This window comes from Macrotis lagotis, chromosome 5 (assembly GCF_037893015.1).
Source record: "Macrotis lagotis isolate mMagLag1 chromosome 5, bilby.v1.9.chrom.fasta, whole genome shotgun sequence".
Lineage (NCBI taxonomy): Eukaryota > Metazoa > Chordata > Mammalia > Peramelemorphia > Peramelidae > Macrotis > Macrotis lagotis.
In genome coordinates, this window is record NC_133662.1 from 83,724,960 (window position 1) to 83,869,138 (window position 144,179).

The 144,179-nt window shown below is 34.5% G+C and overlaps 1 protein-coding gene across 7 annotated transcripts; it reads right to left on the reverse strand.

The window, feature by feature from the left end:
* Positions 1-31,176: 31,176 nt before the first annotated feature.
* On the reverse strand, positions 31,177-106,849 carry MAP3K7 (mitogen-activated protein kinase kinase kinase 7). 7 transcript variants are annotated; one of them, XM_074187174.1, is made up of 17 exons: positions 106,602-106,849; positions 83,379-83,489; positions 82,517-82,582; positions 80,994-81,039; positions 80,014-80,152; positions 75,688-75,812; positions 74,830-74,958; positions 70,891-71,021; positions 68,105-68,186; positions 65,047-65,177; positions 64,217-64,346; positions 62,436-62,516; positions 50,489-50,553; positions 43,313-43,418; positions 35,883-35,944; positions 35,086-35,201; positions 31,177-32,597 (listed from the first exon to the last, which is right to left on the reverse strand). In XM_074187174.1, the coding sequence occupies exons 1-17, from the start codon at positions 106,719-106,721 to the stop codon at positions 32,417-32,419; spliced, it is 1,821 nt and encodes a 606-aa protein (XP_074043275.1). In that variant the 5' UTR covers positions 106,722-106,849; the 3' UTR covers positions 31,177-32,416. The 7 variants fall into 7 exon arrangements, with proteins under 7 accessions (XP_074043275.1, XP_074043274.1, XP_074043277.1 ...); XM_074187173.1 differs by having other exon boundaries at positions 50,489-50,556; XM_074187176.1 differs by lacking the exon at positions 62,436-62,516.
* Positions 106,850-144,179: the final 37,330 nt, after the last annotated feature.

Below are 144,179 nucleotides of genomic sequence, written 5' to 3' on the forward strand. Positions count from 1 at the left end.
TCATATTCAGCTGCACCCACTTGTTTCTATTTCATGTTCTGGGAACAAGAATCAAAATAATATTACCTTGCTTCTAGAAAGGCTAGTCAATTAACTACCCTTGTTATTCTATTCACACTCCTGTGACTTCCCAGAACAAAACACCCATCTATGACCTCCATTCTCCTAAATATGGTTTCTCCCCAATTAGAATGGAAACTTCCTGAGTGAAGAGACCATCTCTTTTTTTGTATTTGTACCACGACACCTTGTACAGTACCTGTCACTTGGTAAGCACTCAACAAATTTTTTTTTCATTCATTCATTCTTATATAATGTTCTAATAAGATATTTTCAAGAAAGATTCCAGATACATGAGTGAACACCATGGATAATTATCCACTTTGCAGATTATAATTCTGAATACCTATGTTTTGCTTCTCTTCTTTCAATGAGTGGCTATTTTTGGCAATTTTAATTGTTCAGGTGACATTCATGAGAGCTACATCACATATAAGTTCTTCCTCATCAGTTTGTTTGGAAGATGCAAAGTTTCAATGGAAAAAGATTTTTAAATTCTTTATATTTGCTATTGGAGCTTTTCTAGATTCCTGCAATACTGACAAATATATATATTTTTCTTGTCTGCAAGATTTACAGTTGGCTATATGGAGTTATAACAGTCAAGTAAATAGGCAAATGCTATGTATGTGTCAAAGTATTTACACACACACCAACACACTCACCCCCTATACACATACATACATACAAATACACAGAGACTTAATCATGGCTCACATTAGGATACTTCTTTAAGGTTTCTAGAATACTTTTTTAAAATTGGATTTGACATCATGGATCTGGGTTGGAATGTTATGTCTCTTATTTAGAATACTCCTTCCAACACATTCTAGCTATGTGACTACTAGTAAGTCACTTAACCTTTCTGCCAAGATCAGACATAGGGTTAGGAAATCATATACCACTAGTAACATCTCTCAGAGTTTTATCTCAAAAGAGATAAAATAAAGAAATCTCTATGAAAACCTTAGAATTCTATGTAAACATCAATTTTATATCTTTTACATTTTTTAGTATCTATGGAATTCAAAAAGGAATGGTTTTGAACAGCAGTGCATTAATAAATGTTTAACATCTGGCTCTCCAGGAAAAAAAAAGGATGCACGACACACTTTAAGTTTAATCTACATTATTAACATTTCACTATTGCTTCTTTTTTCAACCATAATAAAATTCTGACTCTGATTTTTAGCATTTGCTGAATTCTGAGATATATATTCACCCCCCAAATTGAATAATTGACTTTCATGAGCTGATTTTAGCTAACTCCAGCATATCCTGAAGTCCTAGGGACAAGTTACTATTCTACTACTATTCTTTTATGTTATATATTTGGTATACTGTTCCAGAGATGGATAAAATGATGACTTAAAAAATAAAATGAGAGGATTGGGATATAGAGTTACTTTCTGTAGACTCAATGGAATTATCTTTGGATCAGCTTCAAAAACAGAGGATGACATAAAGGGTAAGAACTTTTCCCCTTTCTTACATGGATATTATGTCTTCTGCTAAGTTTCAATATTTTGAGAGCTTTATTATTATTATCACTCTCTTCTTGTCTTTTTGGATGGAATTCAGAGTCAGTCAGAGGACAAGCTGCCATCCTGCTGTTAATTATTTTATATCAAATAGTACTTGTCTCACTTTTTGCTATGGGTGAAGAATTCACATTAAGTGACCAGACTACTAGGCCTCTCTATCCCTAGACTGACCCTCAGAAAACAGATTTAGACTGTACCAGGATCAGACATAAACACACATATTATTACATGATAAGTCCTAGAAAGAGTTAAAGAGCAAAGTGTATTAATGTTTTGAATTCCAAATTCTATCCTTTCTTTCCTCTCCTTAAGATAGTAAACAATTTGATGTAGTTTATACATGAAATCATGTGAAACTTCATATAAGTCATTTTGTACAAGAAGATTTGCATTTAAAAAAGAATGTGAAAAGAGCATTCTTCAGTCTTGTTTTAACGTATAATTGAGGGAAAATAAAATATTATATTAAAAAATTTTTAACGAGGTTATTGGGACCTTACTTCTTCAGCATGTACCTCTGATAAAAGAATACAATACTTGAATTACCACAAATTGTAGAGGTAGACATTTTGGCAGGGATCAAATTCATAAAATTTAAATTTTGAAAATTTTGAAAATATAAAATTATATTGTCACTTATTTTCATTCAGAAAAATAGATATATAGAAAAAGCTATTTGAAACCAAATTCTGACTCAGAGCTATTAAAAATAAAATGAACTAAAAAAAGAGAACAAAATACTTTGGGTAGACTCAAGCAAGGGAGAAGATTCATATATAATCAGGTAGGGCTTTGGGGAAAATGTGGCATTTAGTTTCAAAGGATTGTAGAGTTGGCAAAAGCCTTGAAGTTCATCTAGTCTAACTCCTCTTCTCCCCTGCTTTATTCTATGGTTGAGGAAACCGATGCCCATAGGAGGAGAATGACTTGCCCAAGGTTATGTAGGAGTCAAAAATATGGGGTGTGACTTTGGATTCCGTGACTCCAAATCTTCCTATTGCCTTATGCTGGCTCTTTATTTAGATGGCAGCTTAACAAGTACATTTGGTATAGGAAACAGTTTTAAGCAAAAGCACTGAAATAGGAAAGCCCAGGGAGTGAGAATTGGGGAAATAGAGAAATTTTCAGGATTGGAGAAGAGTAGATTCCATGGTAGAGCATGATGTGAGATAAATAAGAAAAATAAGGTGATGTCAGATTGCAGAGAGCTTTTGAATGTCAAACATTCTGGGAAGCAACTGAACATTGTCTGAACAGGTGAATAACATGATTTAATTGCCATTTCTGTACTGTTGATTCTTAAATCAACTTTCCTGACTCAATCTCTCTCCTGACTTCCAGAATCCATCTCCAACTGCTTTCAGGCATCTAGAATTGGATATCCAGGAGATAGATTAAACTCAGTATGTCCAATCTGTCTTCAGCTACAACTCTGTAGAAGACAAAGAAATGTCAAGTGAGATACCCTCTTACTGGAAGCAGAGGAGGTAAAATTGGATTGTAATATTATGAAGGTATTTCCAAGGAGAGTTAAGAATATACAGTGTAATTGAGAGAGTCTAGAGTTGGAAAAAATTGAGTTTAATTATCGCTTCCAAGACTTAATAACTTGGGCAAGTCACTTAAACTTATTTGCCTCAGTTTCCTCAACTGTAAAATGAGAATAATAATAGCACCTACCTCTGAGGGTTTCTGTATTGGTCAAATGAGATAATAATTGTAAAGCACTTAGAACAGAACCTGGGACATAGTAACTACTGTATGAATGTTAGCTGTTATTATTGTTATGATTGTTGTTGTTATTATTAAAAGTAACTGGCCTTCTGTTGGTGGTCTGCTACACACATGAGTGGAATATTCCCAGGGTTAATATTCCTAGTGACATAACACACATTTATGATTTCATAACTCCACAGATCAAAAATATCCAAATGATCCCACTCCCTCCCTGAGCCAGCACTGACTTCTAAATAAAGGTTAAATTTCTTTTTTTTTTTAAATTTATGGCAACAGGGTTAAGTGACAGCTAGACAATTAGGTGTCTGAAGTTGGATTTCAACTCAGGTCCTCCTGACTCCAGGACCAGTGCTCTATCCACTGCACCACCTAGCTGTCCCTAAATTTCTTAGACTATTTTTCAGAGTTCTTCATACCTTGACTTTATACCTGACTCCAACCTACCTTCATCCATTTTTCCAAGTGGGATACCCTAGGACTATGGGTATATGGCTCATCTTTGGTCTTTCCAAAAGGTCTTCAGATTTCTTAAATGAACTTAGGCTATCAACATATGAATATGAGAGATTTTAATTTACCTGGAAAACAGAAACATAGCCACAGACATAGGCACAAGCACACATGCACACACACACACACAAACACACACATGATACCTATGTCTATAGATAATTAAGAGAACTCTTTCATACTGACTGCACATTCTTTTCTAACATATAGTATTATCTATGAAGCACAGGTTTACTAGAGTCATTTGTTCTTTGGGTCTACACACAGTGCATGTGACTCACAATCCCAGAGAAATACAAGGTTTAAGATTGTTCCTCCATTGCTCCTCCGATCAAATGACTCCCTGTCTTTCTAGTCTCTCTCTCCCTTTTTCCTTGCTACCTCCTGTGGTGTTCCTTGTTGTAGACTCCTCCAGCAGTCTAAGGAATACTATAAACTTCTCTGAATAATGTTTTTAAATGCATAAAATAAAAGGCAAAGAATTACCAAGGAAACCAAATGTATTAAATACAGTTATCAACATATTTTTTAAAAATTTGGGGCCCTAGATTAAGAACCCCTCCTTGTGAATAGACTAGCTCTCTTCTCTCTTTTTCTTGTGGAGTCTCTAGTTCTTTGGAGGCCTTGCAGATGAAGATGATTTGTAGATTTCTGTATCTATGCCACTCTTTAAGCACAGTTAATATACTCACTTTGTATTCCTATATCTTTTTTTAAGTAAAGTATTTCTGTTCAATGATGGCTCCTAGGAATGTGTTTCCCTGTAGGATCTATGGGATGCATAGATCTCTCTGAAAGTTTCCAGATATCACAGAGTCTGATATTTATAGATAGTATGTTTATTCTTATATCCCTTCTCAAGTATGTGTTTTTGTACAGAATATTTTCAGACTATTCCCTCTACCTGAATGTTTCCATCTTATTGCATTTTGACAATCTACCTATCTTTTAAAGTTCATCTCAAATATTACTTTCTTCATGAAACATTCCCTGATGTCCTAGGCTAGAATTGATTTTCCCTCATCTATTTCATGACACCCATACACACTAATCATAGTTTAACAAATATATTTATCTATATATGTATTATACCTGCTCTTACTAGATTATAAGATCCTTGAGGGAAAAAAACATGTTATTTTTATTTGTATCTTTCTCACTACTTTTCATAGAACCTTTCACCTACTAGACACAATGAATATATAGTATGCATGCATGAATGAATAATAAGCTAACTTAATAAAAAAAAAGCAGAGTCTATATGTATCTTATCTTAGTGCCCTTCCCCTTCTTTTGCCTCTCAGTTTGAGCAACCACATTAATACTTCTTGATTGGGGTAGGATATAGCTCTTTTCTCCTGAGAAGTAATCTGCAGCTTCTTTTTGGCACCCTGAGGAGAAATATGCGGTTTTCTGTATGACTTTTCCCAATGTAATTGCAGGAAAGTGAGAATTGAGTTTGTCTCTCTGGGTAAAGAATATAGTTCTGTACTGTGCTGAGTACATGTGTCTCATTCTTTAATTCCCACTATCTGTGGGCTAAATGTAAAAAGCAACATCACAGATTATTTGTTTGTAACAAGTGATCAGGGCTGTGTCTGACCTGTGAAAGTTAAGCAAATGTCTGACATGAGCAATCCCTCTTCTGCCTTTCAGTTAAAGACCACAGAACCTCTAACCACCAGAGGAAGTACACCAAGCAAACCTTAAGAATGCTTCTTCTCTTTCTCTTTCTATCTTTTCTCCCCTTCCCCATCCTGGTGGGCAAAGCAGCTGAGATATGAACATAGAACATGACCCTAGTGTCTCTTGACCCCAGGTTTTCATTTTTTTTTCAGGCTTGGTGGGACTAATGACAATAATTGAATGGAAGCTTTTTTGGTTACCAGGAAGGGTAGAACGCTAACGATTGTAATCAGTCAATCAACCAATCAACCAATCAGTGAGCATTTACTACTATGGGTCAGGCTCTGTGCTAGGTCCTGGGTATACAAATGCAAAAATAAACAGTCCCTGCCTTCAAGAGACTTATATACCATCAATGGAAACTTATTCACATACATACATATATTATATATAGTGGTATAAAATACATATATGTAACATATACAAAATTTATCTTGTATTATGTATAACATATATTTAATATAGTTTACTTACAATACATATAATTTACTTTGTATTATATTTATCATGTGAGATTAATTGTAAAGGAGGGTATTATCAGTTAGGGATACTAGAAAAGGCTTCATTTATTTTTTAAATTCAATTTTATTTTCAGTTTTGAATTCTATGCTGATCATTCTCCTTGTTCTAGCTATTGAGAAGAAAATAAAGTCAAACCAGTTGTCAAGGAAAAAAAAAATCTTGCAACAGTCCTATCTAAGAAAGAGAAGGAGAAAGAAAAAAGTAAGAAGAGAGGGAGGGAAAGGGATAACAAGAAAAAAGGAAGAAGGGAAGGAAGGAAGGAAGGAAGGAAGGAAGGAAGGAAGGAAGGAAGGAAGGAAGGAAGGAAGGAAGGGAAGGAAGGAAGGAGGGAAGGAGGGAAGGAAGGAAGGAAGGAAGGAAGGAAGGAAGGAAGGAAGGAAGGAAGGAAGGAAGGAAGGAAAGGAGGGAAGGAAGGGAGGGAGGAGGGAAGGAAGGAGGGAAGGAGGGGAGAAAGGATAGAAAATAAAGAAAACTTGCATCCTTTATTCTATTTGAATCTTTCAGCTCTCTATCTGAAGTTAGATGGAATGTTTCATTTTGAGTGAAGGTTTCATTTAAAAGGCATTATTTGAGCAATGTGTTATAGAAAATGGAATTCTAAGGGGAGGAGATAAGGAGGAAGTATACTCCAGCAATATAGATGGCCAGACAAAGGGTCAGAAATAGGAGAGGGTGTTATTTCTTAAGGGTATTCTAGCAAGAAGTTCTATTTGACTTGAGTGTAGAGTTTGGGGAAATGAGTTAATATAACAATGGAAAGGTAGGATATGTTTAGGCTATGAACTTTAATGAGCAGGGATGTGAAATGGTCACTCCTGATTTGTCATGTCACAGAGATTTCATTTTAATACTGTGTTCTTAAATCAGAAGTTAGAGTCTTTTCAGCTCAAAATCTACTATTATCTAGATCAGGGCTGTCCAACCTTAGGCTTTCTAAGGGTCACATTAAAATAAAATAATCATTCAAGGGCCTCACTCAGAATAAAAAGTACAATACGCTAATATAATACTTAATTTGTAGTCTTACCTTAGGTTTCTCAAGTGCTACAAAAAGTCATAGTACTTGTTACTTCTAAGGAAGTGGGGGAACACATGTCATCATTTCAACAGGCAAAGGCAAGAAAGCAAACACAAAACAACAAAGCAACAACATAATAGTATAAAGGTAGGTTCATAATGGCTGCATTGTACAGATGGAATGCATCCCATAGATGGATTGACAATTCCATTAGATATGTTCCATCTGTAATTCTGCTTAAAAACACCGAAGAAAATTAACATCAGTGAGATTATTAGTGTTGGAATTTAAAAATCTAATACACATTCCATGTGAATTATTATTTTATATTTTTGCTCATGAAAATTAAAACCCTTAAATTTTAAAATAAAACCCTTAAAATAGCACTGTAGGCCATATACATCCTGCAGATTGCATTTTGGACAGCTCTGATCTAGACAATCAAATAACCTAGGATAGTGAAGCAACCAACCTTCTGAAGAAAAGTCAAGAAGAGAAATATGCCAGGAAGGTTAAATTGCCATCACCATTTTAGTTACCATATACTCTATAACTGAAGGAAATAGCACAGGACCTTGCACCAAAGATCCCTAAAGACCAGTGACTTTGACTCTAATCTGACATCAAGGAGGGGAAAAATCATTGTGGAAAAAGGAACCACCTTCCTTGATACCCACCAACACTAATTTCTGAGGAACTGTAATCTGGCCACAACATCTGTAAAGGAAATAGTCACAGCTACTGAAGATCCAGGAAAGAAAGTTCTTACCAACAAAGTGCTTGATCCTGTCAATGATTCAACATAAGGAACTTACATGGTGTGGAAATGACATAAAAAAATGATACATTACTATTTGCTGTGCCATTGTACCCTAAAGACCATGAAGTCTTTCCATGTGACTTGCAGCTAAAAACTTATGTGTATTTTTCTCCCACTAGAATGTAATCTCCCAGAGAGAAAGATTTGAGACTTCATTTTAAAAGCTAAAAGGACACTAGCAGAGAGGACTGATTATGGTTGGTTTTAAATACTAAATGTTATCCAGATTTTCTGGCTGCATAGTACCTTGAATATTGCATTATGAGGTTGTGGTTAGTCACCAAGAGATATCTTGTGCAGAATGAGACATAGGTGTTCTTTTGACTTTTTTCAATTGTTAAAAATTTATTTTCTCTTCCCTCCTTTACCACTAGCTATACTGAAAACAAAACAAAATAAAACACCAAACCTTTGTAATATAGTCAAGAAATACAAATACAGTAATATAGTCAAGGAAAACCAATTCCTGAACTGGCTAGAATCAAAAAATTTGTCTTAGATCATGATACCTATTAAGTCACCTTGTCTAAAAAAGTGATTAATTTAGAACCTATAGACAAAGGAAGGAACTTGCCAGGCACAGGCTGAGTATTAGAGCTCTAGGATGTATTCATGATCTACAGTTGTTTGAACTATCACCTCTCCCATGTCAATTTTTGATTAAGAAATTCCTTTCCTAGCCATCCCCCAATTGAAAAATGGTCAAAGGAAAAGAATTAAGCAGTTTTCAGATGAAGAAATCAAAGCTATCAATAGGCACATGAAAAACTGTGCCAAATCACTTTTTTTTTTCACTTTTTGCAAGGCAATGGAGTTAAGTGGCTTGCCCAAGGCCATACAGCTAGGTAATTATCAAGTGTCTGAGGTCAGATTTGAAGTCAGGTCCTCCTGACTCCAGGGCTGGTGCTCTATCCACTGTGTCACCTAGCCACCCCACCAAATCACTTTTAATTACAGAAATGCAAATTAAAACAACTCTGAGATGCCACTTCACAACTGATCTAACTATTGGAAACTATGATCAAATGGCAACTAAAATAAATAGCCTTGATACAGCATTTCCACTACTAGGTCTGTATCCAAAGAAATTATAAAAATGGTGAAAAGACATGTGCAAAAATATTTGTGGCAACCCTTTTATATGTTTGCAAAATATTGGAAATTGGGGGAATGCCCATCAATTGAGGAATGACTAAACAAGCTGTAGTATATGAATGCAATGGAATACTATTGTGCAATCAGAAAAAACCTAGAAAGACTTGTATGAACTGATACTGAGTGAAATGGGCAGAATTAGAAGAACATTATACTTAATATCAGTAACATTATGTGATGATCAATTCTGAATGATCCATTTCATCTCAGGGATGCAATGATCCAGGACAAGAACAAAGGATTCACAAAGGGAAAAGCCATTCATATTCAAACAAAGAACTCTGAATGCAAATCGAAGCATATTTTTAAAAATTCTTTATTTCTTGTGTGATTATTTTTTCTTTTTGAACTGTTTCTTTTTCTATAATTGAGACATATGGAAATATGTTTTACATGACAGCACATGTATAAACTATATAAAATTGCCTACCATTTTCAGAAAAGGGGAGGAGAGGGAGGGAGAAAAAATGTGGAGTTCAAAAATCTCATAAAAATAGATTACTAACATTGTAATGATATGTAATGGGGGGGGGGAAATAAAATACTATTTTAAAATTCAGTAAAAAAAAAATTCTCTTCCTTAGGATGTATATGCCTAAAGGGATTGATGTTGATGCCCCCTTAGGGTTGCTATCTTAGGTTTCTTTTATTATAAGGATATTCCATTAGTTTAATCTTTTTTACTACCTTCAAAACCAGGGATACACTAGGGTCAGCTCACACTTTCTGGCCAAATTCTCAGTGTGTGAGCAAGTACACCTTATGATATTGGTAAAAGGAATAAATTAAGGCTTGCTTTAGCACTTCAGAAATTTAATTTAAGAAAGTAATGTATAAAATGTTTTAATACTGATTAAACTCAAAAATGTGTCCTGTGTGCATATTTTTGGGAAGTCGGTTGTTTAACATCTACCATAATATATGCCAGATAGGGGCAGTTATGTGGCACTGTGGATAGAGGGCAGGATCAGAAGTCAGCAAGATTAATCTTCCTGACTTCAAATCTGACCTCAGGTCCTTACCAGCTGTGTGACCCTGGGCAAGTCACCTAAAACCAGTTTTCTCTGTTTCCTCATTTATAAAATGAGCTGGAGAAGGAAATGGCTAACTACTCTAGTATCTTTGCCAAAAAAATCTGAAATGGGTCATGAAGATCTTGTTGGACATGACTGAAAACAACTGAAGAACAACGAAGCATGCCAGACTCTGCTTCACATTGCATTTACAAATACAGAAGTTTATAGTCTACTGGGGAGACAAGAACAATATACACATAATAAATGTAAGGAGACTAAATTCAAATAAAAATAAGGCAGTTAACTACAAATTAAGGAGAGAGGACACCGGTGGTTGGGAGAAATCAGGAAAAACTTCTAGTAGCTCGAGTTGCATATTGAAAGAAGAGATTCTTCATGGAAGAGGTGAGAAGAAATTGCATACTAAATAACCATTCAATAAATCTATGATTTATCGAGTGTTTATTAAGTGCCTGCTATGTTCTGTGGTAAGGCTCTGTGATAAGCTTCGGGAATACACAGAAAGGCAAAAATGGGGCCTTCTACCAAGGAGCTGACATTCTACTGGGAGAAATGACATGTAAATAAATAGACAAATACAAGACATTTGTATACATAGATGCGTATATATGCTTATGTATATATGCTTATAGGCATATATATATGCATATACAGGTTAGAAAAAAAACAACTTTATAGTGGAAAACTAAAGGTCTACTGTAGAAAGTGGCATTTGAGCTGAGTCTTGAAACCGGAAATTCTAAACCAGAAGGGAGGAGAGACAGCACATTCTACCTATGGACACTGTCACTACAAAGATTCAGAAATAAAGGCAGTTTGGTTGGATCAAATATTATAGGGAGGGATATGAAGTGCAGTAAGACTGAAAATGTGGTGAAGAGTCCAGGAATGTTTGTGCATAGTGCTGGAGTCTAATTCTTTAGGATCTCAAACCTCTCATCTAAGAGTAGTAACATCTCTAATCAGAACATAGCTCACTGCTAAACTTAGGCTTACTTTCTGGGCACGGAAAATCTACATTAGTTTTTCTCTCTCTCTCTCTCTCTCTCTGTCTCTCTGTCTCTCTGTCTCTCTGTCTCTCTCTCCCCATTGATAGCTTCTTTAGGGATATAAGTTTAATAATGATGTCTCTGGTTCAAAAAGTATGGACATTTTAGTCACTTTATGTAATTCCAAATTGCTTTTCAAAATGATTGTACCAATTCATATATATTCAACAATGTATTATGTCTTTTCTTCTACAATATCTCCAACATTGAGCGTTACCATTTTTTGGGTCATCTTTGTCAATTTGTTGAGTTTGAGGTGAGGTATTTGAGTTGTTTGATTTTCATTTATTATTATTAGTGATATGGAACATTCTTTCACATGGTTGTGAAACCTAAAAAAAAAAAGCCTGTTTTGGGGGTGAACAGAATAATGAATTAAATAGGAGTGAAAAAGTTACCTTGTTTCAATTGAGATTAGATAGCATATATTTGTTGCTGTTATTGCTAAGGTGTTTCAGTTGTATCTGATGCTCTGTTCTTTTTAACTTTTTTCTGCTTTTTTTCCTTTTCATAGAGATGCGGTTATTTAATTTCAGTACTTGGGCTTTACTTTGTAATCATATTCATTACATTTTTTTTTTAGTTTTTTGCAAGGCAATGGGGTTAAGTGGCTTGCCCAAGGCCACACAGCTAGGTAATTATTAAGTGTCTGAGGCTGGATTTGAACTCAGGTACTCCTGACTCCAGGGCCAGTGCTCTTATCCACTGAGCCACCTAGCCGTCCCCAATTCATTACATTTTTAAAAGTATTTTTGTTGTTTAGGGGCTTTGCAAATCAAATAATCTGTTCTTATGTTTTCAAGAGTGCTTTAATTACATTTCTTTTCTTGACTATCTACCATTTTCATACACACACACACACACACACACATATATAATATATATATATATATATATATATATATGACCAATTCATGAATGCATATAGTATACCATTTTGGATTGAATCTTGAGCTCTTTTGGTTTTCAGAAAATATTTTTCTATTCCTTACTGTGTCTTCTGGTAGGTATTAAAAAGTCTTGAAGTGTTCTAATTTCCTTTATTTTGTATGTGAAGATATTTTCATGGTGTGACTTACAGAATTTGATCTTTGTCACTGTAAATGTTAAATTTATCCACCATGTGTGGCTTGGTATTTGAAGTGTAGGGTTTGTTTTGAGAGAATTTTTTCCATTGGTTTTTACTTTCTCTATTCTGGGATTTTGAACAGTTTTCTTGCATTATTGTGTTCAGTTTTTTTTTTCTTTTCATATTCTTCTTGAAGGTCTGTGATTCTTAAATTATTTTTATGGATTATGTTTTCAAGATCAATTTGTTTGTTTTGTTTGCAGAGAGACAATAAGCTCTAAAATTTTTTTCAATTTGTTTTCAGTTCCAATTTCTCTCCCTCTTTTTACCCTTCTTATATACATATGTATGTATACATATACATATATTCTCTTCTAATAGAGCCCTTAACTTCAATGTATTTCTATTCCTATGCTTTCATTAGCTTTTTTGATAGATTCTCCCACAGATTAAAGTTTTTCTATTCTGTTATTCATTTCTTTTATTCAGACCACAAATTCTGTTATCCTATTAGCTCTAATTTTTCTCAAAATACTGGTTTCTCTTTTGAACTTTTATGAGGCATACTGGTACCTTGGAAATTCACAGGGATTTCTTATTAATCAGATATTGTTTCAATTTCTTTTTGTTTATAAAATTTATTTAGAGGCCTTTGTAATCTAGATGCCTTCTGCTTTTATCTCTACCTTGTTAATTTTTCTTCCTTCACTAATCTTTCTACTCCTACTGGATTCATATCAAACAGCTTTTTGGGAGTACAAAAATTGACCCTAGTTATATTGCAGTCCTCTTTGCTTTAGTCTCAGTATGATCCCATATTCTTGCCCACTCTCCCAATTCCTTCCATTCTTTAGTTCACTGGCTGGGCTGAAATGACAACTTGCTATTTCAGCAGTTTGGAAGAAGGATAGAGTGGTTATTCCACGCAAAATTTCAGGTACCCACTGCTTTTGGAATTGCTACCCTAGAAATGCAACCTCTCCATTGCCCAATTCCTCTTTCCGGGTAGAGTTGATGTCTTTTCTAATTGCAACAGAAAGAAAGGGCAGAGAGTGAAGAGGGATGGAAGAGACTGAAGCAGAAGAAAAATTCCTAAATGTGTCCCAAAGCACAAGTCAGTGAGTCAGTTTGGGCATCCAGGTGAAGGAAGGGGTGTTGAGTGAGCATTGTGAGGAAGTTAGCTTTCTCTAGTTGATTCATAATATTGTTAATTTGTTGGATTTGTTACTTTAATATCTTGCAGAAACAGCTATGATTACTCTAGTGCATAAGTCCTCTGGTGATGTTGGTGTTTTGAGAGTTTGTAGGGGTTGGAGAAAATGCCTAGTCCATTATCTAGCTTGTTAGACACATGAACAAGAAATGACTGAATAGTTGAAGAAATTTGGATTTTTAATCTGGAGAAGATCTTGGGGATGGTGCATAAAAATAGTGCTCAATTATTTAAAGGATTGTCATATAGAAGGGAGAATAGTCTTGTTTGTCCTCAGAGAGCAGAACCAGGAACAAAGTGCAGCAGTTTTTTTTTTGTTTGTTTGTTTTTTGCAAGGCAAATGGGATTAAGTGGCTTGCCCAAGGTCATACAGCTAGGTAATGATTAAGTGTCTGAGACCAAATTTGAACCCAGGTACTTCTGACTCCAAGGCCGGTGGGTGCTTTATCCACTACGCCACCTAGCCGCCCCCAAAGTGCAGCAGTTTCAAAAAAACATATTTAACTTGATGTCAGCAGAAACTGTCCATCAATTAAATCTGGCTAAAAGTGGAAAATGGGCTGCTTTGGGAAGTTGTGTCTCTTCTCAATGGAGGTCTTCAAGCAGATAGTGGGTTACTACTTGTTATTGTTGGAATCGTTTTCCTATCTGGATTGTACCAGATGGTTATTGACATTCCATCAGACTCTAAAATTTTGTGGGTTTTTTTGGTAATTGAGAATTTTAGGAAAGAAGAGTTGGGGAAATTCATATTTAATGACCCAATATAGTCAGGAAATTAGGAGTTAAGGTTGTTTTCTGAGAAATAAGGCATGAAATTTTGAAATGGGGGTGAAGAGAAAGTTTGAAAGTGTCATTGTAGACATGGGATAGTGAGTTGATAAGAGATGAACAAAATGATAGCCATATACTAGGAAGGGGAGATTTAAGATTAGATGGCATCAATTTTCACTAACTGGTAAGGCTTTATGATTTTTTATAGTAGTGATTGAATGTCTAGAAGTAAGAGTGGAGGAAAGAGACAAATTCAAGGCTGAGGGACTGTACAGAGTAGGAATGATGGAAAACAAGGTCTGGTGGGATTTACCTTTTCATTTCAACTACAAAGGGAAACTAAGGTAGGCAGTAGGGAATTCTGAGTTATTTTAAACTATGCAAATGAGATATCTGAATGAAGTGTAGAATCGATATGGTGAGCTACTTAAGGAGTAAAGGTTGTCTAGGAAGGGCAAACTGGACTAGGTTGGAATGAAACTCCTGTACTAATCAGTGTTAGTCCCTACACTTCCAGCCTAGGGGCTCAGTTTAAAGAAAAATCAAGGGAAGGAGATTCAATGTGGAGGGGCAAACCATTTAAAAAAAAAAACTGAGTGAGAGCGAAATTGAGGCACCTGTAGTACTGAAAACTAAATGGGTCAGATTGTTGCTGGACTTAACGAGGCTTAGTCCCTCAGATGAAAGGTTGTTTCTCTTCCCCAATAACCTGTAGTTTGGCCACCATGGGCCCAGCTGTAGAATTACAACCCTTAATGAGCTGACCTAGCAGGTGAAATCTGAGGATCTGTGTCAGCATTTCAGGGCTCCTGTGTCCGGTTAAACAGAGCCAAGTACTGAGGAGTTTTAATTAAGCCCCAATTGGGAGTGAAGAGGGAGGAGGGCTTGGGGAAAGAGATGAAAAAACTCATTTCTTATTGCAGCATGTGTTACTGCTTACATAGCACCGATCAGCCTTACTCAGCTGCCACCGGGGAAATTACCATATGTAAATACCAGCCACTGGATCACAAAAGGTCCTCCAATGCTCCAAGTGATTAGTGTTCAACTTAATCTTTAGGGATTAGTATTTATGCCAAGTTAATAACTGAAAGGATATTCAGTAAATGACTCATTTAGCCATAGTGTACATTTATGGTTTTACACAAATAATCACTACAATTTATGATGATTACAATATTATGTTCCATTTCCACTTGTGTTTGGAGGCAGCTGTTTCTCCCTTCTTTCCCTCAGGTTGAATATAATAAGACCCATATTGGGTCATGTGCTGGGTATGGGAATAGGGATTGCTTTTTGAGAAAGACCTTGTCTATTGTGCTGATTGTACAAATAAAGCCCCTATGGAGAGATGCTGTTCCACTGGCCCAATTCCAAGATTATAACTATTCTCCTAGAGGTCATTCATTGGAACTGAAATGAAGGATAACTTTCTGTATGCTTGATCACTGGGAATTTACCCTTTCCTAAATCAATGCGAAATTTTCAAAAGGACTATAAAATAACATTCTCTCTCTGTTTCTCCTTGTGATTTCATCCATGGAGGAAACTAACCAAAGAAGATAAAAGAAAAACCTTCTCTGCAACTTAAGGACTTACATACTCAGTTCCTGGGACCCTGAGAAGTTTAGATGATTTATTCAGGGTCATGAAGCCAGAATTTGTCAGAGATACATTTTTTACCTTGATCTTTTTAAACTCTGGGACAATTGTTCTATCCACTGTGCAACACTGCCCTGTCTTCTATTTAGATATTATATTTTGAAAAATTTGGCGCTCTCTGATAAAACGTGAAACTAAGGACTCTAACTAAACTTTCGAGAGACAGAACCCACAAAGGGACCCAATGAGGCAGTTCTCCTACTCAAGGTAACCTGGAAAAGAGCAGAAAGGCTCTGCTCCCCGGGCCGGAGGGGCGGCCTGCCAGAGGGGTGGCCCGCCAGAGCCAAAGAACTTCAGCCTCCTGGAGGCAGCCCCAGGGCGCTGTGAGACGAGCTGCACCCCGGGAAGCACCGGCACAAAGTGGGGGAACAGCAGGGGACCTCTGCCAGAGCAAGCACATGGAGCCCAGCCCTCCGGACACACAGCCAGCAGCCTGGTCTTTCGGCATCCTAGACCCGGAAACAGAAGCAGGTGGAGCCCCCAGGGCACGAGCCCATTGAGCTGAGGGGGGGAGTGAAGAGAGAGAGCTAGGAGAGGAAACAGCAAATATACTCAATGGGGTATAGACAACAGGAGTAAGAAGGAGGGGGGAGCAGGGGGAAGGGGTGGAGATGTGCATAAAGGAGGAGAGGATGGACCATGGGGGGACAGTGGTCAGATATAACACATTTTCTTTTTTTACTTCTTGCAAGGGGCTGGGATTGGATGGCCTGCCCAGGACCATAGGGCCAGGTGGATTCTGGGCCTAAGGGGTGGTATGGGGGCTCAGGGCTTCTTGGCCCCAGGACCAGGGATCTGTCTGCTGTGCCACTCAGCAACCCTACAGCAGAGTCAGAGTGAAAGGAGAGAGAAAATAGAGTACATGGTAGTGGAGAAATAAGAAAGGAGGGAGTTGCGATCCAACGTTGGAAAAATATGGAAGTAACTTTTGTGATGGACTTATCATAAAGAATGAGATCCACCCGTGACAGAGTTGTTGGTGTTGGAACAAAGACTGAAGTACATTTTTTGTTATTATTTTTTGGGGGAGGGTGCAGGGCAAGTGGGGCTGGGTGGCCTGCCTGGGGCCACATAGCAGGGTGATCTTTGGGTGTCTGGGGCCGGATTCGGACCTGGGTGCTCCTGGCTCAAGGGCCAATGCTCTGTCTGCCACCCAGCCACCCCTACTATTATTACTATTTTATTTCATTTTGGGTCTTTTTTTCCCCTTCTTTTTGGTTTTTGCAGGGCAGTGGGGATCGGGTGGCTTGCATGTCACATGGCTGGGTGATTATTGGGTTTACGAGGCTGGATATGGACTCAGGTGCTCGTGGCTCCAGGGCTGGTGCTTGGTCCATTGCACCACCTGGCCATACCTACAATTATTACTATTATTTTTTAATTTTAATTTTTTTCTCCCCCCTTTACTTTTTTGCCCAAGCAAGTCTATCTATATTCATGGGGGAGGGGTATTTTGTTTATTTGTAAACAAGTATATTGTATTAATGTAAAGAAAAACATTTGTACAAAATGAGAATAAAAAATAAATTAAAAAAAACTTAGAATACTTTTTGGGATCTAGAGTTTATAAAACACTGATACAGACAATCAATCATCTGGGCTAGGCATTGTACTGTGGGCTCAGAATCTAGAGACAAAGGCCAAATAGTTGCTACCTTCAAAGAGCTTACATTCTGATGAGAGAGATTAACCACAGTACAAAATAGAGCAGATTGAAAGTAATACCTGAATGGAAATCAATTGTAACTAGGGAACCAGGGAAAGGCCTCATGTAGATATTATCATTTAAGTTGGATCTTGAAAGAAACCTTGAAAACCAAGAGGTCAAGGTGAAGACAGAAAATGGAAGATAGGGGAGACAACCTATGCAAAGTCATGGAGATAAGAGATGGAATGATGCATATGAGAGACTTCAAAAAGGCAGTTCAAATGACTAATGTGAAGAGAAATATTGTATAAGGCTGAGTATGGGTCAAGTTGTGAAGGACTTTTAATGTGAAAGGGCTTTGAAATAATGGGTATTTTTGAATAGTTCTTGAATGACATGGTCAGCTTTATATATTATGAAAATCACCTTTGGACTTCTGGCCAAGATGACAGAGAGAAGACAGGCATAGTTCTAAAGTCTCCTGATCTTTCCCCATCTATCATATGAAACAAACCTCTTAACAGAAATCTGACCCACAAAACCCAGAAAGAAAAGCCAGGAAAAAGAACATCTACCTCAGGATTTGTCTCCCACAGCAGCATTGGGCGAATTTGGCAGGTGAGTCTGGGCGCAGAGGGCGGATCAGCCGCGGATCAGCCAGATTAGTGGCTGAATTGGAGCTGGGGAGTCTGCCAGACCTACTAGATCAGTGGTGGGGCTAGATGGCGGGGGCTTGAGTCAACTAGGGAGCAGAGGAGCGCTGACCCTCTGGAGCTTGCCGACAGGGCTGGGGGGAGAGTTCCTGGTACCGCAGAGCTGGGGACACCATTCCTGGGCTCCTCTGGTCTGAGGAACTCTTGAGTCCACGCCTCCATTACAGCTGAGGCCTCTTCCTGGAATAAACAATAGCAGACTACTTCTACCTCAGGCACAGGTGTGTGAGCAAAAGAACCAGCCCAGCTGACAATAGAGAGAGGGATGACCTCACCCCAGGGTAAAGCCCACCATTGATTGAAGGCAAAAGGATTCAATAGCTTCAACCCTTCCCTTCAAGCTAAGGGAGAAGGCCTCAATCAAGGTCACAGACACTCCAGAGAAAACAACCAGCACTTCCTATTGGCCAGCCAGAGAAACTGAACTCAGTGAGTAAAGTCTCTAGCTATACCCAAGCTCCTGTGAAACAGCCCCTCCCCAACTCAAGGTCTTAGCAAAATGAAGAAGGGTCAGTGGAAAGGTGGATCAATAGAAAAATTCATGGAAGGGAAAGACCTTAACTCAGAGAGACCTAGAACCTCTGAGGAAAATACGATTTGGTCTTCAGCACAGGAAGACTTCCTTGAAGAAATAAGGAAGGAGTTTAAAAATCAACTGGAAAATTTGGGAGAGACAATTAATATCTTGCAACAAGAAAACAAATCCTTAGAAAATACAATTGGACAAATACAAAATGAGAATAAATCTCTCAGATCATCAATTGGACAAATACAAAATGAGAATAAATCTCTCACATCATCAATTGACAAATACAAAATGAGAATAAATCTCTCACATCATCAATTGACAAATACAAAATGAGAATAATTCTCTCAGATCCTTAATTGGGCAAATGCAAAAAGAAAATAATTCTCTCAAAACCTCAACTGGTTAAATGAAAGCTCTTTCAAAAGTAGAATTGACCAATTGAAAAAGGAGTTGCAAAAGGTTCATGAAGAAAACTCCTCTCTAAAAATAAGAACGGAGTCTGAAGAAACTAATGACCCCATGAGACAGCAAGAGCCAGTTAAACAAAATCAAAAAATAGAAAAATAGAAGAAAATGTAAAATACCTCATCAGCAAAAATATTGACCTCGAGAATAGATCAAGGAGGGGCAACCTGAGAATTATTGGACTTCCTGAAAACATTGAAGAGAAAATATCCATGACTTACTATTACAGGATCTAGTGATGGAAAACTGCCCTGTATCATGGAACCAGAGGGCAAAGTAGTTATTGAAAGAATACATCGATCCCCTCTAGAAAAAGATCCTAAAAATGAAAACACCAAGGAATGTTGTGGCCAAATTCCAGAACTATCAGATTAAAGAGAAAATCCTGCAAGCAGCCAGAAAGAAACAATTTAAATATCAAGGAGCCACAGTAAGGATCACGCAGGACCTGGCTGCATCAAAATTAAGGGATTGAAGGGCCTGGAATGAGATATTTTGAAGAGCAAGGGAGCTTGGAATGCAGCCAAGAATCCACTATCCTGCAAAGCTGAGCCTTCTCTTCCAGGGAAAAAGATGGACATTTAATGAAATGGATGAATTTCAAAAAATTCTGATGAAAACACCAGAGCTAAATAGAAAATTTGGACATCAAACAGGAGGTTCAAGAGACACATGAAAAAGTTAAAGAAAGAGGGGGGTGCAGAAAAAGGAAAAAAAACTGCTGTCCAATAAGTTGAAACTGGCTATATTCCAGCATGGGGAAAAAGATTCTTATAAATTTTGAGAATTGTAACTCTAACAGAGAGACTATACCTAGCCAGGAGTGATGGACATTCATGACCTATCCATGAGATTGCTATCCAATGGGATGTAACTGGCTTTAACCCCACTTGGGAGAAAGACTCTAATAACTCTCAAGAATTTTAACTCTATTAGATAGAATGTGCTTAGCTAGAAGTGAAAGATACTCAGAATTTTCTATGACTCAGATAGAATGATCTAAAAAAACACTACCTCCTTAAAAAGGGGGACAGGAAGGAGGCAGGAGGAGGGAGGGGATTGAATGGGGTAAATCTCATTTCACTAAGAGGTACAGAATACCTATGTTAATAGAGGGGAAGAAGGGAGGAGATGAGAAACACCTGAATCTTCTCATTAGACTTGGCTTAAAGTCACCTTACACATACTTAGTTAACTTAAAAAACATCTAACTTTTCAAGTATTAGACGGGGAAAAGGGGAGGGGTATGGAGAAAGGGAGGGGGAGTGGGAAAAAAGGGGAACTAAAAAAGGGGAAAAGGGAAAAAGGGGAGGGCATGATATAGGAGGGCAAACACACTGAAGGGGGTGGTATTCAGAAACAAAACACTGGGGAATATGGATGGGGGAAGGGGGAAATACAAACAGAGGGAAGAAAGCATGGAGGGCAATAAAGAATCAGTAATCATAATTTTGAATGTGAATGGGATGAACTTTCCCTTAAAATGTCAGCAAATAGCAGAGTGGATTAAAAACCAGAATCCTACAATATGCTGCTTACAAGAAACTCATTTGAAGCAGAGAGATACATATAGAGTAAAGGTAAAAGGTTGGAGCAAACTATATATAGAGTAAAGGTAAAAGGTTGGAGCAAACTATATTTTGCTTCAGTAAAAAAAGTAGGGGTAGCAATCCTTATCTCAGACAAAGCAGCAGCAAAAATAGTGTTAAATGAGATAAGGAAGGAAACTTTATCCTCCTAAAAGGTACCATAGACAATACAATGATTTCAATACTGAATATATATGCACCCAATGGGACAACATCCAAATTCTTAGAGGAAAAGCTGAAAGAACTACAGGAAGACATAGACAGCAAAACTCTACTAGTGGGAGACCTCAACCTCCCACTCTCACATCTAGATAAATTGAATCATAAAATAAACAAGAAAGAAGTTAAGGAGGATTGTTAGAAAAACTAGATATGTTAGACTTATAAAGGAAATTGAATGTGGATAGAAAGGAATATACCTTTTTTGCTGCAGGACATGGAACTTATACAAAAATTGACCATGTACTAGGACATAAAAACCTAATGATCAACTGCAGAAAGGCAGAAATAGTGAATACACCTTTCTCAGATCACAATGCAATAAAAGTCATATGCAATGTTGGGCCAAGGAGATATAGACCCAGAACAAATTGAAAACTGAATAACCTCATTTTAAAGAATGAGTGGACCAAAAAAAACCAATCATAGAAAGAATTAACCATTTTATCCTAGATAATGACAGTAATGAAACAACATACCAAAACCTATGGGATTCACTCAAAGTGGCTTTCAGGGGATATATTATAGCTCTAAATGCTTACATGAATAAATTGGAGAAACAGGAAATCAATGAACTAAACATGCAACTAAAAAAATTAGAGAAAGAACAAATTAAAAATCCCCAATTAAATACCAAATTAGAAATTCTAAAAATTTGTTCTTTCTCTAATTTTTTTAGTTGCATGTTTAGTTCATTGAAAAAGAAAAAACTATTGAATTATAAATAAATCCAAAAGTTGGTATTATGAAAAAAAACCAATAAAATTGATAAAGCTCTGGTCAATTTGATTTAAAAAAGAAAGAAGAAAATCAAATTGCTAGTATCATAAATGAAAAAGGTGAACTCACCACCAATGAGGAGGAAATTAAAGTAATAATTTGAAATTATTTTGTCCAATTCTATGCCAATAAATTTGATAATCTAAGTGAAATGGATGGATATTTACAAAAATATAAGTTGCCCAGTTTAAATGAAGAAGAGATTAAATACCTAAACAACCATATCTCAGAAAAAGAAATTCACCAAGCCATCATTGAACTCCCTAAGAAAAAATCTCCAGGACCTGATGGATTCACAAGTGAATTTTACCAAATATTTAAGGAAAAATTGGTTCCAATTCTATATAAACTCTGGAAAAATAGGTAAAGATGGAACTCTGCCTAACTCTTTCTATGAAACCAATATGGTGCTGTTACCTAAACCAGGAAGAGTTAAAACAGAGAAAGAAAATAATAGACCTATCTCCCTGATGAATATAGAAGCAAAAATCTTAAATAAAATCTTAGCAAAACAATTAAAACAAGTTATCACTAGGATAATACACCATGATCAAGTAGTATTTATCCCAGGAATGCAGGGTTGGTTCAATATTAGGAAAACTGTCAGTATATTCAATTGTATCAACAACAAACCTATCAGAAATTATATGATCAATAGATGCTGAAAACGCTTTTGACAAAATACAGCATCCATTCCTACTAAAAACACTAGAGAGTGTAGGAATAAATGGACTGTTCCTTAGAATAATTAGCAGTATCTATCTGAAACCATCAACAAGCATTATATTCAATGGGAAGAGTCTAGAGGCATTCCCAATAAGATCAGGGGTGAAACAAGGGTGCCCATTATCACCACTACTATTCAATATCATATTAGAAATATTAGCTTCAGCAATTAGAGAAGAAAAAGAAAATGAAGGAATTAGAATTGGGAAGGGAGAGACAAAACTCTCACTCTTTGCAGATGACATGATGGTCTACCTAGAGAATCCCAAGAAATCATCCAAAAAACTACTGGAAACAATTAGCAATTTTAGCAAAGTTGCAGGTTATATAATAAACCCTCATAAATCCTCAACTTTTCTATATATGTCTAGCAAGATATGGCAGGAAGAGCTAGAAAGAGAAATCCTATTCAAAGTAACCTCAGACAATATAAAATACCTGGGAGTCTATTTGCCAAGACAGACTCAGAAACTTTTTTTTTTAGTTTTTTTTGTACGGCAAATGGGGTTAAGTAATTATTAAGTGTCTGAGACCAGATTTGAACCCAGGTACTCCTGACTCCACTGCTTTATCCACTATGCCACCTAGCCGCACCCTCAGAAACTTTTTGAAAACAATTATAAAACACTTCTCACACAAATTAAATCAGATTTAAATAACTGGGCAAATAGCAACTGCTCATGGATAGGTAGAGCTAATATAATAAAAATGACAGTTCTACCAAAACTAAACTACCTGTTTAGTGCCCTACCAATCAAAATTCCAAAGAATTACTTTAATGAGTTAGAAAAAATTGTAAGTAAATTCATTTGGAGAAATAAAAAGTCAAGAATTTCCAGGAGCTTAATGAAAAAAAGTACAAAAGAAGGGGGCTTAGCCCTACCTGATCTAAAATTATATTATAAATATATATTATATATATTATAAATATAAATTATTATATATATATAAATATAAATATAATTATATTATCAGTCATCAAAACTGTTTGGTATTGGCTAAGAAATAGAGTGGTGGATCAGTGGAATAGACTAGGGGCAAAAGCAGGAGATGATTATAGTAATCCGCTGTTTGATAAACCCAGAGCGTCCAGCTATTGGGATAAAAACTCCCTCTTTGACAAAAACTGCTGGGAAAATTGGAATTTAGTATGGAAGAAACTTAGATTAGACCAACATCTAACACCCTTTACCAAGATAAGATCCAAATGGTTATAGGATTTAGACATAAAAAACAATACTATAAGCAAATTAGAAGATCAAGGACTAGTTTATCTGTCAGATCTATGGAAAGGGGAGCAGTTTATGACTAAGGAAGAGTTGGAGAACATCACCAAAAACCAACTAGATGATTTTGATTAAATTAAAAAGCTTTTGCACAGATAAAACCAATGTAACCAAGATCAAAAGAAATGTATTAGATTGGGAAACAATCTGTACAACTAATGATTCTGACAAAGGACTCATTTCTAAAAATATACAGAGAACTGAGTCATATTTTTTTAAAAAAAAGCCATTCCCCAATTGACAAATGGTCAAAGGATATGCAAAGGCAATTTACAGATGAGGAGATCAAAGCAATCCATAGCCATATGAAAAATTGCTCTAAAACATTAGAGAAATGCAAATTAAGGCTTCTCTGAGGTACCACCTCACACCTCTCAGACTGGCCAATATGACTAGAAAGGATAATGATCATTGTTGGAAGGGTTATGGGAAATCTGGGACACTTACAGTTGGTGGAGCTGTGAACTCATCCAACTTTTCTGGAGAGAAATTTGGAACTACGCCCAAAGGGCAACAAAAATGAGCATACCCTTTGATCCAGCAATACCACTACTAGGTCTATAACCTGAAGAGATGATGGAAAAGGGTAAAAACATTACTTGTACAAAAATATTTAGAGCAGTCCTCTTTGTGGTGGCAAAGAATTGGCAATCAAGTAAATGTCCTTCAACTGGGGAGTGGCTTAGCAAACTGTGTTATATGTATGCCATGGAACACTATTGTTCTATTAGAAACCAGGAGGGACAGCATTTCAGGGAAGCCTGGAGGGATTTGCATGAACTGATCCTGAGTGAGATAGCAGAACCAGAAAAACATTGTATACTCTAACAGCAACATGGGATTGATGTTAACTTGAAGGACTTGTTCATTCCATCAGTGCAACAATCAGGAACAATTTTGGGCTGTCTGTCAAGGAGAATGCCATATGTATTCAGATAAAGAGCCATGGAGTTTGAACAAAGTTTAAGGACTATTCCCTATTTAATTTAGGAAAAAAAAGATATCTCATTTTCTGATCTTGTCATCTCTTAGACTTTTTGTCTCTTAAGGATGTGATTTCTCTCTCATCACACTCAATTTGGATCAATGTACAACATGGAAACAAAGCAAAGACTGACAGATTGCTTTCTGTGGGAGGGTGGGGGGGAGGAAAGTAAGATTGGGGGGAAAATTGTAAAACTCAAATAATACCTTTAATAAAAAAAAATAAAAGAAAATCACCTTTGCAGCTATATGGATTGGAATGGGGAGAGATTTGAGGAAGGGAGAATTAGGGGATTATTCAAATAGCCCAGTTGAAAGGAATTGTGAGCCTGAAGCAGATTTTTGATTGCATCACTAGAGAGAGGAGGGGATATGACAGTCTCTGTAACAGAAATGACAGTATTTGGCAAATGATCAGATACATCAGGTGAATGAGGTTTTAAAACTGTGTGCCTGAGATGATATGGTAGCCTAGATAAGAATAGGGAGATTCATATTGGGAAGAAATAATGAGCTGTTTTGGATACAACTGAGTTTATGATGCTGATGGGATATCCAGTTTAAAAATGACCTGCAGGTACTTGGTGACATGGAACTGGAGCTTGGAGGGAGCCTATAGCTGAATAGAGAGATTTTAGGAGTGTTGATTCCATTGAGCAGATTGGTAAAGAACTTGCCCTTCAGATTCTTATAGTTACAAGACAATATAACCTAAGAACATTGGAGAAGTACAAAATAAAGTGTGGTTTTGGTGAGGATCAGTTGAAGGAATTTGGGGTGTTTAGTCTGGAAAGGTGAAGGGGAGGGTGGACAGAGAGCCATTTTCAGGCATTTAAGAGTTTGTCATGTGGAGGAGGGTCTACATTTATTCTGCTTGGCCCCAGAAGATAGAACCAAGAGCTACAGGAGGAAGTTGCAGAGGCATATTTAGACTTGGTATTAGGAAGAAACCTGACAATCTGAGCTGACTATAGAGGGACAGTTGAAGAAGTAGTCAATACTTGGAGTTCTTAAAGTAGAGGCTGGCTGACCACTTGCTGCATATACCGTAATGGGGATTCCTTTTGTTTGGTTTGCACTAGATGGTTATTGAGGTCATTTCAAATTCTAGGATTCTTTAATATTATGAACTAGATTACAAGCTACTAGATGGCAGGTCCATGTCTTACTGAAACAGATTTTCCCTGGTGCTCTAGACATAGTAACTATTAACTGAATCAACAAGCACTTATTGAGCACCTACCCTGTCAAGCACTGAGAAATCAGGAAATTAAAAAAAAAAGAAAAATGAAAGCTCCTTTCCTCAAGGAACTTACATTCTACTGGGGAGAAACAACAGAAAATGAAATGCAAATAGACAAAATACACAGTTTGTGTGTTTCTGTGTGTGACTTACAATTGAAGAAATAAGGAAAGGCCTCTTGTAGCTAAGCCATGAAGAGAACTAAGGGTTCCAATGAGGGCAGATGTATGGAGATAGAACATTCTAGTCATGGGGGCTGTCAGTATAAAGTTATGAAAATAGGAAATGGAATGTCCTGTTCAAGGAATAAGTAGGTCAGTTGGCTGGAAAAATGGGACAATTGAGCAGGCACTTTATTAATTTATTGATCAACAAATATTAAATCGTTTGGTATGTTTCAGTCACTGTCCTATCTAGTACTAGGATAACAAAGAAAAAAACAAAAGAAACATTCCTTGCCCTTAAGAAGCTTGTGTTCTTTCCAGATAAATATGTAGACAAATAAGAAATTATAAAACATATACAATGTAGATAGTTTTTTTTGGGGGGGGGAGAGCATGACTGGAAGAAGGCAATAATAGTTGAGGGATCAGGAAGTTTTAGAAGAGATGGTGCTTGAAGAGGGTTTTGGAGAAAGGGATTTAAAGAGGTTGAGGGGATGAATGCATTTGAGGCATAATGGCCTGTGCAGAAGGCCTGGAGATAGGAAATAGGATGTAATGCATCTGGAACAGCAAATGGGTCACTTTGGCATGAGAAATAATGAGAAATGAAATTGAGAGGATAGGAGAGCACAAGATTGTGAAGGGCATTAAATATCAAATGGGAAAATCCAAATTTAGTGATAATGGATAACATTCTTATAAAGCATTTACTTTGGGCCAGTTTGTGATACTCACAACCTTTAAAGGTAGGTGTGGAGGAAATAGATGAGGAAATAGAAATGATCCTCCTGATTCCAGACCCAACACTTTATCTACTCTACCACCTGGCTGAGAAAAGTAGTGACATGGGCAGAACTATACTTTAAGAATGTAGTGTGGAAGTTCACCTGCATGTTTATTTATTTGAGGTGGGCAAATCAATTAAGAATCTTTTAGAGTAGTTTAGATGTGGGTCCGTAATAGGATGGTAGCTCCATGAGTGGTTAAATGCTAGAGATATGGAGATGGAATTGACAAGACTTGGTGACTGGTTGGATATGGGGAATAAGGGAGAATAAGAAGGCAAGGGATGACTGAGGACACAAGCTGAATGGGAAAGTTAGGAAGGAAAGGAGTTATTTGACACGTTTAATAGGGAGCACCTATGGGTACAGCTAGTTGAAAAATTCAAAACAGTTGCTGATGTGAAAGATCTATTGTTTGTTTTTCCTGATATAAATCTATCTACTAACCAGAAGAACATTTGTGCACTCTAACTGCAACATGGGGGTGATGATCAACCTTGGGACCTGCTCATTCCATCAATGGAATAATCAAGGACAATTTTAGAGTAGCTGCGACAGAGAATACCATATATATCCAGAGAAAAGAACCATGGAGTTTAAACTGTGGAGTCTATTACCTTCAATTATTTTTTTAAAAAGTATCTTATGTACTACATAATTTTTGCTATCTCTATCTATTTTCTCTTCAAGGATAAGATTTCTCTCTCAACATATTTATTTTGATCAGTGTATAGCACGGAAACAATGTAAAGATTATCAGAATGCCTTCTGTGGGGGGGGGTAGGGGAAGGGAGGGTGTGGAAAAAATTGTAAAATTCAAATCCTTAAACTACTATTGTATATAATTGGAAAACAAAAATATTGATAAAAAATAAATCTATCAACTTAAAGATAGGATCCATTGAGATGATACAACCAATGATCTAGATAAGTCAACCTTTCTGAGTCTGTTTCTTCGAATACAGAATGACGGGGTGGATAATCTCAAATATCCCTTTTGAGTTCTAAGTTTCTATAATGATTATTTAATACTCCTTACTCATTTTGATACTTTTTACAATTCCATTAAATGTTATACATCCTTACATAAATATGAATATGTTATGTATTATACAGGCTCTAGAAAGTCAAGGATTATTTTACTGGAACTTTGTAAACTCCTCACCCCACCCTCCTTGTCTAGCATAGGGCTCTGGAAAAGGTAGACAGGCATTAGATGCTGGCCAAATTAATTTATTATCCTCTTATTAGGAAACAAGCTTTGTACCACCGATTTTATATTGCCATGCATGGTCAAAATACAGATGTGTGGACTTACTATAGATGAGGGGATTTAACTAGCCTTTGTGTAGCACAACAAAGCAAATAATTCTGTGAAGTTACTAATAATTTAAACTTCACTGAGAATCAGAACTAGGTTAGTTTCATGCTTGCCATTAAAATGACCTATACAAAATCATATAATCTCTGCTCAGTTTCCTCACCTGTAAAATGAAGGAATCAAAAAAAATGATTTCCAATAAGAGAAAAAAAATCCTGTGATTCTATGCAGTACAGAATCAAGGACTAGTAAGATATTTATCTAAAATGCCTAGTTTCCATACGAATTACCAGATCTTGTAAAGATGTTTGAAAATGTTCTTTTAGAGTCACTCTTTTTAATTGCTTTGAAATGATAGAGACTAATAAAAGGTTTAATTTTTAAATACCTGTCTTTTCTTTAAACTCAGGAGACTATCAGGGCAAAAACTTAAAAGGTAATGTCTCAGGGTCTTCTGATTATAGCATTTCATCATCATTTAGTGCACAAGCTCACCATTCTTATTAGTAAATCAATTTAGGGTGTGTGTGTGTGTGTGTGTGTTTGTGTGTCTAAAAGATAACAGAAAGAGGTTTTACCTAAAAGAGCAAAAGTGATTCTGAAGGGTGCAGTGGTCAACACACTAAAATACTTGAAGAAGATCAACTTGGCATTATACCATAAACACCTAAGAGATCCATTCTGAATGGTTCTGCTAAAGATGGGAGGTCTTGTAAGAATACATGGAGCAGAGAGAGAAGACACAGATATGTATGTAAGAAGTGTGTACATGTGTTTAAAAGAAGCCTGAACTAGAAAAGGTAATAGAAATAATAGCTTCCAATCCCCACCCTCAACATAGAACTTCTCTAAACAATAAGTGTAGGGGTATTACAAGAATAGTGAAAATTTTCAGTTTTTATTAGATTTTGTGAAGGTAAATATACTGTTGCAGCAGAAAGCCACACAGCTCATTCCTATATTCATTTGCCATTTTATATACAAGTTTTGAATTACAATCTTTAATTTTTCATCAAAAACAAAAATAAATCTTAAAAAAGCACTTTTGGGGTTAGAATCACATAGAATACAGAAGCATATCTTACATAAAAATTCTGAATGATATAAGTAGAATTCATTACCTATTTAAGGCAGAGAAACAAAGAGATGAGTCAAATTTTTTTTAAAAGGGAGTGAAGGACGAAGAAAATAAAAATAGATACTTCACCTCAATGAATATATGGAGGGATAACTTTAATTAGAAACATAAGAGTAACATGAAAAATAGTCAACAGGCCAAAATATTTAAACAAAAAAAGACAAGTACAACATTTGTAAACAACTGTAAAACAAAAACCTTCTGAACATGCTAATGTTTCTATAAGGAAAATACTGGTAGTTGATTTTTGACTCAAAAAAAGTCATTGCTACTGCATAGATTTTAGCGGAACAAAGTATTTTTCTTCACAGGCCTTTTTAAGGTAAGTAACTTTTACATAGGTAGAACCAACTTTTAGTAATCAAGAGATGATCATTTATTGGTAGATCACCTGGAATTTTTGGCTTCTCTTCCTTCTCAAACCCATCCATCTATGATAGTCAAGGCAAGAAGGTAAAAAGTAGAATGAATTATTTAAAATTGGCTTCTTGATAAAACACCAGAAGTCTGAAGTGAGAGTGTGTTGAAGAGATTGGTTAACATGAGGGGGGATTAAAATGATTCATGCCATCTATCCCAGTCCCCCTTATCAAGGATAATTAGTCATTCTCTTTACTCCCTTGATAAGAAATAAAAACAAAAATAAACACATGTAACTTTACATTGGCAATATAAACTACTTAAGAACTAAACAAGTTGAATTTCACTCAACATATAACTACAGTACTTAAAAATACGAGTTGACTGTAAACAAAGAAGTAACTGCTCTAAATGGCCATTTGAACTTTGTACCACGTCCTCAAACTAGCAACCTTCACATATACTAAAGAAATTCTATTTTCCCTTTTATATATGGGTAGTGATGTGATACAGCAAGAACCAGTTGTTGTTATCCTGGGATATGATCTGACATCTGCAATTATCAACCATGCAGGTGAAATCATGCCTTCACATCCATGCTGGTATGCATCATGCTTTGAAACATGTTATGAAACTCACTGATCATGGACTAAGTCCATTTTACTAGATTGACAGATGTATGAAAGCAGTAATGCTTTGGATAACTGTGCTATTCATAATTCTACAGTTATTTTCTCTCCCAATTACATTTTGCTATAAATATGTGTGCCCGTAAGTTGATCCCAATATCAGTTTCCACTAGCTAATCAAATTATTTGGGAATGATATCCTCCCTTTATTTTAAAAAAATGAAAATTCTAGCTTCCAGAGACTTCCCAATAATAGATTTATGATAAAAATGACAATCTTTAGTAACAAATCATCCTTCATCTTTACAATGCCTATTCTTTCTCTCTAACACATACAAATAAATGCCTGTGCACATAAATACACATATGGACACACAAAAAACACATAACCATGAAGCTTAAAGGGTAGAGAAAATGGAAGGGAAAAAAATGTCCTTTTAATGACTCATTTTAATTAACAATTCTGATATTAAGACTAAACGATTATCTGAAGTACAGTCAAAGAACTAAACACTCCCAAATATAAATTTCAATCAAATTTTTGACATTTTGATGACACAGCAACTTATTTAAAATATTTTTCCCTCAGAAAATATAAATGCTTTCAAAAATTGAGAATATCAAGTGGGACTGACTTTAATGACAGCTGAAAACATATTACTAGGTTGTAGAAATCCTAAGTGCTCCATGATCTTTTATTATTACTTCAAAGTTAATTCTATCTCACATGATTGTAGGCAATGAAGGATAGTGTCACACACACACACACACACACACACACACACACACACACACACGAGCTTGCGGTCTCGCTTTCTTTCTCTTCCATTTCTAGCTGATGAAGTGTGGCTCCTTTTCTCTTCAGGCATAAATGTAGTAGCAGACATTTACTCTAGGATAGGCTTGTCTGGAGCAGATATCTGGACTCTAAAATATATTTGATCATTTGATGCTGTTTGCTTTTACTTTCTGACTTGACCCTTTCAATTTTTTAACTTTTATTCTTCATTTGATGGATTCCTTTTCGCTAACAAGTCCAAGTCTTTCAAGCCAGAACAAATCTTTGGATCTGTGAAGAATCCTGCTTCTTTTTTCATAGCTTTTTGAATATGTAGTATGAAATCAGGCAAATATTACTTTGGAAGGAATGATCACTTAAGATAGATCATTTTCATTAGTTTAGTTTCATTTAAGAGATATAAGAGGCACAAAAGTTCTGAGGTTTCAACCCATGCATACACACAATCATACTTAATTAAAAACATTTAAAAAAGAGAGATATTTTGCTTATTTGTAGTGCCATCAAATTGCAGTTCAACAAGACAAGGTCAAACTGCACCTTTTCTACAAAGAAGCAATAGCTGCTTACTTACCTCCAAAAATCTTATGGAAGGAAATCACTAAGGCAGGGTTGTTGGCATCAGATTGCCTTCCATTTTACATCATGCCTATAGGTCAAATGTCTCTGCAATGTATCACCAATTATTTCAGGATAACATTTTGTTTTTAAACTTTAGGACAAAGCTTCTTTTCACTTAAAAGTGATATTTTAAATTTGCTTGAGATGAGATACAAGAACAAAACTCCTCCAAGTTTTTGTTTTTGTTCTTACTGAGGTAAAATCCTAATATGAAAATCAAGAAGACCTTGCATATAGCAGCCATTTTAACCCACCTCCAGACTAGCCTTGACACAATAAGCATGTATGTACAGTCATGGTTCACTGTATCTGCCTAAATGCTGAGTTCTGCTGCTTATTCAAGTCACGGATATCCTATGTTATTCAAAAGGACTGATGAACTGCATGTCCACCAGAAGAATATGAAAAACAAATGATGTACAAATGCAGCAAATATAGGGAGTATGCATTCAGAACACATCAAGAAGCTAACACTCATGAATTATAAGTATTAATGTTTTCCCTCCCCCCGAAAAAAAAAGTCTTTCTGTGCATGATTTTCAAATCCAAGGTCCCAGGGAATCATGAAGTGCCTTGCCGTTTTTGTTGTTGACTTCTGATGACCTCTAATTGTTTTTTGCATTGCTGGTAGTATGTAGAAAGACTTTTGTTTTCATCTAAAAGCTTTTTATGTTCTTGTACCAGACGAGATGTATTTTGCTGGTCTTTTTCATCCTGGTCCAGTTCTGCTACTAGTTCTTGCCTAAAAATGATACATACAATATTAATTATGATGGAAGAATTTACACAGTATTTGTTGTTAACTGGTAGTTCAAGTAATTGAAACTTTAAATTTGGTCCATTATTATGTAAGCCAAGTGCACTGTTCAAATAATATCACAATATACTGGGATAGAAAGTGTTTTCTAAAATTATTTTATCATATTAAAATCCTAATATAATTATATAATGCACAACTACTAAAAGAGTAACAAAAATTATAGTAAAATCAATCAGGGAAAAATTGGAGTAACATGTCTTTCAGCCAGGGAAAGTTTATTTCTTGTGACTAGGGGTTGAGAATAGGGTGCTTGGTTTTATCATACAAATTCTACTTCAACTTTCATGCTATGAAGTCAGAATCATATTTAACTATTTTCAGCTCAGCCAAAGATGTAGATAAGATATTCCCAAACCCTTAATTGAAATAGATGCTATCTAACATAAATCCCTTTCCTGTTTTAGAATATACTATTTTGCTGGAAACACTGAGCATACTTTGGATTACTACATGTAAGCCCCCATAATAGTACATTTGGATTATATTACTTGATTCTGTATTTATTTTCAGAAAAGACTTTGGCAGGATTCTAGCTTAGAGAGCTTGTTTTTATTGAAATCTTTTAAAATTAAGAGACTTTAATGTTAACTTAGAAAATGAGTATTTCAGAACTGGACTTTGGGGAGAGAATAATTACTATAAAATTCTCAAATAGGATAAGTTTTTAAAAAAGAATATAAAATGAAAAAATTAAGTCTAAAGCCTGGTAAAATACTTTGCCTTTCTTATTTAGAATTTTTCTCAATTTCTTTCCCCTTGAATGAAAAATTTATTTAATTTGCTAATTTAAAAAGTGCCAACAAAATTAACACCAAGTGTCAACAGTTTTATTATCTTGAATTAAAATTTCTTGAATGATAGTTTTATATCTTACTCCACCTCCAATTGGTAATATTTCATTCAAATATTTTTCCTGTAACAACTATACCAGTGAGTAATCAATAATAATAATTTACTAAAATTCAGAGACCCAACCCTCAGAATAGCAAGTTATAACAAATAACTTATAACAAATTACTTCCCTTCATTAAGGTAGTATCCTTCAGTTTTCAATTTATCCTATACCAAAATTGAGACAATTAACACAAGTTTTCAGCATATTTCTTCAGATGATATTTTTTTCCATGGCAATTTTATTTAGACCAGCACCAGCACCAATTTGATCATGATAAGACATGCATTTCCTGAGGATCAAGGATCAAGTTTAAGACTAAGAGGAATATAATTGTAGAAAGGTCTAAAATGGAAAAGAAGTACAAAAGAAAGAAATGCGAAGTGACCTTGATTTAGGATGAAAGGTATTCTTATGAGTATGTTGTAATTTCAGAATAAAGTGACTTTCCTAAATGTTTGGAGGATTCGTGTTTTAAAATTTTTTTTCCTGTGAATATTATATTTCTAAAATAAGAGATTGAAGGAGAGGCACTGTAGTATAGAGTAATGAGATGATGGCTTTGGAGACAGGAACACTTGTGTTAAAAATTTTCCTCTGACCCTTACTAGCTGTGTGACCTAAGGAAATTATTTAATCTCTGAACACCATAGATAAGAGGCCCAAATCAGATTAAAATATAATTGAGAAATATTTAATAAAATAAAGAAAAATATAAGAAAAACATAGGTAACGTTAATAGATAAGTTTTCTAAGTCAATGGGATCTTTACGTATGGCTTTATGTTTGACAGCACTGCTCTATATAACTTTCTAAGACTAGAAAATCACTGTGCAGATGCTGATCTGCATTGAAAGCAATTTCTTCCCCTCAAGTTCCCTAATGCACAGTGGGTCCTAAAAAATCATCATCACATCTTAGTAATAATAATAATAATAATAATAATAATAATAATACTACTACTAAGTATGAGTCAACTGAAATAGTTTGAAGAAGTCTTTTTGTTTGATTAAGTCTTTCAGCATCATTTTAACTTTAAAGGTTTTAAGTGCAGGAAACTGAGTTGTAAATAGTACTGATGCATCTCCCTTAGTACTAAAAATGGTGTCTATACATAACAGATACAGACACAGACACACAGACACACACTTGAGTGCAATCTAAAGGCTTTTCTGATCCCTAATAGCAGTATATTTAGACTTTGGAATAGATAGTGAATGAGGGTTTGACATTAGGAACATAGTTATAAATTCTGGAGACATGTTAATCTTCATTTTTGCAAAAATGTTACCCCAAACTTTTAACATATTCAAAAACATGTTACACTATAGATGAAAATTTATAGGGTTGATGAAGAGTGAACTTACAGGGGCAGCACATAGAGTACTGGCCCTGGAGTCAGGGGTACCTAAGTTCAAATTTAGCCTCAGACACTTAATAGTTGTGTGACTTTGGGCAAATCACTTATTCCCATTGCCTTGCAACGCCCCCCCCCCCCCAAAAAAAGAGTGAACTTACTTTCTCTGTAACAGTAATGCTATTTCTGTTTGAACTTTCATATATTCTTGGGCCATTTTACAATGCTGTTCAAACACGGCCATGGATTCTTTGGAGTTTGGGCATGGTGCTAGTGGCTGAAAATAAATCAGACATGTTAAAACATAATCAAATGAAATCTCATTATCTAATCTAGCTAGTTGGACTGTGACTGTAATATATTTATCCATTACCAGGTTGCACAAACCAGTAAGCTTTTAAAAATAAGTGCTAAACCATGTCCTGGAAAATCTCAGTGTACTCCTGCCAGGGTTAACTCAGAACTTAAATTTGCACTTGCTGTTTTAACACTTTCTTTGTTACACAGAACCATGACTAAAGCTCTCTTTGCTAAGGATATTAAATTTCAGGTTGCCAAAATACTTGTATTATACCAAAAGATGTTTATAGCTCATATAATTCATGCACAGGCACTGAACCTTGCTATTATTTATATATTCAGCTACCATTAATATCAAAATGGATTACAGACTACATCAAATAATAAATAACTCACATAACTACTATGTTTTAATGTTCTGATGTTAAAGAATAAAAATGTTATGCTAAATAGTTGTGGTCCCTTAAAATGAATAAATAACTATAAGAACATATTAATCTGAACATTTCTCATTTAATTACCCAAATTAAAAAAGCAATTTATTGTAACTTTATTCAAAAACTAGCCAAAAATATAACTGTCAGGTTTAAAGAGAAATTCTTTTTTGGTAAAGGTACTGAGTTAAAATTAAGGAGAATTCAGGAAGGAAACATGTTACCTGTAGTTGATGATCCAGTGTAAGGTAGGCCATTGGGATGGAGTTATCTGATCCATTAGTATCTATAATTCAAGCATTCACATTTTTTAAAACTTTATGACAGAGGTAATTGCATAAAGAAATTGAGGAATATGCCTGGAATTTTATAATTTTCCAAATGAAATAATGTAATATCAATATTTATCCAAAATGATTATAAATAAAAAAACAGGTTATTATAGAACAAAAAATAAAATGTTTATATAAATGCTAAGTAAAACGAGATGTGGATTTACCAGATGCTTTTCTTGACACCATGCTCTCTACCATCTAGTACTCTAGCATTAAGTTGGCTAACAACTATAGCACTTATTAAAACAGCCTGGGACCATAAGACCAAAATGAAATAGAACTTGACACAATTCATTTTAATCAGTCTTCCTTCTGGCAGACTTGACAACTGGATGGTTTAAACTCTGGTCTAAACAAATCTTATCTAGCCAAATTCTGTTTTCCCTCATTTCCCCTTTATATTAAGTTTATTTAATAAGATTGTGGCTCACACAGTGACCTAACTGGTCAATTTAGTTGCATTAATCCTCTAGCTAGTTCTGCTAAAACAATCTGAATGTACTGGGGAAAAGTGGTAGAATGACTTAAAAATTTTAACATCACTTTCTATTATTCTTCCTTAGTTTTTAACCAGAGGACAAAATGGTGAGCTGCTAGCATTATACTAATTAGTACTCCTCAAGGAATGCTAGAAATGAAAACAAGGACAGAAGGATAGGACAGATTTATTGCTCAGTGATTTGCTACTTCCTGCTGTATTCCATCCTGCCTCCCTAGTATCTTAAAAGTTCTTTAGTTGTGTTGAATCAGTCTACAGGTTTCAGGTGAAATCTTAATTTTCTGTTCTTCTTTGTATACTTTGAAATTTTTATATTTGTTGATGTTTAAGCTTAAAATAAACAAAAAACTTTTTTTTAAAAAAGAAATTTTTTTTAAAAAAGTTTTTAACAAATAAGGTAAAAACTATAAAGTTTCAGACTAAGTTGGGGGAGGAGGGGGTGTAGAAGAAGGGAAACTGAAGGTAAAGAAAACCCGTTTGAATTAGCTAAATTTATAGAGCCCTGGGGGGGGGGGGGGAGGCATTTTATTATTTTTATGTATGCTCCAGTCCACAGAAATGGGCTGACAAAGTATTATTGCCTGGTAGAGGTTCCCAAGAAAGTTGCTTATGAATAATTACTATGTGTTTCTAAAATGCTTGAGTACTTGAACCAAACAGTTGTTTTGAATATCTACTTAACATATTTAGCCCAGGCATGGGGAATTTGAGACTGAGAGCTCAGTTTCAAATGGCTGACTTGCCTTCCTGTTGGGCAAGAAGCATTTCAATTACGCCTACAGTTGTACAAGCAAAACATGTTTAGTTTTCAGTAATACAATAGTCAGAAAAATGTAGTAGCATCTTTGGCTAGAGACTGACCTTGATGGCAGGAAGCTCTGGGTTCCAATCCTTTCTCTGACCCAGTCTGGTTGTGTGACACTGGACAAGTCACATGATATCTAGTGCTTTGGGCCAGTGTAAACTCAAAAGAGAAAAAGGATCTCTGCTGGCCACATATAGATTTAATAAACCATAATTTAACATTGATATATTTTTAAATATGCCCTAATTACGTTTTAATCTGATTCTGGGAGCCATGGAAATTCTTAGGTCAACAAGTTTGATACCTCTGCTTTAGGCAACTGAGACTCTTGAGTTGTTCACTGGCATTGGTAGAGGGATGATTTCTCACTTGGGATTCCCAATACTACTGAAATCATAGGTTCATTTCTTATCTTGATTCCTATTAAATGGTCTCAATAATATTTTAAGTTATTCCATGAACGTTTAGTCTCTCTACCACTTACTATAGCAAGTCTAAATTCCTGTCTGCCTTTCAGGGCAGTTCATGATCTGGTTCTGCTCTATATATCCAATTTAATTTACATTGCTCTTTAGCTGGTGGTACTCTCTTTCACAGTCTCTCTCCACACCTCTGATTTTGTTACCTGCCTACCTTCCAATTCACCCTCCCAATTTTCTTATTGATTTTAGTAGCTGTCTGATGGTCTTCCTCTTCAATCCATTCATTGCTACTCTCAGGGACTTCAGTATTCATACTCGTGATTCTCCTAATCCCATCATTTTTTCAGTCTTTGCAATATTAACAGTCTTTTCCAAATGCATTTTGGTGACACCGGCTTGGTGAAACATTAGATCTCACCTAAAAATTTACATGGTCTGAACTTTTAAATTCCACTCTCATCCTATCCTGGCACTTTCCCCATTCCCTTAGTAACAGCAAATTTACTCCTTACCATGCCTTTTGAGATCCCTTTGTTGCCTCTTTCAGTTCTTCATTCTTACCTAGCTTTAATTCCTAGCCTTAATCAGATGATCAGACACTCTAATGTTTAAGTGGTTGCAACCTTAAAATTATCTGCATGTTGATTTGAAAACACCTCCTCTCACACAATTTTTTTCTGCTTTTGCTCAGGGGACTCTAAACTTTACTAGAGAAATTAAGTCTAGAAATTAGATTGATTTAAAAATTTACTGGTATATAAATTTCAATGTAAACCTTTGTTGTGACTTCACAATCCTTCTATCTTTAACTGACTCTCTATATTGACCTTTTAAAACTTTTTCTTTTCTCCTTCCCTTCTCTGTGCCCTCTGGCATTACCCTTTTCCCAGACCCCCAACCCCCCTTCAAATGAGTCTTCACCTTCCATATTTACAGAAGAAATCAAAGCTGTTCACTGAGAATGTTGGGGCAACCGAATAGATACTTCCACAGTTCTCTTCCATTCCCTATGCCTCAGGCTCTTCACATCTATTCTTTCCTGGGATAAGAGGAGAGACATCCTTCCTCCTTACTAATACTAATCTTTCAACCAACAACTTGAATCCCAGAGCCTCCTCACTTTCCTGAATCCTAGTCTCATTTCACTCAGACCTCAGGGAGCACTGCTTTACTACTAATGCATTCATTATATCCTGTTGTTTACTACAGCTCTCTAAACCTAACACCCCCTTCATTACATGTTGCCATAGGGTTCTGCATACGGGGGACACTTAAGTGAAACCTATCATTGTCATCACTGTGCTTTTCCTTAAGTTCTACCCCTTCAGCTTTCATTGATACTGCCTTTCTGACAGAATCTCTTCAGCTTTTTTTTTTTAGATTTTTTTTTCATGGCAATGGGGTTAAGTGGCTTGCCCAAGGCCACAGGGCTAGGTAATTATTAAGTGTCTGAGGTCAGATTTGAACTCAGGTACTCCTGACTCCAAGGCCAGTGCTCTATCCACTGCACCCCCTAGCCACCCCCTATCTCTTTAGCTCTTACACCTGACTATATTTCGTCATATACTGTTTGCTCTTGGTCTTCCTAAATACATTTGAACATAGAGACTGTGTTTCAGACTTCTATATTAACTGAAATTCCTGAAGGAGTGATGTACAGCTTTTTTTACCCTTTATGTCTATTCATCTCCATCTCAGAAGTATCTTTCATTCTTCTCTATTTCTTTGTGTTTCTTCCACTCCTTTCACTTTAATTAGGTTCTAATATAGGGTTCTTTAATTGCTGCACTTAATCAAAAAGAGTTGCATGTTTCCCTTTCCTAAATGAAAATGTTTTCCTTTTACAAAAATAACCTAGTATATTTTCTTCTTACATTTGTGATCTATTATTTCCCCTGAAGTCAATGTCCCTCAACTTAGAAAGGTTTTCCCATCCTTATGACTTGTCACACTGTTTATACTATTAATTTACCATGTAAGCCCTGTCTTTACAGGGGAAAGCTTTAATATTAATAATATTAACAATTAATAATGACAAATTCCAAATTAGTATTATGAACTAATGAGAATTTACAATATTTACTTATTGCCTGATAATAATATTGGCCAAAAAATTGTAAGAAAACATTTATGAAATATCAACAAGACAATGGCAATCTAGTTAACATTAGTGAAATTTCATTTTCCCTGGCCTAAGGCAGATTTTTGACTACCATCAATTATCTCTGATACCAAACACAAGAGAAGAGGGGCAAAAAAACCCAGAGTGGTGTTTGTTCAGAAGAATCTTAACACTTTAAAATATAAATTTACAATCTGTCAAATGCTTGTCAAACTGAGTGTTGGTTCAGGCTAGGAAGGGAGACAAGGTTAAGCTGGATGCCAGAATTAGGATCAAAGGTCAGTGTTGCAGGACAAAGAATTTATGAGCTCTGGAAAAGGTCTGAAAATTTCATCCCCTACATGCTACCTTCTACTGGAAGGGTTTCTGAAACTCAACTCTATTAAATATAACTTACATCAAAAAACTTCCTGTGTGTGTTACTGAATATTTCCTGGCATGTAAAATAAACATTTATAAAAATGTCTGTTAAAATTCATCAGATATTATGTGCTGAATTCTACACAAAACTTTAATGTATTTACTCCTAGGTCTTTTTTATTTTTATTTTTTCGTTTTTGCAAGGCAATAGAGTTAAATGGCTTGCCCAAGACCACACAGCTAGGTAATTATTAAGTGTCTGAGGCCGGATTTGAACTTAGATATTCCTGGCTTCCAGGGCTGGTGCTCTATCCACTGCGCCACCTAGCCATCCCTGCTCTTAGGTCTTAAAGCAACACTCACACTCACATATATAAATATAAATAAAAAAAAATACACACAGACACACAGACACACACACACACAGAGTAAGGGGGAAATTCCTTTATCTGAGGAACCAAGTAGGAAGAGCCTGACTTTTTGAAATATACACATTTAAGTTACCACCCATTAAAAATTATGTTTCCTAGTTTCTCTACCATTGCTGGAGGTTGAGGAAGCATGACTTTGCCACAGGTTGATGATAAATTTGGCATATATAGTTAGTGGTAAATATATTGGGCCACTTCAGGCTGTGCTCTGCTAGGAGTGAAGAAGCTACCACTAAATTTAAACTAACTAAAAACCAGGGAGCACACCCGGTGCTAAATATAGTGCTATCCTACATGACACACATGGGAAGAGAAGTGACCCAGTTCAGTTTTAATTAAATTATAAACATGACTAAAGCATGCCAAATATCTATGGCCATATATGGATAATAGTTTACTTCTGTAAAGATGAATGGGAATGTTCGTGGGACTTGCAAACTCCCACTTATTACTTACCAAATATGCTTAGTTTCACATAAATTTTCAAAAGTTCTAAATTCTTTTAAGAACACTGAAGCTCACAGAGATTTAAGGCTGGAAATTACTTTAGAAGTCATGTGGTTTAATCCTTTTATTTTAAAGGTGAGGAAACTAAGGCTCAAAGAGGGGTGAGGGGGGCCTGCTTGAGGTTACTTGGACAGAAGAAAGTGGCAGCTGGAATTCCACCCTGGGTGTTGACTTCCACAGCACCATTTCTAGAGCTATGTGCTGACTCAAGTTGCTTGTGTTTTCTTACTAGACGTGACAGTTACAAATATGCACCGAAGTATTCTTAAAACTACAGCACTCTGTAGTTTATGAAGGACAGTAATATTCTTTTTATAGTACTTCACTTAAGATGATATTGATAATGACATAACAGGACACTCTAAAATATGTCTTTTTGCCTTAGGCCATATTCGATTCATTGTGACTGAGATGAGTTTACAGATGTTTTTTAATGAAACTACTTCATCATTTTGAAGTCCAATGTGAAATGCTGATTTTTAAATCTGTATTTGTGAATGTGTTTACGCTGGAACAGGATTTCTTGTAGCCTATAAAGAGTATACCTTGTAAAATAAATCTCACAATGTATTAAATTAGCTATTGGATTGGAAAGACTTAAAGATTCATGACCATGAAAGGAAATAATTTTTTTTTCCCTTTTGGTTACATGATAGGATTGCAATTATCATCATCTGAACTGGGAGATACCTTAAAGGACAATACACTCTATACAGATGATGAAAACAGGCTCAGAGAGGTAAAGAGACTTGCCCACAGTCACATAGTACAATAAATATCAGAGGAAGAATCTGAATGTAGGCCTTCCTGAACTCCAAATTCAGAACTCTATCCAGGACACCACTTAATTTATATCCTTGAGCAGGTGAAGACCAAGATGACTTCCCCCCCCATAACATATTAGTTTAGTATATAACGGAGCTAGTTAAATGATTCTGTCATCAAGTAGAAATGTGATGAGAAAGGAAAAACCACACACACACACACACACACACACACACATTTCTTTTGCTAGAAACACCATAAAACAAAAAGCAATTACCAAAAAACACCCAACCACCATCTAATACTTCTTCCTCAAATTATATGTCTCCTATCAGGGAAACTATCCAAACCTAGGGAAACAAAAATACAGAAGGCAAGTCTGTGTTCATAAATCTAGTTTTCTATTTTACTAATGCTAAGGTATATGATCCCACTGGCTTCTTGAACAATTTAAATATTATCTTGTCCTTGTAAAGATTCTACCAATTGACATTCCTCTCCCTCCCTAAACTCTCCCTATTTCATACCTTCCCTATTATTGTAGAGGATAATACCATTCTCCTTTAGGTTCAAAATCTAGGAATCATCCTAGACTCCTCAGTATCTCCTACCCCCCCCCCCCATATCCAATCTGTTGCCAAAGTTTATTGACTTCATCTTGGCAACAGCTCTCAAATATATTCTCCTTCTCTCCTCCGACACTGTCACACAGGTGCAGGCCCTCATTATCTCAAGCCGTGATTACTGCACTAGCCTGATGGTGAGTCTGCCTGTCTTGTCTCTCCTCCCTCTAAATCCTCTGTGCAGTCATCATAGTGACTTTCCTAAAGCAAAGGTCCCTTCATGTCATTTCCCCTACTCAATACACTCCACTGGCTCCCTATCACTTCCAGGATCAAATACAAATAAATGCTCTAATTGGTATTCAAAGTCCTTTATAATTTAGACCTCCTTCCTTTCAGTCTACTCACACCCTACCATGTATGTAACTTTTAGATGCAGTGATACTGATCTTGTTGCCATTTAACAAACAAGGTATACTATCTCTTGGTCTGGGCATTTTTTTTTTGGCTATATCCTCAAGTCCTGGAATGCGCTCCCTATTCATTTGTGCCTATTGGCTATCTCTTAATCCCAATTAAAATCCCAGCTTCTACAAGAAGCCTTTTCTAACTCCTCTTAATTCTAATACTATCTCTGATTTACTTTTGTAAATATCTACTTATTAGACTGTGAGTTCTGTGAGGACAGGGACTTCATTTTTTTTTTTTTGGTATCCCTATTTCTTAGCTAAATATCTGGCAAAGAGTAGGTATAACACAGACAAGTGATGTTATTAATTGAACATAAATATAAAAGAATCCCTTTCATACAGTTTATTAAAAATGAGAAATAAGCAACAAGTCACCTGTGGAATCATCAGGGGTCCAAGGATGGCTCCTTGTTGGCTTTTCAGAAGTTGGTCCTGAGGTAGTGATCATTCTGACACTAGGACTGGATGACCTACTACTCACCTGTATATGAAGAAATGAAAGGTGGTGAAAAAAAAACCCAAACAAAAAAACCAAAACCCAACTCAAAAAAACAACATCATGAAAGGATTCTTTAACAATTCCAGGTAAATTTTATATAGAAAGAAGTATGATTGAATATTGAGTTTTACAAAAGTGTAAAACAGGAAGAAATGAAAAAGAATGTACATAATATGAAAATGTAATAAAATATAATAATTTATAAGGTTTTTGTCTACTAGAAATGCCAAGAGATTAGCAAATCTAGAACTGAAAGGAATATTTTACTTCTTCAGAATTTTTGTTGTATTAGCATCTTGATGTTTTATCTCAGGTTCAGCAACCTCACCTTAGAAAGGGACCTTAAAGATCAACTAGTCCAAAACTCTTCTTTCACAAATGAAAATACTGAGGTCTGACAAGTTAAGTCAAAGTCACAAAAATAATGATAGGAGAGCAAAGACCAAAAAATTCAGGAGCCCTACTCCAAATCTAGTGTCCTTTCCAATGTTCCATGATACCTTAAATTATAGAATAGAAACCAATAGTATCTGTTATTTCTAGGAGCAACTCTTACTTTGGTACCCCACTCTGAAATAATGTCCCAAATAAATCAAATCTAAATATTCTGAAATAGATTCCAAGTTCTGCTTAGCTTTTTAAAATAATTAAAGGTCTTAGGGTTAACAGGGAATGTTGGATGGATTTGACTATAGTTTATCTTTTCCAGCAGATGCTTACACCCATGTTTTCAGAAGGTAAATCAGGCAGCAACTAAAAGTTTAAGAATCAATTTAATTCACAATATAAGTTTTTTAAAGAGAAGAAAAATTTTTGACTCATGACAATGAGTGAAATGTATAATGGTAAAACCACAAAGAGGTTCAGAAGTGAGTGGATGAAGATGTAGAAAATGCAAAAAATATGATCAAAGCTAGTAAGGCTAATCCTACAATTCAAAACTTAATATAAACCATCAAACTTCTGAAGTTTAAGTCCATTTGAAAATATATTTTCCTACTTAAGAATTTTTTTCAACCTCTCATCTGCCACAGGACCTGTCTCTCTTCACAGTACCCAGCACAGTTGCTCTCCTATAGAGTTCCTGTCTCTTTGAAACTAGGGAATGAAGCTGATATTTTTGTCACCAGTTTCCAATTTTGTCTTTCCTAATTTAAGACCACAGCAAAGGTTATAAAAAGTTAAATTCCAATCCATAAATTGCCAAAAGACTCTCAATACTTGAAAAAATAATCAACTCAATGAATAACATAATGCTGCTTCACTGTGTTGGATATAAAAGTTAATAGTAAACTTCAATTAAAAACAAATCAAAACTTGGAACAATAACTTCCACATTTAAAAATATGTATAAGGTAAGTGTTATAAAAGATATGTCATCTGTTTAATCTTTAATTTGAAAATCCAATTAGTTTGTGCTTAAATTTTTGTCATTTTTAATGAAGCAAATAAATTTTTGAAGCAAATAATTTTAAAAAAATCAGTGGCTTTCATAACATCAAAGACATCAGATAAACATTAAAAACGTTCAAAAAAGTTAGAGCATCTAAAATACTTGAAAAATGAGTACCTGATTCTTAAGATAAATAATCTGATTTGCCATTGGAAATGAATGTGACAAATCAAATTTAAATTGCATAAGTAATTAGCACAGCTATTTTACCAGTTACTCTGCCCAACATCAAATTTCTAGGTGTATAAAAAGAATCAAGAGTTATTTTAAGTATATGAATGGTGACTTTTGATTTCTATATCTCACTTTTAAGATTGGGACCATATTTTTCAAAAGTTACTAAATTTTGCCTAGTGCTACCATTTAGGCTGACTTTCCAAGGAGCTTGGTCATTTATCCACTGTGCAGGGAGGGGAAATTCATTTCACAACTCTAAGCCTCCATTTCCTCAACTATAAAATAAAGTGCTTCTACTAGATAAAAATAGCCAGTATTTATATAGTGCCTATTTTGTAAAGCTAAGTGCTTTACAAATATCACTTCATTTGATCCTTAAAATTCAGAGAGGTAGGTATGAGCTGTCACCATTTGTATTATTGTGGAAGAATGGAGTAAAAGAAAATGAGGCAAACAGTGACTTGCTCAAGTTTTGTAAATTTATGTAAGGCTGGATTTGAATTCAGTTCCTTCTGTCTCCAGGACCAGTTAGATTAGGTTGATCTTTAAAGTTTTCTTTCAGTTGTAATTCTCTGAATCTATGAAAATCTCTGGGTATTTGCAGGAGTATATATATATATATATATATATATATGCAAAAAATATAATAGTACATAGTGAATTACTGGGCTGCTTAATAAATGACTGCTCACTGAACATTCCAACTATATGTAACATGGTGAAGACAATACCAATTTTATTACACATCAACAAATAGTTAGGAATTTGGATGCTATGGGAAAAAAAAGCACAGGTATTTTATTCATATAATTTACACATTACAACTAAAGCATTTTGTGTCTTCCACAAGGAACTTTCCCCACCAATGCAGGTCTGCCCCTTCTCTACAATTTAGAGTGTTGTGGGAGAGTTGTCTGTGAACCCTGGTCTTAAAGGATTTGCCCAGGATCAAAGAGCCAATGTATGTCAGAGGTGAGTTTACTAACCCCAAAGCTTAATCTCAAAAGTAATTCTGATTTTATTTTACAGTTTCTTTAAACTGCAAATATCTGGAAAATACGAAAACTTACTATTCTTATGTAGTTTACTTATTTTACAGTAGAACAGCAACCTGAACTAATTATTGTATTTTTGTTTAAGAATGCTGGAAAGCTGTACAACTTAAAAAGATAGGTGGACTGAGACTCATGTGAGATGTAATGATGATACCTGGATTTCTTATCAGGATTCATTATGGTAAAGGAAATTGATTACCACTGCATATATCCATCCACCAAGGATTGGTCAGGGAGTTGTTATCTAGACTTATGGGGCTGTTTATATCCTGATTAAATTCTAAGCTGTAGTGGAAATAATTTATACAGCTAGGGTCCTGGACTTGCTGGCTGACTAAGCCCTGAAAACAAGAAAGTTATACAACATAGAGATTTTATTAGACAATCTGTTGATTGAAGGAGGAGTTTGTGGTAAATTAAATGTATCATGTTGCTGCCTAAAGTTTGTATGTGCTCTAGCACAAACCTGGAAAAAGGCCAAGTCCATGTCTTTGATGATGAGGAAGTAAAAATCTTGACAGAAGAAAAAGTTGGTAGTCATGACAAGAACAATGATTTAAGAAAGAAATCACTAATAAGGTGTAGAACCTTATTATAAAAGAAAAAGAATAGGGGCAATTGTGAGGAATATGTGGGTGTTTGAGTTCCCCAAGAATGTGAAGGGAGGATTCTTAGTTTACACTACAAAGACTAGGGTATTCCTATATTGTTGCCTATGAGCAAGTACTGAGTTAAGATAAAAGATTTAGCCTCTAGCTGATCAAAAACTGATGAATTGTCCCACCTGTTTTTAAATTAACCTGGAGTCCTGACCTTCTTTGTACATGCTCAAGGAGATCTAGCTGTTTTTGCTCATTAGTATAATTAGTATAATGAGCATGGTGGGGAAAATGTATGGGGACCAATGTATCAATTAGATTGTGACCCCAGCCTATGATTAACATGAAGGGGCAGGAAGAAGGCCTTTCAAAGTACATAAAAGATCTTGCATTTTGGGATTTCCTCGCCCCTCTCTCCCACCTTGAGAGGTGTGCCATCTTGGTAAGACTTCTTAATAAAAAACATTTTAATCACTCTGGAAAAAAAAGAATGCTGCTCTTACCACTTTCTGCATATAGTTTTAGCTATAAAGCAATAAACTATAGCAGAGAATTATTTAGAGGCAGCTTGGAGGTGCAGTGGTTTGAGAGCTTGTGACCTCAGTCAAGTAACTTGAAACTGAGGCAAAACCCTGTTTGCCTCAGTTTCCTATCTATAAAATGAGATGGAGAAGGGAATGGCAGGCCACTCCTGTATCTTTACCACAAATGCCCCAAATGAGATTATAAAGAGTTGGACAGGACCGAAAATAACTTAATATAGAATTATTCCCCAACAATAAAAGTTGATCCATGTCCCCTATTTATATAGGCTTGTGTCTCTTAATGTAAAAAGGAAAACATATAAGGTAGTTGTCCTTGGTGCCAGGCATCAATAAAGTCTGTACTTTAAATGTTATCTGTGACTTTGACCTAAAGGAATAAACTGAACAGCAAGTATTTATTGAATACCTACACCCACACCCATCCCCCCACATTTTTTGGGGGTGGGAAAATAAGATTCATGTATTTCTCTTTGTCCCTAAACATTACCATTACCTATAGTGCCAAGTTTATAACAATGTTTGACAAATACTTTTTAGTAACACAAAAATATTTTAATGTGTATTTTGAAGACTCAACTCTTTATGTATATATATATTTATTAAGGATATTTTTGAATAAGGGTTATCTACATCTCTTATTCCATATGGAAAAATTACTGAGATTACTTATTTTAGTTTTGAGGAAGGGAAAAATAGGTTATTAAAATGGTTTTATTAAAGGTCTACCTCATGTCATTGGTTAAGCTAGAAATAGAACCTGGTTTCTTTCTCTAGACAATATTCCCATATTCCATTTCCAGTATCATAAAAAAGGCAATATTAGTTTTCCGAGCACTTAAAGTGTTTTGTATATAGGTGCTTAATAAATGTTTGCTGAATTTAATTGAATAATGATATCAGATTAATTGGTATATCACAATGAACCATCTTTTTCTCTGTTCTGTGGAAAAGTGAATAAGGAAATTCTAATACTAAGTAAGCTCCATGTACTAGGAGCCTATTAGATTCTAAACTACATTGTGAAGATATAATGTTTTTCTTAAGTCAAGGATCTGTGATTCTGTAGGTGTGGGAATGTCTTTCAGCATTTTTGAGGTTTCGAACCACATATAATCTGGTAGATGTAAGTTTCAGAGAATTATCTGAGATTTAATATGACTTAAATAACTTGTGCATCCAGCTGCAATGTACTTATCAGAGATGGGTTTTGAATCTGGGCTTTCCTAATTTTATGGCCAGTATATATGTCCACTATTCCAGAATACCTTTATAATATTTACATAAGAATTACAAAATTACAGAGAAAAGGATACTTAGTGTTTGTATTACACAAAATGGACATTTATGGAAAAGGAAGAGCACTTACAAAGGGCAGCCCAGGAAACTAGAAGCTTTGGGTTTTCTAAAACCTAGTTTAAGTAGTTCAACTTAGCTGAATAAAAACCAGAAATGTTTAAGAGTAGTTTATGACAACTGAACAGAATAGTTTTTCTACTCTATATATTTTGGCATGTATATATTATGCTTTTACAATAGAAGGCACTAGAAATAAAGGAATGAGAAAGCAATCAATGTTCACTAAGAGTGTACTAGTGGGAAAATTAATAAGGCCGAAAGAAGAGCACTAATTCAAAGCAATGCCATTATTCTTTAGTGTAAAGAAAGGAATTATAGTCCCTTGTGAAATGAATGAAAGGAAGCATCACATTCTTGGTATAAGGAGTAACTCTTGGCTAGAAGGAGGATCATAATTGGGATATCAATGACAGTAGTAAAGAAAGTTTCAAAGCATGAGATCATCAAGCCTCTAGGAAATAGAGCAGATGCCAGATGTCCAACTATTTGCTACTAATTGTGAGTAATTAAGAAATATGGTATTTGAGGTGGGAAAATAGGAGAAAATGGAATGCTCATATTAATCATAAAATAAAATATTAACAATGAACAAAATAGCTAATTAGGTAGAAACAAAATTTAAAATTCAAGAAATAGATGAAAAACCCCCCACACTTTATAAATATTATAAGAACAATGAGAAGAGCAAAAAACCTGAAATTTTAACATTTTAGATTCTCTTTTAAAAGTCTTTCTATTTAGAAAATGGAGATTGAGTATACCCATTACTTAAGCACCCTAAGGGAGTTGTGAGGTTTTGAATCTATATTGACTGCAATTGATTCAACATTTAAAGTGCATTATAAAAATTAAAAATGATTATGGATTACCATTTTAGAATGAAAAGCAATCAAATATTTCACAATAAGTAAATACTTACAATGTATAAAGTAGCCAATATTTAAGAACACTTTATATGAGAATTCTGGAATAGAATTATAAAGTTGAATTTTGAATATTTCTGATGTATTTTATATGAATACAATCAGTCCAATCAAAACAAAATATTAAATAAAAATGACCAAAAATTATCATTTCTATAGAATATGGCATGAAATTATCTTCAGAGTAAGTTGATAAAAATTAGGGAGAAAGTCAGAAACTTTGAACTATTCATATAGGTCAAATAAGTAAAGTCTTTATTTTAGGTGAGATTATAACACTGACATTTGAAAAATTATACTACTTTCTGGGTCAGGTAGAAAAGTGTGATAAAGTAATAATAGAAAATTAGAAAAGAATTATTGAAATTACATTATTAAAATTAATGAACATACATCATAATCTGGATAAAAGTATTTACAGTATTTCTCACTTTTTAGAGTAATGCTTTGTTAGGATTAAACTATATAATCATATACATATAACTTTGATAAATGATGCCATATTAAATATGGTAGAAGCTTCCAGGTATGCCAATGATTTCCTGGGAATATGACAGTCTATTTGAGCTACAAGAGAGGAATAGTGGCACTGGTCCATCTTACAGAGTGACAGTGAATTTATTAAATTATTTTTCTCAAGATTATGAGTGGAACTGCAACTAGTTGATATAAAACACTAAAAAAACCCTTCAAATATAAAACTTAATTTATCTGTGTTTACTTGAACTTTAATCTATCAGTGTTCATAAGATATTCTTCAAGTCAAATTATGCTGCAATTATAGCTTTTATCTATGCATTAAAGTTTAAGAGCAAAAAACTTTGGTCAGTTTCATGTCAAAGAAGTTATTTGAATTTACAACACAAATTGTAAAAAATATATTAGACAATAACTTGCAGTCATCTCTCATTTACTATTTTCAGAGAACTTAAGAATTATCTTACCTGACTGGGTTCTGTTCCAGTAACACTTAAGTCTTGAATGGATCTACGCCTTGGCTGTCCGTTGCCTGCTAGAGAGAAAAAAAAAAAAACATAACACTTACATCTATTTAGAAATCAGACAGGAGTACAACAGGAAGTTGCACTTTAGATAAATCCAAAGAGAGAAACAAAGTGTGGGGGAAAAAAAAGTATGACAGTTTTGGGGCAGAGGAAGAAAAAAAAGGGAGAGAAGGAAAGAAGAGGAAAGAAGAGACAGCTGCAATGTTTTAACTAAAAAAATGCTGGCCTGCAACAGAAAGTATACCCTAATACAATAACCACTCCTACCACATGAATAGCTGCTACTCTCTCTTCCACCATCTTCTGTCATGTGTTTAAATAGGATTAATGCCTGGGGGCTGGGGCTGATGACGGCATCTATTTCAAGGGCCTTACGTTATGCAAGACAGCTAAGCATGCTGTAAGACACTACTAGCTTTAACCTGTAGTCTTTTTGTTATTTTTTTTCAAGCTCTTTAGGCTCATCTTACCTGCTTACATTAAGAAATTTTTAGTTCATTATTAGCCTTCATAAGAATTCAGGATCTAGCACACAGTAGGGGCTTAATAAATTTGCGGAACTGAACATACATTTAACTATCTAGTTGTAAACAAAAACTTCCCTTCGTTTTCCTATATGGTCAAACAACTATTCTCCTTTTCTCTAACAAACTTTGTTGTTTTTGTGAATAGACTGAAAACAGACATCAAAAAAAATCCTATCAGTTGATGAAAGAAAAACAAATCTTTAAAACTGAATGAATTAAGCAATAATTTCACTGAGTACTTTTGTTTTAGGAATAGGATTGTTTATATAGTATCTCCTAAGATGAGAGATCAGCTGTCCAAAAGGAAACACCAAAATGCTCTGAGTAACAGCTGACACAATGCTCTACATTCTTTTGACTTTGAAAGCTGCATTACGTAACTTTCCTACTAGCGGGCAGCACTCAGAAACATTCATTCTAGCACTTGTAACCCTATGAGCACATACCATTCATACTTGTGTTTCGTAACCTACACATCACATTGAACTCCCCAACTTTGGCTCTAATTGGTGGCATAATTAAGTACACTTAGTGCTTTTGGCATCACAAAGTACTTATCTGGCACAAATTTAAGTGAACAAATAATAATGCTTTTCTGCATGAATATATTTAACTAAATAATAACTCAAAATTCTAGTGATATGAAACTGAATTCTTACCTATACTTTTTATTTATTTCTTTAATGCAATGGGGCTAAGAGTGACTCGCCCAAGGTCACACAGCTAGGCAATTATTGTCTGAGGCTGGATTTGAACTCAAGTACTTCTGATTCCAGGGTGGGTGCTCTATCCACTGTGCCTCCCTTACCTATACTTTTAAGAGAATTATCTTTACATTTATCTGCATTTTCAGTCAAAAATTCCAAAGCATTCAACCTTTTTAACATGAAAAAATCTAGTTCTAAAAAATTATTTAATAATGAAAACTTAGTACATAAAGGTAAAAATGATAATAATAATAATAATAATAATAATACAGTCAATTCAATGTTTCTTGAGGATATAAATATAATAGTCCATGACTGAAAACAATTTCGGACACATTTCATTCAACAACCCAATTCTAAAATTAGCTTGGATAAAAGAGACTCATAAAAGTGTCTGGGATTCTTATTTCACATTAGCAACATTTGTGAATCTAAGGAACCTGGTGTATGTGTCCTGAAATCATTAGATTATCATTTCAATAAAAACAAAAACAAACTAAAATATTCAGTGGGTTGGGGAAGGAATAAGGAATCAAAACTTTTAAGTCCATAGGGGAAAGCAGAACTAAGAGTCAAAGAGTTAAAGAATGCCTTTAAATGAGGAATTTTCAAGCTAGTAGGAAGAGCCAAAGCAAGCAGTATTGGGTGATGCATTTCAATTAGCATAACCATGGCAGAAACCATCTGGCAAATAGTTCACACAAAGCAAAAAAGGATTGCAATCAACAAATACTTGTTGCTCCAATATTAAGCTTTAAGTCATAATTTGGAAATATGAATGTAAAATAATCCATCTCCTGTTAAATCAAATGAAAATTACTAGATCTGTTCCTAAGGAAATTTTGATTTGATTCTAATTTTTTTACCCTATAGAATAGTAATTTGGCATCTCACTAATTTTACTGAAATTCATACCCTACATTACACATGGTACTGTAAAAGAATTAAGCTGAAACCTAGTGAAATGAGATAAATGAGTTCTTGATCAAAACTCTTAAGTGATGATAGGAATACCATTGCTAGTGTCAAAGACACAACTGAATAGGGCTTTCTTAGTATAGTATTTTACTTGAGGGTCACTAGACAGGCCAAATAGTTTGAAATGCTAGGTGGGGAAAGCTATTTATGACTGATCTATCTTATATCACTAAATCCAACTCTCAGGCAGTAGAAAGAGAAATCAGCTGGGCCTGTTGAAAATTAAAAAAAAAAGGCTTTTACATGGACTTGTTTCCTTGGTCTAGGAATTGGAATCAGATGTTCCTGAAAAATATCTGGTTTAGATTTCTTACATTTTTGGCTCAGGTAAGGCCCCTTTCCTTCACACCTTTTTTTTTTTTTTAAAGGTTTTTGGCAAGGCAATGGGGTTAAGTGGCTTGCTCAAGGCCTTACAGCTAGGTAATTATTAAGTGTCTGAGGCCAGATTTGAACTAAGGTACTTCTGACTCCAGGGTCAGGGCTCTATCCACTGCACCACCTAGTTGCCTCCCTTCACACCCTTCTTGTAATAAAATTTCCCAAAAAAATTCTCTCCTCTCTTCCTCTCCTGTCACTTATACACTCCATACCTTCTTCCAAATGACCTCCCCCTCCCTGAGATAACCTTCCTATATCTACTTTGATATATATATATGTATATATATATATATACACACACACACACACACACACACACACACACACACACATATATTTATATATATGTAAGACGTCTTCTACTTTTGATTTTGCATTTTTTGAGCTTTAACTATTCAAATTTCTGCTGATGAGACATGATATCTTTCTTCACATGCTAATAGCATACTATTATTATTGTTACATCATTTATTATTCAAAATTAGACATTTTAATTTGTGTGCACCTTTAGATCCCCATTAAGCCCATAGGCAGTATTTGTTTAGAGATAAAAGTAGAGTAAGGTATCACTTTGGACCAATGTCTCCAGATCAATGATAACTATAAAGTGCTTAGCACACACAGCAGGAGTTCAATAAATTTTTGTCCCTTTCCTCAAAACTTCCCCTGTGAGAAGTTATCTTTTCAGGGATCCCATTAAGGTCAATACTATCAGGCTGTCCTTCATGTTGGGCTCAAATTGTACTAAAGGAAGCACATAGAAATGAAGATAAAATAAGACTTCGATACTGTAGCAACTATTTTAGGTGACTTTTCTAGTTACTTGCCAGTGTAAGAGATTTTCCTAAAATGCACTGGGATGCAGTGATGCACTTAATAAAATTTCCTAGCTTACAAACTCTACTTCATCATAAAGGTCTTACCATTCCCCTGTCCCTTTATATATCTTCAGCATTTACAGAATTTTTCTTGTTTTTCCCATTAGCAACATTGTCTACAAAATATTCCCTAAATGACAAGGCATTTGACTCCATCTCCAACTACCATTGCAAAAACAGAGATTAGTGACTGTATGATTCTACTTTACTCAAAACAAAAAGAGAACCTTGACTGTCATTTAAAAAAAATCAGAACCAGTCTTTTTTTATGTACCAGGTTTGACAGTTTAAAGAGAATGGAGGCATGTATCTTGAGTTACTAGGGACTTTAATTTTAAAAAGGTTAAAAACATACATTGCCTGATATCTACTTATTAAGTTCTAAAGGAATTCTTATGTATAAAGATAGATATAATTTTAAAAAGCTCTTCAAAATCCTGGAAAGCTATACTTAAAAAAGATGACAGGAAGGTGGTTAGGCAAAAGACCTTACAAAAAGGTTTATTTAAAAATTTCTCTCAGAATAAGATGTTGAGCATATTATTCATTAAAACCTTAAATCACTTCAGCATTTTTACTCAATTATTTTAGGTTCAGAAGTTACAAAAGAGATAGCAAAGTGCTGCTCTACTTTTAAAAAAAATTTAAACTGAAGTACTTAAATTCCCTTAATCCATATGCTTGATGAAGAAATTTCAAGAGCTTATAAAAAGTGGTTGGGAGTGAAAGAGGAGGGGAAAAATTGTCTTAGATTAAGTTAATAGGTCAACTCTGAGTCATGAATGCTAGAATCTTATAACAGTATTAATAGAATTGTGTGAATGTAAAATTCCCTGAAAAGAGGAGCTATTTTACAAAGACAGAAATCAATCTGAGGCTATACTATGGGAAATTAATGTTATTACTAGAGTATTATGAAGACTTCTGTATCTTAAACAAACGTTTTAGAGATAAAATTGGTTCTGTTAAAAGTGCCTTTCTCCTATCAACTGAAAAATGCACTTGGTTAGTTTTATTAAGAAATAAGCCAGTATTATATAATTCAAGAGAGAGCTAAATAGTTTGGTCAAGTCTATGCTTAACTAGTATATAAGAAAACATGAACAATATTCTGGGTTTCCCAAGGGTTAGACTGAATTCCTGATTAGTACTATCTACCTGGACAGTTTCTGTCCTTAACAGACATTTTTTTTAACTGGCTAGTTTCTGCTGCTTGTTTGTGGACTGAAGGCCAAGTCATCCCAAATCCTTAAATTCTGAATTTCTTAAAACCAAAACCACTCAATTCCTTTTTACTGAGTGACTCCCATTCTCTCAACAAAACCCTTGTTCATTATACAATATAGGTATGATATAATGGATCAGTTCTTACTGTAATTATTAAGTTGTTTCAAGACCATAATCTCCACTTTATTATTAACGTTTTCAAACAACACTTGAAAAAAGTACTGTCACTCAGAAAAAAATATTTGGTGTGGATAAGAAAAGTTATAAAAAATACATAGAAAATGGCAAATCAGAAGATAATTGAGTAAACAAAGATTTCCACATTTTTGCAATTTTAACTCAAGAAGACTTAAAAGACCTAAAATTTTCAATAAAAAAGGGATAAAATAATACTTTGACTTAAGACATGGAAATTACAAGCATTAGGGTCCCTAAGCTTTGATGGTTGCAAAATCCCAAATTTACTAGCTCACAAAAAAGGTTCAATAAATCAATATAAAGCAAGGTCAACTAGTCTGAATACTTAACTGAGACCCTTTTGGATATGATATAAAGGTCCTCTGCTCCCTGTCCCCTACCAAGGTAATCAGGTCCGAGGTGAAAGGGCTTGCCTGTGGCTTCCCGAAGCTGGAGAACATGCAGCAGCCGCACCCCAGTAAGCCATCTTAGCAGATGGGTTAAATGAGGTTGAAGGTAATTGACTATTCTCAAACCTGTTGATAATTTGGGGGATGCTACCAAGTACATGAAGGCTTTCCTTGGAGGAGTGGGAGGATGAAAACAATTTGCTCCAATGGTCATGAAGGCAGCTGAAGCAGGCACAGGAGAGCACTAAAGTGCTTGATTAGGCATCAAAGATGCCAAGGTCATTCAGTGCATCCCAGGCAATTGCCAGTCATCCTGACTTCTGCCCTAGTTCCAAGATTATAATGGCTCAGATTAAAATGACTAGGCTGATAACTTTGTGCAACTCTCCCTCACTTAAATACAATTCATGCTCAAGTCAAGACATCACACTGTGATGTCTTTGGTCCTCTTTGAAAATGAAGGACAAAAATCTTTCCAAAAATGAATACTGAAAACTATGTTTACATGTTCTTTGAAAAAAAAATTAAAATAATAATAAAAAAAGAAAATGAACAAACAACAACAACCTCTAATTTACTGAGGCAGTAGTCAGGCACTTGGAGAGACCTTTTATACAAAATTAAAACAAAGCAGGATTGCATGCTCTAGTGATGCTTTTACCTAAATTAAGGATGACACATTTGATATTTCCTTTGGTGTGGATTGCTCACTTCACTGTATCATCCCTATTTGAGGGCAAAGGTGTATGATAATTCACAAATAGTTCTCATTTACTGAATTAAAGGCTAACGATGCTTTAGATCTAAGTTGCTTTTGTTTTCTGAATGGAATAGAGTAATAGTGAACAGAAATGGAATAATTTTGTCTTAATTCTGTTATTATATAAGCTATTAAAATTTTTGGGGACTGAGAACTTTAATACTTGTTAGAAAAAGTGGGTAAATAATTTTAAAGGAATGGGCTAATTGTGGGCCATAAAGACTCCTCTATAATACAAATGGGGGAGAATAATATTTTGAACATGGTTTTGGATAAAGAAGACAAATGCAATTAAAATTAGAATGCAAACAGACAACTGGGAACAAAATCTCTGCAGCAAGTTTTGCTCATAAGGTTCTCATTTCCAAGATGATGGTATCCCATTCCCCCAAATGGTAACTGGCTAAATGATATTAACAGGCAATTTCCTAAGGAAGAAATACAAACTATCAAAAGCCATATAAAAAAAATGTAACAAATCACTAGTTGTGCCATCTTGAGGACACACCTCCTACTCATCAGATTGATAAAATTTACAGAAAAAGGAAACAACAAATGTAAGAGGGAAAATACGTGCATTAATATTTGTTTGTGACACTATAAATCGGCAATAACCATTCTGGAAAGTAATTTGGAATTAAGTCTATAGATTTTCTAAATTATGCTTAACCTTTATTCCAGTGATACTACACTACTAGTAGACCTATATTCTAAAGAGCTCAAAGAAAAAGAACAAAACATTTATATCTGTTCTTTTTGTAGCAGCAAGAACTATAAACCAAGAGGGTGAACATCAACTTTTATTTAATACTATTAGATCAAATGAAATGAGGAAGAGAATGATTTTAGAGGTATTTGGAAAGACTTGTATGAACTGATGTAGAATGAAGAAAGTAAAACAATTTAAGTAATAACAAAATAATAAAAATAACAAAAACGAACAACTTTGAAAGCATAAGAACTATAACTATAATTATATATAATTATATATACTATCTATCTATATACATATATTATTATGTTATTATAATAACTATAATTCAGGGGCAGCTGGGTGGCACAGTGGATAGAGCACCGGCCCTGGAGTCAGGAGTACCTGAGTTCAAATCTGGCCTCAGACACTCAATAATTACCTAGCTGTGTGGCCTTGAGCAAACCACTTAATCCCATTTCCCTTGCAAAAAATCCCCACCAAAAACAAAACTTAAAAAAAAAAAAGAACTATAATTCAAAGAACCACCATAATTCCAGAGGAATGATGAAGCATTTTTTTTGTACTTCCTGACAAAAAGGTAACAGACTCAGGATGTAGAATCAGAAATATTTTGCTTGAATATGCACATATTATAAAGGTTTTGTTTTTTAAAGGTGAGGATAGATAGGAAAGAGAAAATTTATTGAAAAAAACTATAATTAAAAAAATCATTGTGCTCTTCTCAACTACCTATAAAAGTAATTAAGATAAGTAATTTAACAAGACCTGGAACAAATATAAAATCTTTTGTTTGGTTTTTGAAACTTCGTAGCCTAGATTCTTTCTACCTCCCTTTCTAGTCCTCTTACATCTTACTCTCCCCTCCACTGTACTCTACAGTCAAGTGGCACTGACCTCTTTGTTGTTCTTCACAAAAGACAGCCCATCTCCCAAACTTCATGCATTTTCACTAGCATCCCCCCCCCCCCCCCCCGCTTGGAATGCCTTTCCACCTTTCTCCCTCCTGCAATAGATACATCATGGACAGACATATCCTATAAATTTCATCACCAAATTTTTCTAATGGGGAATTTTCTATTAAGTTTTTGGGTGATTTCTACTATTTTTTAGATATAATGCCTATAAATTGAAATATAAAGTATGTAAATACCAGGGTCTGCTTGACTCTGTTAAGGTTGGTTTCTGCCTGTGTATTAGTTGCTGGTATGCAGCTAAACAGGAAACTTTACCCCAAAAGAATCCTCAATAAAATTCTTCATGGTATTACTCTGTTCTATTTAAAATTTCTTATCTACCAAATCTTAATAATATGCATCATCAAAAAAAGGTCAGCTATGTTGACAGTAAAAATTAGTTCAAGTAGGGTAAAATGGTCAAGTCAAGAGGAACTCAGAAATTCATTTTTAGAAATGAAAGACTGATTATACAATAGTGATAGACAATAGATCATTTAATGTCATGGTCTCTCAATCAAATATATCTTTTTACAGAACTGAGGGGGAAAGAATATTCCTAATCAACTGTAGAAGCAGAAGCATAACACTTCTATCACCATTATTCAAGTTTCCAAGTTATATTATGCTAATTAGTGGATACAGTGAGGATGTACAATTCAGAACCCATCTAAAGGGGCTGTTGAGTACATTATTAGTATGCAGTATTGACATATGTCCTTTGATTAATTTTCTAATCTGATACCTCACTGTGGGATAGAAATGATTGGGTTCTTGAAGGCTGTCAATGAAGCATAAGCATTAGAAGGTTCAACCATGGTAGAAAGTCTCTTTGGTTTTGAATCTACTGATAGATATCTGTCAGCCAAAGACCAACGTAAGTAAATTCAGAAAAGTCATCTTAGAGAGCTATCTAGAGCAATTCATGAAAATGACTCCTGAGGAATAAAGGTGCTATAATTTGCACTGGTGTTGGGAATATCCATATTTACTAAAAATAAATGCTAAAAAATACTCTTTGGTCTAACTAGGCTAGAACAAAGCTATGCAAAATGTTATTGTTGTATAGATCAGATATTTTGTTGTTTGGATCTGAGGTTGATTCTCTCATGTTAATTTAAATCTAAGTGGTTAGCTTGTCCTTGCCCCTATAGAAAGATTATTTTTGGGGCGGCTAGGTGGTGTAGTGGATAAAGCACCAGCCTTGGAGTCAGGAGTACCTGGGTTCAAATCCGGTCTCAGACACTTAATAATTACCTAGCTGTGTGGCATTGGGCAAGCCACTTAACCCCATTTGCCTTGAAAAAACCTTAAAAAAAAAAGATTACTTTTGCTGGGTGACTGAATAGGAAAAAAAAGGCGGGACGTGTATAATTTTCAGCAAGAGTAATTTATTTGCTAATAGTCAGGTATTTTATAGGCAGAAGACACTAAAGGAAGAGACAAAAATGTAAGAATATTATGTGTTTTTTTTTTACATTTGCTTCACCATGCTGCTACTATTCCAGGATTTAGTCACTGCAAAAAGTGATTGAGATCTTCAGAGTCAAAGTCTTTGACTTTTGGGGACTCTATGTGGAAATTTTAAGAATTAAAGAAATATAAAACTTTAAAAAGGATCACAGATTACATAAACAAAGCAGCCTGTATTTAATATAATTAAGTTAATTCTAATAACACATGAGTTTCAGGGACTATTTTTCATTGTACATACTGCTTTATGCCAAAGGAAAAAAATCTCAATTTTAGAAACATCATTACAGACAATACTGAGACTACTTCAATCTTAATGGAAAAAATATGCATGTGTATGAATTCTCATTCAGGTTTCTATGGTACTAAATTCCATTTTAAATACATCAAAAAGTTTTTCTTTTGCAATCTACTAAATAACTTTCTAAGAAATATATAAATTCAAACAAAAACCCAAATTACAAACTTAGGAAATACTATGGAATTAAGAATCACTAGATATCAAATACTCTCTACCTTCATTAAGGAAATCTGGCCCATTCTCTAAAAAGGTGATATTTTGATATTAATTTGTATAAAACTATTAGAGAACTTCATATAGAAGATATGTCTTTTTCTCCCCAAAACTACTTTGAGTCCAGGTATTTGTACTCTTTTGTCAAAAAAAGTGTTCAATTATTTGCACTAAAGATTTAATTAGAAAATATGGCAAAATGTCACAAAAATAAAAATAAACTGTTGAATGAAACAGCCATTCTATGAATTTATAGATCCTACAACTGATGATAAAATAAGATAATTCCAATTCAAAAATAACAATGTAAATTAAAATTATAAAAGCTGATAGTCTTCTATGATTTAAAAGCACAGTTGCATCTTTATTTATAATGGAGGCAAGGAATTTCCAAACACAACATTGATCATATAAAGCATAGCCATGCAGAAAGCCACATGCTCAATATCATTAACACTACTGGAGTAGATTATATGTAATTTTCTCCTCTCATGTACAGAATCACACAGAATTTGAGCCAGAAGAATCCTCAATCAAGTTCAAATTATACTTGAATATACTCCATACAACAAATCAAATAAGTGGTCAACTACTTGTTAATTCTGATAGCTCTGAATATTATTGGGTTACTGTTTCTTTTTTTTTATCAAATCTAAATTTTTCTTTTAGCAACTTGCATTCAACTAACTGCTCCTAGGCAAAGCAGAACATGTCTAATTCCTTTTCATGACAGCCCTTTAAATAGTCACTCCTAAGTCTTCTCTTTTCCATGTTATTTCCTTAGATTCTCTCAATCTAAATTTGCTTTTTTTGTGTGTGTAGAATTTAGTGTTCAACTATAAGACTGGATATCTTGCTACTTTCCTGATCCCTTTAAACATTTCAGTCTGGATTTAGCTCCATGAAAGAATGGTAATATTTGTGATAAAGGGAGCATAGGTATCTTACAAATTATTTACTTAAACTCAACAGCTATTTTTGATTGTATAAAACTCTATGACATATTAACTTTATTAATTTAAAACTTCAAAAATCAAGAAGTTAAAAGTTTTTTTTTTTTTTTTAGGTTTTTGTAAGGCAAACGGGGTTAAGTGGCTTGCCCAAGGCCACACAGCTAGGTAATTATTAAGTGTCTGAGACCGGATTTGAAACCAGGTACTCCTGACTCCAAGGCTGGTGCTTTATCCACTACACCACCTAGCTGCCCCGAAGTTAAAAATTTTAATGTTTCATCTCAGTATCATTAATTGCTGGTCTAAATCCAGAGAGAAGTTCCTTTTGATTCTGATAAATAAAACAGTTCCCAAGAAAACAAATAATGCAAAGGGGAAAAAATTCCTACAAACAATCTCTTTAAGATCAGGAATTGAGAGAGGGACAGTCAACTAAATATAGTGTAAATGAAATAGTATTCTGCTTTCAAAGAATAATGTTTTACATTCATTTAATAAAGGGTAAAATACAAAAACAAACAAACCCCAAACCAGTCTAAGACTGTACAATACCATGTGTGAATTAGGTGCAAAAACCACAAACTATCTTCCAATTTAAATAATTATTCTGATAATAGTAAAGAATCAGAACTATATTCTTGGTAGGTAAGACTTCTTTTTTTTAGTAACATATCCAGCAAAACATTGAATTTTGGAGTTCCACATTGCTTTTGTTTTCCAAATGAAGCAAAAAACAATTATGAAATCCCCTTTCCTCCTCTGAACTCCATATTTCAGTTGCTACCTACAGAAAGAGGCAAAATGTTAAGCTGGTAGTGAGGGCAAAAAGAAATACACTGAAGAAGAGGACCTAGGAATTGGGAGTAAGAGAATTAAAAGTCATTGCCTCTTTCTGTCAGGCACTAAGAAGACAGACATCCTTCTAATTTAGCAAACACATTATCCAAATTCAAGATGAGAGGAATTCTATCAATTCCAGCAGTCATGCTCTCCCCTCATAGAAAATGTTGGCTTTTTAAATTATATTCTGAATCTGAGTCATTTTTCAAGCTCAACACTCTGATAATGTTTCTGCTGGCCAACTAGATCACTTCATGGAAGGCATCTTTGCCTTAAGTAGTTATTTGCATGGTCTCTAAAAATTGGAGCAAAAAGTATTTATTTTTGTTTATTTTAATACGGTAGGTCATTATTTCAGCTTCTTAGTTATTAGACCAGCTCATGTGGTCTGTGATACCTGATATGACGATCTCAGGGACATCCAGAATGTTGCCAAATGAAGCAGTTTTACGATGGCCCCGTTTAGGCTTGGAACAGGCTGCAAAAACACACATATACAATACACATGCAAACCACTACAAATAGTAACATACAGAATGATTAACTACAAAAACAGAATATTTTTGCTATAGTTATGTTAACACCATGCAAAACTACATGCAGCACTATCTAACTTTTCATCCATGCTTACAAAAGAAAAGCAGAGATTAAAAGCAAACCACACTACCAATACAACACTTCAGACACATTAGTTTGAATTGAGGCAGAATAAAAACAAAACAAAGACAGACAAAGATGGACAAAGCTGCATGGCAACGAGGAGGGTAATTCCTAAAAGTGTCTGTGGGCGGGAAGGAACCTGCCTATTTAGCATTATATGAGATACTAGAGTGATAGTAGTATTCTAATTACACAAAATATGAAAATATATGAATATATTAAAAGCAGATGCTTCTTTTCTTGACCATGCCCATCAGTTGTCCTGTAGAATGAAACTAAATATAACTGAAAAAAAGACAAATTATTTCTAACCTTTCATAAAAACCCTTATAATCACACAAACTTGTTCTTAGGTAAAAGTGGACCTTGTATTAAAACACATATAAGTAGATTTGTAATAGTTTCAAAAGCACACACTAAAGTGCAATTCACTTCAAAGACAAAGCATACTGTCTTCAATGTGTCAGCCTGTCTGCCCTTGATTGATAGGGCCAGCTTTGACTATTGACTGGTTTACTCACCCTCATAGCAAGTTGTTTCAGAAAAAAGAAACCCCAAACCAAACCAAAAAAAAAAAACAACCCCAAAGTCCAGGATATTTTTTTCTGATTGGTATTATGGGGAAACCATTTACCTTTCTTCAGAAGGCTAATATCTAAATATCTAGGTATTTATGTACATACATATATGTATGAATGTATGTATGTATATGTAAAAGTAACTTATAACTTGGCTAGGAAAAAGGTATAGATTTCATTGTAACTCCATTATATTAAATAAGCATGTATCCTTTAATTTCCAATCTGCTATATTTCATGATGAAACATTTTAAGAATGTGAAAGACAAAACCAAATCAGTACAAATAAAACTATTTTCTTTAAGAATCCAATTAAAAAAACTACTGAATACTTCTCTGAATGAAAAATAACACAGTTAATTTAATTATTCATGCTCACATGGGAAACAGCAGTCAGGGAGGACTATCTAATCTTGGGCTTCAGAACATAGTTTACTGCCAAACTTAAAACAAAATATTTTGTCATTGAGTAGGAAATAACCTTCATAAATCACATCATTTACAATCTATTGGTAGAGATATGTTAATCTTTGGCAAGAATTTTGATTTTTTCTAATAGTTTTTTCAGTTCAAATATGAATTGAATAATACTTGATAAAGACATATATAAACAATAATTTAAAGTAAATGAAAGTATTTCCATTTTTCCCACTGAACTTGAAGGAACATATTTATCTTCAAATTAATCTTTGTAACAAATATATCCTCAAATAACTGATAAAAACTTAGAAAGTATATTGTCAACCCAACTTCTTTTTTGTCTTAAGATAAAAAAGAAAAAAACACACATCAACAACCACCACCAAACACCAAATACTGAGAAAACACAAACCATTATCACTAAAAAAAATAACCTGTTTAAATATATTTGAAAACTTATTCACTTGATAATGTACTTGCTATAGTTCTCTGCCTCAGATACTTGCATTTCCTTTTTTACCTGTGGTAGCAGCTATTCTTGCTTCTATTTCAGACATGTCAGCACTCATCCTTTTGCCCTCTGATGATGGTGGCAAGCTTTCCACACTGCTCCCTCGAGATGCTCCCAAGCTTAAACGCCCAGAATCGCTCTGTTAAAATTTTAGAACTGTTTGAGTAACTGATGCTTTGAAAATTTCTGATGAAGTCTCTTTCAGGGGACAATCTGGAAGGAGGAGGTTGCTAATGGGATTCTTTTTCAGGACTATCTCTCTCTCTCTCTCTCTTTAGGTTTTTTTTTGGGTAAGGCAAATGGGGTTAAGTGGCTTGCCCAAGGCCACATAGCTAGGTAATTATTAAGTGTCTGAGGCTGGATTTGAACTCAGGTACTCCTGACTCTAGGGCCGGTGCTCTATCCACTGAGCCACCTAGCTGCCCCCTCAGGACTATCTCTTCTAGAAAACCAAGGAAGACTGGATAATTTTACGATACTGGAAATATTCAGGAAGGCAGTCCTTTTACTTCTAGGATATAATTGTCCTTCATTTCTTAACTGACCTTTGCTAAAATGCCTTAAGGCACATGGATAAAATTGATTGTTGAAATAATTTCAAATAGATAACCATTATAAAAAAAAGAAATGAAAAAATAATTTTACAATTAGGCCATCCAGGTTGATCTAGCTGTAATAAGAGGACAGAGAATTATATAATGGAAAATAATGAATACTGCACAAAACAACAGGGGAAGAAAATGTAAACAAAAGATACAACATCCTGAAAAATTATTCTCTTTATGTAGAAGTGTTTCTAGTAATGATACTATGGAAATATAATTTTTCACTGAACAAACCTGTTGTTTGGCTTGGTTTTTCAACAATTTTGATTCTAAACGCTTAATGGTATCATTTGTTGCTGGAATCTGTTCCATATTAGTGTCACTCTTGTTACTGGTATTTGTAGAAGTAATGTCCATGAATGAACCTATAAAAGCAAAATTGTTTAAAAAAATTTAATTTAAAATAATAAATATAATATGAGGAAAAGTGTGTAAACCTTAAAGCAATATATTGATGTAGTAGTAGTGTAATTTTTTTTAATAGTAATAAAATACTATTAAGAACATCTGCACACTGCTATTACTTTCAGAATCATATATAAAATCTTGTGGCACTCAAAGGCCTTCACAACTACTCTCTTTCCCCCAACTTTTCCAAACTTCTTATACTGAAACCTGCTTCTTCTTCTTCTTCTTCTTTTTTTTTTTAAGGATTTTGCAAGGCAAATGGAATTAAGTGGCTTGCCCAAGGCCACACAGCTAGGTAATTCTTAAGTGTCTGAGACCGGATTTGAAACCAGGTACTCCTGACTCCAAGGCCAGTGCTTTATCCACTATGCCACCTAGCTGCCCCGAAACCTGCTTCTAATGTTTCCTTATGTAATTTGCAATCCAATTCCACTAGCTTCCTAATTATTTCTACAAGACATTCCATTTCCCAACTCCAGGCAACTTCACTAACTATGCTGCCCAGCCCCACCATGCTTGGAATGATCTTCCTCCCCATATCTGGCCATCCCTTCAAGTCCCTGATAAAATCCCATTTTCTACTGAAAGTCTTTTTTTAAGTCCCCTTAATTCCTTTGCATTCCCTCTGCTGAGGTTTCCCCCTTTGTCTTCCTCCATCAGATTTACTGTATTTAATTAAGAAGGTACACTCATGTGAATAACCATAAGAACAAGTTGAAGTGGGAATGGGAGGGCTTTGGTTACTTCAGATCATCTAAAAAGAAATGTCTTTTGTTAATCATCCTCTTCCTTGACTCTGCCACATCTGACACTGCTGAGTACTCCCTCCTCTGCTGGCTCCTATCTCTCTACAGCCTGGCTGCTCCTTTTCAGTTTCTGCTGCTTCAATTGTCATCCAAGTCCTATTTTCTCTGTGCATATACAGGGACCTGGGCTCTTCTAGATTTCTACCTTCCTCACCACTCTCCTGAGAAGCTTTAGTCCCTGCAGCACTGACTCTCTGCTGGACAGTTCTATTTGGATGTGCTAGAGGAATTTTGAATTTAGCAAGTCCACAAGAGAGCTCAATTTCTTTATCCCTTAAGCCTTGTCTTCCTTTATGCCTATTTCTGGGGGGGGGGGGGGGAGGACATCTTTCTAGGAACCCAGGTTCACCATCTTGGTTGACAGTCCTTGACTCCACATTCTCCCTTGCCCAATGTATGAGAAGCCTTGGTATAATTCTTCCTCCACAATAATGTTTCTTTCTCTTACCCTGAAAGAATCTCATCAGCTCCTATCTGAAATACTGTAATGGCTGCCTAACTGAATTCTCTGTTTTTAGTCTCCAACCCTCCTCATTTATCTTTTATAAAGATGCCAACATAACATTCTTAAAACTCAGGTCTGACCTACTCCAGATGCTTCAGGAGCTCCCTATTGCCTCTAGATAGAATATAAATCCCTCAGCTCAGTATTTACAACTCTTCACAATCTGATTCCAGTCTATGCTTTCTACAAATTTCAGATTTCTCCCCTTCACATGGTCTGTATTCCTTCCAAACTGATCTGCCTGATACTTTCCACACATGAAATTTCATCTCCTCCTCCCATATAAATGGTGTCCTGTAGTCTTAGAATGCTTTCCTCTCTCAGGCTTTTTGCAGGTAACTTCAAATCTCAATTCATGATCAAGCTTCTAAAGCATTGAGCCGAGAAAGAAGAGAAGAGAAGGATTTCAAGAAGTAGATGTGATGAGGCAGCATGTTTCAGGTTTGGCAGACAATATATACAAAGGTGGGGGGGGGGGAGGGAATGGAAGGGATGGGGGGAATAAGAGGGGCAGGGTAAGAGGCATTCAATTTGTGGAAGATGTACCAGTTTACGGAGACTGTTTTATCCTATGGGCAACAGTGAATGAAGATATTTAAGATGGGGAAGTTTTTATACATTCAAAGGTGGTTTGAGTTGGGAAAATTGTATATTAAAATTATATTGGCAGTTTGACTAGATTAAAATGATACTAGAAGCTGGGAAAATTCTTCAAGACTTTATTTTATAGTCCAGCCAAGTGGATGTAAATTAGAGTAAAAGAAGAGGAAAAGGAATCTAAATTCATGTGACTTTAAGAAATTATAACTTTCTGCCTTGGCTTGAGGATCCTGAACATCTTGTAGCTCTGAGTTAGGAGAAATAAATTCCCAGGGACCCCTGAGCAATTTTTTTCCTTGTTATTACTTCAGAAAAATCTTTTAATATACAAGATATCTGTACTTTCTAACTTTCCTCATATGCTGTAGTTGCTCTGTAAAGCCTAGTACCTATAATCGAAAAAAATGAAGTAAAAAGCCAACATTCTCAGCAAAGAAATATTTCCTAAGTTGTAATTTTAACTTAACTTTGCAATTTGAAATTTTTACAAATTGCAAAACTAAATTTTGTGAAGCAGTTTTTGTTAGGTTTATGATACTTTTTTTGGTGACCATAAAATATAGCTACCATCATCATTTATTTTAATACAAGATTTGGGAACCTTAAAGAGGAACACTTGACTAAACTTCAGCTTTCCAACTAAGCATGCATAGAAGTGAGTCAGTTTAGCTTTTCCCCCCTTATAAAATGCAAAAAAAAGAAAAAGAAAAAGCCAACACCAAAATGATATTCAACTCATTTACAAATAATCATGTGAGAATTCAAACTTATTAGCAGTTCTTTATGGTCTACAGCACCTTTTTAGTCTGGATACTGTGACACTGACTGATGCACCTGGAAACTAAAATTGCATTCTATCATATGAAACGAAGAAAAATAAATGCAAATCTAAATGTCAATCTGTTGCTTGTTGATGATAATTTCATTGATTTAGAGAAAAGGATGCTATTACTGTTTTAATTTCTCCACATACCTGTGCTTGTGGCAGAGTTACTTTGTCCTTCATCTGAATACTGACAAGGATATTGTAATGGCTCATCTGCTCCTGGAAAGTACTGTATAAAAACGTAAATTATAATTTGACTTGACCGGAAATACAAATCAAAGGCTGCTGGAATTTATTAATTTAAGAACTAATTATTAAGTACTTGTCCAATATGTAGAAAGCTTCTTGATTATTTCCCAACAGCAATCTCAATGCTATATTCCCCCATAAAATTGAGACAGAGCTGGGGCCTTAGATGTTTATCATTTCTTATATATATAGTTTACATCTCAACATGGATGATATACCTTAGTAAATACAGTTACTAAGTTATCAATATTCTGAAGGAATTAAAACACTAACACAGGAAGATAAATATTTCTTTTGATTCAAAGATAGATCATAACAACTTTTATAACCAAAACATAAAGAATATATTCATTTTAAAATTATTTCTTAAATTGCATTAAAATATTCTTTTTCTTTGCACTAAAAGTTGTCCATTTTGGCACTAATAAATGTTTATTGGTATCCTAGAAATATTAAGAAAATGACAGTAAGGCTATCTCCATGTTAGATCCACTATAGAGTAGTTACTGAAGGACATCTACAAAAACCATACTATAGAGAAGGTGAAGAAGGGACTGGTTTACATCAGTGGAGTCAGAAAAATCACAGAGTCAGCTACAGAGCTACCAACATTTTTAAAAGGAAATTTAAATAAAAAAATTATAAAAATATAATGTATTTGCATCAATGATAGCCAAATGTTGAAATAACTGCTAAGGTCAAGCAATTAAGACTACTGAGAATTGGTAATCTCAATAATTCTCAGAAATAATCTTTTTAAACATCCACAAGATCCAGTATGATCATTTTGATTAGGCTCACCTCCAGTTATGTATATATGTATGTGAATACACACACACACAAACACACACACACTCTAAACTAAAAGTCTTAGAGCATACAGACTGAAAAAGAAAAATGAGTAATCAGGAAATTTTTTTTTTTTGCCAAACTAACCAAGAAAGTTACTTGACACAAATCCAAGAAAACCCACAACCATTAAGTTTCTTGAGGATAAGGATCACATCTTTTGATTCTATATCTACAGAATTGGTTTCAGATTTGTTGATTAACTAACTACAGATGCATCAGTTGCATCAATTAGTTTAATTATCTTCATAAGAATGTCTACTTAACTGAAATGATCCAAATGATGTTTGCTTCAACATTACTTAGACACAACTAGTTATCTTAAATCATTGCAGCTAAACCTATCTAAATCCATTTTCAAATGGTTCATCTGACTTTTCACAATACAAAAACCACTCCTGAGAACTCAGATACTTTAACATAAACATTATCTTTTAAAAATAAAGGCAATAGGGGGCAGCTAGGTGGCTCAGTGGATAGCACACTGGCCCTGAAGTCAGGAGTACCTGAGTTCAAATCTGGCCTCAGACACTTAATAATTGCCTAGCTGTGTGACCTTGGGCAAGTCACTTAATCCCAATGCCTTAAATAAAAAAAAAGGCCATGGCTTGGGGTCTCTTGACCCCAGGGACTGTGCTCTGTCTGCTGTGCCACTTGGCTGCCCCACAGCATTTTTGAAATGGGGCAGAGTGAAAGGAGAGAGAAAATATAATAGATAGTAGTGGGGAGGGATGGATGGAAGGAATTACAATCAGCAACAGCAACTGTGGAAAAATATGGAAATAACTACTATGATGGACTTATGATTAAGAAAATGATCCACCTAAGACAGAGATGAGGGTATCAGAACACATTTTTTTCTCTCTTTCTTTTACTTTATTTCTCATGAGGTTTTATATTTTTGTGGAGGAGGGGTATTATGTTTCCTCTTAAACAAGAATATTTTAGTAATGTGTAAATAAATTAAAGAAAAATAAAAATATGGAGAAGGAAAATAACTATGTAATGTACCAAAATGATTAAAAAAATTGATGATTATAAAAAAGACCAATAAAAAGATACATTTAGATGGTGGTTTCATCAACCTATGTGACATGGACAGCATGCTTTACTCTCTTCATTTGTAAAGAGAAAATAAAAGGAGTTAGGTGACTCTGTCACAGTTATAGAATTATTAAATGTATACAAGGCACAATTCAAAGGTTTCCTGATTCTAAGACTATCATTCCAGCCGCTGAATTATGATGTGAATGTCTTTTAAAACTATCAATTTTTATGACGGGGAATGAGCCTGATGAAAGGAATTAATTAAATTCTGACTGAAAAATTTTTAACCTCATCATCATTTAGAAAACGCCCCACACCTTCAAATAAAACAGTACTCAAAAATCCCACTCAAAACCAGAGAGGAAATGTCTAAATGTATTTCTAAAATGAAAGAAATAAAATATAAAGAAATCTTCACTGAAAATATAAATATCCATTTCTTGGATGAAGAGGAATAATTGTTCAAAATAAATTAAAATACTAAAAATAATTTAAACTGACTTATCAAAGACATATTTGAATTATAGAAAATTAGAATTAGAAGGGGTAAGAGCCTTTTTCACATCAAGGTGAGGACACTGAAGATCAGAAATTGAAGTCCCAAAAATGACTTGTTCAACATCACATAGTTCATTAATAACAAAGACAGAAACAAACCTTGGACCTCCTGAGTCTTAATCAAGTGATCAATAAGCTATAACTCCCTTAAATTTAAAGAATTAATTGTAATCTCATATAAGTGAAATTTTTCCAAACCTCAAAACCCAAATCCCTCAAAAGAGCTATACCCGCATCAAGTGAGTCATTATTTTCACAATTTCCTCCATGGAAGGTCGTTGTGAAGGATCCTTTGACCAGCATCTAGTCATTAAGCTTTCAATAGGCTTGGGCAAATTTTTGATCAATGGGGGTCGAGTACCTATAAAATTAGAGAAAAAAATAAACACTTACATTAGTTCCAATTCTGAATGTTTAAAGAAGTAACAATTTAAACAGTTAAGTTAAAAAAAGACATCTGTACTTAATGCATAATTTTATGTTTCAAGTACCTTAGACTCTAGTTTCAAGTACCTTAGACTCTAATTCATTAGGTGTGACTTTTTTATGAGAAAATACATATAAAATTCCAATTTAGGATATTTGGTAGTAATATCTCCTTGATTGTTTATGGTTTGTGTCAGAGTGGCTAATAGGAAAGCGTAGGTTATAAGGAGCTAGGGGATGAGAGTGGAGGCAGGGTGATCCAAAAGGGTAGAGATAAGACATAATTAAGGACAAGAGGGGTCTGTCAAACAGTTTCAATTGGCTCTCTCTCATTATCCTTTTTTCTTCTAAGAGCAGACCAGATCAAGCTATTTTCCATTTCCTGTCATTATCTATTTTTTCCAATTCTCTACTGGAGAATGAAATGCAACTACATAAGCATACAACATGTGAGCCATTATCTAAAGATTTTACTATTAAAAACAAAAGGAACAATAGATAGGAAAGATACTTCCCTCCTATGCAAGATTTACTTTCTCTTTTCTTCCCAACTTGAAATATCTTAGAAAAAAACTACAAGGAGGTGTTAATGATGAGTCATTGTCTCTAAAGAGACTGAAGATTCACCTACATTTATTTCTGAGGCAAACCTGGATCAGCTTCTCCTGGAATTTCATGTGAGATTGTAGCATAAATCTTATTGATGGAGGCTGAAAGAAGTGATTCTGAAGTCAGTCAAAGCACCTTCCTCTGATGCTTACTACTAGTGCTCCTCATGTAACTTCAGGCAAGTCACCTACTTTCTCTGGATCTCAGTTTTCTTAGTTGTGAAATGAAATGGGGTTGGAGGGAAAGCAAAATGGATGTAGGGGAGGGAAGAACATTGGCAGTGACGGGGAAGGAATCAGAGAAGGATAATAGGATTTGACCCTGTTCCTCTACCAATTCAACTGCCCTGGGAAAAGATGAGAAAAAGGGACAGAGTTGTGTGTTGGGAGGTCAAAAAACAATTCACATTCTTTTGCTGGAGAGAAGAAATCTCAATAAACTGACTGTAAAGAAATAAAAAGAATAATAGGGACTAGGTCAGTATATATATGGTACATGTAATTTAAGAGAAGTAGGTAGAAGTCCTTCATTTATAGCTAAAATGATGACTTCTTTAAACTGGATTTTTAATTCTTTTTTTTTTTTTTAAGGTTTTTGCAAGGAAATGGAGTTAAGTGGCTTGCCCAAGGCCACACAGGTAATTGTGAAGTATCTGAGGCCAGAGTTGAACTCAGGAACTCATGATTCTAGGGCCGGTGCTCTATCCATTATGCCACCTAGCCACCCCCTGGACCTTTTATTCTTACCAAACGCGTTGAAAATCTATACAGAAAAGTACATTCTTTAACTTCTTGTTGCTTTAAATGATTTCATATTAGACTCACAAAGGATTTATTCTTTTAAAATAATTAACTAAACTTTTTCATGTATTCCCCCTCCCAACCCACTCTGAGAACCATTGCACATAACAAAAAATATTTTTAAAAGAAAGAAAAAACCACCCCCAATACCAAGATAAGGGCAAAATGGATACAGTATCAGGAGAACAAACAATAGTTTATCTGTCATGTCTATGGGAAAGGGGGCAGTTAATGACCAAAGAAGAGATAGAGAACATTATAAAAGACAAAATAGATAATTTTGATTACATTAAATTGAAAAGTTTTTTTGCACAAACAAAACCAATGCAGCCAAGAATAAAAGGAATACATTAAATTGGGAAACAGTTTTTTAACAACTATTGTTTCTGATAAATAACAAATTTATAAAATATATAGAGAACAGTAAAATTTATATGAAAACAAGTTATTCCCCATTTGATAAATGGTCAAAGGATATGGAAAGGCAATTCTCAGATGAAGAAATTAAAGCTATTTGTAGTCATATGAAAAATTGTCCTAAATCATAACTGATTAGGGAACTGTAAATTAAAATAACTCTGGGGAACCACCTCACACCAATAGGATTGGCCAGTAAGACCAAAATAGAAAATGATCAATGCTGGAGGGAAAGTGGGAAAACTGAGATACTAATGCATTGTTGATAGAGTTGTGAACTTATCGAACCTTTCTGAAGAGCAATCTGGAATTATGCCCAAAGGGCTATAAAACTATGCATGCATATCCTTTGATCCAGCAATACCATTATTAGGTCTGTATCCCAAAGAGATCAAGAAAAAGGGTAAAAAATCCACAGAGCAGCTCTTTTCATGGTGTCAAAGAATTGGAAATTGAGGGGATGTCCATTAATTGGGGAATGGCTGAACAAATTATAGCATATGAATGTGATGGAATACTATTGTTCTATGAGAAATCATGAGGGATGGGATTTCAGAAAAGCCTGGAAGAACTTACATAAACTCATGCTGAGTGAAATGAGCAGAACCTGAAGAACATAATATATATACAAACAACAACACTGGGTACAATCAACTCATTTCAGTAGTACAATATTCAAAACCAATTCAAAAAGATTTGTGAAGGAAAATATCATCTATATCCAGAGAAGAACTTGTAGAGTTTAAATGTGAATCAAGGCTTAAAATCTTCATTTTTTAAAAGTTGTCTTATGTATTATGTCTTCTTGTTCTAATGTTTTTCCTTTCCATTTGGATTTGATTCATCTTTCACAAGATGAATTTGTTTAGCATAACTACACATGGAAGGTCTATATTAGATTGCTTTCTTATGGGGGAGGGAAAAATGTAAAACTCAAAACCTTGCAAAAAATGGTGAAAACTATTGTTGCATATTGTTGGAAAAACAAATAAAGAAAAAAAGCAGCAACTCTGATCAAGAAATCGAAAATAATTCAGGCAATCATTGTATGCTATGAACCTCCCACCTCTAAAAAGGAGCAGAGGGGAAGCTATCTCTTCTTAGAGATATGTTTGTTCTTTGTAATTTTAAAAATCTTCTATTTTTTTTATTCTTTTCCCCATTTACATTGTGTTCTCTTTATGTAAATTGCTTTCTTAGCTCTGCTTATTTCATGTTGTATCAGTTCATTTAAGTCTTTCCATGCTCCTCTGAATTCATCACATTTGCTGTTTCTTAAACTATGGTAGTCTTCTATTAAATTCATCTTATTTGTTCATCCATTCCTCAATTGATGGGTGTCTACTTATGTTTCCAGTTTTTGGATATCACAAGAAGTGCTGTTATATAAATATTTTCCTGTAAGTGGAGACTTAAAATTAATGAACTTGGAGTATATATATTTCATTGTGTTATTTTTGGGTCTTGTTTTTAGTCACTCTATTTGCATAATTCCAAAATTGGCTTTCTAAAATGATTACAATAATTCACAGTTCCACCATTAGTGTGTTATCTTTTTCCACTGACATTTTCTACCTTTTGTCAGCTTTGTCATATTTCTGGATGTGTGAGGTAAAACTCCAGAATTCTTCTGATTCACATATCTCTTATCATTAGTTACCTGGAGGAATCTCTCATATGATTGTTAATAGTTTGCAATTCTTTTGGGAAATATTTGTTCTGATCTCCCAAGGAATCTGTTAAAATGAGATAATTAATTTGCCACAAATATTGAAAATTCTTATGGGGGAAAAAAAGGATAACTTTATTACACAGAAGTGCAAAACACACATATACATACACACACCCACACACAAAAACAAGCACACAACACACACACATGCATGTATGTATATACTTTTTTCTCCTTCTACTCACCATTATGAACAGCCCACATTATACGGAAAGCAGGACCACCAATCTCATCAAAAGGTTTCCGTCGGGTTATCACTTCCCAAAGGATAATACCCCAACTGAAGACATCGCATTTTTCACTGTAATTGCTACCTGGAAAAAAAAAGTAGTTATAATCTGATGGCTTTTCTCCACAACACTGAATAAAATAATTACCTTTTAAAAAGTTGTAAAGAACAACTTGATATATAGATTGCGAAACCATTCTTTGTTGGGTTCCTTAATTTTTTCAGGTTGTTAAAGTGATTCTTTAGAAATGTACCAAATTCATTAAAGCATTTTGTAAACAAAATAAAACAGGGAAATGCTGTTTAAGTCAATCATTAAACTGAAATTAATCTAGTTACAGTTCTAATTTCCTAAAGGAATAATGTTTATAGTTGAAAAAAAGGCTTCATTGAAATGATTTAAAATAGCCCTCTGTCTGAACAGAAGCACAGTGTAAAATTAAAATCACCAAGAATCTGTAGCAAATAGAAATGTAATAGAAAGTTAAAGGCAATATAAGCATTTCCTTTAAGTCCAATACTGCTATTTGTAGTCTTCTCAAATATACTTTTGTTCAATTACTCTGAATTCTTTCTGCATCATACTCTCTTAAATTTTTAGTACTAAAATCAATTTCTTAAGTATATACTTGAGTGTATGGAAGAAGATACAAATGATGCAAATCTTGCTTTGGGGATGTAGAACCTAAGATTATATTTACATTTGAGATTTATACTTTACTGTTAAGAACATATAAATGATTTCTGAACTTAAAAAAATCATTTTTTGATCAAACAGAAGAATTAGATCATCATAAACTAGCATCATTTTTACCTTCAAAAACTTCAGGCGCCATCCAAGCAGCACTGCCCTTATTGTTGGTCATATGTGTCTGAATGTCACAGGCAGTACCAAAATCACAGATTTTTAGAACTGTCCCCCCAGCCACCAGCAGTAAGCTGTTAAAACAACAATTGTTGTAAGACCAATGTAATTCTAAATGGTTAACAAATGTCACTGGTAGAATTAACAAAGACTTACTATTCAACTTTTGTAGAGTTAATAGGTAATCACTTTATTTCTATATGGCACCAGAACTTGATTAAAGGATAGTACAAAATTAACTTATTTCCATCTTACCTCTATTCAGTAGAATTCCCAGACCCACACTTCCTATAAGTCATTCTCTCATAACCTTTATCACAATATGGTTACTGACTGTATCTATCTGGCAAAATAAATAAATAAATAAATAAAATTAGGTGCTTTTAAGATTTTCAGCAAATAAAGGTGGTAATAGCTAAAAGGAAAGTTGGGTAAAGAAGTTAAATAGTATCACTATCTCCTCCCTTTTATGTAAACCACTGTTTATATTTCATTTTTGTAGGTCTCATTAACAAAGACTGAGGTCTTTAAAAAATTAGAAAAACCACGTAATTTATCTTTTTTAGTTATTCCTGTGAATTATGACATGAATGAAAACTCAAATACTTTAAAACAATAAAAACATTTAAATACAAAGTGTTTCTTTTTATTTGCAATTATAGACTAGAAGTAAACAACAAACCACTTTAAATCATTAACTAGTCAAAGTGTGAGTCATTGACGATATTCTATATCTGTGATATAATGCTTCTTTATTCATAATGTCAAAGTTTTTGTACTTTTTTTATCATCACTTGTTTCCCAAGTTTTAAGTATAGATATATAGTTGTCTTATAGATATAAGATATAACTGTAACTGAGGAAGTATAAACTTGGTGTCCATAAAATCAGTGCCATAATTTTCTAAGGCACTTGTTTTTTCTTATGAAAAGTCAGGTTTACAGATTAAATCTGAACAGCTTTCTGCAATGCTGAAAGTCAATGATATTTTCAATTTAGTTCCTGTACATCAAAGGAAAGAAGAAGCATTTATTTGTTTTACTTAGAGTTAGTAAAAGGAATCTTCTTTTGAATAAATTATTAAGTAAATGTCAAAGCTAAGATGGTTGCAACTAAACATTATCATTTTATAAAAGAGGATAAAAAGAAAAGAAAAAAAACCTCTAAACCAAGTATGGTTAAAATGATTAAATGAAATGCCAACTCAGTAACTCTCTGACCTTTAGACTCTAGGCTGCACAACTATTACACTGTCAGAACTATCACTATCAAATAACGTTTTCTTACCTAGAAACAATTCTCTGACTCTGCCAATTAAGAGAAAAATGAATTAGTAGTAAAATAAGTCTTTTGCACAGCAGTTTAGACTTTAATAAGAACATATCAGAACATTTCCTTTAATTACCAGTTTTAATTAACCTCTCATGTGAAATAATATAACTTAATGCTGATTAGGCAGATCAATTAGAATTTATAGTTAAATTTAATTAAGACAACTTGAAAAATAAGTAGCCTCTCATAGCAAATGTTGGATCAGCATGCCTAATACCTATGTTGTCAACTTTGGAGAACAGTTCACTAGATGTAGATATGGAAATGTCAAAAAGACTGTGTCTGACTGTCTTCTCTGGGGGGTGGGGGGGAGGGAAGCAAGATTGGGGAGGAAATTGTAAAATTCAAAATAAATAAAATCTTTCTTTTATAAAAAAAGGAACAATAGGTTATAAGTGATGAAGAAAAATAAACTGTGTCTGGGCTAGTAATTCAACTAATGGATTGTCAGAAACTTAAACTTAGTTTTTTTTATATAATTTGTTTTTTTATCCATACTATTTATATACATGAACATATGTATGTACATGGGACATATGTATGTACATGGGACATATACATATTCAAAGTTTTCTTTAGTCAAATAACTAATTCATGATTTCTAGTTGTTAGAAATATATAGTGTTGATATATTCATGGCAGATAGGTGTCTATTCTTATATATGCTATCTATGTATATGCACATATACATATAATTATATACAAAATTAATAGGCAGCACACATGTAGTTCAGCATTCTAACAAAATGGCACATCAAAGATCATATACATATGTAATAGAGCACAGCTGAAATTTTTTTTTAAATGATCTTTGATTTCATCCATTTGGTTATTTATTCTCTCTAATGCAAATTTGAACTTAAATATTTAAGGGTTGTTATACCTAGCACAAATGTGCTAAACAGTTAAAAGAAGACACTGAAAGCTCAAAAATAAAAACACTAACGTAAGGAAATAATAATGATACCAGATGTATGGTAATCACAAAATATGCACTCCCCCAATTCAGAAGTAGTTAGGATACAATGAAACATGATAAGATTGATAAAATAAGACTTCTGTTATGAGCATATAAACAAGAATTTATGAACTGAAAGACCATTACAGTGGGACACATTTAGATATGAGAAGTTCTATAAAGGCTGCATAAAAGACAAGATAATCCAAAAAGATAAGATAAAGCTACGAGTACATATTAACAACTTGGGAATACTGCTCACAATTGAAGGGTTGGAATGTGGAATGGTTAAAAGAGATAATCTAGTTCAGAGGTCTCAACTTTGGGGGCTGGGTCACAAGTGGCTCTAATCAGATGAAAATGCAATAAGGAAATGTTTAACAAAATAAATAAAAATACAATCCAAGGTATAAAGTAAAGCAAAATATAATTCTGACCTAGATCAACTATGAATTGAATTAATTCCTTTATATGCAGCAAATCTGAAAGTTAACCAATAGACTCAAAAATACAAAAATTAGATCCAGTGAGGCTAAAAAGGTCGACTATTTTTGTAGGCTGATAGATTAAAATAATAACAATTATGATCATAATGCTAACAATTTTGATCATAACAACTGACATTAATATTACATTAAGGTTTAAAATTCAAGTTGAAGAGCAAATTCTGATCTGTTCTGCATCAATAAAGTGATAAAATTTTAGTAAGTACCCATTATGTGCCAAGCACTATGTTAAACACTTGAGATTTTGTTACTGTTCTGCTGTTTCAATCACATTTCATAATTTGTGATCTAGTTTGGAGTTTTTTAGGCAAGGATTCTGCAGTGATGTTTGCCATTTCTTTCTCCAGTACATTTTACTGAGAAAATTGAGGCAAATGTGGTTAAGTGACTTGCCCAGAGTTACACAGCTAGTGTCTGAGGTCACATTTGAATGCAGGTCTTTCTGACTCCAGGACCAGTACTCTACGCACTGCGCCACGCAGCTACTCAGCAATGGAGATACAAATACAAGATCAAAGACAGAAATATATACACAGTATATACCAAATGATTCCAAAGTCATTTGGGAAGGGAGGGATCTTGGTGAGGGAGACAGGCAGCTGGGAACAGTGGATTATCAGGAAAGGCTTCAAGAAGGTGGAGGTTGGGGCTGGTCTCAAAGGAAACCACAGATTCTAAGAGGCAGAGGTGAGGAGAGAGAACATTCCTGGTATGGAGACAGTCAGTGGAAAGGTACAGAAGCAGTAAGAGAACTCTCTCTCTAGTTAGTAGGTACATGATAAACAATGTGCAAGAAGACTAGAAATACTAGAAGGGACCAGGTAATAAAGAGTTTCAAATGCCAAAAAAAAGAAGGTGTATGTAATCCTAGAGGTAATAAAGAACCTTGGGAGTTTATTAAGTAGAGTGGTGATATGATCAGAATGTGCTTTGGGGAGAGATAATTTCTTCTATCAAAGAAACCACAAGTCTGGGACATATTTTGGGGAGGGAGGGGAAAAGGGAGCAAGAAGAAGGATTACAAAGTACTCTTTTCCTAATAACTTTGTTAAATTGATAATACAAGCATTATTATCTATTTTATAGGTAAGGAAATTGAGCTCCAGTGTCTTGCTCACAATCACAATAGTTTTAGAGTGGCCCGTAACACAACTTTTTTTCTTTTACTTTTTTTTTTTTAAGGTTTTTTGCAAGGCAAATGGGGTTAAGTGGCTTGCCCAAGGCCACACAGCTAGGTAATTATTAAGTGTCTGCGACCGGATTTGAAAGCAGGTACTCCTGACTCCAAGGCCAGTGCTTTATCCACTACACCACCTAACCCCCCCCCCTTTTTTTCACAACTCTTTTCGATACAAGTGCTTTTTCCACTGTATTATACTGCTTTATCAGATTAAAAAAAATCATTACAAATGACATTTTAAAATATCAGCTTATCTTGCAATCAACTTTCTGACAAAAGATCATGAAATGGGAACCTACTTGGGTGGTTTCAAGTCCCTGTGAATTAGAGCTTTTGGTTGCATACTATGGAGATACGCCACTCCCTGGGAACACTGTAAACACCAGCTCATTGCGTGGGCAGCTGTGTAGTATGGTAAAGGCTCAGCACCATGCAGCACTTAAAAAAAAAAAGAGGCACAAACTAGAAATAACTTTACTGTTTATTACTATATACACAAAATTAATCGCTGCCAGGCTACCCCCACCTAATTTTAATCAGAAAATTTACCAATCACATAATAATGATTATATTATGATCATATTCCACACATAGTATATATTCATACATACATATATAAAAATACATAATTATACATACAAACCCTCACCAATATTTCCCAGAGAAAGATTAAAAAAACTGAGACTAATTTGATTGTAATCAAATTCTAGCACAAAAGATAAGCAAGAACTAATTGAACAATAGAGTTCTTAAGGCTGGAATATTCTTTGAAATAACTGAATTTCTAAAATTTTCTTTTTTAAAGAAAAATTAATACCAGTTATTGGTAAGCCAGGTAGTGATGGGAAATGAAAAGACCCAAATTTGAGAGGGCGCAAAAAGAATTTAAGAAAAGATTGAAGCATGAAGTTGAACATACTGAAACAACTAAAAACTGGAGGCTTTATTTTATTTTGTGCTTTTCAAATTACAAAATTCTTTCTAAATTATGAAAGAAATCCTAAATAAAGGTGAAAAAAGAATTGATTAAATATGTTGATTACAATTATTTTATGACCATTTTTCTCATATATCACATATATTACCTGTATTTTTAAAAATAATTTACCATTGTTTTTATGAGTTTTTAGGAATTATTACCTTTAATATCTTGATGATAACATTATTGAATGGCATTCAAAGTACTTTATGTTTAAACTACTTAGAGTTCTAAGCAAAAATTGTTTTCATTTTGTATAAAAACTTATTTCTTAAAGAAAGGTGTATTCTTGATACTCACCATTGTATAAAGAGCCTCCTTCAGCATATTCCATTACAAGGCATACCTAAAGGGGAAAAATGATGTACATCAGGATAGAAACACAGAAAAGAAATCCCCAAATTGACACTGAAGGCACATATTTATTTTAAGCCGCTTTACAGAAGAAGAAATTATGACATGGAATGAAATTAACTTGGCTAAGGTATTGTTAGTTTATGGCAGGATGAAAACTTTAAACACAGGTTTCCTGAGGTTATCCAGAATACCAAAAGTAAAGTTACATTCATAATTATCTGAATTGTACGGGGTTCAAAATAAGAGAACTTTAGGAATGGCTAAACTCTGAAAAGAACATTAGCTCCACTAGAACAGGTATCATTTTGTTGTTTGTCTTTGTAGTTCTAATACTCTGGTGTCCAGCAGGAACTTAATAAATATTTACTGAGTGAAATTATTCTTAAGTTAATTTAAAATACAAACAAATCAGTTATTTTTTCAGTGGAGAATTCAACTCAATGCAAAAAATCAATTTTAAAATGCTAGATTCTAGGAAATATTCAAGATGCTGAGAGAATACAAAAGCAAAAACAAAAAAAAAATTCCCTGCCCCGAAGAAGCTAATATTCTTTTGGGTGGGAAGGGAACAAACAGAATTAACTAGCTTGAAGAAATAGTAAACAAAATTTTTTTTTCCTAATTTAAGGACAAAATCAAATAAAATTCAATGATGAAAAATTCTTAAGGCAGTAGAAAAACATGTTCTAATTTTACAGAAAAGAAAAGATGGCTAAGAGTAGAACAAGAAAGATGTGTTTACCACATCTATGGATAAGGGACAAAAGTGAAATTTGCTTGACAGAATGAAATTGTTTTAAGTAAACTACTGGTTTATTTTAAAGTTTGAATATAATTAACTATATTTCAACTTGAGTTTGCATTTACAATCATATGCCGATTCAGTTTCTAACTTATCAACTTAGGATCTGCATTCTTTCCAAATGTTAGTTGGAAATGTTTTGATTTTTAAAACTACTTATCAAATATCACCATTTTTAAAAACTGTTTTCGTTCTTTTTTTTTTAAGGCTTTTGCAAGGCAAATGGGGTCAAGTGGCTTGCCCAAGGCCACACAACTAGGTAATTATTAAGTGTCTGAGACCAGATTTGAACCCAGGTCCTCTTGACTCCAGGGCTGGTGCTTTATCCACTGTGCCACCTAGCTGCCCCTAAAAACTGTTTTCAAAGAAATATATTAACTATAAGGACCAAAGTTGTTCTAAGGGATCAGATAATAAAATATATCTCCCTCCTTTTTGGGGGAGAGGCAGAATGTTGTATATACATAGTCAGAAATGAAGGAAGAGAGAATCATTAGAAATTACAGTGATGCAAAAATAAAAACATCAAAAAAACCTATTTAAAAAAAAATTGCAGTGAGAAAATTTTCCACTAGAAGTTAAAATACTTTTGCAAACTTCAAACCCCAAAACAACTTATTACTATTTACAGATAATATATCCACTGAGAAAGTTATATACTTACTGGATTTAAACAGGCTCCATATAACTTCACAATATTTGGATGGTTTACACGGGATAATTGCCGAAGCTGGAACAAATTAAGTAACCCTTTAAAAAAGTATTAATCTTTAATCCAATTATTTAAAAATTATGGCTTAAATGAAAGTACAAACTACAATATGCTATCAGAATACATCAAATTTTCAAATGCCTAAGTCAATTATCCACTGGTTATTTAGGTTAAAAGAAAAGAATGCAGTAACAGAAAGGCTTCATAACTATTATATAACTATCTTTTTTAGCAGATAAAATATGAAATTTTATATAAATATAAGCTTAAAAAGAAAAAAAACTTTTTCAGTTACTGAATTCTAGGGATTTTTTCATGACTGAATAAGATTAGAGTTCATTATTTTCTCTCTGAAGTAGTAAATTTAAAATTTTCATTCTCCAAAGAATCTACTTTGAATTAAAGGGAAAAAAATGACAAATAATTTACAAAAATATATTCACATTCCCCAGCTCAGTTCAGGTAATGGGAGAAAAAGTAATTTCTATCTGCTTGGGTAACAAGATAAGGAGCCGGAGCTTGCTATTAATCTTGAGATGGTTAAGTAGTTCAGTCAATGTAGTTAATCTGTAAGGAACAGCAATTATAATTCTATTTCCAATATTTTAACCAGGAAATGCTCTGATGTTCTAATGACTAAATGAATTACTTGGGAAGAAAAAAATAAAAAAAATATATAAATATATGTAAATATATTAAAAATATATATAAAATAGCCATTTTATTGATATAACTACTTTAAGTACACCCATATAATAAAGAACTATAATAGCAGAAGATATTTTCTTAAGATACAACAAACTGGGTTACTTACCTCTACAATAAAGGCTTTTCTTTCAGACTCACTTTCTATTTGTTTAATGGCCACATCTTTTGCTCTCCATTTAGCTTTGCATACCACTCCAAAGGCTCCTCTTCCAACAACCTGTGAGTCAAAAATATTGTAATCAGGTGCAAAGCAAGATTCAAAAAATTTAACGATGCCCTTCTGAAAATCAGTGATTGAAAAATACTTATGATGATTTGCATTTGAATGTATAGTACTGGAACTAATTAAAAAAACAAACAGGTACAGAATCAAATGGAGATGTCTTTAAAAGTTCCTGTCTTCAGGAACCATAGAGGTGAAACAAAGATGCTGTGAGGACACTTATAAAATAAGAATGAGAAAATGATGGGAGAAATTTGATTGGACAGATTGATAAATGATTTATAAAGTGGAAGAAAAAATGAAAGGGAAAAGTTTTGTTGGTAAAGACCATCAATATTAAGAAAAAATAATAAATACATAAAATATAAAAATTTTAAAATAAAGCTCTTTGAATAAAATATCCATATTATTTGAACTGGAAATGACCCTAGTGGGTATGCATATCAGTGTTCCACCTAATGAAAAAAAATCTCCTCTACAATATCTTTGATCAGTTGGTCTATATTTGAACATGTCTAGTAAAAGTGAGCAGGCCATTTCTTTGGAAAGGGTAATCTTAAATGCTACAAAGTTTTTTCATACAAACTGAAATCTGCATCCCTAAAATCACAATATATAGGCTCTAACTAGGCCTTGTCCTCAGGAATAAGAGAATAAGTTTACTGCTCCTTCCATTTGATAGTCCTTCATTTGAAAACAGCTTTCATTTCTTCTACAATATGTCCCCAACTGGGACTTTTTGCTGACAGTAACCTAATATTGAAAGGAAAGAAGTACCTTTTACAAGGTATCTCCGATAGAGAAAAATGTTCATTGTTTGCTGATGAAAAAAAATCTTGATTAGGTAAACAAAACACATTATAAAAATACTGACTAAATCATGCTTCAACGAGTTCCATGATTACTCAAGGTTTTGGCTTAAAAATCCACAGAGTAAAAACTAAATAGTTGAAACATGCATCTTGTTCAGACTATACAACATTCAATTAAGTACATCAGTACATATATATCTATATATCTGCGGGAGTTACTGAAAACAATGGGTTAGGTCATGAACTTAAAAGGAGAAAGTATACTAGCTTTCATTCGGTAAACTGGCCAGTGCTTTTAAAAACCTAAGGGGGGGGACCTGAAGTCAGGAGTACCTGAGTTCAAATTCGGCCTCAGACACTTAATAATTACCTAGTTGTGTGGCCTTGGGCAAGCCACTTAAACCATTTGCCTTGCAAAAATCTAAAAAACAAAACAAAAAAATATGAGAGGTCATTAGTCTTTGGTATTCTTGGGTTCTTATCTGTGTTTTCCATTCCCCAAGTTATACAGGCAGTCATCTGCTCTCCAATCCTAGTTTCCTCATAAAACTGGTAAAGGAATTAGCATTGAATTTTTATCTTTGTTTAAAGATTGTCTATAGTTCAGTCAATGTGAAATTAATCAAAGTTAAGTCAGAGAATGAAAGACTATCTTTAAAGGAAGACATAAATTTCGGAGAGGGTATATTAAGAAAAACTTCTGAAATAATTGTGAGTGTACCTAAAGTTAACCCAATTCAGTCCCTTAAAAGGTCATGGGTTCATGTGAAAGTCTGAAGGAAAGGTTTCTTTTTCTCTTCTGGAGGACAGCTGAGTTGGGTTAGGCTGTCAAGGCTACCAGATATTTATTTCTGAAAATTGCTCAGGGGAGAGAAATTAAGTAACATGCCATAATAGCTTGAAGACTTGATCCCAACTGGTAGAGTTGTGAACTAATCCAACCATTTTGGAGAGTAATATGGAATTATGCACAAAAAGAAATAAAACTGATCATACCCTTTGACCCAGCAATATCAATACTAAGCCTGTATCCAGGAAAAAAAATCATAAAAAATGGGAAAAGTCCCACATGTTTCAAAATATTTGTAGCTTCTCTTTTTGTAAGGGCAAAGAAATGGAAATTGAGGGGACACCTATCAATTGAGAAATGGCTGAACAAGTTGTAGTATATGAATGTTATGGAATACCTTTGTTCTATAGGAAACCATGAATGGTCAGACTGCAGGGAGGCATGGATGCTGAGAGAAAGGAACAGAACCAAGAGAACATCATACACATTAATAACATTATAAGTTGATCAACTATGATGGATGCAGCTTCTCTCAGCAGTTTGGAGAGCCAAGATAAATTGGACAATGCTATCCAAATCCAGACCAAAAAAACCCAAACAGATCCAAAAAAACCACAGAAGCTAAATGAACAACGTTCACTCTTTAAAAATTTCTCTTATGTTTTCCCTTCCTATCCTATAGTTTTCTTTCTTTCTTTTCCCTTAAGTCTTATTCTTCATACACAAAATGATTACTATGAAAACATGTTAAACACAAATGTACATGTGTAATGTTCACTAGAATGTTTGCCATTGAGGAGAGGGTGGAAGAAAATTGTGTAACCTATAAATATGTAAGTGGATGAGTATTGAAAAAAATAAAAAAGAACTATTTCTGGTATCATAAAAACATAAAAAAAAGACTTGATCCCAGGGCTTCCTGACTCCAAGTGAAACTTCATTTACCTGACATTTATTATCAGTTCATGTTAAATACCAACAATTGACATTTACTGTTGCCATCAAGTGAAAGTTGGCCTATATAGGAAGTGCCCTTTTTTACTTATCAATTTGTATTTTTATCTATCTGTCCATTAAACATGGACCAGAAACACCTATGTTTCATTTCTGATTGCCTTAATTTGCTCACTCAGAGATATTTACCAATATCTAGTACATATGGATTAGCACAAAGTATAGTCATTTCTCCTTAGTGATGTTCATATGCCATCTAGTGGACAAATAAATGAAGGTTTCTGATGCAAAAGTACTGAGAAACCATTAATACAATTTTCATTCTATTTTATTAAAATCAGAAACCTGTAAGAGGTAGAGTCTCCTTAAGAAGCTTAAATTATAGCCTAATTTGGGTGAAAAGGTATAAATGTATGCAACTAATAGTACAAGACAATAAATGACAAAAGGAGGTAGCTATAGAACAGTAGAAAGGGCCCTCACTAATCTTTGAGATGAACTTGGGCTAATTCTCTGAGCTGTAGTCTTCATTTGAAAAATGCAGAAAATAATACCATATAGGACATTTTTGAAGTAAGCAAAAGCACTAAATTAAATGTAAGTTAATATATATCTTAATATAATTGGAAGGAACAATAAATGCTATTTGTTAAAGGGAAAAATAAGATCAAAGTTAGCCTTCTTGGAAAGAATTTTGAGAGCAATCTAGAGGGTAGTTTAGAAGAGCACAAATAGACAAGTCTGAATGGAGTAGAGGTTTCAGTATGAGATAAGGAGAAAAGGCTGGAGAAGTATGCTGAAACTATAGAATAGGGTCCAGAATGCCAGACTAAGGAGTTTGTACTTGATCTTCCAGGCCCTGGGTAAAATACTTTACAAATATCTCATTTAATCCTCATAAACAATCCTAGAAGGTAGAGGCTATCATTTTCATTTTACAGATTGAGGAAACTGAAGCAAATAGAAGGTAAATGACTTGCCCAAGGTCACACAGCTATAAGTGAATGAGGCCACATTTGAACTCACGTCTTTCTGACTCCAAACCCGGCATTCTATCCATCCATTGTGGTACCTCAATACTTCATGGGGTACCACTGAAGATTTTAAACAAAGGAATGACAATCCTAATAGAGCTTTAGCAAGTTTAGAATTTCTCTACAACAGTCATGTATTTTTCTGCAAGGATGGAACTTTCCTGAGAATGTTTTTTTAAAAAAAATATATGATTGAACAAATTGCTAAATTCCAGTTAAAGGTTAGTGAAAATAATATATTTTTATCATCTAATTTCTTGGGCTCCAGTTTAAACTCTTGCTCTACATGAAAACAGACAAATGGTCATCCAGACTTCATCTTAAGTCTTTCAGTGAGAGATTGCAGTGAGAAGGAAGGCAGTTTTATTAGAAATTTTTCTTTAAATCAATCCTAAATCAGTCTCTGTCAATTCCATCCATTGCTCCTAATTCTTCCATCTTGAATTAAAAACAAATTTAATTCCTTTTTTGAAAAGAGATATCAGGTCTTTTGTTAATAGCTAAATACACAACGCTAGTTCATGTATCATAGATGCCTTCCTCTCATTTCAGCTTATTTTCATCCTAAAATGAGATAGAACTAAATTCAAAGCTCCAGAGCTATGGACACTGACTCCAGTAATGGCAATACATATGAAAAGAAGATAAATATGAGACAATTTATTTTTAACATATTTTATTTTATCCCAATTACATGTTAAAATTCTATCCCTCCTCCCTCCCTGAAATGGTAAGTAATCAGATATAGGTTATACATGTGCAATCATATAAAACATTTCCATATTAGTCATGTTGTACAAGGGGACTCAAAAGAAAAAGAATGAAACAAAGTGAAAATAGCATGTTTCAGTCCATATTCAACCACTATTAGTTTTTTCTCTGGAGAGGTAGAGAATGCTTCATCATTATAGTTCTATGGAATTGTCTTAGAACATTGCATTGCTGAGAATAGCTAAGTCATTCAAAGTTTTTTATCTTACAATATTGCTATTGCTTTGTGCAACACTTTCCTGCTTCTGTTCATTTCACTTTTCAGTTTATGTTACATTTTCCAGGTTTTTCAGAAATCATTCTGCTTGTCATTTCTTATAGCACAATAATGTTCCATCACAATCTTATATCACAGCTTATTTAGCCACTCCCCAACCAATTAGCATCCTTTCAATTCCCAATCCTTACATACAAAAAAGAGGGTCCCCCCCCTTTGGATATCTTAAACCTAGCAGTAGTATTGTTGGATTAAAAGGTATTCACAGCTTTTTAGTCCTTTGGGCATAGTTCCAAATTGTTCTCCAGAATTGTTGGGTCAGTTCACAACTTTACCAACAGTGCATTAGTGTCCTAGTTGTTCCATATCCCCTCCAACATCCATCATTTTCCTTTTCTGTCACATTAGCCAATCTAATAGATGTTACCTCAGAGTTGTTTTAATTTGCATGTCAATGAGATAATTTTAAAGGCAAATTTGTAAGACAAGATTATTAAAAAATGGGGAAAGAAAGGTGTTAAAGCTGATTCTTTCTGAGATTTTTGAGCGTGGGGAACTAGAAAGATGATGGTACCCTTAATCGAAATAGGGCAGTAATAATATTGTTTAACTTAAAACTCAAAAAAGATGAAATACTCTCCAAAGTCAAGTAAACAACTCCTGATCCTCCTGGATAATACTTTCTTATATTAGTACAACTGAAAGTTGAGTCTAGGTTCTCATTAAAGGCTAGAAATTTGTTTTATAAAGAATCAAAAGTTTTGTTGGAAATAAATTAATCATTATTACTATAGTATATGATTCTACTTGGGTACCTATTTTTATTCATCTGATGGATTAAAAAATTGCACATATCTATACAGTCTGTAGTTTTATTTTGAAGGATATTATAAAAACCTTCATATATTTCTACTTAATTTCTTTTAGAAGTCAGAGATTCTTAACCTGGGATCTGTGAACTTAAAAAAGTTCCAAAACATTTTGATAAACTATATTTTGATTGTTTGCTTGTTTTTTTTTTTTTAGTTTTTGCAAGGCAAATGGCGTTAAGTGGCTTGCCCAAGGCCACACAGCTAGGTAATTGTGTCTGAAGCCGCATTTGAACTCAGGTACTCCTGACTCCAGGGCTTCTGTGCCACCTAGCCGCCCTAATAAACTGTATTTCAACAGAATTAGTTTCCTTTATAATCTTATGTATTTTATTTTAGGCATTTAAAATCTTATTTTAGGAAGAGGTCCAAAGGCTTCACCAGATAGCCAAAGACATACAAAGCTATCTAAGACACAATAAAGGTTAAAATTCTCTTTGGAGTGAATCACTTTATAGGAAGAAGCTATAGAGTTCAAATAAGGTACATCCTCAAATTCAGAGATACCAGAAAATTTGATCTAATGAAATAAGGCTATTAAAAATAAAAAATATATGGATGAGACAAGTCATTTGCCTATATTCAGTATTTCCTATACTTAATTAAGTATCTTACTCCAATAATTAAGATTTTTTTTTACCCTTATAATTATAAGTAACAAGGACTGATAAGACTGATAAAAAGACAAATATCTAAGTGGTTAATATATTGGGGAAGGCTCTGTGGAGGAGTTAACATCTTGGCTTCAATGGAGAGAAATAAATAGTCACAGGGTTTGAATTTAATTCTTTCTATTGAACCCCAACGCAAATGTTACCTCTTCCACTGAGCCATCTGTGATAATTTAATTACTTAGATGCATTAAAAGTTTTGTTTTAATTAGTAATGTCTGCATATGTTATATCATATTATGTTAAGCATTGTGGCTATCATACTGTTTCATTTCCACTACTAAACAGCAAGGTTCACTTTGAAGGTGATTAATGTGTGATCCAAGAAAGCTAGGCAGCTCAATGGATAAAGCACTGGGAGCTTCAAGACAGGTACACCTGAGTTCTAATGAAGCCTCAGATTTTAGTTGTATGTCCCTTGGAAAGTCACTTTGCCTTTATCCACTGGGGAATGACAAGGCAAAGCACTCCAGTTGTCAAGAAAAATGACTGAAAAAAAACTAAAAAAAAAAAAAGAAAAAGAAAAATGACTGAATGACTCAAGAACAATGCCCGATGCACAAAACATGAATCAAGAATCCTGTATTTGAAAAAAAAGTCAATATGTCAATATGGGATGGCAAAGAATCCTGAAACTAGAAAAATAAAATTTGGGTCTATCGACCTCTTATGACTTTGGACAAATCACTTAACCTTTTTAGGTCTCAATTTCCTTAATACAGAAAATGAGGAGGATGGACTAGAAGGTCTCTAAAGTTTTATTCCAGATCTAGAGCTATGATTTTTATGAAAAAGGGTAGTGGCAGTGGGAATAATAAAGGAATGCAGAAGAAGAAATGAAAAAAATTCTTTTTAAATGCTATTATGTACTACACACTGTGTTAATAGAATACACACACAGTGTATTCCCATAAAAATATAAGTAATCCCATATATAAAGTTAAACACATAAAGGGAAACAATAGAAAGAATGAGATGGTACAAACTGTTTACAAAATATAACCTTTTTAGCTTCTTTTAGGAAGAAAATGCTCATTGGGTTGAGTCTTGTATTATGGAATTCCCAGATGTATCCATTTATGATAGGTAAAACAAGAAAGCCACATGATGATTCTTTCCCCAGAGAAAATCAGTGATTTTTGAGGAATGAATTCCTGAGTCCAAGAGCTCAAATTTAAACCCCGCTTTGCAGCTTACTCATGATACTTTAAGTAAATCACATAACCTTTCCAATCCTCAATTTCATCCTTTGCAAAATGAGGAGGTTGGCCAGGATGACCTCTTTAAGTCCCTTTCTCCCTTAAAGGTATGAGTCTATATTTATTTTCTATTTGGAAACAAAGATACAAATAATGGTTATGCTTCTGTTTTCTCTGATAAAGAGAATGCCTTTTGCACTGGAGAGACAGAACAAAAATGACTAACAAGAAGCTGACCCTCAAAATAAGTGAAGAGACAGTAAGGGAGCATTTAGCAATCCTTGATGAAGTAAAATAACTTGGCATATATAAACTGGGTAATGAAAGAACTGTTGGATATATCTGCTAAACTGTTTTAAGTGATAGTTAAAAGTTGTGGAGTATGAGAGAGATATTGCAAGGACTGAAGAGGGGTAAATACCTTGGTTTTCAATAAAAAAGAAAAATGAATTTGTGAGTGACTTTGACTTCAAGTATTGGGAAAATAATAGAAAGTATTAAAGAATATCCAAAGACAGGAAACATCACAAAGAGTCATCATGGCTTCATCAAGAATAGGTCACGATACCAGGAAATAGATTAGGGAAATGTAATAGATATGACTTACCATTAACAAAGTTATTCCTGGGGAAAAGAGAAAAGGATATAGGTTAGTTAATAGTACAGTTAGATGGATTCAGATTTAGGTGAATGGCCAAACTCAAAGACCAGATAATACTGCTGACAATTTGGCAGGAAATCTCTCCATTGGAGAGTCATAGAGCTCCGTACTTGGTTCTATACTGTTTAACAGTTTTATCAATGACTTGGAAGGAAATATGGAAGGAAACAAGCATTCAGTATGGGCCTAGGTATCATGCTATTTTAGAAATATCTCTGTGAAATTGGGGTCATTATCCCCATTTTTTTACAGTTGAGGAAACTGAAGCAAACAGAAACGAAGTGATTTTTTTTTCAGGATCACACAGCTAATAAATGTCTGAGATCAGATTTGAATTTAGTTTTTTGGAACAGAGCCTAGAGTTCTATATTGTTCTACCTCACTGTTGGGGGTGGTTATTATTTTTCTGTATGGCCCCAAAGTATACAGCTAGGGGCAATGGGTTGATTTAAAAACAGAGACAAATTTGGCCTGGTATAAGTTTTCTTAATGAAAGTTATTCTAAAGTAGAAGAGACTGCCTCGGGAACCAGTAGTTTCTATGTCAATGGAGGTCATTAAGGAAATGATGAATGTTTTCCTGTGTGTCACAGTGGAGAATGTTTTTTTGGACACAAGTAGAGTAGCTGACACTGGGATCCTTCCCAAATGTGGAATTCTGTGATCCTTTAAAAAACATGACAGTGCAAAGGGAAACGATCTTTATGTCTTAGGAGAATGGCATTCTTGAATTGAGAATTCTTTGGTCGATTTAGGTAATATCTGATAAAATGTTTCTAAAACAGACTAATTTCCAGATGTTCCTCTAGCTATTTTAATTTTTTAAAGTTGTCCAACCAATTGTTACTTTGGAAAAATGTGGGAGAAATGTTACAATCGAGCTGTCTTCATTCTGGTTTTTACCTAAGGATATTTTGTCTAAAGGATTTTTAGATCACCAGCTTTTTTACTATCATAAAAATATATATTAATGATATGTGTTTTACACCTTTACAGGCATTTTCACTTTAGAAGAGTGATGTTGGGGCAGTTAGGTGGCAGAGTGGATAGAGCACTGGACCTGGAGTCAGGAGGACCTGAGTTCAAATCTTGTCTCTGACATTTAATAATTACCTAGTTGAGTGACCTTGGGCAAGTCACTTAACCCCGTTGCCTTAAATAAATAAATTTTTTAAAAAACATGATGTTTAACCCCATGATTGTCAAGCCTATAATACAGGTTAGAGGAAAAAACTCAAGTGAAAACAGCAATTAAATTTAAAATTATCTTTTAAAAAATCCAGATAATACTTAAGTTAATGCTAATGTGTATGCATGTACATGGATAAGAACTATTCATAAATATAAACATGTCATTTGTGTGGCAGAAAGTCAGGGAGTAGAAACTAGAAGGGAAACCTGGAAATCAGCTATTTGCATTAACTGAAGAATAATAGAGGGAGAAACTAGAGTGGTACAGAAAGCAAGTTCTCCCTGAATGAAAGAGATAATTGCAGTGAATCAATCTGAATATGGTCCCCCCCTTTCCTTTTAATCATAGGAGGGTATATCAGAGGTTTTGGTGTTGTCACATCATTTTATCCAGTACTGATGGGCAGAAGAGTAGGGCAATTTCAGATTAATAAAAAAAAAAGGATCAGAAAGCAATTAGATCCCCCTTCTTCCCCCTCCCAATCTATACTAATGATAGTTAAAAAGTAGATAATAAAAGCTATGAACAGAAAACATCAAGGATATCAAAATTTTTCCTAAAAACAAAAGCAAGTCAGGTAAGCAGTATCTAACAATAGTTTAAGGTCAATAATTTGTGCCTAGGTATTTATAATTCTTCAAATTTTACTCTAGCTTGTATATAACTTAAGTTTGTGAAAGTATTAGATTTTAATGATGTATTATTTTAATAAAAAGCTATTAAAATAAGAGCCTCTCTACAACAGCAAAGTGGCCAAAGAATATGAAATTAGTTCTGAAAGAGAAATGAAAACCCTTATCAATATGAAAGAAAGGTTCAAGTAACTACGAAGGTAAATGAAGACAATGAAATTTTACTGTGCAGTTATTAGACATGAAAATGACAAATATTAGTGTCTATGGGAAGTAAGGCACAGTAAAGGACAGCTGGTGGATCCAACTCTTCTGGAAAACAATTAGTAATTATAGTAACTCAACAATTTATACCTTTTGAGCCAATGATCCCATTACTATACCTAAACTACAAAGAGACTAAAAATTAAGGGGAAAGTTACAAAAAATATTTACAGTTGCACCTTTGAACTAGAAGCAAAGTGGGTGTGAACCAACTGGGGAGGGTACTTTATGATGAAAAAAAACCTCACAGTAAGCAAAATCACAATTTTTGGAGCAATTATATCATGAAGGAAAATAACACTGACAGACACCAGTACACTGATCAACGAAGTGACCAATTATGTGACAACAGAGGAGAATGCTTCCTTCCTCTCAGTAGAAAAACAAGTGGTGAAGAAAAAAAATACACTGTCAGATATGGACTATATATTGATCTATTTAACTTAACTGTACATCTTTGTTACAGAGGCATGGTCTAGAAGGTGCAAGAAAAGGAAGTCATTAAGAAGTGACAGAAATGTAGCGGCCAATATAGATGAAATCATGGAGCTACTAAGTATATAAGTAAAAAAGTCGATTTTATTTCACCCCAAGCATGAAGAACTTCTTGGAAATGCTGATACAGTAAAGTCTATGGAAAGTTTAAAAGTTACTAAGACTTCTGTCTTGTGTATCAGACTACATGGAGGGGCCAAAGTATTTATCATTAGTCATCAGAGAAAATTACAGTTTTGGAATCTTAAATCTTAAAAACATCTTAAATATGTTGCTATTATGACAATTTTAAATTTGATAAGGAAAAAATAACCTGAGTTTTGATAGATGTAATTTTTTCTTTAAACATTAAAAATCCCCAACATCAAACCAACAACTATATACTGAGGATATTTTGTAATCTGAGTTGTAACAAATGCCACTTTCTCCAAGAAGTGTGTCAGCTGAGAGAGCTCACATTTTGATCAATAACACAAAATTTAAATGTCATATAGCTGAAATCCAAAATAACAATTATATTTATAACTGAACTGAAAATAAATGTTATGTAAGAAGTTACGAGCCTTTAGCTAGGGTTGCTTTCTCCATTTTGCTCCCTTCTGTTCATTCAGCATATAACTCTAGGATCATCTTTCATAAATTGCTGAATGACATCATTCCCTCTTTCAAGAACATACTGCAGCTCCTGTCCATTGGATCAAATCTAAATTCGTCAAGCAAGTATTCAAAGACCTTCATCAACTAACCAACCTTTTACTCCTCCCCCAACAACATTCCTCTACTTAATCTCTAGCTGTTTCCCAGCTATGTTCAAGAACCTTTTCCCATTATTATTATTATTTTTTTTTGCAAGGCAATGGGGTTAAGTGGCTTGCCCAAGGCCACACAGCTAGGTAATTGTTAAGTGTCTGAGGCCGGATTTGAACTCAGGTAACTTCTGATTCCAGGGCAGGTGCTCTATCCATTGCACCACCCAGCCACCCCCTTTTCCCATTCTTTTTTGTCAGATATGGACTGATTTCCCCATGAAATGTCCTTCACTGTTGGATCATGTGTCTTAGAATTTATGGCAAAATAGTCTTACTTTTTAAAAAAAGTCTTCCGTCTATGCTCACTATTACATCAGCCACACTTTTTCAACCTGATTCTATACTAAATCACTGAAATAATCTTTCTTAACAACAACAAAAACTATAAATATATATTCTATTCAGAATGTTATAACAGGGAGACTGATTTCTTATAGGCTATGCCAGGGATAATGCAAGTATTGGTAGATTCTAATTCTACTAAGTTAGAAGGGCTTCTGAAGACAAGTCTAGATAAATTCAGAGGCTTATCATTAAAAGGGTGAATCTTTTTTTTTTTTTGCAATAATTCATCAAGACTTTCTGTTAGGGCAAGGAAGGTTACTATTTGGGAATGCTACAGTCAATGATTGCACCAATTTAATCACAAATTCTAAAAACCATTGAATTTGATTTTAAATACTTTCAGGGTTTGTTATATAGTTTTGAAGTGGGTACTGTAAAAAAAAAATCAAGAGTGAATATTTCCCCCTCCCACTAGTTAGGAACTGGTAGTACTAGTAAGAGTCTATTAAAAAGGCACTGATTAATAGACCTTAAAATATTTTGTCAAACAAAGGAAATACATTTAACTATGATTACCATAATTAGTTCTTTGGTCATTTTGCTCTTTCATCAGTTTTGAAATAGTAAATTATTAGTGTTAAGTAATAGGGCCCTTAAAGAATGGTCTGCCTTATTTATTTAATTGTCCTATTTTGCATGTGTATGTATATGTGTACGTACAATAAATAGGATTAAAAGGCAGATTTTTATGAATTTCCAAAAATTCCAGTTACATGCACATAAGAAAACCAATTAAGACAACTGAGTCAGTAGCTACATTTGCATATACAATTGCTACTTTTTTCCAGGGTGGTGCCTATTTCAAGATTACTTGAAAAAGGAATTAAGTTGGGGGCAGTTAGGTGGGCAGCCCTGGAGTCAGGAGTACCTGAGTTCAAATCCGACCTCACACACTTAACATTTACCTAGCTGTGTGACCTTGGGCAAGCCACTTAACCCCACTGCCTTGCAAAAATGAAAAAAAAAACCCTAAAAAAAGAAGAAAAAGGAATAAAGTGTCACCAAAGTATTGATCAGAACAGGAAAATTTGGGAATGCAGAAAACGTCCTTGCTTGCTATTTTTATCCCCCAATAAATATTTATAACAAACATATCCACAATGAAAAGTGTGAAATAAAGACATAAATTCTGATGAAAATTAATGGAAAAGAAAGGGAATTTTCTAAGTCTACTCATTAGTTAATGCAGATGAATTAGAAATTTTAAGCTTGGTTACTAAGATCTGTCATTAAGAGAGATAAAGTAATATTGTGGAAAGAACATTAAATTTTAAGTCAGAAGACCTGAGTTCAAAGCCTGAATCTTACATCTGTGACTTTGGGTAATACAATTTTACTTGTCCCCTACTTATATATTTATATACTGTCTTCTCTAATAGAACATAATCTCCCTAAGGCAATGACTTTTGTCTTTGTATCTCCACTGTCTTGTACAGGGTCTGGTGCTTATATGCTTCCTGATGAACTGAGAGGTCTGGGTCAGATAGCTTTTAGAGTCCTTTCCAGATTTAAATCTATATAACCCACTGATGTTTCCTGAAGGAAGGGAATTTGTCTTACTTACCTCTATATCTTGACTTCTTCAGTACCCAGTACCATGTACATATCTGTCTCTCTCTCTCTCCATACAAATATACATACATACATGTGTTATTTGTTAAATTGATCAAAAACTTTGTGAAATGGGCAATCTTCTTTCTGTCTGGCTCCCCACTCTCAAAGTAATTACAAATCACCAATGGATAAAGAATTCTGATTTTCAAATTTTTTTTTAACTAAGCAAGAATTTATTAAACAAGACATTTCCTTCATCCTATTTTCTCGCACATATACACTTGCAGACATTTATATATGTGGGTATATACACATACATATACACAAACACATATACACATGCAAATATCATTATATCACTATTTGACAGGTTGTTATAGGAGTGCCAGAAACTGGTAATCTCAGAGAAAATGGAAGTTTCTCTTGTGATTATGTTGGGATTATCAGAAAACTCCATTTCCTTTTGCAGATGATTTAATTTATCAGTGTTCTGATAAATTCTAGCTTATTAGCTCTTTCTGTTCCTCCTAGCTGACATTACAGAGGTTCACCTTACATTAGTTCCTGGTCAAGCAATTGTACCCCGGAGGATATTAGTTGCCTGAAGGGCTGTTTTCATTTTGCTTTTGTGCACTCCTTCCCTAGAACAGTACTAGAAAAGAGTACATTCTAAATAAATGCTATTAAAATTCTTGTGTTTGTATTGTACCTCTAATGAGGTATTCCTAGGTATATACAGAGCTTTTTCTCTCTTAGTAATTTGATTCTCACAAAAACCTTTCATATATATACATGTTGTTGGAAAAATAATAAAGGGGGAAAAGACAAGGAGATGGCTGCTACACTGGAAATATAACAGAGACTACTGGGATAATAGAGTGGAAAATAATCAGACTACATCTAGTATCATTGCTTTCATGAGGCAAATTGGACCCAAGCAGTCCAATGGGAGGAAGGGCTTGAGTGGTAATGGCTTCTCCCACTTTGGATGCCCAGAATAGAACCTGGGGGGGGGGGGTCGCCTCCTTTCTTGTTCTCTATCTCTAACCTTGTGTTTGGGGAAGCTGGAAGAAAAATATACCCTATTCTGACCAGTAATTCTTGTGGTATTTCGACTGCTTGATTCTCTTTTAATAAATTAAAGTTTAGAAAGATACACGTTGATGTTGTTACATTCTTTTAAAGAGAAGAAACTCTTACATAATGAAGACTTTGAACTTTTATTTAATCTTTTAAAGAAAATGAGTTTGTTATCAAGAAAAACAAAAAAAAACCAACAAAAAATCTTTCACATAAAAGCACTCCACATTCACACCATTCTTCTACTTTTGCTTATTTCAACAGACTATCAGAGTCTGTCAAGAGTTCTTTTAATGAGCTCCTTAAGTTATAAAGTCATAATTGTCAATTTTTACTAAAATACTGATTGTACTATTAGCATACCTGAAGAAGTTGTTGACTCTTTACCAGTGAAATTCAGCAAATTAAGTAGCTGATAGCAGCCCTGGAATCAGGAGGACCTGAGTTCAAATCCAGCCTGAAACACTTATTAGCTGTGTGACTCTGGAGTCACTTAATCCCAATTGCCTCCAAAAAAAATTTAAGTAGTTTTTTTGTACACACGGTCCTAGGTGCATAAAGAGACAGAAAATCGTTGTCCACATGAAGCTTACAGTCCTGGAGATATTAACAAATTATATTTACAAAAAGCTTACAAAGTGTTGGTAAAGTTACTAAATTAAGTTTCAAATTCAATCCCCTAATTCTAAATGTTATTCTTTTCACTATTCCAATTTTCTTCTCCAAAAATAAATGACCTGGCACAGTTTCCTTTGCTAGTCTTGAGTACATAGATCAATCAACCAACAACTATATATACATATATGTGTATATTTGTACATATATGCACATACACATATGTACATAACTTCAAGGTTTGCAACCTTTGAGGCAGATACTATCCATTTTACAGATGAGAAAACTGAGGCACTCTGATTAAGTGACTTGCCAAGGGCCACACAGTGGTCAGAGGCAAGATGTGAAATTAAGATTTCCTTGATTTTAGGTCAGATAACTATCTATTCTGTCATCTAACTGTCCTATTACTATGCCAAATACAATGATAAGTGCTAAATTACAAAAGAAATAAGAAAAATCATCATTGCCTAGCTCTGGAGTTTGGGGCAAAAAAATTGGGGATTATAAGAACTGAATGTTCTTATGTGTTATTACCTCTATCAATTGTTTTTGCTAAACCATTTTTCTTTCTTAAGAGAGGAGTATTTAATTTTGGAGGCAGACAGATATATGTCGCAATATATGACTGAGATATAACAGTGAGATGAAAACAAAAAGCATCAATAAAAATTGCTTTAAAAAAAAAAACCTGGGTTTTTTTATGTCTAAAAGTATGTGGTTGGCCTCACAAGTAGTAGATGACAAATTTAACTCTACTAAAAAGCCATACTCTGTCTTGGTCAGACCACACTGCATTAAGTTCTGGGAATCAAATTTTAAAGAAGACAATGACAAAAGAAGAGTAACATCAAGAAGGCATCCAATAGGATGGTAAAAGCCCAGGGTATTACAAGTATGAGAATCCATTGAAAGAAATGGGCATGTTCATCCTAACAATGTTTTCCTTCATTTTTCAAAGAAAACCATGATATCACAGAGTGATGCCATGACAAGCACATAGACTGGATTTGAGTGAGGGGGTGCTGTGCTAAGTCACCAGTCTCACTTTCTCCTCCAGAACCAGCTGGTTCCAGTGACCAGATATGAATCAGGGTTAAATAACTTGCCTAAGGTCACAGGGCTAGTAAGTGTCAGAGGCTGGATTTGAACTTCTGTCCTCCTAATTCCAAGGTCAGTGCTCTATCCACTGTATCTGTGGATAGAGCACCAGCCCTAGAGACAGGAGGACCTGAGCTCAAATCTGGTCTCAGACACTTAATTAGCTAGCTGTGTGGCCTTGGAAAAGTCACTTAACCCCATTGTCATGTTCATCCTAGAGAGGATAGGAACAAGGAAGTAGTTTTTAAGTATATGAAGGTCTGTCATGTAGAAGAGGGAATTGGTCTTCTTGGTCCCAGAAGTAGAAATAGGAGCAATGGGCATATTTTAATGATGATGTTTGTCCTTTATTCTTCAAAAAGATCATGACATCAGGGAGGTGTTGCCATGACAACAAGCTCATGAATTGGATTTGAGTAAGGGGGTGCTGTGTTAAGTCACCAGCCTCACTTTTTCCTCCAGAGCCATTTGGGCAGATGTTAACAGTGAGAATGACTGCAGCTGACCATTTTTCAGGGATACTGCAAAGAGTTATTTCTGTAGGCATAGATGGCTTCAGATTTTATGATATGAAATTATCCCTAGTAAAACAAGGTAAATGCTTCTTTCTTAAATGTAAAATGGAAGTTCTCAGAGGAATTAACTTTATCTGCAGAAAGATTAAACAAAAAATTCTAATTACAAAATTAGTTCTACAGAGAAATTCTAACTTAAAAGATTAGAAATTATCTTATTTTATCTTTTTTATACTTCAATGAACAGGTAGACTACAATAAAAAATTTTAACTTTAACTCAAAGTCTACTATCTACATAAAGAGTGTGTGTGTGTGTGTGTGTGTGTGTGTGTGTGTATAAAGTCTATGAGGAAAGGAAAATTTATGGTTCTTTTATAATTTCAAAGGAGCAACAAGGTGGCTGTCCTAGATATAGTGCTGCCCCTAGAGTCAAGAAGACAAATTCAAATCCAAACACTGAAAATTACAAGCTGTGCCATAAAGAAGAATCAGACATGACTGAAAAAAAGGATTTTTACTTGTTAAAAAAAACTTAAAGATCATTAATTAAAAATACAAATCAGTCTGTGCTAGAAATAGCAAATCACTAGTACTGAATTTCAATATTATATTATCTATTTATATGTACAAAATACACTATGGTTTACATACTGTTTTTAAATCATTCAATAACCACTAGATGCAATTCTGGAGTCTTTAAAAAGTTAAAACAATATGAAAAAAATGAACTATGAATTAACTGAAATTGCATTCCTTACCAAACTGGAATTTTGCTTTGCTAATCTCTAACATGAATAGTGGAGTTAGAAATAATAGTGAGAAATGGTGGTTGGGAAAGAATAGCTTCTGTGGAGTTATCTAATATAGCCAGGGTAAAGGTATAGCTGAATAAAAGGCAGCCCTATCTTAGTGGATAGCTCTTAAGTGGGATTTTGTTGGAGCAGTGGAAAAGCAACTGAAGAAAAAAAAAAACTGTCATCACTAGTTTGAATTGTTTTGTCATCACCTGAATATCACTGAAAAACAGTGATTCAAATACTTTTTTCACAACTGTCCTGTGAATAGCAATGCAAGTATTGCTATTCTCCCTTTTATAAATAATGAAACTGAGGCTCACAGAGGTTAAGTGTTGTGAATCCATGGTCACAAATTTATTAAGAGTTAAGACTAGAATTCATTCAAATGATAACAAAGCTATATGACAAGTAATCTAGTAAAGGATGCTAGATTAGTGCTAGGAGAAATTTTAAACGATATAGTGCTTCTAGGAATGCATCTCAGATAGTAAATGGAGGTGGGGGGGATTATAGGAGGAATTACCATTTTTGGACTCAGGAAGCCATTTCCTCAAGGGACTTAAAAAAAGACATTAATAGACAATCTGCACTAATCCTGTAAATAACCCAGTCAAACATTATAACCACATGACCATACTGATTCCTCTTTCTAATATGGTAGTCTGATAGAACAGAATGTCTTAAAATGTCAAACTGAGACTTTACTAAGGAAACCAAAAAAAATCTTGCCTATAAATGATTATTTTTCTAGCATAATTATAAGTTTATACCATAAAAGGAATATTGTATTTCATACTTACTTAAATATTACTTCCTCAAAATATCCCCTTTCTCTCAGATAAATTAATTTTAAAATTATTTTAATTATATATGCCAAAACAAACAAAACCTTCCCAAAAACGGAAAAACAAAGATAACCAGAAGGCACACAGTTCTGTTTAGATGTTAGCAAGAACTGAAAGGGCACACAATATAAAATATGAAATAAATTTACTCTCTGTAATGTAAAAAATATTCTAAGACAAATAATTTTTAAAATATACTATCTTATTTTTAAATAGAAATTTCAAAGATTATAGTCTGAAGATTGTAATTGTTTGTTAAATACTTCTTAATTATAGGGAAAATATATTTGACAGTGACTAGATTCAAATAGATTTGACAGCAACTTGGTTCAGTTTTGTACAGTATATGAATGGGCTTGCTGGTTATTTGATTATCTATTTGAAATCTGGACCAAGAACAAGCACTAAAGATCTTAGACTGAGGGCCCTCCAACTATTTCAGAACTTCAAAATCTATTAATAAACATATGGCAGAGTAGAACTGCCATCTGCTGACAAGACAGCCTAGATACCATAAATGTGAAGCTTTGCTCATTATTTTTGAATTTTTCAGTAGAAAACTTTAATATGTTTCATCATACGTAAGACCTCTGATCCATGTATTATATGTAATGTTTAACTTACTACAGAGCCAAATTCATGCAATCTCCTTAGTTTAAATGAATATTATATAAATATCTTTTTTGAGGGACTTTCAAAACAATTTCATAATTTCTAAAGAAAAACAAATGAATATTACCACTGAAGACCAAGACTATCCATAACTCCACATGAAATTAACAGTTATCAATTAAAAGTCCCTCTTGAGTTGTAAACAATTTTGTTAATAAAGTTGACTATATTCATAATAAACTACAGAATATAAAATAAACAAAAAAACCCCTCCAACATTATTTTAGTCTGGAATTTCTCTTCCTAATTGCCCCTCCAAAAGGAAATGTACCACTCAATCTAATTTTTACTGAAGTATTAAAATAATACTGATATAATAGTGTCAGAATTGGTATACTATAATTTTGGCATGCTGTCTTTTGGATATTTATTCTAGAGCTATTTTATAAATTGAAGCTACTAAGGTCATGGTAGTTCAGAAACTAAACTTTAAGAGTACATAAGGTAGGGGTAGTTAGGTGGCACAGTGGATAAGAGTTCAGGCCTTGCAATCAGGAGGACCTGAATTCAAATGTGACCTCAGACACTTGATATTTTCTAGTGGTATGACCTTGAGCAAGGCACTGAATCCCACTGCCTTGCAAAAACCAAAAAGAGAAAGTAGACATGCATTTATTTATACATTCCACTCAATACTAAAGTACCACACTTTGTTTTCAATAAAGAAAGCATCAAAACCCATCTCAGAAATTCTAAATTACTACAATACTTGGCCCTGTCTCAGAAATGACATTACTTCTCACTGCTCTACTATTATGTCTGCTTCTGTTCTAGTTAAATTCATCTACTGACTCCCAGCAAGTCTGCTCAGTTTCTACCTTTATCTACATTTGCAATGCCCTTCATATTCTTCTTCACTTTCCTTCTTTTCTTCAAAATCCAACTGAAAACTCTCATGCATATATTTTTTGATGAATTGTGATGAGAAACCCATTCAACACAAAAGTAATTGGATTGCATTACATTCATTTGCTGTTGATCACTGAGGCAGAGGAAGAGCATAACAGCTTTTTAAGTTGCAAGTTTTTAGGACTGACATGTCATTGACTGCTTCAGTGATAGGGTATTTACTTAAAAGTTTACTTAAGAGTCTTCAAGCAGAGACTGAATGGTTATTCAATGGTTAAGAGGGTGGTAGATGTGATTCCCGTACAGTTATGAGGATGAGAGTAGATGTCACTGATTATTTCCAACTTCAAGATTTTGTGAGGCTTTGTTCTGTACAGCTCCAGCAATTTCCCATGTATGTATTTTATTTTTTCCACTTGACTGCAACTTCTTTATCAATAGAAGCCATGTCTTACAATTCTAGTAGTATTGTGCACACAAAGCAGGAATTGAATAACTCTTAGAAAATAGGTTATGATTTTCCCCCACCTTTCTACAGAGGTCTAATTACAAAATCTGTAGTGGGGTTAGAATACAAGATTTAGAATTACAAGATAAGGGCTCAAATGCCAGTCATGCATACTATGACTTTTACACAAACCCAGATTCATTGCGATAACATTTTGATATTGTAAATTTTTAAAGAAAAACATTGCAATTTTTATATATGAGACATAACTTTTGTTCTCAAAACTGTGGGCCCCATAAGGTTAAAAAAAAAGATGTTTGAATTTTGTTTCAAAAAACAAATTCCTGGGGCAGTTAGGTGGTACAGTAGAGCACCGGCCCCAGAGTCAGGAGGACATGACTTCAAAACCAGTCTGAAACACCTAATACTTACTTAGCTGTGTGACCATGGGCAAGTTACTTAACCCCACTGCCATGCAACAACTCCCCGCCCCAAAAGAAATTCATTTGAAGTAATAATGAAGTTGTGTCATTTCTTCTTAAGAGTTCTCTTGGTTTTAATAATCATTATGAACCACAAACATTTTTATTATACTTTATTTACAAAATAAGAATCTTATCTATATCAACTCTGGTAAATAACTTGATCAGTTTTGAGAGAACTGGACAAAGTTATCTTCAATAAATTATTCTTACACACAAGAAAAAACTAGTTCATAAATGATAAACCTTGGTATATTATTAGTAACTGATATTACAGCATAAAGTTTAAGTCAATATAGTAAAGTTTAAAAGCTGATTATGTACTTTAAGGAATGTAAATATGTCAATTTAATATGTGGCTCTTTAAAATACTTTTAATATAGGAGAATTCTAATATAGGAGATCACATATTTAGAGCTTTAAGGAAACTTTAGGGGACAGCTCATGCAACTCATTTATTTAAAGATGAAGTAACTGAGATTCAGGGAAGTTAACTGACTTGCTCTAAGGCTACACAGGTAGAAAATAAGAACTGAAGTCAGGCTAAATCCACTAACTTTATAGTACTCAGTAAGTGTCTATAATTTTTTAAAGCTGCTCAGTTGAATGCTAATGTCAATTTCCTTAAAATCTTCCACAAATTTCTGGATTTTAATATTTTCTTTATGCATAATTTGTTATTTTGGTCTGAACTTATGATTTCAATACTATGAAGAACTGGAAAGGAAAAAAAATTCTCTTATCAAATCAGCTAGGTAAGCAAAACATGTACCTGTTTTTATTTTTCTTCTAAACTGCATTTATTTAATATATACTTTAATCTCAAATGTACTTCTCTCCCTTAGCTAGACTGAAAAAACAAAAAATAGAAGGGAAAAAAATGAAAATAGAATTGTTTAAGAAATGGATTCAAATTTCCTTACAACATACAGTAAACTATTTTTGAAAAAAATTCTTGTTCAACTCTAGATTATGCATCATCTTCGCATAACTTTGTGTTCTTTATGGCACTCAGGGCTGCATATATGAAAAGGATTGTTAATATGAACAATTTATGATAATCATCTTAATCTTTAATTTTAATACCCCATTTTACGTAATATAAACATATTACATTAAGGTCAAAGTTTAATTAAAAAAAAATTTTTTTTTAGGTAAGGCAATGGGGTTAAGCGGTTTGCCCAAGGCCACACAGCTAGGCAATTACTAAGTGTCTGAGGCCGGATTTGAACTCAGGTCCTCCTGACTCCAGGACTATTGCCCGATCATGGTTTAATTAAGTCTCAGCCTATATAACAGATTCATTTGTGAAGTGCTGTCAACACCATTTTTGTGAAATCAAAGGGACTAATTAATTATACTTTAGAAATTTTGTTAGTGTAACTCCTGCAGAGCAGGAAAGCGACGCAAAAGGATTAATTTTCCATCAAATAATATGTAAATAATTCAAGTATATCTAGAAAGCTAATTTAAAAGTTTACTTTTAATAAATGTAGTTAAAAAACTCAACTCCCAATCTCTTTTTCTCCAAGTCTAAGTTTTTTATTAAAGTCCTCACCATTCTGCAGGTAACTTCGGTTATTTTTGATTCTTCCTTCTTGATGGAAAGGAACAATCCAAATTCTATTGACTGTACCTTAGCATAATCTCCTACCATTTATTTATCTCCCCGGTTCATAGTTGAAGGCTTTCCTTGTTTTATTTATTCGAAAAAATAAGGAACTTACATAAGTTTTAAGGTGCCTTAAATCTCGTAAATCTAAGTCCTGACCAGTAGGTGACTTCTAGCCTATTATCTCAGGTGGGGAGTCTGGTTCAAACCCCAGGCAGTGGCAAAAAAAAAAAAAAAAAAATCACTCAACATTTCTTTGGGCCTCAGTCTGCGAATCTGTAAAATGAAAAAGAAAAAAAAAGAAAAAAAAGACCCAAAGTAAAATAAAATCGTTATTTGTACAAAAAAAGAGAATAAATATTAAAATCCAAATAAAATCAATAAAATGAAAAGGCCAGACTGTATAGCCTCAAGGTCCCTTTAGCTCGAAATCAAGTGACCTAACGGGTCACTACAGCATCCTTAAGTACTGGATCTTTGGAAGACTTGGGGCTGTGAGGGCAGCGGGACTGGGAACCAGTATGCCCGCATCCAGGAGGCTACTGTTCGCTGAGTGGGAAGCCAAGTCCCGCTCAGCAGGGTGTGCGGTGCCCGCTATTCCCCAGCATCACGAAATAAAGCGGCGCGGTACTGTGGCGAGCTGAAGAAGGGCAGGCTCCCCCAGGCAGGAGGGGGCAGGGAAGACCCCCACACACACCCACTGCCACCTTCCCGGCCCCTCTGCCGAAGCTCCAAGTCTCGGGCTGGCGCGGCCCCGGCTGGACCCGGGGCGTTCCATCGCGGGCAGGCGGGCAGAGGGTGGCAAAGGGCTGGGCACTCACCTCTTCCACCTCGATCTCCTTGTAATCGATTTCTTCGAAGTTGAGGACCTGCGAGGGGGTCTCGATCATCTCACCCGCCGAGGAGGAGGAGGAGGAGGAGGCAGCGGAGGCAGTAGACATGATACCTCTCGGGAGCCGGGGGAAGGGGCCCGCGTCCTTCGGCCCGGACACCCACAGTCCGGGGACCCGGGGGCCCGGGGAGCCGCGGCGGGGCGAGCGGCCGAGGCCGTGTCCCGGCTCCGGCTGGACTGCAGCTTCCGGTCGAGGAGGGGAGGCCCCGCCTCCGGGTCTTCCGGTTCCGCCCTGAAACCGGAAGAAGGGGGCAGCGGCGGGTCTGCGGGACTTTGCGCCGCGGTCCTGGCGCGCTGTATCCTGGGAACTAGGAAAGAAAAGAAAGGCTTCGGGGCGGGGGGGGAGGGGGGCGCCGTTATATCCCGGGACTGTCGCGAGTCCCACCGCCGACCCACGTCTCCCGCTGGGAGATCCCGCGAGAGCTGGGTGCTGCCGGCCAGAAACAAAAAGCGCCAACGTAGGCTACTCCTGGGGAGCCGTCCCGGCCTCTTTTATGGACAAAGCGGGAAAATCTCGGGTCCCTTGTGAGTCCAACTGACTCCGGTTCACTCCCGAATTTGGGAAGAAACTTCCTAACCCCGCCCCGTCTGTGTGTGTCCGTATGTATGCTTGTGTGTAAGTGTGTTTGTGTGTGTTTATGTGTATGTTTGTGTGTATTAGTGTGTATATGTTTTATGTGTGTTTGTATATGTTTGTGTATTTGTGCATATGTTTTTGTGTGTTTGTATGTGTTTGTGTGCATGTTTTGTGTGTTTGTATATGTTTGTGTATTTGTGCGTATGTTTTTGTGTTTGTATATGTTTGTGTATTTGTGCATATGTTTTTGTGTTTGTCTATGTTTGTGTATTTGTGCATATGTTTTTGTGTGTGCTTATGTGCTTGTGTGTATGTGTTTGTGTATTTGTGTGTATATGTTTTTGTGTGTATTTGTATATGTTTGTGTATTTGTGCATGTTTTTGTGTATGTATAAGTTTGTGTATTTGTGCATATGTTTTTGTGTGTTTGTATATGTTTGTGTATTTGTGCGTATGTTTTGTGTGTGTTTAAGTGCATGCTTGTGTGTATGTTTATGTGTGTGTGTGTGTGTGTGTGTGTGTGTGAAGACAAAGTCTAGAAAACTCTTTCCTCCTGACTGTGGATTGCCGGACTCATCCCCATAAACATGTTTGTCCCTCACTGACCCTCTTCTGTAATTTTTTTTTAGGGTTTATTTTACTTCTTGTATTTTTTATTTTTTTAATTTTTGCAAGGCAATGGGGTTAAGTGGCTTGCCCAAGGCCACACAGCTAGGTAATTATTAAGTGTCTGAGGCCGGATTTGAACCCAGGTACTCCTGACTCCAGGGGGCCACCCACCTCTTCTGTAATTTGAACTGCACTGCAACTCTTGGGTGCACAGAATGTGTTTCCTTCACACAAAGACTCTGACAGAAGTAGTAAACCAACTGGCAATTTTTATTGACCATCTGTGGCTAATACTACCTGATGCAAAATAAGGCCATTCTGGTACTTCTGTGCCTAGGGAGTCAAGAATGAGAGTTAGGGCTTCAGGTTCTTCTTGCCAGCAAGAGGACTTCATTAAATTCTTAGCATTTTTGAATTATCCTGTCCCAAGAGAAACTACTCAGTCCCTCAACTAGAGGCAGAGTGCCTTGGAGCCAAGAAATAGTGGTTCAGTAGTTTTGGACTCTTTGTCATCCCATTTTTGGGGTTTTCTTTTTCTTGACATTTTCTTTCCCAGCTCATTTTACAGATGAAGAAAACACATTAAGGACTTGCCCAGAATCATACAGCCAGTAACTGTCTGAAGACATAGATTTGAACTAAGATAGTCCTGAATCCAGGACTGGTGCTCCATACATTGTGCCACCTATCAACCCCAGAACCAAGAAAATGGTCTTCCTTGGAATAGATACAAAGATTAAAAAAAAAAGAAAAAGTTCATGACCTAATTAGGTTTACAACCTAAACACAAAACTAGCTATAATATAATACCTGCTAGGCACTGTTAACCACTTGGGATTACAAAGAAAGGCAAAAAGATCAAAACCAAAACCGAGGCAAAATAAACCAGTCCTCTCTCTTAAGGAGCTCATATTCTAAGGGAGGTTAATTAAGAGCTCTTTGGGTCTGCCCACTCCATCCAAGCTGTAAACTTCCAGGCTGCACCAAAGGTACAAATTATAGTCTTTTATTTAACAGGACTTTGTCTTCCTGGTGAGCTATCTTTGGTATAAAGCTGGTAATAGCTTGTCTTTAAATTCTTAGGTTTTGTTTTGTTGCACTTAGACAAACACCAAGAAACCATGAAGAGTTTTAGCTGTGATGAATTTAATTTCAATTTCCTTGATGAAGGCTTTAACTACTATGAATATCCTGCACCAAAAATATACCTTTTATGTTGCCCACCTTGTGACATACTAAAACATCTAAGATGGTACAAAGCTCTTCCTAAAGAGACTCCCTCTCATGCTGTTAAATGTAGTACAGAACCTTAGTGAAGACATTTACTGTTTATAGGAGCAAGATTTGATTGTGGTAGCAAGACTGAAATACAGTTAATACAGAGTCTTGGAGCATCTCCACTAGGATAATCTATGCAAATCCATACAGACAAATATCACAAATTAAGTATGCTGCCTCCTATGGTACTACAGAAGTCAAATGATGACTTTTGATAGTGAAGTAGAGGTAATGAAAGTTGTCTGATCTCACCTGAAGACAAAGCTGGCTTTGAGGATGACCTCTGGTGACTCCAAAGCTGTCGTCTAAATGTTAAATTTTGTGCCACTCTTAAAACTAGTAGGCTTCTCCTTGAATGTGCAAATGAACTGAATATTGATGTTATTGGAGTTAGTTTCCAGTTAGGAAATGACCAAACTAACTTTTGTTTTGAGTATAGACAATAGTGTAGAGTTGAACTGGTTCATTAAGGTACTGAGTAAATGGAGGATCATGTAACCATGCAGAAGTGACAGTCGAAAAAAGAACCTGGGGGTAGAAGGATGGGAGGGGCAGAAGGTCAATGTGGAGGCAAAGAACTGGGGGGAGTCTTAAAAAAAAAGAAAGGTGAAATGATGATCAAGATCAGATAAAAGGATTTCAGAATTAATTAACTTGAGGATTTATAGAATAAGGTAACAAGACCACAATGGATTTACCATGGGTCAAGTTGGAAGAGTCAGATATCCCCAGTTTTTTGAACACTCTGGGAAAAGCCATGATGGCAACAAATGGGAAGTAATGCTTTAATCCCACTTTAAAAAGGCACAGAGGGTACAGGGGGCACGTGGCATGAAAGTATAGAGATAAATGACTTTGCTGGTCTTTCTGTGGATGAGTGGAGCTTGTCTGAAAATTGTAGATCATGGGCAGTTTGCAAGACCAACAGACCTTTAAAGTGACCTTGTTGACTTTCTTTGATTTTAGCACATAGTCTTAGGATAAAGTTTTTTTCTTAATTTATGAGATAATTTTCAAATAACCATATGTTCTCTTTAGCTATGGGATGGTCTATAAATGACTTCCAGGTTTCACCTTGCAATTTTACTTCCTACTATTGTTATTTATACTGATTACTTATAAACAGTATTCTAATTAGAAGGAAATCTGGTAGAGGGATCAGAATAAGATACAATTTTAAAACAACTTGGAATGCTTGTAGATAATGGTAAGATCAATGATACATATTAAACTGTGTATTACTGGAAAAACAAGTAGAGGAACTCGGAAGTTAGATTGTTGAGGGATTATCAACATGTATGTTAAAAAAATGTATAATGAGGTAAACTAGTATTGGGGAGGAGCTAGTCATTGAAGTTCAGAGTCAAGCTCTGAACTCATTGAAAAAAGGAAAGAATATCCTAGGGGCTTGTATATAATAGGTACCATATCATCAATGATATTGCAATTGTCTAATCATCATTCACAAAGATATTACAAATTAAATGCTTTCTATTCAACATTTCTATCACGTATCAAGTTTTCTGATCTTTTTTTAAGGTTCTGTTTTCTAGAGATGGTACTATATTGTGCTGGTGAATCAATCATTTTAAGAAAAGAATTTAGAAAAATCATTCGCCATATAAATTGTTTAGAGGAGGTGGCATGGAGCAGTAGAAAGAATACTTGATGTGGGGATCAGAGGACCAAGGTTTGAAACCTGGTTCTGTTATACTCTGGGTGACTTTGGGAAAGTCATCTAACTTTTTTGGTCCTCAGTTTCCACATTTATAAAATATAGAATTTGACTAGAAAATAATAGGGTCCAATATAGTGATAAATTAAAATTCCACATTAAAATTAAATTCCACATTAAAAATGTGGAAATAGAACTCCCAATGTCTTAGGGGTATCCCATGTTTGGGTTTTTGCAGAGCTTTGGACAAAGAGATAGGGAATTTAAGTGTATCGTGTCTTTGACTCTACTCAAGAAGAAGAAGAGACTTGGATAAAGGGACTAACTTGTAGTCTATAAAGTTTACTCAGCAATCTAGAATATGGGTTCAATCCTTGACCTTTAATTGGAAAAATATTTGTTCAAAGAAAAAGAGGAGAATTCTAGAAGACATTAGAAGAAATCACTTGGATCAATGAAAAGATCAATAAGTTTTTATTAAGTGACTATTATGTTGTTTTTCAAATGAACCCAACTCTTTGTAACCCATTTGGAATTTTCTTAGCAGAGATATTGGAGCAGTTTGCCATTTTTTTCTTTTACAGATCAAGAAATTGAGGTAATGTCTAAGTAATTTGCCCAGGGTCAAATAACCAGTAAGTATCAGGGTCTAGATTTGAACTAAAATTGTACTGACTTCAGGCCCTGTGCTCTCTCCACTTCATCACCTAGTTGTCCTGACTACCATGAGCCAAGCACTATGCTAAGTGTTGGGAATACAAAAGGAGGAAAAAGATGGCCACTGGCTTAAAGGAGCTTACAATCTAATGGAGACAACATGCAAGTAAATACAGACAAAGCAAGCTGTATTCAGGATAAACAGGAAATAATGGAAGGAAGACACTATATTTAAGAAGGGTTGAGAATGGCTTTCAGTAAAAGAAGAGATTTTAGTTAGCATTTCAAGTAAACAAGAAAGGTCAGTAGGTGGAGCAGAAGGAGAGCATTCCAGAAGTGAGAGACAGCCAGAGAAAATCCCTGGAACAGAGAAATGAGTTTTTTGTATCTGGAAAGGCCACTGTCACTGGATCAAAAAGTACATGTGGGAGGGGGCTAGGTAATGAAGAGTTTTGAATGCCAACTAGAGTACTTTGTCTTTGGACCTGGGCACAATAGAGTGTGTGTGTGTGTGTGTGTGTGTGTGTGTGTGTGTGTGTGTGTGTAATAGTTGCACCTGCACTTTAAGAAAATCACTTTTGTGGTTGAATAGAGATTGAGTTCAAGTGGGGGGGAGACATAAGACAGGCTGGCCCACCAGTAGGATAATGCAATAATCAGGACATGAGGTATTAAGGGCCTTCAAAAGATAAGTGACAGTGACAGAGAAAAGAGGGGGATATATTCAGGAGATGTTACAAAGATAAAATTGACAGGCCTTAACCACAGAATGGATATGTGGGGTGGAAGTGAGAGATAGAAAGCAGTTGAGGAAGGTTCTTATGTTGAGAGTCTGAGAAGCTAGAATGATGATATTGCTCTCTACAGTAACAAGGAAGGGAAGGTTAAGGGCAGGGTGTAGGGGAAAGATAATTAGTTCAGATTTGGACATTTTGAATTTAAGATGTCTATGGGACATCCATTTTTGAGAAGACTGAAAAAGAGTTGGAAATATGCGATTGGAGGTCAGTAGAGAGAATGTGGCAAGATGTGGTAGATCTGAGAGACTAGCACTGAGATGGTAATCAAGTGAAGTAGTATAGAGTGAGAAAAGAAGAGGTCCAAGGACAGAGCCCTGAAGGACACTTATGCTCAGAGGATGTGATATGGAGGCTAAAGGGCATGATCTGGAAGAGAATCCAGCAAAGATGGAGGAAAAATGGGAGAGAGTTACGTCATGAAAACTTAGAGGGAAAAGTGATCAACATTGTCAGTGGCTACAAAGAGGTCAAGGAAAATGAGAATAGAGAAAAGGCCATTGGACTTTGCAACCAAGCATCATTAGTAACTTTGGAGAAAGCAGTTTTGGTTAAATTACAATGGTGGAAGTCAGATTACTAAGGGTTAAGAAGAGACTGGGAAGATAGAAAATAGAGGCATCTATTGCTGATGACCTTTTCAAGTAGTTTAGTAACACAAGATTGAGGAGATAAAGAAAGATATCAGACATGGAAGGATCAACAGATTTTTCAGGATAGGGAGACATGGGCATATTTGTAGGCAGTAGGGAATGAATAAGTAGACAAGGAGAGACTGAAAATAAGTGAAAGAGTGGGGACGATGATCTTTCCTTACAAAACGCTACTTGGAAGAAATGGGATGGGATGTGATCATTTTAATAAGTGGAGGAATTTACCTTGGTAAGGAATAAGGTCATTTCATTATATGAAATGGGGGTGACAAAAGATGTGGAAAAGGAGAGAAGTGAAGTTACAGTGAAATACTTTTTTATTTTCTTTAAAATATTTGGCAAAGTTCTTAAATGAGAGAGTGGGGCAAGGGGGGGGGGAAGTTTAAGGAGGAATCAAAAATTTGGAAGAACCTCTGTGGAAAATGGGATAGTGAGGTGATAAGGAAGGTATAATAGAATTTCCTATAACAGTGAGGGCCCTGTACAACATAAATTTCTCAGAATAGTTGCATGATTTTCTTCATCTTCCTTCAGTTGTATGCATGTAGAAGCAATGAATGGTAGGAGTGAGGTTTAACTGGGTATGATTAGTGATATGAGGGAGAGAGGGATTCAAGAGAGGAGAACCATGTTTAGTTGAATTAGTTCACAAAGGGGTCAAGATGGGGAAAAGAGGACAGAATGGTTAGTACAGGGGAGATGGCTTGAGGTAGAATTGGGAGGTAAAGAGTTTGGAGACCATGATGTGAACAAATAACGTTTTCTAAGGAAAGGCAGAAGAGGTGAAAGCCCAATAAATTATGATTGGATAAGGGGATTTCAGAATTCTTGAATATAGAAGTGGTACATTTGTGGATGGTGGCTAGATACAGGAATTGCAAGAGATTGTGCCAATGTGAGCAGAGAGATGATTGGATCAAAGAATGATGGAGATATTTCAAGAATAAATATGGCTTGAATGAATCTTTATTGCTTACCAAAGCTGACTCTAGGAGGAGCAACAGAGGTTCCTCTCTCCTCTTCATTTTCTTTCACTCCATGTGTGCTATTTATTCCTCATTTTCATTTGACCTCATTAGGTTGTTTGACAGGAAGCTGAATTTTGGAAACTTTGTTCTTTTCCCAATTGCTTTCTGCTTCATTCATTGACTTGTGATAAAGATGTTGACACCAAAAACTAGACTATTTGATATGTTATAGCTAGAATTTATGTTACTTAATGTATAGGTACCAATAAGAAGAAAAGGGATTCACCCTTTCAGAGTTTTTTTCAGATTTTTTTTCTCTATTAAGGCTAGTATGGAGATAGGAATCAGTTATTCACTGAACAAACATTTTAAGCACTTATTGTGGACCAGGCTCTGTGCTAAATTATGGGAAAAAAAGAAAGGTATATCAGGTATCGTCCTTAAGAAGTCACATTCTAATGATGGAGACAGTATACAAATAACTATGTACTTACAAGATAAACTCACTACAAATGGAGGGTAATCTCAGATAGAAAGCAGCAGGGCATGAGGTGAAAGGGAGAGAACCAATGTTCTCATCCATAAGCTTTGCAAGAGTGATAGAAAAATACCTAGGCCTTTTTTTCTCTTCTCACCTATAAAAGAAAAGCAAACTAGCAGTATTAAATGTGGTAGGAGAATAGTAGTCTTTACTTCTTTTGTCTGAAAGTCTTGGATTGAATGATTTTTTTGGGGGGGGCGTTAGCAAGGCAATGGGGTGGTTTGCCCAAGGCCACACAGCTAGGTAATTATTAAGTGTCTGAGGTCAGATTTGAACTCAGGTACTCCTGACTCCAAGGCCAGTGCTCTATCCACTGCGCAACCTAGCCGCCCCCTGAAAGGAAAAGGGTGGTTGTGGGGGGGAGCACAAGGATGCTATGGATGTGAAGTGCAGTAGCCTAGGTAGGGATATCAACTGTATATGTTTGATTACCATAGCAATGTTATCTTATCATATGAACCTGATCATAAACTTCCTCAGGTGGTTTCAGTCAGGATAGAGTTCAGTCTATAAGCGAAATGGTTAACTAGAGGGTCTGGGCTTTAAAACAAAGGTAGGCCAGACCAAGAATGATGGTCTTGAAAGGGTAGACTAAGAATAGAGAAATGACCATAGGAACATAGATCTAGATATGTAAGAGAACATCAAGTTCAACCATCTTTTCATAGATATGAAAGGAATAGAGAAATTATATGACTTGCTCAGGATCTAGGAATGGGTTTCACACCAATATCTTGTTAGTTCAGATTCAATGTTGAGATAAAATGAAATATTTGAGGGATGTTCAATGGTTAACAAGAAAAAAGTTTATTTCATCATAGTAATAGAGCAGTGTTCCACCACTGGCAAAGCAATTGATGTCATGTAATTTTTTTTTCAGGGCAATGGGGTCAAGTGACTTGCCCAAGGCCACACAGCTAGGAAATTATTAAGTACCCGAGTCCTCCTGACTCCAGGGCCTGTGCTCTATCCACTGTGCCACCTAGCTGCCTCCTGTGGCCCTGTAATTTTTGAAAACTTGGAACTCTAGTAATGAGACAGTGGTTAATAGTCTGACCTTTTAGTGTCTCTATTGAAATCTGTGAATAAAAGAAACTGAGTTCTAAGCATGATTAACTTATTAGCAAATCTAGCAATTGACAATAAATGGAATCCAAGCCTTCTCTGACAGTCAAGGCAGTTCTTTTATAGTCATAAAAGGGGAACTTCACAAGGACAAAGTGTCACAATCTATAGCAATATGAGTATTGTTGAATTATGATTGAATAGACTCAAAGAATAAAGATTTAGTACAGCCCATGGCTAAAGCAACAATTTGGGTTTCCTGGAATATCCGATATCAACTTTTCATAGATTAAGTAAACTTCTAAAAGTCAGTGGTTAGTGACTTACAGGAATGAAATAGAAAACTAAAGGTGTAGGCTTAAGCAGTTTAAACTTATGTAATGAAGGGGAATAGTAACTTGATTAAGCTTTAACAAAATAGAGTAATATATATCAAATCTTAATATTCCCCTTCCCTTTGATCCTTTGAAGAAGTGTGCCTTTTCAATAGATCACTTACATAAGCAATCATCAGAATAAGCAAATAATCATAAATAAGAATAAAAACCATCGATCTTATTCTTTACTTCTTAGTTACTTTGCTAAAATCTAGCAGTAGCAAAGTTCAATAAAATAAGGCTCAGTACAATTTAGCATATTTTCTGAAACAGCTAAAAGAAGCATCATCAAATTAGGATCCCTTAATTTGCTTAACAATTTAGTATGTAAAATTCTTGATCCAGTTTTGAGAACTTGTTTCCAAAATATACTCAAAGCCTGTATATCTCAATTAGAAACATTTTCCCCCTAATTCTTAGAACAGTTAGATTCTGTTTCTTTCTCAAAATTTACTACTCTTTAATAAGATAACTTTTTTTTTTAGGTTTTTGCAAGGCAAATGGGGTTAAGTGGCTTGCCCAAGGCCACACAGCTAGGTAATTATTAAGTGTCTGAGACCAGATTTGAACCCAGGTACTCCTGACTCCAGGGCGGCTGCTTTATCCACTACGCCACCTAGCTGCCACCTAAATTAGATAACTTTCTTGGAAAACTTGAAAACCTTTTGGGAAACTTTTGCTAAGCATTACAGTCTTTTTATGATACAGTCTTTTTTATGATTCCCCCCTCCCCTTTAAGGGGATATGATTTTTTATATTACTCTGAAAGAATGAGATTCCTAATTTGATGCCTTCTATTAAGCAATAGATTTGGCATTGTGAAACAACTACTGTTCACTTGCCTTGATTATAAAAAATTGTATGAAAGGAAAATGGAGGGACATAATTATAACACAGTGGGAGAAAATCTCCTTTAGCTTTGTTTGATTGTAGTCAAGAACCACAGTTTACAGCCCATAGTAAAATTTCACAGGGTTTTCACAGGGTATCTCAGTGACACTCAGGATTAATCAGGTGGGGAAACATCCTGCCCAGAAGAAAAACAGCATAATGAGGAACAGAGTCAAAAGTATCCTACCTTTGCATTTGCAAGGTTGTCCTCTCAACTTTTCCTAGGGACAGATATCCATTTATAGCAATTTTTGGACTTCACTTGTCATTTCTTTTTGAATGGTAGATCATTGGTTTAATGATATCTCAGAGAAATATATCAACTCAAACTCAGATAACAATATCAATTTATGGTTCTATGAGATTTTTACCTCATATAGCAAAACTTCACTAATTGCAATTTAGGATTAGGTTGTAATTATTTTTTATACATTTTTTTTGTTTTTTCAAGTTAAAAGACTTGCTCAAGATCACACTGCTAGTAAGTATCAAGTGTCTGAAATTGGATTAAAACTCAGGTCTTCCTAATTCCAGGGCCAGTGCTCTATCCACTGGGTCACCTAGCTGCCCATGAAGTTGTAATTATTCCTCTAATATTCTAACAATGGTCAACAACAACAAACACCAACAAGGACAATATAATTTTCCTACATTAATATCCTGAATTTTCTCAAAAGTCCTAGAAGGATGCTGACTATAATAAGCTGCCAATTGCTATTGCCTTTTTATTCCTAAGGCAAGCCTGAAATCTTTGAATCTAAGATCTAAGTTGGGTCAAAGATATAACTTCTTTATTAACATTACATTTCCAAATTTTCATACGTGATAGCCAAATAATTCAGATAAAAACTCACTATTACAAGCAAAGTAGTAAGTTCCTTCGTGCCCACACTCATTTATGTGTGACTATAAGGAGTGAGTTTCCAGTTTTTTGTCTGGGAGTTCTGGTTTCTCAAGTACAGTATTTTCAGAATTTTGCAATATACCATCAGCAGAGCCAGCAAGATCTTATAACCTTATTCAAGAAATGACTCCCAATGAATTTAACAGGTTCCTTTGGTAAAGTATGTTCACATAATATTTAAACAATCTTTATTAAGCATATTCATAACAGCATGATTTTGGATTCCATGATATTGAAAACACAAGAGAAAATTGAAAATTTAACAATTACAAACAATATTCTGGATCATAACACAAACTTTTTTTTCTAATAGCATCAATGTACTTGAATACATTTCCAAATCTAACAATTTGGTATCTCACAGTAGTCCTATTCAAAAACCCAGTGTAGAGTAATTACATTTAATTGAAGAAACCTAATTGATATTTATATAATGCCTTTCATGAGCCAGATACTATGTTAAGGAATTTAGAGGTATAAGATCCCCCCCAAACTCTGATAGATAAGTGCTTTTATTATTCCCTTATTAAGTTTTAAATTTGCTCAATAAGTAAGTATATTTTACTATAAATAAATTTACATAATTTAATTCTCAAATTTCAAAAAAAGGGAAATCAGTCACCAAAGTTAACAATTCAGCAATATAAAACCATTTTCCTAAAATCTTTAAACTTCTCAAAGGTCATACTTCAAATTTTGAGCGTCTACAGTTATCAATCAGCTTAATTTTTTTGCTTTTAATTTATTTTTACATTATTCCCCCCCAGATACATGTAAAACCAAGTTTCAGCATTTTAGTTCCAAAACTTTGAGTTCCAAATTCTCTCCCTTCCTCCCACCCCCTCTTCCCACTGAGAAAGCAAGTTATTTGGTGTAGGTTAAAAATGTGTAGCCATGAAAAACATTATTACAATAATCTAAAGTGAAGGAAAAAATTATGCTTCAGTCTGTATTGAGACACCTTCAACTGTGTCTTTAGGACAGAGAGCATTCTTTATCATAAGTCCATCAGAGAAATTGCTTCAATATTTTGTCCCACAGTTGCTATTGCTAGCTGTATTTCCCTCCATCCTATTCCCCACACCTTCATTTCTTCTACTTTCTCTCTCCTTTCATCCTGTCTCTCCCCCAAAATGTGTTGCATCTGACTACCCTCTCCCACAATCTTCCCATTCTTCTATCTTCTACACTACCTCTCCCCTATCCCCAATCTCCAATCCCTTTCCTCTCCTGTTTTCCTCTAGGGTAAACTGAATTTCTATATTCAATTGAGTGTATATGTTATTCCCTCTCTGAACCACTTCTGATAAGAGTAAGGCTCCCTCATTCCCTCTTTCCCCATCTTCCACTCCACTGCAAAAGCTATTTCTTGTCTCTTTAATGTGAAATAGTTTATCCCATTGTACCTCTCCTTTCCCTATTTCGCAACATATTCCTTTCTCCCTCATTAACTCCATCTTTTAATATGTTATACCTTCAAATTTAACTCCTTCCTGTGCTATATATATATATATATATATATATATATATATATATATATATATATGCTTCTTCTAACTGCCCTAATAAATGAGAAAGTTCATGTGAGTTATCAGTTCATGTTAGTTATTAGTATCATCTTCCCATACAGGAATATAAGCAGCTCAACATCATTAAGTTCCTCATGATTTGCCCTTCCTATCTACCCTCTCTGTGCCTCACCTGAGTCCTGTCCTTGATCAAACTTTTTGTTCAGCTCTGGTTGTATCATCAGGAAAGTTTCAAATCCCCCTATTTTACTGAATGTCCATTTTTTTTCACTGAAAGAATATGTTCAGTTTTTCTGGGTAGTTGATTCTTGGTCATAATCCAAGCTCTTTTGCCTTCTGTAATATCATATTCCAAACTTATGAGCCCTCAGTGTAGAAGCTGCTAAATCTTGTGTTATTCTATCTTTGGATGTTTGTTTTTTTCTTTCTTTCTGGCTGCTTGTAATATTTTCTACTTGACTTGGGAGTTCTGAAATTTGGCTATAATATTCCTGGCAGTTTTCATTTGGGGACTTCTTTCAGTAGATGATTGCTGAATTCTTTCAATTTCTATTATATCCTCTGTTTCTAGGATATCAGGATAGTTTTCATGGAGAATTTCTTGAAAAATAAAGTCTTCTTTCAGTCCTGAGTTTCAGGTGGTCCAATAATTTTAAAATTATCTCTTCTGGATCTATTTTTCAGGTCAGTTGTTTTTCCAATGAGATATTTCACATTTTCTTCTAGTTTTTCATTCTTTTGTTTTTATTGTTTCTTGATTTCTTATGAAATTATCAGCTTCCCTTAGCTCCATTCTACATTTTAAGGAATTGTTTTCTTCAGAGAACTTTTATATCTGCTTTGCCATCTGACCAATTCTGCTTTTTGAGGCATTCTTCTCCTCATTGGCCCTTTTGGACTACTTTTTCCATTTGACCCAAACTGGTTTATAAGATGTTATTTTCTTCACCAAACTGCTGATTCAGTTTTCATGATTTCCCCACATTGCTCTCATTTCTCTTCCCAATTTTTACTCTAACTTCCTTACTTGATTTTCAAAATCTTTTTTTGCTCTCTTCCATAACCTGAGATGAATTCACATTTTTTTCTTGGAGGTCTTGAATTCAGAAACTTTGACTTTGTAATGTTCTGAGTGCATATTTTGATTCTCCATAGGAGCAAAGTAATGGTCTATGTTTGGTTTTTTTCCCTTTCTTTTGTTTCCTTATTTCTCTATCCAATGATCTAATTTTAACTCTTTGTTAAAGTGGGGCAGTGCTTCCAGGGTGAAGGATGCACTGTCCCAAGCTTTTGAGGATTTTTGTAGTTGTTTACAGGGATATCCCCTCCAGAAACCTGCAATTTCTCAATTCCTCCAAGGTTGTATGAGAAACTTTGTTCTTCTGGCCTGTGCTCTATCTGTGGGTGAACACAAACACTTCTTTCTGTCCTGGAACCATGAGGAGGATCCCGGCACCACTGCAGTCAGTAAGCTTTTGTGCTTTTGCTCCTTTTCCTGATTCTCAGTCCCCATACTGTGACCTGGATCTGATTATGGGTGAAGCAATAGTCTACCTTAGGGATAGTAAAGAGACCTCTTCAATTTTCCCTGACTACTTTACCATCTGTGAGTTAAGTTGAGTACTCTGGAAGTAGCTGCCTGGTGACTCCCTTCTGGGTGGCTCCCCAAGTCTGCTCCTGGTCCCCTGCGACTAGATCTGTGCTCAGGTCTGTACTCTATTCTCACTTTAGTGTGGCAGAACTTTCCCTGTTGACTTTCCCAATTGTCCTTGGTAATTTCTGTGCTGAGAGTTTTTGAGACCACCTTGGCTGCTATGGAGCCAGATGCCCCCCAGGGACCCAAGTGCCCTGTGGTCTGTTCCTGGATAGTTGGAGCTGATTTGCACCAGTATAGCTTGGCTGTGCTGTGGGTCCTTTCTAACACAAATGCAACAGACTCTTCCTGTGAATTTTCCAAGTTATCTTGGGCTGGAAAATTGTTTCACTCAGTCTTTTTTGTGGGTTCTACCACACTAGAATTTGGTTTCATCAAGAGCTAGGATAAGTCTCTGTCTTTACTTTGCCATCTTTGCTCTGACCCCCAATTAGCATATTTTTAAAGATTTGTGGTAGTATTGTCATCTTTTATAAATGTTGATTTTTCTTTTAAATTACCTAAGAAACTAAATTCTTTTTAAAATTTTCTAACTAACTTGACTTAGACCCATCCTATCAAATAGAGTAGGGTACATAAACAGGAAAACATTTATTACTTATAAACTTCAAATTTTATTTAAAAATTATTTATACTAAACTAGAAAAAATGTCTAATATATCTTTCGATTGAACTAAGCCCTTCAAACTGTACCTGACTTGCTTCTTTTATAATTTGATTTAATAACTCTTACTTTCCTTTATTTAGTTTCTTAGAAATTATAGCTCAGAAGTTTTTATAGAACTAATTTTCCTCCTTTAGGTGTTATTGCACAATACCTAATAATTATGATTTAAGATTCTTTTGAGCTTTTTCAAGTTTGTGTAAATAAGAGATAATACACATTTTTCTAAATAACATTTATCTAGTCATGTATTCCATGACAAGCTTCTTGAGGAAGTTTTTAAGTAATAATTAAGAGTAATAAATTTCTCCTACTTCCTTTATATTAAATGTCACTCTCTGGGAAAGAGTGATATGAAGTCTATGTACTTTTGATAGTTTTTACTCTTACTTTGTTTTTAAACATAGTGGTACTGCAAAACTTATTTAGATATTTTTGATATTTATAAAAAAACATTGAGACCATAGAACAGTTTTTCACTGAATTATTTACAATTTTCTTGATAACTTTTGTTGAATCATTTAAATTAACTTTAAGTTCACTCCAAATTTTTAGTTGAAAACTTATATGACCTACTATTGTTTCTAGCAGTTACAAAAACCTATCTAAACCATAACATGGAAATTTACAGAAAAGTTTTTGAATTAAATCTTACTTTCAAATTCTCCCTTGATTAAATGAACTTCCTTTTTTCATGATCAAGAACAATAAAAAACAGGTGGATTTTAAAGCACAAAAGTGAAAATCAATTTAAAACCAAGAGAAATTTTGAGCTTTTTGTGTCATAGTCCCTGGCATCTCCTAGTGAGGCATGAAGAGAAGTCAAAGTTTTTTGTAGTGAGTTTCCTACCTAGGATTTTCCTTTGGATTAAGTAACTATAATCTGGATTATCTAAATCTTGCCTGAAGAGGAAAGATATCAGTAGGCTGTCCCTTATTTTTTAAAAGAAACTTGTTCCACCATCCTAGTAGAAGTCAATATACAGTCCCTTTAAGAAGCAGTGGTGGACACTGCTGCCCAGCACTCCCATTTTGGGATGGATGAAGTTGTTCAATAGTCAATCTTAATTTTAATCTCTGTCAATTTTAGATCAAGTTACACAGTTTAATAGTGCACTGTTTTATTTGTTATTTCTAATTATTTCTTTTATTTCTTATTATTTTCTATTATTTCTTATTATTTCTATTATTTCTTATTTTATTATTTGTTATTTCATGGAATACAGACCCCATTGATCCCCAGAGAAGTTGGCCCCATTGGATCTTCTAGAGAGCCTATAAATTCCACCAGGAAGTTGTCCTCTCTGGAACCTTTCAGGAATGTGGGAATTCCCCTTCTATGATGTATAAAATTTGATCCTAAATGACAATATTTTTAATTTTTTCAAAATTTACTTATAAATCACAATTTCTTTAGAATACAACCAAGAAGAGGAAGTTATTACAAATTTTGCTTCAAACCTCACCTCTTCTTTTGAATATTTATTTTCTTCCTTGAAAATTGAGTCAAGGGGGGGGTGGAGCCAAGATGGCTGCATGAAAGCAGGAATTCCCAGAAACTTGCCCCCACAAAACTCCAGAAGCCATCAAATTATGACTCTAGCCAAAATCTAAAGGAGCAGAACCCACAGAAAGACTGAGTGATGCAATTTTCCAGCCCAAGACAACTTAGAAAATCTCTGGGACAGGTCTGTTCCACCTGACTGGGGATTGATAAAAGCCACAGTGCTGTTGCAGGTGCAGTGCAGCACAGCCAGACTGGATACTTGGGTCCATTGCAGATGGAGAAGTTTACTTATCAGGAACATCCAGAAGGGGTGATGAGAGTACTCTGCCACACCAGAGTGAGTGCGAAGTGGAGCTCCAGCCTCAGAGAAATCTTGTGGTGAGAACCTACAGTGGGAGTCGGCAGAGCCACCCAGCACATCCAGAGCTCTCAACCCATAGACAGTAAGGGGGTCGGGGGAGACTGCAGAAATCTCTTTGCTCTCACTGGGGCAGGTCTCAGCTGTCTGCCCACATTCAGATCCAGATTGTAGTTTGGACTTCTACACTACCATCCTCACAGCTTCAGGGCAGAGGGGAGGACCTGAAGCCTCTCATAAGACCATGGAGAAATTAAGGTCCCTGTTGATTGTCCCCCAAACCCTCCAAAGCCTTGGAAGTATGGTAAATCAGTCATAGGCTGAGGAAATGAGCAAACAACACAAAAAGAAGAATTGCACCATAGAAAATTACTTTGATGCCATGGAAGACCAAAATACATACTCAGATGATGACAAAATTGAAGCTTCTGTATCCAAAACCTCCAAGAGAAATAGAAAATGGACCCAGGATATGGATGATATCAAAAAAGACTTTGAAAAGCAATTAAGGAAGGTAGAGGAAAAATTGGGAGGAGAAATGAGGGCAATGCAGATAAATCATGGAAACCAAGTCAGCAACTTGGTGAAAGATATATAAAAACATACTGAAGAAAATATGTTAAAAACCAATTTAGGCCAAATGGAAAAAGCAAGACAAAAAGCAAATGAGAAGAATGCCTTAAAAAGCAGAATTAGCCAGCTGGAAAAGAAGATGAAAAAGCTCTCCAAAGAAAATAACTCCTTCAAATGCAGAATGGAACTAAGGAAGTGGATGACTTTGCAAGAACCCAGGAAGAAATAAAACTGTACTGAAAAACCCCACAAAATTAGAAGGAAAATGTGAAATATCTCTTTGAAAAACAACTGACCTTGAAAACAGATTCAGAAGAGATAATTTAAAAATTATTGGTTACTGAAAGTCATGACCAGGAAAAGAGCCTAGATTTCATTTTTCAAGAAATAAAACTGCAAAATTGTCCTGAGATCCTAGAAGCAGAGGGTAAAATAGAAATTGAGGGAATTCACCAATCACCTCCTGAAAGAAATCCCAAAAGAAAAACTTCCAGGAATATTACAGCCAAACTCCAGAACTCTCAAGTCAGAGAGAAAAATACTAAAAATGGTCAGAAACAAGCAATTTAACTACTAGGCTCTATAGTCAGGATTACATGGGATCTGGCAGCATGTATATTAAGGGTTCATAAGGCTTGGAATATGATTTTCCAGAAGGCAAAAGATTTTGGTTTACAATCAAGAATCAACTACCCAGCAAAACTGAACATTCTCTTTCTGGGGAAAAGATGGATTTTCAATGCAATAAAGGACTTTCAAACTTTCCTATTGAGACAACCAGAGTTGAACAGAAAGTTTGATCTCCAAGTACAGGACTCAGGTGAACCATAGAGAGCGTGGATAAGGAGGAATTTAATGATGTTGAACTGTTTGCATTCCTGCATGGGAAGACTGATAACTCATATGAACTTTCTCATTCACAAGAGCAGTTAGAAGGAGCATATATAGACAAGACACAGGAAGGAGCTGAATATGATGGCATAATATAGTAAAAAGATAGAGTCAATGGGTGATAAAGGAAAGTACTGGGAGGAAGGGAAAGGAGAGGAAGAAGGGGCTAAGATAATTCACATAGGAGTAAAGAGGAAGCTTTTACAGAGGAGTGGAACAGGGAAGGTGAGGGGAATGAGTGAGCCTTCATTCTCATCAGAAATGGCTCAGAGAGGAAATAAAATACATACTTATTAGGGTATAGAAATCTATCTTACACTTAGAGAAAAATGAAAAGAAAGGGATGGGATAAGGGGGAATTGGGGGGGGGCGGAGTAGGTGATAGAAAAGAGGGAAGATCGTGGGAGAAGGTACTCAGATACAGCACATTTTTGAGCAGGGATAGGTTGAAAGGAGATAGAGAATAGAAAAAATGAGAGTGGGAAGGAATAGAGTGGAGGGAGATACAGCTAGTAATCACAACTGTGGGAAAAATATTGAAGCAGCTTCTTTTGGTGGACTTATGATAAAGAAGGCAACATCCCAGAGACAGAGCTGTTGGAATCTGAACACAGACTGAAGTACATTTTTTTCTGTCTCACTATTCTTGAGGTTTCTGATGGGGGGAGGGGAATTATAGTTACTCTCACAACAAGATTATTGTAATATTGGTGTGCATAATTTTTTTCTTAAAGAATAAATTTCAATGCATTGCTGCCAATTTCCTTCTCTTCTCTATTTAAGGAGCCACAGGGATTTTTCCCATCTCCAGGATCAATTGATCTACTTACACTGGGTTTCTCTTAAATGAGAGAAAAAAATCCTCTTTCCTTTTTTGTTCCTTTCATGGGGGTTCCTGTCCAAGGGGGTCACGTTGTCAGACTGAGTCCTTCAGTCCTTGCTTTCTCAGTTAAACTAGACAAGTATATGTGACTGCCTTTGGGAGCCCAGTCTCAGACCTGATCCTTGGTTTATGTATCTAAATGAAGCCCAGGGGACCCTAACAAGGAGTCCCTAGCTGGCAGTCTATGGCATTCCAATTGGTAGCCTTTGCTATAGAAGCTATCACACCATGCTCAAGATAGTCTTGGGGCATTTGCTACTAGAATAGTGCCAAGACAGGTGGCTAGCTTATTCCTAAGGAAAGGATTCAGTGTTGGGACAGAATATTATTTTACCTCAGAGGAAAAAAACACTTCAGAATCCTGCTGATGGGAATTATCTTGTTGGGATTTACTTTAGCTAAAATGAATTAGTTTTGAGGCCAAGAGGGAGTTCAATTTACAGAACACTCTCACTGCAGAAGTCCCTTGGTAAGAAGTATCTAACACAGACCTCTACTAGTCCCCTGGAGAGGGCATCCTGGGGCTAACCTCTCATTACTAGGCTTCCTGGGTGTCTTGTCAGTTGTTGCAATTGAACTCTGCAAATAAGAGAAACTTAGGCAACAATGTTCCAAGCACAATCAATTTATGAGCAAAGCTAGCAATGTAATAAGTGGGCCCCAGGCTACTCAATAACCAAGGATTCATCCTACCCCTGACCCAATTCTTTTGAAGTTATAAAAGAGGAATCTTGAAAGAGCAAACAATGTGAATCAATTTGTAGCACTTTAGGTGTTATTGAATTATAATTCACTAGAATCAGAGAATGGATTTTACACAGTCCAAGGCAATAGCAACAGCTAGATTTCCTAGAATATCTGACATCACCACTGGTAGAATACTTTTGACCTTTATCTTAAATAACCTTTTCCTAAAAATGAATGATGGGTGACTTATAACAATGAAATAGGGAACTTTAAAAGGTTTAAGGATTTAAGCTCAAATAAGGTGAGAGAATAGTAACCTGATTAAACGTTAAGGAAATATAATAGTAAATATAAAATTTCAATCACATCAGTCCTCTGAGCCAACTAAGTCTCAGAGAAGATCTGATTACTTTTTAAGGAAAAGCTAGCCCAATTTGCATTGAGGGAGGGAGGAATTAAGGTATCACTCCTACTCCCACCATAAGTCAGCCAGGATTTGAACCCTAAAATCCTGATTGAGATCCAGTGGTCTGGCCATTATATTTCGTCTGTCTTATTGTTTTGATATGTGAATACAGATGAGGTTCAGACATAGTAGAGAGATGAAAGGATAAGGGATTGAGATTAGAGAATGGAACTTCAATCTTTAACAAATATTTATCATCTGGAAAATATTTCATATGACTACTTTAAAAAATGAAGTATACACAAAACTTTTTTTGTGCTTTAGTTATCTAAGGAACTGAGATAAATTATTTTTGTGTGTCATTAAAATACTTGAATAATTTTTCTCAATTTTTTTATCTTGTACATGGAAATATTATATTAGTAGGACCTTCATCTAATCCTTAATTTTAAAGAATTTCTGCTGTATTTAATCACATTTTCTTTCCTTTTTCCTCTATTTCCATCAAATTGCAGTAAAACCTGTTGTCTATGCATATATGCACCAGCTTATTAAGGTAAAGGTAAAAAAAATTGGCACCAATATAGGAGAAAAGATAATGAGATGAATATATTAGGGAAAGTCTCAGTAGAGTGTAAAGAGTGCTAAATTTGTAGTCTTTTTCATATCTTTGCTCTGTCACTAGCTATGTGACCTTGGGAAAGTTACAATCTCTCTGAGCTTCAGTTTTTTCAAATATAAAATGTAGGTGTTGGACTTCTTTGAGATGGATTAGATGATCTTTAAGGTTCCTTACAGCATAAATCTATGTTCTATTTAAAATAATTCTAACTGAACGTGTTTAACAAAAAAGAAAGAAACTTTTGATGTCACAAAGTATCAATAAAAGACAAAAACATTGGTTATCATTGCCATATTCTAATGCCAGATTAACTCTGGGTTCTGTGTTAATTTGCTAATTTAGGGTTAAACACGTTAATATATTCCTTTATTACTTTTAAAGGCAATTATTTCATTTGCTTATCAAATTCATTGATGATGTAAGGTTGGGGGTTAGAACTAACAATAGATAACCTGATCAAAACTGATATTGTCCAGAGAAATGCTTTTGTTGAGCTCCTTGGGGAGTTTCTTTGGTGAGAACAGAAGCACTATTATGATGTGACATATATAACACATGGTTATTTTTTGGAATACTAAACAAGTAGCATGGAATAGTGCCTAAATCATCAGATTTTAAGTCAGAAAGATCCAAGTTCAAATTCCAACTAGTTTGAATCTGTGGCAAATCACTTAAGCTTTCAATGCCTCAGTTTCCTCTTCTGTAAAATGAGGGTCATTGATTCATAGACCTATTGTCCTCTAAGTTCCTTTCTAGCTCTAAGTCTGTGATGCTACTATTTTTGTAAACAGAATTACTTCACTATGACATTATGATAGAGTGTAATTAGATGCTAACTCTGGTCATTTAGTTACAAAAAACCAAAAGATCGTATCAGAAGACAGATTTGTTTTACTATAGTTCCTGAAATGTATGATAAAAATATCATGTAAGTGAAGTTCCAATATAATATGCTTTGTTATATTAGAATATAAACAGCTTTTGTGAGACTAAGCAAGTTTTGTAATCCATTTATTGTTCTTTTTATATTGGCAAAATGCAGTATATTATTGAAAAACATCAATTTTTTTCATTACCATACTGAAATGAAGTTTCCCCCTAAGCTATCACAGTTTCTCTTTATTCTGGTGAATTATATTCATCTTGTGTATATATACACAGGGGAGAGCTCAGCAGCAAGTACTCAGCACTTTAAATTCTTTTCCTACAATGGTGAGTGTAGCTTAGGTCTTTTTCCATCACTAAAATATCTGAGAGGACCAATAGTTTGTTGACACACAGAATAAACCTTGGTTTTTTTTGGTTGTTTTTTTTTCTTGCTGTTATGTTGGTATTTTGTGAGTAAGTCTATTTACTGAAGGCAAATACTTCATGATTTATTTTATAGCTTTTGCTAGCATGTTTTTAGACTTCTTTTCATGCCAGATTTGGAAGGATGATTGCAGAGCTTAGAAAAGTCATATTTCTTTGACTCCTCCAACTCCTCCAAGCATAACATTGTTATGCATGACATCTTGCCTGCCAAAATAGAAAGAACCTAATGCAAATTTGGGTAACCAGGTGAGATTCATTGATGTATGTTGCACATTTGACTGGTGTTTTAGATAATGGGGCAAGAGTTTAGACCATGACTGCTTCTGTTTTTCCTCCTTCCACTTGCCTTTAAATCGTCTGTGTGTGTGTGTGTGTGTGTGTGTGTGTGTGTAGCCAATAGTGTACCAGTGTATCTTTAACAACAATACATTTTGGTAGGAGTTATAATTTGAATCTAGATTGTTCTTATTTATATATCCCACATATTAATGTGGGTGTCCCACAAGTCTTAGTGCAATTTAAAGTCTTTGATGACTTTAATAGCTTAAAACTGCACTAAGACTTCAGGTGCATCTTATATAGAGGAAGAAAAACTCTTGCTTTTTATGTTGCTATCAGAACCGTCTCACCTTGTGTTGAAGGTTTGGGAAGCTGATTGGTTATTAGAAATCATGGACATTTGGAATTTGGAAATATAATGCTCATTTTTTTAGGTTTTTGCAAGGCAAATAGGGTTAAGTGGCTTGCCCAAGGCCACACAGCTAGGTAATTATTAAGTGTCTGAGACTGGATTTGAACCCAGGTACTTCTGACTCCAGGGCCGGTGCTTTATCCACTGCGCCACCTAGCCGCCCCCAATGCTCATTTTTTTAAAGCAGCTTTCATTATCCTCAATGACTTTAGACATTGGTGGTTATTTGAAGAGCCATATTGATTTTCTCCCCACCTTCCATTCCAACTCCACTTCTCACTTCCAATTTATCATAGTTGCTTTTCTGTAGGACTCTAATATCTTTTGTGCTTTCTAGAAATATAAAAAATTGAATATAGTATGAAACTATATTCCAACTAATTTTTCAAAATAATATTTTTAAGTAGTCCATTTTTCTAGATTTATTCATAAACCATTTTTATTTTGAAAAATATCTCAAATGCCACAGCTTATATTCTACTCAAATCTATAAGTACGGTATTTTTTAAATGGCCATATAAATTTGAGAAGACAGTAAAATTATGCAAAAGGGACTAACTGCAATATTGCATTTACATTTTAATGTTTCAATGCATTCACAATCTCTTCAATATGGGCTCTATATCGAAAGTGAAGGATACGATCCATGGATGCCTAATCATCCTACAGAATTCTTGTCCATATCTTTTTATGAATTTCCCAGAGAGGATTATATCCAACATGCTGGAAGTTAAAAAAATTTTTTTTTATTTCATGGATGTAAGTAGAGTACTTTGTCTATCTACCAACTATTGTTTTGATACAACCAACTCACCACCTTTTCTGAGCAGACATTTTTTTCAGTGTTCTTTCATGCCATATTTTGATTTTAGGGCATCATTAGATGAAATCTCAGTTCCCTGATTTTTTTTGCATCCACCCTTTAGTATATAGATGAGTCTATATAGGTCCTTTTATAAACACTGCCTCACAAGATTAAAAAATAAGGCCCCCCCACTCCTCCTAAGATATTGAAAGTAAAGTAAGAAGTTATACCCTCTAAGAGTGAAGACAAATTAGAGGTTTAGAAGGAACTTTGAAAAGTTTATTCATGACCACAAAATGAAGAAATCAGTATACTCCCTAGTTTGCAGTGACAACTTGACTTCTAAGACACCTTGACTTCAAAATTATCCTCATAAAAGTGCTCTGGGAAACTCTATTCCTGGCACATAATAGGCATTTAATAAATACTTGTTGGCTTCACTTGATTTTATATGATCATCATCTCCCTTGACCACTAAGTCAATTATGGAGAAGAGGGAGGATAGCAACCCCCTTGACACTATGTATATAGCAAGACCAGCTATACAGATCAAATAGGCTTTAAAAGAGCTATATGACTTTCCAATCATAGAGAGAACAACTAAAAATGACTAACTACTTCTAGCCTATATATGATCTTTTGGATACTGCCAGCAAAATCAAAATCACCTAATTATTAATGATGGTTTACTTTTGTGTAATAATTTGTAAAGCCCATTATTTATGTGTTAAGTTGAATTATGTGTATATTATGTTTTTTCATGTATTTATCCATTTGTCTCATCAGTCTCTACTTCCCCACACATTTTAGAGAGTTTGGATGCAAGAAACACCTCTTTAGTTTTAGGTTTTGCAAGGCAATGGGGTTAAGTGGCTTGCCCAAGGCCACACAGCTAGGTAATTAAGTGTCTGAGGTCAGATTTGAACTCAGGTACTCCTGACTCCTAGCCACCCCACCTCACTGTAGTTTTGAGGACACTGTGCTTGCCTAACAAAGGATGATCTTTATTTAAAATTGTTTAAGCACCAGAAGATGAGATATGACTGTATGAAATGTGAAAGACCCCTTAACTTCAACCCTTGACTTCAGAGAATCCTCAATATAGTGGAGAATAGGATACAGGATTACAGCTATTATGAGTGGTTTAATCAGTAATAAAATGTTTATTAGTGAGATACTTAGATTTTGTGGTAGGATATAAATTGATCTTTAAAGGATGATAGGAAAGGAGCTTTGCTGAAAACAAAAGTTAAGGGTGTGTGGTTTATTAGTGTTGTCTAAAGTAGCTTGATTCACAGCCTACAAAGCTGCTTCACATCTTTCCCCTACTATTCAGAACTCCAGAAAAAGTAGTTTTTTCTATATAATAGTAGTATTTTCTATTCTATATAATAGTAGTATTTCTATTCTATATAATAGTAGTATTTTCTATATAATAGATTTCTTCTCCAAAAGACAAAACAAAATAATTTTATTTGTAAAGCAATAGATACATAGAGAATTTATGACACTGATTTTCCAAGGACCCTTCTTTGCTCCTATGAAACTTTTTCTTGTAACAATTAGCATTAAACACAATGAACCAATACATTGGCCATGTCTGAAATGTACATATTATTCTTCCTCTAGAGTCCTAAACAATGTGATAAGAGGTAGGAAGCATGCTTATTATCAATTCCCTAGTTATGATTGTTTACTGCATTGGTTAGAATTTTACTTAGTTTGCTTAGAAGACCAAAAAAGCAATGCCAAAGCATAACAAAAAAAGGAAGAAAATTTGAATGTCCCCTAGTTCCCAGATAAAATTTTTAGATTTTATTAATAGCAAAAGAAGGAAACAGCAACTACCAGATTATATTCTTACTTTTTCATCAATATAAAATTCTTCATAAGAATCATTTATGCATTAATACATAAAATCTTCAAATAAGGATATAAGTAAGGAAATTGTAGGTGTTATATATGTTATATGCACTCATATATGTACTTATTTTCTTCCTTAATAAAATGTAAGCTGAATGAAAAGAGGGATAATTTAATTTTTGATTTTATGTCTTTAGTATCTGGAAATTATTAGGTACTTGTTAAATGATTATTGACTGATTTTCTACAATAGACATATATTTATTATACAATTTGCTGAAAGATGAAAAAAAATACAAGATTTTACCATGCTTATTGATAATAAAAATTTTTTGATTCAGTAGAGAAAACTAATGCTTTAAATATTTTCTTTAAAGAGATATCTTATATACATGTCAAAATTATTTAAAATTGTTTGAAAGATATTATCCCAGATATAACTTTGTTCAATAAATAATTGGTTGTAAATGTCAGAAGAGGCACAAAACAAGATCTATACTTTCCAAAGCTGTTTGACCACTTGGATAGAAGAAATTCAGTGCAAAAATACAAATTGAAGGAGTATTTCCCATTAATGGTAATATCCCACAAATGATCCTGTTTATGTATGACATTTTATTGGTTGAATCAAGTCCCAGAAAACTTGTATAACCTCCTAGAAGAACTTTGTAAACATTCTAAGAGTTTGGCTAGACTATTCACAAAGGAGAGACCAAGAAAATGAAGAATTTCTATTATCTATATTATAGCAGGGACTAGGATGGATAACTTTGCATGTGTGACTATATTTGGGAAAGATGATAAAAATGAGCAATGAGTTGATCTAGAAACAAACAAGAAGAGAAAATATAGCCGAATTGTCTTCAGAAAATTACAATTATATTAATTACTCCATATTTTGAGAAATTTGCTTCCTTGAGATATTTTATGGATAGTTGCTTCAATACTCAGAATATCTCTAGGGCAGAGTTTCACGTAGATTTGATCCAATTTTAGGAAACTTTCCTCATTTTTATTCACCTTAGTGCCATTTCTACCTTTTCTATTAAGGACTGTGATATTCAATCCAAGTATGATACTTCTACTATTCTTGATGGTAAAAACAATTTATTATGGACATATTTAAATATTTTCTATCTACATTTTTCACCTGTGAAGGCCCTGTAGAAAAACCAGTTTATTTTGTCCCCTTGCCAAGCTTTCTTTAAACTGGCTCCATTTTTCACTAATTCTCTCTGATTTATGAGGCAATATTTTTTATAATTTTCTGTTATTATTTTTTTTTAGTTTTTGCAAGGCAATGAGGTTAAGTGGCTTGCCCAAGGCCACACAGCTAGGTAATTATTAAGTGTCTGAGGCCGGATTTGAACTCAGGTACTCCTGACTCTAGAGCCAGTGCTCTATCCACTATGCCACCTAGCTGCCCCTATTATCTTTTTTCATAATCTTTTACAAGTGAATTTGTACTTGTTTGTGAGATAGAAAGTGTAAGGTGTTGCTTTTGGCTGCCACTGTTTTGACTTTAATTGCACGACACATTTCTCCCCTTTTAAAGTCATCCTTATAACTTTGCATTAATTTCAACTTTTATTGTAAGAAGTCTGTAGTTTGATGTAAATAGACCAAACTGTTTCTAGTCAGATACAAAAAGAGTTAACTTACTCTCTTTTTTTTAGATTTTTTTTTCAAGGTAATGGGTTTAAGTGGCTTGCCCAAGGCCACACAGCTAGGTAATTATTAAGTGTCTGAGGTCGGATTTGAACCCAGGTACTCCTGACTCTAAGGCTGGTGCTCTATCCACTGCGCCACCTAGCCACCCCTTAACTTAGTCTTATATGATATCATTTGGTTCTCACTATGTTTATTTTTTCTAATAAAGTACTCATGATCTGGACAGATTCTGTCACAAGCTGCACTCTAGAATTTCTCCAACATGCTCTAGAAACCTGAAAACCTACTCTAGCCCTGGAATTTACATATTGGAATTTGAACTCCAACTTTGGGCATTTCCATCTGATTGGATGGCTACTCCCCAAACTTCCATGGTACCCAGATCAGCCAGGTCTCATTCCTTTGTAGGCTACCTTTTGAAATTTCTCTCCCAAGTTGAGTACCCTTGTTACCTTGGTCTTCCTCTTTTGCTCTCCTTTTTTATGTATCTTGAGAACAGGGACTGCCTTTCTATTTGTATTACATTTCAGGAATTTAGCATGGTGATTTTAGCACAGTGACTGGCATAAAGTAAGTGTTTAATAAAATGTCTGGTAATTATTTACTAACACAAGACTTTTGTATAGTCTTTGGTCTTTTGTCTTCCATATTCCTGACCCATATTTCCAATCTATTTCTTGCTAATCTGATCTATTCTCATTTTTTGCACTAAAGTCAACAAAATATCAAAGTGCTTATTGATTTAATTTGGAGAGTTTTTTTGAGTTTTCCATAGAATTACTCTCTCTCTCTTCATCTTCTGCAATAGGTGATAACACATAAGTTACAATTATTTTTCAGGTTCTTTTTCAGATACTTATCATGATCAATATAGTATAAGATTACCAAATGTCTCAAGAAGTGATGTTTCTTATGACTTTGGAGAATATGATAAATTGCCAATTCAATGATTTGCTTCTTTACAGAGTACTGTGGGTCATTCTTCTATTTAGCTATATTGTCATTTGGTTTCATGCATAACAGGAATTTAAAGATTGTTAAGATTCAATTCCTCCAGTATTAAGATAATATTTTATTTTTTTTAATTTTTATTTTTAGGATTTAGGCAAATGGGGTTAAGTGGCTTGCCAAAGGCCTCACAGCTAGGTAATTATTAAGTGTCTGAGGCTGGATTTGAACTCATGTACTCCTGACTCCAGGGCCGGTGCTCTATCCACTATGCCACCTAGCCGCCCCAAGACAATATTTTAAATAGTCACTTTATATTTATTCCCTACTACAAAAATGACGTTTTCACATTGTGATGGCTATTTGATATCTATTATGTACAAAGCACTATGCTCAGATTTTGGGAAACAAAGATAAGGATTAAAACAGTCTCTGCCCTCAAGGAGGTTATGATATAAGAACAATAAAAAATAATTAATCAGGTAAGAGTAATATAAAATAATAGAAAGTTTCTGCTACTTTAATAGCAGGAATATTTTACTAGAATGACAAAGAAATATATAAGTAAAAGTGGCAATAAATGGATTATTTCCTGGAGAATTAGATGAAAATCTAAATTGCTTTGTCTGTCTTTCAGCTTTTGAAAACATAAATTTAATCAGATAAGAAAATGGTGTTCTTCATGGTTTAAAAAATATTTACTAAATATAATTTTCAGTTTTCACTTTGTATCAGGTGTTCTTGAATGATTTTATCTAAAGGAAGAATCTGAAACTAAAATGCTCCTTTTATGGCAACAAATAAAGGTGTTTCATTTCATATAGCCTCGGGGAAATACAAATGAAAACTTTGTCCCTAAATTGATGCCATCTACTGTTCATTATTTCAGCAAACAAGCCACTCCATTTTTTTGAAGTTGTAATCAGAATAAGCTATGTATAATGTCTGAAGCCCTTAAAGTGAAGTTCTACTTTGCATTCTTATTCCTAAGAAGCTTGATTCTCATCTTCCTCTGAGTTTTTCAGCACCCCACAGAGCTAGGATAAGTGCAAAGCTTCATTAAGTAAATAGAAGCTCTGTATTTAGAACTCATTTCTGGAAATTCAGGGTGCTTCATGGAGGTAAATTGGACCTATAAAGATTAAAATATTAATGACAAATTCTAGTAAGTTTATGTTAGGATTATAATCAATTCATCAGAAAATATTAAGTAGTTTAATTATGTCACATTCCAATTTTACCACATGGTAGTGAAAAGGTAACAGAGTCTTTAAATTATTTTTATAGACTTTGGGAAATTTGAGGGAAAATAGTCTAATATAAAAGAAACTCCTCTGAAATAATGTTTTAATTTGATTTTTTATGGTGATTAGGGTTATTTCCCCAATCTGTAATTTCAGAGTCTAGGGAACTCCTTATATCAATGCACTTAACTGTTTTACAACTGTTCTAAAAGTTTTAGGGTTAAAGTTTTCTGAGTACACAGAGAATTTAAATGATTTGTTTCAGGTCAGTATGCTTTAGAGGTAGGAAGTAAATTCCAGTATTCCTGACTTCACTGGGTAGATGTTATCCACTATGCAACATTGTGTCCTTTAGAACATCCATTCTTACTTGAAAAAAATCTTTGAATGTTTTGTATCTAAGTTTGTTGAATGACAGAAGTTATTATTTTAGTGACTCCTGGTATGCTGATCTATAAAGAATCTGCTTAGGCCTAAGCATAGTTTACTAAATAAATATTAAATGAGTTATGCTTTATCAGAATTATTAAATGAATGATCTTTTTTTGCAATGTTGATGCTTGAAGAGAGTTCTACTGTTCTTGTAGACCAATCGTAATATATTATTACTCTTACTATAGACAGTTACGTTTCAGAAGATTGAGTTTGATCTATGAGTATATTGAATTTATGTAATAGATCATTTTATGTTGAATTCTGTGATAATTTGGAGATTTCTGATACTCCTATTGTCTTCATTCAAGACTCAGTCACAATTGGTTCTCCACCCCCCCAATTACCTTGTGTATATTAATTTGTGAACAAGTTGTATTCATGCCTCAGGAGACTGTAAACTTTTTAAAAGCACAGTATTTTGTTCTTAGATTTTAGTACAGAGCCTTACACATATAATAGGTGCTTAATTAGTGGTTAAATTGAATTTGGTATGTCATATTAGAAAAATGATTGTAAAAGAAAATTTTTTATAATTTGAATATAAATTTTGGGATTGTTTTGAGCTATAGAATAAATATTAAAGTCCCATATCCCATGTATTTCTAGCACCAAAAGAATGCAGCTTCTCGTAAAATATTTTTCAACTAAGCATCAGTTTCAAATCTATACTGTCTTTTGCTCTTGTCTGCCTTGACTCCTTATACTATCAATGCTCTTCTCTTGCCAAATCTCAACCTCTGGATTGCATGCGGATAGCATATTTGTGAGATGTCCTATATATAGTTGCTTTTAGAAGCTTGCAAATAGGACCAGAAGAGGTAGATAGTGGAAAGATGGTACATGTAAAGGAGCATATCCATCACAAATACCCCATGTGGAGCTTACATTAGAGAATAACTTATCCAGTAAAACTAAGTATAATCCTTGAAGGAAAAGGACAGTTCATGGAATGGAGGTGTCTAAACATGCTTGATGAAAAGACTAGGAGTGATTAGATATTTTGAAGTGGAAATGCAATGCCAAGAGAAATCTAAAAAGATATTATTGATTTATTTAAGTTTAAAGGAATGTGGGGGATTTGTTTACATGTTGACAAGGGGACAAGCAATACCTTGTAAGAACATTAATATCTTTAGAATCATGATAAAGGGTTCAGGGGTGGTTTGAATGTCTTTTTTTAAGGTTTTTGCAAAACAAATGGGGTTAAGTGGTTTGCCCAAGGCCACACAGCTAGGTAATTATTAAGTGACTGGGGTTGGATTTGAACTCAGGTACTCCTGACTCCAGGGATGGTGCTCTATCCATTATGCTACCTAACCGCCCCTTGGATGTCTTGCAAAGAAGATTAAAATACCATGAATGGAGGGGAAAGGAGAAGGAGGAAGGGGAGAAAAGTCATCACATAATAGTGTTATGCATGATGAAGAGTATCATTGAAAAAGGTGTGAGGAGACTGGGTATTCAATAAACCTCACTTTCTCCTGAAACAGATAAAAGAAGATAAAACCAACTAATTACCTACAGACATTTGGCATTAAAATACATTAAACTCAAAAGGAAAAAAAAGAAGGGGGAAGAGACAAGGGAGGTAGAGTGAGGGATCTAAGAAGTACATGATAGGTAAGGGAAGTATCAAAAGCAAAACAAGCTCAAATGTTGGAGGGAGGTATAGAGTAGATAAGATTTTAAAAAAGGAGAAAAATAAAAGACAGGATCATACATAAAATAAAGGAAATTGAACCACTACAACAACAAGGAAAAAGTTATGGGAAAAGTGATTTCTTTTATAAATCAGAAGTGTCACTGTCAAATTCACTTTTTGTCATCTAAGTTGTAAAGGAGAAAAGGCTGGAGGCAAAAAAAGGAAAAATACAAGATGACAAGATGAAAAGTTCACATTTAATAAATGAAATTCTGCATGGTGTGAGTTCATTCTTAAGATGGAACAGGATAACAGAATGGATTAGGAAACAGAATCTCACGATATATTATTTATAAGAAACATTTTTGAAATATGAAGATTCATGTAGAATTAAAGTTCTGAAACAAAATCTAGTATGTTTCAACTTGATCTTAGAAAAGCAGAGATGGGAATTATGATTTTAGATAAGGCTGTGACATGTCAACATATGGGAAAAAGAGATAGAAAAATTACATTACTATATTTTTTTGCAAGGCAGTGGGGTTAAGTGACTGGCCCAAGGTCACAGGACTGATACTCTATCCACTGTGCCACCTAGCTGTCCAAAAATTACATTATTCTTAATGGCACCATATGTGATCAATTTTTCCCCCAGCATCAATATCAATAATTAATATGTGCACACTTATTAGAAAATCATCTAAATACTTAAAAGAAAAGTTAAATGAAGGGGGAAGAAGAAATAAATAATAAAACTGTACTAGTTGAGTACTGTAATGTTCTTTTTTCAGACTTATATAAATCTAATCAAAAGATTAATAGGAAGGAAGCTAACTTTAGTAAAATCAGGGGGCAGCTAGGTGGTGCAGTGAATAGAGCACCGCCCCTGGAGTCAGGAGTACCTGGGTTCAAATCCAACCCCAGTCACTTAATAATTACCTAGCTGTGTGGCCTTGGGCAAGCCACTTAACCCCATTTGCCTTGCAAAAACCTAAAAAAAATAAAAAGAAAAATCATAAACAATACATTTCATGATTTCTGAAGAATAGAAAGAAATTTATATTTATCTTAGCTGCACCTGATTCCTTTGCAAGAATTGACCACGTACTAGGGAATAATGACTTCCCCCCAAAATGTAGAAAGGTAGAAAGGCTAAATATATTCATTTACCACCATATGATAATGTATTTGATAAAGGGCCCTTAAAGAATTAAAAAATGGATACTAAATAACAGTATGAAATACTGGTAGATATAATGTTATGGGAAAAAATATAAACTTTCATCAAAAAATGGTAATAATGAAATATTATACCAAAGATGCTCTTAGGGAAAATTTGTCTTTCTAGAATGTGGCTGTTAAAGATAGAAATAACAAATCTTGAAATAACAAGCACTCAACTTAGTAATAAAGTAGAAATTCTGAAAATGAAGAAAAATTGATAAAATGCAGACCAAAACATCAATTGAACTTTTAAAAAAACCAAGAAGTGTTTTTTTTTAAAAGAGAGGAAAACCAAATTATTTTTTTTATTGAGAATTAGCTGCAATAAAAGAACTCCCAAAATAAAAAATCTCTAGGAAGATGTACAAGTGAATTGCATCTTGCATTCAAAGAATAATTAATTTCAATTATGTAAATTGTATAATAAAAAGAAAAGAAGACATATTTCCTAAATGTCTGGGAAAAATATATAATATATTTATACCTAAATCAAGGAGTCAACTCAAAAAGAAAACTATAGACTAATGAATATTAATAAAGAATTTAATATAAAATATCAGCAAGTAGGCTACAACAACATATTAGAAAGATTAAACACTATGGCTAGGCTAGGGTTATATCAAGAATTCAGGATTGCTTTTAAAATTAGAAGACTATAAATACAATAAATAATTTAAACTTTATAAATAAAAGATCTTATAATTATATGGACAGTTGCTTAAAAAGAGCTTTTGGCAAAATTCAGCACCTGTTTCTATTAAAACCTTTAGAAAGTATAGAAATAAATGGACTTTTCTTTTATATGGTAGATAGTGTTTTAAATCTAAGGTCAAATATTACATGCAATAGGCAAAGTTCATAGCCTTTCAATTATAAACAGGGGTTAAAACAAATATATTTATCACTATTACTATTTAACAGTGCTAGAATTGCTAATTTGAAAGATGAAGGATGGAAGGAGAAATGAACAATAAAACTTTATTATCTGGGTACTATAATGTATTCTTTTCATTCAGACAAATATAATCAAAAGATAAGAAAGAAGCTAAAGACAAAAATAGAATTTTAGAAAAATTGGAAACAATGCATCTCTCATGAAGGATTAAACACATATGAAGAGGAAATGGAGGACTATCGCTTTCTGTAAATGGGATTATGATTTATTTAGAAAATTTTAAAAAGTAAATTAAAATCAATTGAAACAATAATTTAAGCATAGGAATAGATGAACTTTTCCTTAATATCATAAGGAATAAGTATATTCAAATCTGATAGCAAATATTCTATGAAATAGACAAAGTTCATAGCCTTTCCAATAAAGCAGGGATAAAAAAAGAAAAAGAAATTGAAGGAGTAAACATATATAATGATGAAATAGAGATCTATTACTTTTTGCAAATGGGATTATAATTTACTTAGAAAATTTTGAAAACTAAAAAAATTAATTGAAACAGTAATTTCAACATGTTTGCAAGATACAAATTAAATACACATAACTCATCAGCATGTATATGTTATCAACCATACCCAGCAAGAAGAGATTTTATTAAAACTAATTTTGGAAGTTTAAAAGTATTTGGAAGTATATCTGCCAAGATGAACCAAGAATTATATGAATCTATAACAAATTTTTTGTAGAAATAAGATCTGAATAATTATGTAAATATTAATTGCTCATGGATAAATTGATTCAATAAAATAAAAATGATAGTGCTACCTAAATTAATTTACTCATACACTGCTGTATCAATCAAACTGCTAAAGGAATATCTTATAAATCTAGAGCAAAAGATCAAGAATTTCAAGCGTGTTCATTAAAAATTAGTGGGAGGAAAGGGACTCTATTATCACATGAACACAAAGCAGTACTACATAGAAGTAATTATTAAAATAATTTGGTACTGGTTAAAAAACAGAGAGGTCAAATAGTGAAACAAATTATATGACATATAGAAGTAAATAAATACAGGATAGTATATGCTAAATCCAAAGATCTAGTTATTGGGTGAGAGACTCAGTATATGACAAAAATTATTGGGATTATTTAATATAAGTTTTGCTGAAATTGGTTTTAGACCAGTGTATATATATATATATATATATATATATATATATATATATATATACCAGGATGAGTTGTAAATGGGTGTACAACCCAAATACAAAAGTTACAACATAAACAAATTACATTAGCAAGGAAGAAATTACCTTTCAAATCTATTGATAGAGGGAATTTGTGATTAAATGTAGCAAACAAGATAGCAAGATAGAATGGAAAATTTTTCACTATATAAAATTTTAAAAGTTTTGCACAAAGCTATATGCAGCTATATTGAAAGGGAAACAGGTAAAAAGGGGAGAAAATGTCAGCAAGTTTCTCTGATAAAATTTTACCCAGGAGATATATATATATATATATATATATATATATATATATATATATATATATATATATGCATATGAATAATTCAGAAACATTCATAGTGAAGAACTCTCAGGCTCGACCTCAAACCCATCAAACTGGAGAGAGTACAAAAAAGAGGAAAGATATTGTGGAAAAATAAACATGATAGTATATTGCGATGGAGTTGTGAATTAGATGGAACTATGCTCAAAGTTACTAAACTATGCATATCCTTCAATTTATCTATACCAGTACTATTTATAGACCCCTATGATATCAAAAAGAAAAGGACCTATATGCACAAAAATATTTATAGCAAATTTTTCATAGTAATCCCAAATTGGAAAGTAAGGTGAAATATTTCTGTTGAGGAATGGCCAAGCAGTTTATGGTTTATGAATGCAATGAAATATTATTGTGCCACAAGAAATAATGAAATGCATTGTTTTAGGGGAAATTGAGATCTCAAACTGATATAGAGCAAAATAAACAGAACTAAGAATAATTTAGCTATTAACAAAAGAAATGGAAAAACTTGAAAGACTTTTAGACTTAGTAATAAATGTTATTTTATCAGTTTAGGAGAATAAAGATGAAGCATTCCATGTACTTCAGAGGAGAGAATTATTTCATATATATATATATATATATATATATATATATGCATATGGGGAGAGAGAGAGAGAGAGAGAGAGAGAGAGAGAGAGAGAGAGAGAGAGAGAGAGAGAGAGAGAGAGAGAGAAAGAAACAGAGAGAGACTGAGATTGATTTTTCAGGCATGGACAAAATGGGGAATTTGTTTTGCTAGAGTATATATGTTTATTTTTTTATATTTTTTAGGTTTTTGCAAGGCCACATGGGTTACGTGGCTTGCCCAATGCCACACAGCTAGGCGATTATTAAGTGTCCGAGGCTAGATTTGAAGTCAGGTACTCCTGACTCCAGGGCTCGTGCTCTATCCACTGCACCACCTAGCCTCTCCTAGAGTATATGTGTTCATGATGAAGTTTTTGTTTTGTTGTGTTTTTCTCCAATAAGGCCTATAGTGGAAAGGACAGATTATAAAAAATAAACAAATTGGGTTGACTGAGTATGTTATGTAATTTCTTTTGTACCTTCATTACAACAAGGGCATCTTTTTATTTTTCCTTTATTACCTAGTTTTATCTATACAAAAACTATTACAAATTTTCCCTTCCTTTCTTCAGTCTCTTCACTACCACTCCATCCCCTTTTCAGATAACAACCTTTCTTCCAGGGTGATCCCATAATCTTCATGCAGTTTTAAGGTCTGATAGCTATTAAATATGATTCCTTCCTTCTTTTCCAGTATTCTTATACCTTAATCATTCTGTTGAAGAGAAATATTAGAGAAATATTTGTCTAACCTTCCCTGTAATATTGGAAAACTATCATCTGTGCTTATTTGACATTTTCTGTGGGCCTCTGACTTCCTCCTTATTGTTCAGTCTAACTTTCTTCTCAAATGTAAATTCACTTAGATAATAGGAATCAATCTCAGCCCCTTCCCCTTCTCCTCCTCCATATATTTTACTCTTAGCCTTCCAAAGATTATGCCTGACTCCAGTCATCTCCAGGTGGGTCACTCCTTGATTCCCTAACCTGATTCCTCCCTGCACAGGTGGTGGGTTAAGATATCTATAAAGGTCCAGGCCACCCTCTTCTCTAAAATGGATCCATGTTGATCTAAACCTAGTCACTGTCTTGTGCCTGTTTCTCTTTTCACCCTATTAGCCATCCTTGATGTTCTCACTAGCCCAGCTTTTAACTGTTTCTTCTTTGCTTAACTTCATTCACTAGTTCTACTGAAATTCACTACCTTATTGCTTCTCCAAAGAACTTAACCTGTGAAGTTTTTGAAAAAAACCTGTGAACTTTTTGCAGTGTTGTGATTTTCAGGATAATGGATTAAAATGTAAACCTTTCCTTACCCTTCTGAGTCAGAGAACCTGATGATACCTTTACCCAGAATGAACCCACATAGATCCTCAAAGTTCCCTTTTGAAACCTATTTTCCAATCTTCCACCCCAAAGTACTCTAGGATCCATGACATGGTCTCCTGGTTCTTTCTCTAATGAGAGACTCTCTCTCTTGACTGCATTTTTACTAGCTTTTCTCTATACCTGGAATTCTCTCCCTCCTTAACTCCCTTTCCTACCTTTCTTGGTTTCCTAGAAGTCCCAGCTAAAAAAATCCCACCTTCTTTAAGAAAATTTCCCCTATTTCTTAATTCTAGTGCCTCTCCTCTGTGATTATTTCCATTTCCTCCTGTATATATCTTGTTTGTACACAGTTGTTTGCATTCTATTTCTAGTTCCCTGTTAAACTGTGAAAGGAGGGAGTTTTTTTAAACTTTTCTTTGTTTCAGTGCTTAGGACAATCCCTGGTGCATAATAAATGTTTGATAATTGCTTGTTGACTTGACAACTTACTCAGACTATGCTCTCCAGCAACCTCATGTCTAGAATTTCAGGAATT

Bases quoted from the DNA above. Each gene is read 5' to 3' on its own strand.
- MAP3K7 (XM_074187173.1), bottom strand. From the start codon at position 106,721: ATGTCTACTGCCTCCGCTGCCTCCTCCTCCTCCTCCTCCTCGGCGGGT. The intron at 74,959-75,687 runs GTAAAAATGATG...TTTTTTTTCCAG, and splicing joins GGCGCCTGAAGTTTTTGAAG to GTAGCAATTACAGTGAAAAA. The intron at 50,557-62,435 runs GTATCACAGACC...TTTTCTCTCTAG, and splicing joins CCCTGAGATCGTCATATCAG to CAGGCAACGGACAGCCAAGG.